General features: G+C 35.7%; 17 protein-coding genes, 4 long non-coding RNA genes and 4 pseudogenes across 32 annotated transcripts; 11 read left to right on the top strand and 14 right to left on the bottom strand.

Annotated features, from left to right (window-relative positions):
- Positions 1-984: 984 nt before the first annotated feature.
- LOC106365268 (S-type anion channel SLAH1-like) lies at positions 985-3018 on the top strand. Its single transcript, XM_013804723.3, has 2 exons — positions 985-2481; positions 2567-3018. Exons 1-2 carry the CDS (start codon positions 1621-1623, stop codon positions 2867-2869), a joined length of 1164 nt encoding a protein of 387 aa, XP_013660177.2. The 5' UTR covers positions 985-1620; the 3' UTR covers positions 2870-3018.
- Positions 3019-21172: 18154 nt separating this feature from the next.
- LOC125577801 (fimbrin-4) lies at positions 21173-24780 on the top strand. Its single transcript, XM_048739683.1, has 14 exons — positions 21173-21597; positions 21684-21854; positions 21999-22225; positions 22325-22496; positions 22572-22610; positions 22691-22759; positions 22833-22949; positions 23040-23251; positions 23340-23501; positions 23576-23775; positions 23863-24020; positions 24103-24199; positions 24280-24371; positions 24460-24780. Exons 1-14 carry the CDS (start codon positions 21511-21513, stop codon positions 24640-24642), a joined length of 1986 nt encoding a protein of 661 aa, XP_048595640.1. The 5' UTR covers positions 21173-21510; the 3' UTR covers positions 24643-24780.
- An 8307-nt stretch (positions 24781-33087) lies between these two features.
- On the top strand, positions 33088-34766 carry LOC125577800 (magnesium-dependent phosphatase 1-like). Its single transcript, XM_048739682.1, has 3 exons — positions 33088-33738; positions 33939-34227; positions 34324-34766. The coding sequence occupies exons 1-3, from the start codon at positions 33629-33631 to the stop codon at positions 34495-34497; spliced, it is 573 nt and encodes a 190-aa protein (XP_048595639.1). The 5' UTR covers positions 33088-33628; the 3' UTR covers positions 34498-34766.
- A 3063-nt stretch (positions 34767-37829) lies between these two features.
- Positions 37830-40431, top strand: LOC106365262. 2 transcript variants are annotated; one of them, XR_007316195.1, is made up of 6 exons: positions 37830-38749; positions 38884-39004; positions 39197-39373; positions 39447-39647; positions 39739-40133; positions 40199-40431. It is a non-coding gene; the product is annotated as an uncharacterized LOC106365262 (long non-coding RNA). The 2 variants fall into 2 exon arrangements; XR_002654146.2 differs by having other exon boundaries at positions 37835-38749; positions 39739-40431.
- A 1627-nt stretch (positions 40432-42058) lies between these two features.
- Positions 42059-43828, bottom strand: LOC106368845 (cytochrome b561 and DOMON domain-containing protein At3g25290-like). Its single transcript, XM_013808908.3, has 3 exons — positions 43029-43828; positions 42699-42953; positions 42059-42503 (listed from the first exon to the last, which is right to left on the bottom strand). The coding sequence occupies exons 1-3, from the start codon at positions 43680-43682 to the stop codon at positions 42252-42254; spliced, it is 1161 nt and encodes a 386-aa protein (XP_013664362.2). The 5' UTR covers positions 43683-43828; the 3' UTR covers positions 42059-42251.
- A 2570-nt stretch (positions 43829-46398) lies between these two features.
- On the top strand, positions 46399-47806 carry LOC106363744 (60S ribosomal protein L13a-2). The gene is made up of 4 exons (XM_048739681.1): positions 46399-46741; positions 46845-46961; positions 47060-47147; positions 47513-47806. Exons 1-4 carry the CDS (start codon positions 46470-46472, stop codon positions 47654-47656), a joined length of 621 nt encoding a protein of 206 aa, XP_048595638.1. The 5' UTR covers positions 46399-46469; the 3' UTR covers positions 47657-47806.
- A 7602-nt stretch (positions 47807-55408) lies between these two features.
- On the top strand, positions 55409-57397 carry LOC106365261 (probable serine/threonine-protein kinase PBL25). Its single transcript, XM_013804717.3, has 5 exons — positions 55409-55834; positions 55954-56126; positions 56236-56425; positions 56525-56916; positions 57003-57397. The coding sequence occupies exons 1-5, from the start codon at positions 55747-55749 to the stop codon at positions 57279-57281; spliced, it is 1122 nt and encodes a 373-aa protein (XP_013660171.1). The 5' UTR covers positions 55409-55746; the 3' UTR covers positions 57282-57397.
- Positions 57398-59503: 2106 nt separating this feature from the next.
- On the bottom strand, positions 59504-62304 carry LOC106365260 (rho guanine nucleotide exchange factor 8-like). Its single transcript, XM_013804716.3, has 7 exons — positions 61631-62304; positions 61419-61532; positions 61176-61330; positions 61021-61095; positions 60662-60934; positions 60240-60560; positions 59504-60122 (listed from the first exon to the last, which is right to left on the bottom strand). The coding sequence occupies exons 1-7, from the start codon at positions 61881-61883 to the stop codon at positions 59748-59750; spliced, it is 1566 nt and encodes a 521-aa protein (XP_013660170.1). The 5' UTR covers positions 61884-62304; the 3' UTR covers positions 59504-59747.
- Positions 62305-62901: 597 nt separating this feature from the next.
- On the top strand, positions 62902-66040 carry LOC106368843 (diacylglycerol kinase 5-like). The gene is made up of 11 exons (XM_013808906.3): positions 62902-63342; positions 63432-63560; positions 63872-63957; positions 64034-64157; positions 64243-64291; positions 64489-64571; positions 64679-64746; positions 64887-64961; positions 65131-65218; positions 65298-65414; positions 65502-66040. Exons 1-11 carry the CDS (start codon positions 63022-63024, stop codon positions 65829-65831), a joined length of 1470 nt encoding a protein of 489 aa, XP_013664360.1. The 5' UTR covers positions 62902-63021; the 3' UTR covers positions 65832-66040.
- A 69-nt stretch (positions 66041-66109) lies between these two features.
- LOC106368844 (pentatricopeptide repeat-containing protein At2g20710, mitochondrial) lies at positions 66110-67391 on the bottom strand. The gene is given in 2 exon segments (XM_013808907.3): positions 66110-67282; positions 67284-67391. Coding segments are annotated over 2 exon segments (1164 nt in total). The 5' UTR covers positions 67380-67391; the 3' UTR covers positions 66110-66214.
- Positions 67392-71209: 3818 nt separating this feature from the next.
- On the top strand, positions 71210-73988 carry LOC106365258 (annotated as a pseudogene).
- A 217-nt stretch (positions 73989-74205) lies between these two features.
- On the top strand, positions 74206-74916 carry LOC111200905 (annotated as a pseudogene).
- A 45-nt stretch (positions 74917-74961) lies between these two features.
- Positions 74962-76102, bottom strand: LOC106365257 (H/ACA ribonucleoprotein complex subunit 3-like protein). 3 transcript variants are annotated; one of them, XM_048739677.1, is made up of 4 exons: positions 75982-76102; positions 75805-75889; positions 75218-75260; positions 74962-75138 (listed from the first exon to the last, which is right to left on the bottom strand). In XM_048739677.1, the coding sequence occupies exons 2-4, from the start codon at positions 75856-75858 to the stop codon at positions 75041-75043; spliced, it is 195 nt and encodes a 64-aa protein (XP_048595634.1). In that variant the 5' UTR covers positions 75859-75889; positions 75982-76102; the 3' UTR covers positions 74962-75040. The 3 variants fall into 3 exon arrangements, with proteins under 3 accessions (XP_048595634.1, XP_048595636.1, XP_048595635.1); XM_048739679.1 differs by having other exon boundaries at positions 75805-75906; positions 75982-76039; XM_048739678.1 differs by having other exon boundaries at positions 75805-75894; positions 75982-76032.
- A 1624-nt stretch (positions 76103-77726) lies between these two features.
- On the top strand, positions 77727-80388 carry LOC106365252 (rab GTPase-activating protein 22-like). Of its 3 annotated transcripts, none has more exons than XM_013804701.3 (12): positions 77727-77905; positions 78040-78209; positions 78276-78371; positions 78463-78566; positions 78660-78859; positions 78936-79058; positions 79147-79235; positions 79316-79421; positions 79499-79596; positions 79670-79921; positions 79993-80076; positions 80146-80388. In XM_013804701.3, the coding sequence occupies exons 2-12, from the start codon at positions 78099-78101 to the stop codon at positions 80158-80160; spliced, it is 1278 nt and encodes a 425-aa protein (XP_013660155.1). In that variant the 5' UTR covers positions 77727-77905; positions 78040-78098; the 3' UTR covers positions 80161-80388. The 3 variants fall into 3 exon arrangements, with proteins under 3 accessions (XP_013660155.1, XP_013660156.1, XP_013660154.1); XM_013804702.3 differs by having other exon boundaries at positions 77771-77905; positions 78076-78209; XM_013804700.3 differs by having other exon boundaries at positions 77784-77905; positions 78022-78209.
- Positions 80389-87770: 7382 nt separating this feature from the next.
- On the top strand, positions 87771-90077 carry LOC106365251 (CRIB domain-containing protein RIC6). 3 transcript variants are annotated; one of them, XM_048739675.1, is made up of 4 exons: positions 87771-88431; positions 88510-88879; positions 89082-89197; positions 89291-90077. In XM_048739675.1, exons 2-4 carry the CDS (start codon positions 88807-88809, stop codon positions 89735-89737), a joined length of 636 nt encoding a protein of 211 aa, XP_048595632.1. In that variant the 5' UTR covers positions 87771-88431; positions 88510-88806; the 3' UTR covers positions 89738-90077. The 3 variants fall into 3 exon arrangements, with proteins under 3 accessions (XP_048595632.1, XP_048595631.1, XP_048595630.1); XM_048739674.1 differs by having other exon boundaries at positions 87771-88879; XM_048739673.1 differs by lacking the exons at positions 87771-88431; positions 88510-88879 and having other exon boundaries at positions 88979-89197.
- Positions 90078-90206: 129 nt separating this feature from the next.
- Positions 90207-92463, bottom strand: LOC106365250 (myb family transcription factor PHL4-like). The gene is made up of 9 exons (XM_048739672.1): positions 92436-92463; positions 92342-92399; positions 91783-92158; positions 91495-91693; positions 91316-91392; positions 91183-91222; positions 90928-90985; positions 90779-90848; positions 90207-90670 (listed from the first exon to the last, which is right to left on the bottom strand). Exons 3-9 carry the CDS (start codon positions 92146-92148, stop codon positions 90485-90487), a joined length of 996 nt encoding a protein of 331 aa, XP_048595629.1. The 5' UTR covers positions 92149-92158; positions 92342-92399; positions 92436-92463; the 3' UTR covers positions 90207-90484.
- A 1793-nt stretch (positions 92464-94256) lies between these two features.
- LOC106368841 (xyloglucan galactosyltransferase MUR3-like) lies at positions 94257-96620 on the bottom strand. The gene has a single exon (XM_013808905.3). It carries the CDS (start codon positions 96274-96276, stop codon positions 94477-94479), a length of 1800 nt encoding a protein of 599 aa, XP_013664359.2. The 5' UTR covers positions 96277-96620; the 3' UTR covers positions 94257-94476.
- A 2583-nt stretch (positions 96621-99203) lies between these two features.
- Positions 99204-104018, bottom strand: LOC106368840. Of its 2 annotated transcripts, XM_048739671.1 has the most exons (2): positions 103736-104018; positions 99204-99895 (listed from the first exon to the last, which is right to left on the bottom strand). In XM_048739671.1, exons 1-2 carry the CDS (start codon positions 103820-103822, stop codon positions 99599-99601), a joined length of 384 nt encoding a protein of 127 aa, XP_048595628.1. In that variant the 5' UTR covers positions 103823-104018; the 3' UTR covers positions 99204-99598. The 2 variants fall into 2 exon arrangements, with proteins under 2 accessions (XP_048595628.1, XP_013664358.1); XM_013808904.3 differs by lacking the exon at positions 99204-99895 and having other exon boundaries at positions 103215-104018.
- Positions 104019-104160: 142 nt separating this feature from the next.
- On the bottom strand, positions 104161-106218 carry LOC106363737 (NADH dehydrogenase [ubiquinone] 1 alpha subcomplex subunit 9, mitochondrial-like). The gene is made up of 7 exons (XM_022692436.2): positions 106075-106218; positions 105707-105838; positions 105319-105434; positions 105099-105222; positions 104952-105020; positions 104661-104781; positions 104161-104563 (listed from the first exon to the last, which is right to left on the bottom strand). The coding sequence occupies exons 1-7, from the start codon at positions 106090-106092 to the stop codon at positions 104424-104426; spliced, it is 720 nt and encodes a 239-aa protein (XP_022548157.1). The 5' UTR covers positions 106093-106218; the 3' UTR covers positions 104161-104423.
- A 1139-nt stretch (positions 106219-107357) lies between these two features.
- Positions 107358-113702, bottom strand: LOC106363738 (ABC transporter C family member 5). The gene is made up of 11 exons (XM_048739668.1): positions 113443-113702; positions 111087-113271; positions 110667-110987; positions 110468-110554; positions 109642-110337; positions 109384-109548; positions 108953-109247; positions 108641-108855; positions 108201-108570; positions 107876-108115; positions 107358-107797 (listed from the first exon to the last, which is right to left on the bottom strand). The coding sequence occupies exons 2-11, from the start codon at positions 113124-113126 to the stop codon at positions 107685-107687; spliced, it is 4542 nt and encodes a 1513-aa protein (XP_048595625.1). The 5' UTR covers positions 113127-113271; positions 113443-113702; the 3' UTR covers positions 107358-107684.
- Positions 113703-119872: 6170 nt separating this feature from the next.
- On the bottom strand, positions 119873-122558 carry LOC106365249 (annotated as a pseudogene).
- Positions 122559-129420: 6862 nt separating this feature from the next.
- Positions 129421-131887, bottom strand: LOC125577797. Of its 3 annotated transcripts, none has more exons than XR_007316191.1 (6): positions 131263-131887; positions 131083-131173; positions 130924-130968; positions 130645-130821; positions 130457-130573; positions 129421-129750 (listed from the first exon to the last, which is right to left on the bottom strand). It is a non-coding gene; the product is annotated as an uncharacterized LOC125577797 (long non-coding RNA). The 3 variants fall into 3 exon arrangements; XR_007316189.1 differs by having other exon boundaries at positions 129421-129741; positions 131263-131886; XR_007316190.1 differs by having other exon boundaries at positions 129421-129741; positions 130457-130567; positions 131263-131885.
- A 1663-nt stretch (positions 131888-133550) lies between these two features.
- LOC125577798 lies at positions 133551-135039 on the bottom strand. Of its 2 annotated transcripts, none has more exons than XR_007316192.1 (3): positions 134772-135039; positions 134584-134700; positions 133551-133871 (listed from the first exon to the last, which is right to left on the bottom strand). It is a non-coding gene; the product is annotated as an uncharacterized LOC125577798 (long non-coding RNA). The 2 variants fall into 2 exon arrangements; XR_007316193.1 differs by having other exon boundaries at positions 134584-134694.
- Positions 135040-135056: 17 nt separating this feature from the next.
- LOC125577799 lies at positions 135057-135545 on the bottom strand. Its single transcript, XR_007316194.1, has 3 exons — positions 135389-135545; positions 135210-135300; positions 135057-135095 (listed from the first exon to the last, which is right to left on the bottom strand). It is a non-coding gene; the product is annotated as an uncharacterized LOC125577799 (long non-coding RNA).
- A 2301-nt stretch (positions 135546-137846) lies between these two features.
- Positions 137847-138032, bottom strand: part of LOC106365244 — a 2824-nt pseudogene continuing 2638 nt past the window's right edge.

Below are 138032 nucleotides of genomic sequence, written 5' to 3'. Positions count from 1 at the left end.
ATGAATATCGAAATAAAAAACTTGATCCAAATAAATTTCCCGTTTATGTATTTTCATCCATGCTTTTCCTTTACCAGTCCATGTCTCTACCTTTCATGTTTACGGATACATATGCACATTTTTATGTCCACACATTTTTATGTCTATGTTTATAAATGTTTTTCTATAATTGTTAAAATAAATAAAATGAATTTTAAAATATAGAGAATTTTTTTATAATTTATTAGATATACTCCCTTCGTTTCTAAAAAAAATCTATATTTTAGAATTTTCACACTTTTTAATAAAACATATTAAACCTTAGCTATAAATGCATAGTTTTTTTTCTAGGTGTAAAGAAACTTAGAAAATGACTAAACATGCACTCTTAATTATTCTTTTGTGATATGGTATACTTAGCCTGAAACAGCTAATCTAATCGTCTACACAAACCCCACACTTTAATGTTGTGGTGAGTTGTTGACAAAAAGAACATAATCATTTAATATAAACGAGCTTAGAATTTTTTAATAGCGTTCGAACTTATACGTCTAACAAATTACAAAACCAATTGATTTTCTAGAAACTCTTTGTATAACACATTAACTCCTACCAAAGTCGGAGTCTCGTATTCAGAAAAGTTAAGTAAGAACTCACATTTTTGATGACATAGACATGTCTCGTAATCAGAAAACTAAACAAAATGAAAGCTAAGAATGCACTTATATATACAAATACTATTGATATAATCGGGCGCTTGTGACCTGGTGATAAAAGGTTCACGGCTGTGAGTTTTGCTACCTAGGTTCGAGTTCCGACCACTGTTGATTAAAATGAAGTGAAAAAGCGGTCTTCCTGGATGCTTTCGGCGAGCTCCCGGCTCAACTCCGGTGTACGGTTATCTTTTTCGAGGATATCCGGATACAGGATATCAAAAAAAAATACTTGATATAACTATTGAAAATTATCGATAAACGTACCACTTTTTATGACCGGTTTTTCTTACCTGCCGATCTTAAACTATAAGGATTTTGCCCTGTACAACACTTTTATGCAGCATAGAAAACGTGAGAGTTATTCTTGGAGCTTTTACGCATCGGCTCTTGACCTTGATCAACAGGTGATTATTGCATCTGAATCTGTACTGGAAAAAGCTGATCATCTTTTATAACAATATACTTGTTTATCTCAATTTGAATACATCTTATAGAAAATTAGAAGAATTTTTGATAAGTAGTGGGACGCTGGCATCAGTCCTTTAAAGCTAGTGGTAACATCCTATGATAAGAAAACCTAATAATCCTGTTCTTATAATGGTACCAGTTAGGTAAAGCAGGAATAAATATAAAAGATTAATTGGAATAACTTTTTTTATTCATGAAACCTAAACAAGAAATGTTGAGATGTACTGTACAAGTTACTGAACTTACCAAAATTTACCAAAATTTGCATCCTTATGAGGATTCCATTATCTTTTAAGTAAACATCCTTGTCCAGCACTAACTAACTCCCCCTAAATCACGTGTGTTGTACTAGTTAACCTACATTACCTTCCCTGCCTACATATATGAGCTCTATCCTAAGGTTAGAACAACACAACCCCAAAACAAGCCATTACTTCTATTACATCCACATACCAAGATGGAAAGCTTGGAAATTCCTAGGCAAGAAGTTCACATCAAAATTAATGATTCACTATCGACCACTAAAGAGAGAAACACTGACCTCCCTCATGCCAAACCCATTGTTCTGATGTCTGTATTGAGTAGTCTCCATGCAGGCTATTTCAGAATAAGCCTCTCTCTCTGCAGCCAGGCTCTGCTATGGAAGATAATGATCGCACCTCATTCACTAAGCATGTCTCACTTGCAAAGCAGTCTCCCGTCTATGGCGTTCCATCTCCTGTGGTACCTAGCACTTGCAACGCAACTGTCACTCTGTGTTTTGTACGCGTTGAAGTGTTTCTTCTTCTTTGACTTGGTGAAAGAAGAGTTCTCACATTATATTGGAGTAAACTATCTTTACGCTCCATCCATCTCATGGCTTATCTTGCTTCAGTCAGCTCCAGTGATGGAACCACAAAGCGTTCTGTATCAGACATTATTCTCCGTGTTTGCTCTTCCCGTCTTGGCCCTCGACACAAAGCTTTATGGCCAGTGGTTCACAACAGAGAAAAGGTTCCTGTCGATGATGGCAAACCCGGCAAGCCAAGTATCAGTAATTGCAAACCTAGTGGCTGCACGGGGAGCAGCAGAGATAGGTTGGATGGAGTGTGCTCTATGCTTGTTCTCGCTCGGGATGGTTCACTATTTGGTTATCTTTGTTACACTTTATCAACGTCTACCGGGAGGTAAGAACTTCCCAACCAAGCTGAGGCCAGTTTTCTTCTTGTTCTTTGCTGCACCAGCCATGGGAAGTCTAGCTTGGAACTCCATTTGTGGAACCTTTGATCCTCTAGCAAAGATGTTGTTCTTTCTTTCGCTCTTCATCTTCATGTCCCTGGTAAGTGTACGCAACACAGCAAGAAAAATAAAATCAAAACATGACAAGACATTTAATTAATTAATTTATTTATTTACATTATCAGGTTTGTAGGCCAAATCTTTTCAAGAAGGCAATGAAAAGATTCAATGTTGCATGGTGGGCTTACTCGTTCCCCATCACTTTTCTTGCATTAGACTCAGTTCAGTATGCGCAAGATGTGAAAGATCAGGTCGCTTCTGGAATGATGCTTATCTTCTCATCTATCTCCGTTTTGATCTTCCTTGGTATGATGGTTCTGACAGCAGCAAACAGCAATAGACTACTCAGACGAGATCCTGTCCTCGGTTCTGCAGCTAGTCCAAAAGACAAGCAAAAGTCATCACGGCTCGGCACTGGTACATGTTAACCAAAGGCAAAGCTAGTCTGCTCCAGCTTTTCCACTTAGAAAACCAAGTGCTTGCTTCTTCATAGCTTCTATGACCTTCTTTATTATGCGTAACTCTTTATTATGCGTAATCCTCTCAATGCAATGATGCAACCACTATCGATTTAACACAGCAGAAGACTAAGTTTCATATTTGAAACCCAAACCCCAATTTTCAGTTCATAAAACCTTAATAACCACTTTGATTGTATTTTAGTTCAATAAAAAGTCAAAAATATATAATATATCTATATCAAACTCAATTGCGACAGAAAAAATTATAATCATTGAGATTCTAGAAACTGAAATATCGTATCCTAGTTTTTTTAAACAACTGAAAACTGTAGTCAAAGTCACAAACTACATAAACATACAAAATGCTATTTTCTATTTATTCTTACCCATGCATGCACAAATTCTACGGAAGCTCAAACAAAATATTAAAACTCGGACTAAAAGCGTCTCCAAAAAAAACTCTATTTCGAAGTTTCCAAAACTCTATATTTGAAATTTAAAGGTATTTTTCTCCAAAAGCAAAACTTCAAACTCAACTTTAAAACTATTTATATTTTATAATATGACCCTTATATTTGTCATAACTAATTTAAATACATAAAACTTTTGTAAATAACTATCACATATATAAACATATTATAACAATATTAATTAATAAAATATTTTATTAAATATAAAATTTAAATAAAAGTAACTTAATTAATATTAAACTTCAAACAAAATAGCATATTATTTCATAAAATGATTTTCGTAATGCATATATGATCTATTAGTGAATTTTGAAGTAAAAATGGCTCTCCTCATTTTTACTTTGTAGATTACGAGTTAAAAGTTGTTGAAATCGGGTAATATTGATACTTTAAAATAAATTAGATCAGAACAAGAAAGTAAAAGAAAAACATAAAATATTGCTAAAAACTAATTTTTTCGATGATATTAATACTCGTGAATATATTCGATATGAACAAGAAAGAATTGTACAAAAAAGACATCAAAAACAACAACAACAATAACAATCATCTTCAGTTACACAAAAACAATTGGACAATATTTGAAAATTTGAAGGTTCTGAATCAAACTTACCTGACTATTAATATTGTTGTAATATCTAAATTTTTGTAATAGTTATGTCTTCATGTAATTTTAAAAATATTTTTGTTAAGTTTTTTTTGTATATTAATGTTGTCTAAATCTAGCTTAAAATATTTTAAATATTATTTTAAAGTTTTATTTAATTTTATGTGTAAAATTTAAAATCTGTAAAAAAAAATTTAAAATATTTACGAAATATTTTTTTTTAAAGGATTAAAACAATAAACAAGAAAATATTTATGAATCATAAAGGTGATGTGTGATTATAGGGACCCGAATGCAAATAAATATATGAAACTTCAAATTTGAAGTTTTGAGTTGTGAAACTTCAAATATAGAGTTTCACTCCTCAAAAAACTTCATATTTGAAATTATAGAATGTCTTTTGGAGATACTCTAAAATGTTACTACTATAAAAAAAATGTGAAGTTTTTTTTTTTTTGAAAAGAAGAGTTCATCTCTAGCCGTCCAAATATTCTTAGGAATCTCCAGGGTCAGAGTGGTTCTGAAGCTCATAAATTTTTTGCTTTCCGAAAAAATTATGATTCACTTTTCATTGGCATCGCTTTGGGAGTAGATAAGTACATCGAGAATTGGAGCACGTTCCTAAGAGCATCTCCAAAAAGACACTCTATTTTGAAGTTTGCAAAACTTCAAAATAGAGTATGAATGGGTATGAATGGTGACCAAGGAATGACGAGGAACAAATGCATTTCCTAACATTCCTTAAAAATATCACCATTCATAAGGAATAATTTTTCCTTCTCGTTCCCTACCATTCCTTTTTTTTTGTAGAGAAATAAAGAATAAATTAATTCCTTGTTAAATATGGGATGAAACAACCATTCCTTTTCATTCCAGCAATTCTATTCCTCTACTTTCCTTTCCTATTCGTTTCTCTTGTTTCCAGAATGGTCACCAGTCGGACCCATGCATATTTGAAGTTTAAAGATGATCATCTCCAAAAGCAAAAAGCAAAACTTCAAACTTAACTTCAAAAGTATTTATATTATATACCATAGTCCTTACGTTTATCATAATTAATTTAAATTCATAGAACTTTATAAATAAATAGCACATACATAAAAATATTATAACAATATTATTTAATAAAATGTTATACTAAAATATAAAATCTTACATAGAAATACATAATTTAAGTATTAAATTGCATGTAAAATATTATATTATTCTGTAAAATCATTTTTGTAATACTGTTGTTGAGTTAGTACATTTTTTAAGTTTGTTAAGTTTCTTTTGTAATATTGTTGTTGTCTAAAACTAGTTTTTAAGAAAATTAAATCATATTTTAAAGTTATTATCTAATTTTAATGTGTAAAACTTAAGTTATAAAAGAAAATTGGAAATATATATGAGTTATAAGACTTTAAGGATTAAAAAAATAAAATGACAAAATATTTAAGAGTCATAAATGTACTATATAATTGTAAGGACCAAAATACAAATAAAAATATGAAACTTCAAATTTGAAGTTTTGAGTAGTGATACTCTATATTTGAAGTTTCACTATTCAAAACTTCAAATTTAAAGTTTTAACGTTTATTTTTAGAGAACCAAAAACTTTATATTTGAAGTTAAAGAGTGTTTTTTTGTAGATGTTCTAAACACTACTTGCAAGAGGAAAAAAACGGAGGACGTAAGGGATGCTTTTGGAGGCTCCACATCTTTTAAATTTTTTGAAAGAAGCAATTCATCTGCATGACAATTGTTCTCTCACAAGTAATGCTCCTTTGGATGCTCTCCACATGAGCTGCTTTAGCTTTAATGAGGTGTGAAGTTTCCAATTGTTGCTAAACCAATTGAAGGGCATGCCTGATGTAATAGCCATGCTCGCTTTGCCGAGTTGAAACCAATATTTATAGATCGAGTAATAGCCCTGATTTATCAAGTAATCAGACAAAAAGTATTTTGTGTTTTGGAGCTTTGGTAGAGTTGACGAATAAGTACCTCATAGTGGGTTACGTGTTATTGGATCACTGGTATGTCTAGTCACTTGTTCAAGGTCCAAAATGTGACTAACTCTGAGTGAGATATTTTAAATTGGGGAAAATTTGCATTCTAACTTAAAATGTGACCAACATTATTAGAATTCAACGATTAACATTTTAATCAACGAAATTAGTTTCGATAACATATTAAAAAACTAACTTAAAATTATGATTGGTATTGTTTATTATGCTGATAAAATAATGACGTGGACAGTTAACATTTTACTCTTTAAAATATATATTTTTATTATTTTAATCAACATAAATAATTTAACTAAATGAAAATACTATAAACCAAAATTCAGATTATAATTTTATTAAAAGATCAAAATTTTTAATTTTTAGTTTTCATTTTATTTATAAAAATAGAAAAACAAAAAATATTATAAAATTTTTAAAAAGTTTTTTTTAATAATTTTTCATATGTTAATTTTCTTTAAGTTTTAATTTTTAAATTTCTTAAAATTTATATATGCTTCCATTTTTTAAAGTTTTTTTTTTAAAATGCAATAAAAATTCAGACATCGAGGGTGAACCAACTCATTAAGATGGTTTCTGACATATCATCATCATTCAACAAAAAAAAAATTGTATTGTCACTGATATGTTACAAGTGATGGTACATGTTTCTGGCATATGGCTATTTGAAGTATATTTAAAATTTATAAAATTTCTATTTTTTGAAATTTTGAATTTTTTAAAAGTTTTGAATTTTTAAAATAGTAATTTTATCTTTTTAAGAAATTTATTTTTGTATTTTTACAATTTTTTATATGTTTTTATTCATTTTAATCGTTTTTTGTTGATTAAAATAATATTTTTTTAAAAGGTAATCACCATGTCATTTTTTACCAGATAATGAATAACACCGGTAAAAAAAATTTAATTGGCAAACAAATTAGTTAATTTCACTTTATGATATGTTACTGTAACCACTTTTATTGTTTTAATTGTTAGCTTGTGAACTCCAAAGTTTAAAATGCAAACTTTTTTCTAATTTGAGGATTTAAAATGTGATTTTCCCCATACAAATATAATATTATTATTAACAAGGTCCTATACTATTAGATACACTTTATTTAGGAATATATATGTTTCACATAAAGAGTAGCATTTCATAATAATTAAAGTTGACAATCTCTCTAGTTTATTTATGAAGACAAACGAGATTGTGAATATATGGAGTATTCATAGGTATGAAAATGAGTATGATCACATCTCACGGTCAAGGGACGGTGTCTCCACTAGAGATGTCAATTGCGCTGCCCAAGCCCAAATGGGTTGTCCAAATGGACACAACAGTCCAAATGGACATTATTTTTTTAAGCCCAAATTGTACCAGACCAAATTGTACAGACCAAATTGGCCCAAGTCCAAATGGGCATTCCACAAAGCCCAAATACAATTTCTGCTTTAATATGCTAAATCCATAAAAAACATTTTTTTTTGTGAAACATCCATAAAAAACATAAATTTCAAGTTTTACACATTAAGTTTCATAAGTTTTACATATCCAAAGCATAGAAAATTCATATATTAGTTCATACATAGAGCGACAGAGAGAAGAGACATACGAGAGAGGCAAATCGGATCGAGAGTCGCGACTCGCGAGAAAGAGAGAGAGATGATCGAGACGCCGAGAGAGAGAGAGAGGCGGATCGAGACGCCGAGAGAGAGAGAGAGAGTCGAGGATTAAGACGCTGAGGGGAGAGAGAACGGAGAGTCGCCGTGAGTCGACTTCATCGAGAGAGAACGGGAAGAGATGAGAGTCGCAGAGACGAGAGCCGAAAAAGAGTGATTTCCATTGGAAACCCATTGGACCGCCCATGTCCATTTGGTTTAAGCCCATTGGATTTGGAGTTTATTGGGTTTCGACCAACTGGACAGCTTTATTTATTGGTCTAATTTGGTTAGTCCAAATGGGCTTGGACATCGGTAACCAATGGACAGTGTGTCCAATTGACATCTCTAGTCTCCACCTGCATAGCTACGGGCGCCTCCCGAAGCAGATCCATAGGCGGTGGCACCACCAGGTCCGTGAATAATAGTTCCAATGTAAACAGAAAGCGCAGCCCCAATGCCGTTTGTAGTTTCATGAATAGAGATGACGGATTTGGTTTCTTGGGACACTGCTTCAAACTGCCTGGCGCAAACATTGGCACACACAACTCCAATGAAGAGAAGCACAACAAACTTTGTGGCATTCATCTTTTCAATTTCTTTTATTAAATTATGTTCTATTTAAGATGTTTTGTGTTTGTGGTAAGCTGTGGTGTTTTCTGTTGCCTCTATACACACCCTATATATACATGTATTTATTGGGATACGTACGTGCGCATTTCTTACAAGAAACATGCATACTTAAATGCATTAGTTAAATTACAAGTTTACAACTAATAGTCTTACCAAGATGTCAAATTACCCGAAGTCAACCTCGTGACTTATAAACTTTAGCATTATCATATTTTGAACTTAATCTTCTAATATATTTTATCTTCGTTATGCATCACTTATATTTTGGGGGTGATTGGTTGGGTTGTAATTGTAGAAAATTTACTTTAATATTTTGTCTGTAGGATTTTTGATTTAGCTTTAAATGATGTAGCTTTAAAATTTCCTACAGCTAAAAAAATGGGGCTTTAGAAAATAAGATGTTTACAGCCATTTTTTGTGTGTTTTTACTGTAGTTTTAATTTTTTGGTTGTAGCTTTAAAAACCAAGATAAAGCATGATTGGTAGTATTTAAGGTTGTAGATGAAAATTAAAGCTAAAGTCACTTTCTACAGCCCAACCAATCACCCCCTTTATCTTATATTTATTTTATCTATAATATAAATTAATTGGCCATATTATACATGTAGACAGATTCATATCACTTAGATATTATGTTAGATGATCCGCTCTCGTTGTTTAAGTGAATTTTTAGTAGTATGGATCAAACAAAAATTATAATGCAATTGAGGATGTAAGCAATCTAGGTTGCATAGAATCAGAAATGGATACGTTGAAACAAAAAGTTTCAAAACGTGGAAACATAATCTTTAAAAAATAATTAGAAATATAAACATTTTACAATATCTATTAATGTATATATATATATATACACACGATTGAACTACTTATGACTTCAATTTTTTTCCTCTATTTAATTTATCTATTAGAATAAACTAAATAATGAAAGACTATTAATTATATTTGTAGATTTATAACCTTTTATCAAAAAAAAAGCATATTATCATGTGATAAAACTTATCAAAATAACAAATATATCAATACATTTACTAATTATGTATATATTATGTTTTCAAATAAAAAATAAAGTTTTTTTGTGTTGTCAAAACAGAATCACAAGTTTCTAAAATCAAAACATAAGTTTCAATGGCGCATTCAAAATATTTCTTTTAACAAAAGTGTTTCCAATGCGTTCCTATGTGTTTTTAAGAGAATTTGATTATAAGACGAAAAAGAGTCATCAACCGAGTTTCCATGCAATCTAGGAAGCAATCGACCCAGACTAATGGACCTCTCCTATCAACAGCCTTTGATGGTCTATACTAATATGTGAAGTAAAAATAATTTTTAGAGAAAAAAGATATAAAAATTTGACATAATTTTTCTTTTAATTTGCTATTCTTCCATCAGCTCCCCTCATATATGTTTTAGACTATGAAATAGGAGATGGAAGATAAGTTTTTGACCTAATGACGTGAATGGATTAATGATTCTTGAGCGAGCTTTGTTAGTCTTAGATATGTTAGGAAATTCAGAGGTCGACGTGTACTTGTTGCATTTAAAAAGAGGGTGCATATATCTGAAAATCATTGAACTACGCAACAAGAACATGCGTTATCCAACCGCTGAGCTTATCATTTATCATTTAGATGAAGGCATGAAATGAAACAAGGTCGTATATTCTATTTTGTCATGCATCGGTAACCAAGAAAACACATGCGTATGTATTTTACTAGCGGAGAAATTAGTTAGGTCGGATGTATTGCATTGATTTCATATATATACAATAGACATTACACATAGAGAGTAACATTATATCATAACTGATAGATGTGACAATCTCCGGTTTTATTTATGAATACAGAAGAGATTGCTGATTTTGCGGAGAATTATTAATTGTTCAAGGGTTACTGTTGCTAGTGCTGCCACCCGCATTGGTGTAGGCATATCCGGTACTTGTTCCATTGCTTTTAGCACCGTCGGGACCCGCTTCAGCACCGGCACCAGCTTGACGGTCAGCGATACTGGTAGAATAAGCGCTTGGGTTGGGACCATCAACAATGACAGTTCCAGAAGTCTCTACAACGGTACGTCCAGTTGCACGAGAACCAGGACCGCCAGGACCCGATCCAGCATTATCATTGGCAGTTTTCACTTTTCTGGCACTACTTTTAACAATAAGGATAAGCTCAGTTCCAAGGCCGTTGGTAGCGGCAGTTTTGGGAATAGAGATGCCTAATTTGGTGTCTTTGGACAACATACCTACACCATTCTCAACTCCTTCTTCTTTTGTTGCAGAGACTGCTTCACCTAATCCAGATATGGGTTCTGGTAATGGCACTGGCGGAACCACTGGTATCGGAAGCGTTGATGGCATCGGCGGAAACATAAAGGATTTTTGATCCATAAGTTCATTGGACACTTTGTCGAGCTTCCTTGCGCCTACATCAGTACAAAGAACTCCAATGAACAAGATCATCACAAGAAACTTAGTTGCTCTATTCATTTTTCTTTGATTTGTAGTTTTTTTTTGTTCTTTGAAAAGAGTTCGTGTTCCCAACATCATGGCCTATAAATAGTCACACGCCTAATTAAACACATATTACTTAAATTTTTAAACGTCAGTGTGTGTATATTGTTAGTTGTTAATTGTTACTGTATATAATTAAATGCGAAATAGATTTCGTATAAATTAGGTATCTGAGCTACTTGAAAGTATTTAACCTGACGTGTTGGTAAATTAAGCTTAACATCTTATATAATAATATTTGGTGTTTGTCTTACGTAATGTTCTCAAATTGGATAAATCAGTCGGTCAGGCCACTGAAACAAGATATTACGGCAATTATAAATGAAGAAAAAACTGATATGTCGGCAATTATTTTGCTTCTAATTTCTGTTTAGTTTTCGCTTGAAAATATTTAAATTTGTATCCTTTAAAAATTGATACTCTTAATTTATGATTTGATACTTCTTATTTTTTAACATTTTTCAGCTAATATACGATATCTTATATCTCTTATTTAAAAGACGGTTTTTAGTTTTTTTTTAGTTAAAAACTAAAAATGTCTCTTGATTGAAGGATAAGAATTCAAGTTAAGTTTGGGGTTAATTATGATCTACTGGGCCATATGAAAAAATTCGAAATCAATGGAAGACGTGCATGAGTAACTTAAGGCAAATTAATTGTAGATATGGCCCATGAAAGAATGGGTTTTTGCATGGGATGAAAACTTACAAAATCTTATTGGCGGAAATTTTCTTAGACGTATGTTTTTGTAAAATTACATTTTGTCAGTAACGTTTTTTAGTGATGATGATGTTATGATCGTGGTGGGGGTAAGAACAATAATTAAAATAATATGATAATGATGACAAGCTGGTGGTGGTGTTACGATAATATGATCATATGGTGATACTACGATGAAAAAATCATGTTAATGACATGGTTATAATGTTATAATGGTGATGAATACATTGAATGATGATATTGTGATGGCGATGTTTTGTTAATGTTTTCTTCTTTGTAGTAATACGTTTGATGATGTTATACTATTATAATGCTATGAAGGTGATGTCTGAATTTTATAGTTTATGAAAATAAACAAAAGAAAGAAACAAGTGGTGGTAGCCTAATAGTATTTTTTTTTGGATTCGACGTGTATCCACATCAATTATGGGTTCGATTCAATCCTAGAAATTAAACTATTACCACTTAGCTAGTATGAACTTGGGTTTCGGCCCAAATAGTTTACATGGTGGATCGTAACAGATGAGCGGTTCACTTTTTGACATTAGTGGAAAGATATTCCAAACTCGTGTCATGAAATGTGGTAGCCAGTACACTATGCATCACTAAGTATTTTCCTTCCGAGACCGACCAGATCAACCGATAGAGTTTATCAAAAAACAAAAGAAAAATTTGTTAAGACTATATATAGTTCAGAATTTTCATTTGAAGAATCGCATTTTATAGTTTAAAGTTCATTTTATCAGTGATGATAAATTTGATACTAATCTATTTTTTTGCGCATAATGCCAGAACAACACTCTTAGTAAAATAGTATATTGCCATAATTTAAACTTTACTTTTACTAGTTTGAGTTTCTGATACGTGCATGGATGGCTCGACCATCGAGCAGAACGACCTGCTGATATTCCGGACGATTCGAGAAAGCGTGCAATGGAGTTTGAAGCTGAACTAAAGGATCAGGAGCTCAAATGGGTAAAGGGAGATGACATTACTCGACCAAGATAAAATGTGGAGCATTTAAGTCGAACTAGAATGTCCATGTCTCCCTGATTTAAACTAGTGTGAAAGTTGGACGAGCTATACACTTGGGATGACCTCATCAGGTTGGACGAGGACTAGCTGAACACTTAGGATGAGTGCATCAGGTTGGGCTAGGACGAGTTGGATGGACTGACACTTACCTGGACGAGATGAGCAAACTGGTTTGACATCCCGTAAAAGTAGAAATGGCTAACTTTCATTCTGATGGACCAACAAACAATCCAGACAGGCCAAAGAAGCATATTCTTAAACTCCACAAAGTTCAAAGTCATGCATCTAGACAAGGGGCTTGGCCAGTGAAAGAGTCATTCAACAAACACATTTATTTTAGTCAAAAAGTCTTTGTCTTCATTTCTATTTCCTAGGTTTCTTATTCTCAGCAATTCTTCTTGTTTACCACAATATGTAACTCTATAAAAGGAGGCATGACCAGAACGAATAAATCAACCATCTTTTTTATCAATTTTCTTTTCAATGTATTCAATGATTTTATCTCTTTTGTGCTTCTTGAACAATCGATTGCTGGTGCGTCACATCCTGCAGTCAAACTCAATCAAACTTGGTGTGTCGTATCCAAAGACGATTGTTATACCTTATAGCACTTGGCACCGGAGGAACCAAGCCGTGCGTCTCATCTTTTGGCGCGCTGATCAGTTTGATGATACTGACCCTATCGAACGAGTCAACAAAGCTTCCTTCTTCAACTGGTTTTACTTCTCTATCAACATTGGTTCATTCGTCTCCTCCACTGTGCTTGTGTGGGTTCAAGAGAATTCAGGGTGGGGGCTTGGTTTCATGATTCATACCGTCTTCATGGGACTCTCTATCGTGAGTGTTGAGTCTTAGCAAAGAAGATCATGAAGAAGATAGAAGAAGAAGAAGACGTGAAGAAGAAGTATCAATGTATCTTGGACAAGACCACGTGAGTTTCTCTTTGCAGGACCACAAAGACTAGCCGTTTGCCGCAGCTCATAAAAGCAAAAGCAAACTGCTGTTTGTCGGGTACTGAACAAGAAGATAAGAGAGAGTAGACAGCCTGGTTCCGTACATGGAGCGTGCTTGTGATGGGATCAAAACGGCATCACAGAAGCAACTAGGTTATCAAGTCTTTTCATATAAATAGGTACATTGCATAGAGATAAAGTAAGACAAGAAGTTAGAACAAAATACACAGCATAAACTTGTATCTTTGTTCTTGGGAAGTGGGTAGAGAGTGATTCCGAGAGAAGCTTTGTAAGGGGCTTGTGGGGTGTCTGATACTCTCTTGTAACCTTTGATCTAGTGGATTCCGGGAGACAGTTCCCGGCCCAGACTAACACCCTATTTAACGGGTGTAACTGGGTTAACAATCTCTTGTCTTGTTCTTGCTCTAAAGTGTTCTGTTCTTTGCTTTCCCTTCTAAGTGTTGAGTGTTCATCAGCGTGTTCAGTGAGTTCTTGAGTGTGTGAGCATACTATCACAAAAGGAGACGTCTTTGAGTGGGTTGTTGCTTCACATATTGGTATCAGAGCACAGGTTGGAGTTACTTGTGGAGGTTCCTGAAGATCTAACGGTCAGAACGGAACCATGTCGTCGTCGTCGTCAAGAATAGAGCTTGAGAAGTTTGATGGTCATGGGGACTACACACTGTGGAAAGACAAACTGTTGGCTCAGATTGATCTTCAGGGTTTGAGCAAAGCGTTGGAAGAATCTGGTAAACCAACAGAGAAAGTCACAGATCTGGGTGAAACAAGTGAAGAAAAGAAAGAAGCTTTAGAAAAGGCGGAAGCTTTAGCTGAGAAAGTGAAGAAAGCTAGAAGCACTATCATCTTGAGCGTTACTGATAGAGTTCTGAGGAAGATAAGGAAGGAAGAAACAGCAGCTGGGATGATTAGAGCACTGGACCAGCTCTATCTTGCTAAAGCGCTTCGAAACCGGTTCTACCTGAAGCAGAAGCTCTATGGGTACAAGATGTCTGAAAGCTTGTCTATTGAACACAACATTGATGAGTACCTACATCTCATAACGGATCTAGAGAACATTGGTGTTATGGTTTCTGATGAAGACCAAGCTATCTTGTTGCTTATGTCTCTACCTAAACAGTTTGATCAACTACGTGACACGCTAAGATATGGCTCAGGAAGAACAACACTGACGCTTGATGAAGTTGTTGCAGCCATTTACGCTAAGGAACTTGAGACAGGTTCAAATTCACGTGGGTCTAAAGGGTAAGCAGAAAGTCTGTATGTCAGGGACAGAGGTGATCAACGAGGAAGGTCAGAGGGGAAAGACAGATCTTCTAGACAGTCAAAGTCAAGATCAAAGTCTAAGAACAAGAAGGTGTGCTGGACTTGCGGAGAAGAAGGACACTTCAGGAATACTTGTTCAAACAAGAACAAATTTCAGACCAAGTCCAAGCAACAAGGAAGTAGCAGCAGAGGAGAAGCTGCCATGGTTAAAGATAACAAGAATGATGCTGCAGGCTTATATGTGTCAGAAGCACTGTTGTTAATAGACATAAATCTGGAACACGAGTGGGTAATGGATACTGGATGCAGCTATCATATGACTCATAAGAAAGAGTGGTTCGAGACTCTAAGAGAAGATGTTGGAGGATCAGTACGTATGGGAAACAAGACTACGTCTAAGGTGAAAGGAGTTGGTAATGTCAGAATCAAAAATGAAGATGGCTCAACCTTTCTACTAACATGTGTAAGGTATATCCCTGAGATGGATAGAAATCTTCTATCTATGGGAACACTAGAAGAACTTGGATGCAGTTTTGAATCAAAGAACGGGATTCTCAGTGTCAAAGATGGAACCAAGACTCTTATGAGTGGAAAGAGGTGTGAGAAACTCTACATACTGCAGGGAAAGCCAGAGGTTGGTCAGATGTATGCAACAGAGAGAAAGAGCGATGATACTGTCTTATGGCACAGAAGGCTGGGTCACATGAGTCAGAAGAACCTTGATCTGCTGGTTAGAAAAGGTCTTCTAGACAGAAAGAAGGTCTCTGTAATGGAGATGTGTGAAGACTGTGTGTATGGTAAGGCAAAGAGAGTCAGTTTCTCAGTAGCTACACATGACACTAAAGATCGGTTAGACTACATTCATTCAGACTTATGGGGTGCTCCAAGTGTGCCATTGTCTCTAGGAAAATGCCAATACTTCATCTCGTTTATTGATGACTACACTAGGAAGACGTGGATGTACTTCTTGAAGCACAAAGATGAAGCTTATGGTAAGTTTGTGGAATGGAGTATCATGATTGAGAACCAGACAGAGAGAAAGGTGAAGATATTGAGAACTGACAACGGGCTTGAGTTCTGCAACACGAGGTTCAATGATTTCTGTCTAGAAGACCTTTTCTAACCAGCAGATCAAGGTTCTTCTGACTCATGTGACCCAGCCTTCTGTGCCATAAGACAGTATCATCGCTCTTTCTCTCTGTTGCATACATCTGACCAACCTCTGGCTTTCACTCGTTTATTGATGACTACACTAGGAAGACGTGGGTGTACTTCTTGAAGCACAAAGATGAAGCTTATGGTAAGTTTGTGGAATGGAGTATCATGATTGAGAACCAGACAGAGAGAAAGGTGAAGATATTGAGAACTGACAACGGGCTTGAGTTCTGCAACACGAGGTTCAATGATTTCTGTAAAGAAAAAGGGATCGTGAGGCATAGAACGTGTGCATACACCCCTCAGCAAAATGGCATTGCTGAGAGGATGAACCGTACTATCATGGAGAAGGTAAGAAGTATGTTGAGTGACTCTGGTCTACCTCAGACGTTTTGGGCTGAAGCAACTCAAACAGCTGTAACACTGATAAACAAAACACCATCTTCTGCAATTAACTTTGAGATTCCAGACAAGAAATGGTCAGGAAAGTCTCCGGGTTACAGTTACTTGAGAAGATTTGGGTGTGTTTGTTTTGCACATTCAGACGATGGAAAGCTTACTCCACGAGCCAAGAAGGGAGTAATGCTTGGGTATCCACCAGGAGTTAAAGGTTACAAGGTTTGGTTGCTAGAAGAGAAGAAGTGTATGATCAGTAGAAATGTGATGTTCCAAGAGAATGCTGTGTACAAGGATGTGATTCAACGGGGAAAACAGATTCAGGGCAGTGAATATGAGACTTCAGAGATAATTTTCAACATTGATCCAGAAGGAACTGGAGATTCAGGTTCAGGTGGAGATCTCTCGGAAGAGATAGGATCCCTTGGAGATTCTACACCTGATGGGAATGCTCAGAATGAAGATACAGAAGCTGCAGAGGAAGGACATGATCATCTTGAGCAATCAGATGAACAAGTCCAAAACGAGAATCAAGAAGCTGTTGAGTCACCAGTGAGTTATCATCTCGTCAGAGACAGAGCTAGAAGAGAAGTAAGGGCTCCAAGAAGATTTGATGTGGAGGGGTACTTCAGTGAGGATACTGATGATGAAGATGATCACTTTGACGCAGAAGCACTTATTACCACTGTTGACGGAGATATAAAAGAACCTGGAAGTTATCAAGAAGCGAGGCTCAGTGATGATTGGGAGTTCTGGAAAGATGGAATGGGTGAGGAGATGGAATCACATAAAAAGAATCATACATGGACTGTTGTCGAGAGACCAAAAGGACAACGTGTTATTGGTTGCCGTTGGATTTTCAAACATAAATCTGGAATTCCAGGGGTTGAATCACCAAGGTTTAAGGGAAGGCTTGTTGCCAAAGGGTATGCTCAGAGAGAAGGAGTTGATTATACTGAGATATTCTCCCCTGTAGTGAGACATGTATCTATAAGGATACTACTGTCTATTGTTGTTGAAGAGAACTTGGAGCTTGAACAGTTGGATGTCAAGACAGCCTTCTTACACGGAGAGTTAGATAAAAAGATCTACATGGAAGCTCCTGAGGGTTGTGAAGATCAGTTCAAGCCTAATCAAGTGTGTCTCTTGAACAAGGCTCTATATGGTCTTAAGCAAGCACCAAGGATGTGGAACGAGAAGTTTGATGGATATATGTCTGAGATTGGGTTTACACAGAGTCTCAGAGATAGTTGTGTTTACATCAAAGCACACGAGAACGGATCAAAGGCGTATCTACTCATCTATGTAGATGACATGTTGGTTGCAGCTAAAGAGAAGAGCGTTATTGCAGAACTGAAACAGAAGCTGAGTGATAAATTTGATATGAAAGACCTTGGACCAGCCAAGAAGATTCTTGGTATGGAAATCAGAAGAGATCGTGTTGCAGGGAAGCTGTGGATGGGTCAGGAAAGCTATCTCAAAAAGGTGTTAGAGCTGTATAAAATGGAAAACTCGAACAAAGTGTCAACACCTTTAGGTGCACACTTGAAGTTGCGTGCAGCTACACCAGAGCAGTTAAGAGATGAAGAAGAGTACATGAAGTCAGTGCCTTATGCCAATGCAGTCGGAAGCATTATGTACTCTATGATTGGCACACGACCTGATCTAGCTTATCCAGTTGGGATGATCTGCAGGTTCATGGGGAATCCCATCAAAGAACACTGGTTGGGAGTCAAGTGGGTGTTGAGATACATTCGTGGTACCATGGAAACGAAGCTCTGCTACAAAAAGGGTTCAGAATTTGTTCTCAGAGGCTACTGTGATTCAGATTATGCAGCTGATATTGATGGAAGAAGATCAATCAGTGGTGTTGTGTTCACGCTTGGAGGAAATACTATCAGCTGGAAATCATCTCTACAAGATGTTGTGGCTTTATCTACCACTGAAGCTGAGTATATGGCGTTGAATGAGGCTGTTAAGGAAGCGTTGTGGCTCAAAGGCATCCTGAAGGAGTTTGGTTATGAACAGAGAGCTGTTGAGGTGTTCTGTGATTCTCAAAGCGCCATTGCGTTATCAAAGAACAATGTTCATCATGAACGAACCAAACATATAGACACCAAGTTTCACAAGATCAGACAAGTCATTGCTCATGGTCATGTGAACGTTCTGAAGATTTCTACGCTGCACAATCCAGCAGATATCTTCACAAAGATCTTGCCAGTCAGTAAGTTCCAGTCAGCATTGGACTTACTGAGGGTCAAGTCTGAGTAATCAACTCAGACGCCGGGAAGGGAATCCTGTTAACTGGATCGGATTACTATCAATATCTCTATAGTTCTGTGACGTCTGTGACTATCTTTGATCTGTCTTTGCTAGGTGGAGAATTGTTGAGTCTTAGCAAAGAAGATCATGATGAAGATAGAAGAAGAAGAAGACGTGAAGAAGAAGTATCAATGTATCTTGGACAAGACCACGTGAGTTTCTCTTTGCAGGACCACAAAGACTAGCCGTTTGCCGCAGCTCATAAAAGCAAAAGCAAACTGCTGTTTGTCGGGTACTGAACAAGAAGATAAGAGAGAGTAGACAGCCTGGTTCCGTACATGGAGCGTGCTTGTGATGGGATCAAAACGGCATCACAGAAGCAACTAGGTTATCAAGTCTTTTCATATAAATAGGTACATTGCATAGAGATAAAGTAAGACAAGAAGTTAGAACAAAATACACAGCATAAACTTGTATCTTTGTTCTTGGGAAGTGGGTAGAGAGTGATTCCGAGAGAAGCTTTGTAAGGGGCTTGTGGGGTGTCTGATACTCTCTTGTAACCTTTGATCTAGTGGATTCCGGGAGACAGTTCCCGGCCCAGACTAACACCCTATTTAACGGGTGTAACTGGGTTAACAATCTCTTGTCTTGTTCTTGCTCTAAAGTGTTCTGTTCTTTGCTTTCCCTTCTAAGTGTTGAGTGTTCATCAGCTTGTTCAGTGAGTTCTTGAGTGTGTGAGCATACTATCACAAAAGGAGACGTCTTTGAGTGGGTTGTTGCTTCACAGTGAGTTTCTTCTTTGGAGCTCAGCTTTATAGGTTTCAGAAGCCTGGAGGCAGCCCTATTACTAGAGTTTCTTCTCAATCCCCCTGAAGATAAAAACTCTGTAATCTCTGGAAGCAGGAAGATTAAGCACACACACGGTTACTGGCACACCAAAAAGGATTCACTGATCTGCAGCTAATGGGAATTGGTCTGTTTCTATCTGTCCTGAGCATTGCAGCTGCAGCTGTCGTTGCCACAGTGCGGTTGCAGCTAGCTCGAGATGCGGTGTCAATGAACATATTCTGGCAGGGCCCTCAGTACATGTTAATGGGAATCGCAGAGGTTTTCTTCTTCATTGGTCGGCTCGAGTTTTTCTATGAGCAATCTCCAGATGCAATGAGAAGCTTGTGCAGCGCTTTAGCGCTTCTTCTACCTGAGCTTGTTGATTCTCACTCTTGTGGCGTATTTCACTACGGCTGATGGTAAAGAAGGTTGGATTCCAGACGACCTTGATAAAGGACATCTTGATTACTTCTTCTGGCTTTTAGTCGTCCTTGGGCTTGTCAACATTCCTGTGCATGTCTTCTTCTCTGTTAAGTACACGCAGAAGAAGGCTGCTGTATAAGCCTATCTTTCTTCTGTAACATGTTATGGGTATCTGGTTCATCATGTTCATATTAATGCTCTGTGTTCTGTAGTTTTATACAGTTATGGAAATTTGTGAATATGAATGTTTGGGAGTGTCAAGAGAAACGTAAGTTCAAGGGAGATATGTTCATGATTGGGAGGCCATGTAAAAAATATGAACCTTGTACATTGAACGAAATATGATTCTTAATATTTTAATTGTTCAAAATCAAATTTTATTTACACATCAATTATGAGAATTACCAATTATATCTATCTTAAGGTAGGATCATAATTTAGAAATAACATCTAGCCATGTGTTATACTACAAAAAAAATTATATTAGTAATTTAATAAAAACATAAAAATTCATTAAAAATAATTATGTAAAATAATATTATACTACTAAAAATGCCGATCACAAGGGTGATCTTGTAAGTACCGAGCATGGTGATATCTACCATTGTCAACTTGCGGGGCATGGTAATGTTCTTTAAGCTGCTTGAGACATTATCAACAGTCAATGGTTTAGTCTCCTGAGTAAGGACTTAGTCTTCTCATCTGTTTTAGAGTCTTGCAGAATTCTTGAAAACACACTCTCCTTTTGGCTCTCAGTAAGAAGGTCTGCTATTTTCTTCTCACATGCATTCTCTCCATGTGAGATGAGATGAGTCGGCAGTAGGAGCCGTGTTTAAATAGCCTTTTATACCTGATCCGGATACGAATCTTTCTTCATAATTTTCCTGGTTTATGGCTGTCCATATCGACCTCCATATTTTCCATTCAGTGACATCCACATTATGGACTAGACCAAGCTTGTCTCCAATACTGTGAAGATTACGATCCGTCCAAAAAGGAATTGCACAAGGATAGTTTTTTTATCGATAGTGGCTCCTAACGAACATATACAACCATACAAGTTGTAATGAAAAAGTTCAAAGGCTTTTTCTTTTTTTTTTAGTTCAAAGGTTGTATTTGTCAATGATAATAGGAAGGTGTTAACAAATGTTGATAATTTTTCGAACCATCATTTTGTGGTAGCTTTTGGGGAACAAGAAGAAACTTAACAACTGGCATTTCTAAAAATCCCTTAAATATTTATGAACTTATACCCCCAAAATATATATATTAATAAAATATGCAGCTATGGAAAAAGTATCATATCATTAAATCCTATAGATATTCAAAATCTTAGAGAATTGTTTTCTTATAAAAAGCCACTAGAAATATAATCTAATAATAATTATTTCTCCTAAAAATAATCAGATATGCAAGTTTACACAATTATAAAATTACAACTTCAGTTAATAAAATACACTAAACTAAGAAAAATATACTAATCAAAAAGCATCCTCTATCTTACTCCCGCCTCTCTTTGCTTTCGTTCCAATCAGATTTCGTTTTTGAAATAGCAAAAACAGATACATAAAAATTACAAGATCTTTTACTAAATTAGATTTGAACAAGAAAATTATTAAGAAGTTAACGTCTTCTTCTCCCCTAGTATTTTGTTTGGTTTTAATTGAATTGTGCGAAAGAGAAGAGAAGATGTCTAGTTACGTTGGTGTTCTAGTCTCTGATCCATGGCTACAAAGCCAATTCACACAAGTGGAGTTACGCAACCTTAAATCCAAGGTCTCTCTTTTCACTTTACCACACATCACTTCACGCACTTTTGTAGCCTACAACATATATTGACTATTCGGATCCTTTTTTCTTAGTTTGTTTCGACAAAAACTCGTTCGGGCCGTGTAACTGTGAAAGATTTGCCCCCATTTCTAGCAAACTTGAAAGATTTCAGTGGTACTTTTGTTGAAAATGAGATCAAAACGATATTGGATGAGTCTTATCCCAATCGTCATGAGGAAGTTGAATTCGAAACCTTTCTCCTGGTTAGTTTGATAACGCTCTCTCAAAAATGCCGTTACGTGTGTTATTTTTCATGTTCATTTTTGTATTTGGTTACAGCATTTAGATCCAATATCTAAATACAATATCTAGATATTACATCCAAGTGGCTAAACTGTTTGTGACAGGCCTTTTTAGCTGTGCAATCCCGAAAAGGAGGATCAAAAGGTGCTACATCGTTTCTTAAGACAAGTACTACAACATTTCACCGCGCGATCAGTGAATCCGAAAAAGCTTCCTATATCTCCCATATAAATAATTATTTGAGAGAAGACCCTCTCTGGAACAGCTATATTCCAATCAATCCTGCTACTGATGCCTTGTTTGATATTGTTAAAGATGGTGTTATTTTGTGGTACACACATATATATATTAATATATAATAACTTCATAAATTTGAAATTAACAAACTATGGAACCTTGAGTGGTTTTGATTCTGATTCTTGTTGCACAGTAAGCTTATAAATGCAGCAGTGCCTGGCACGATAGATGAAAGAGCAATCAATATGAAGAAAGAACTTAATCCATGGGAGAGAACTGAGAACCTTTCCCTCTGTCTCAACTCTGCAAAGGCAATTGGCTGCACCGTCGTTAACATTGGAACTCAGGACATTGCTGAAGGAACAGTGAGTACTGAATCAGTAAAAGGAAGCTTCTTTCTTTTTCTATGTTTTCTAATTCTTACTATTCGTTTTTTATAGCCGCATCTCGTGCTTGGGCTGATATTTCAGATTATAAAGGTAGAGTTACTTTACATTACTTTACCATAAGATGATAGATGGTTACTGACTTTTATTTTTGATATGGTAATAATATTAAGATACAATTGTTGTCTGATCTCAATCTTAAGAAAACTCCACAACTTGTTGAGTTGGCGGAAGATAATCAGGTAAAGTCTAAAGCACTTTACTAATTTTTTGACCAAAAAAACAAAAGAACTTTACTAATTTAGTTTTTTCCAGGACGTGGAGGAGCTTGTGGGACTAGCTCCTGAAAAGATTTTGCTGAAATGGATGAATTTCCATCTTAAGAAAGCTGGTTACGAGAAACAAGTAACCAACTTCTCTTCTGATATTAAGGTACGTATTAACTTGGTCCTGCTACTACACTTTCTTCTATCATCCATGTTTGCGATTATTCAGCTTTCGATTTTTTTTTTTTTTTTTGAGGATGGAGAGGCATATGCATATTTGCTAAATGCTCTTGCCCCTGAACACAGTACACATGTGACATTAGAGACCAAAGACCCTTCAGAGAGAGCAAAGAAAGTCCTTGAACAAGCAGAGAAGCTCGACTGTAAAAGATACCTTTCTCCTGAAGATATAGTCGAAGGCTCTGCAAATCTTAATCTTGCCTTTGTGGCGCAACTGTTTCAGCACAGGTCAATACAGGAAAGCTTGATAGTTATATATCTATTCTCTACATTAAGCTAGTTTGGTTATAACTTATAAGTATGATCTTTGTTGTAGGAATGGATTGTCTGAAGAGAGTTCGAATCCACCTGTCTCTTTTGCTGAAATGATCACAGAAGATGATGAAACTTCTCAAGAAGAAAGATGCTTTCGCCTCTGGCTTAACAGTCTTGGTGCTGCTACTTATGTCGATAATGTTTTTGAGGATGTTAGAAATGGGTGAGTATAAGCAGGTTTTTTTTTCATTTGGTGTGATTTTCTTGAAACTAAAATCTCTTCATGACATACCTCAGATGGGTTCTTCTTGAAATTCTTGACAAAGTATCACCAGGCTCGGTCAACTGGAAACATGCTAACAAACCTCCGATTGAAATACTATTCAAAAAGGTTGAGAATTGCAACCAAGTTATCAAGATTGGTAAAGAACTGCGTCTTTCGCTTGTCAATGTAGCTGGTAATGATATTGTGCAAGGAAATAAGAAGTTCATTTTAGGTGAGATAGCCCTCATGAAGGATCATAGTGTGTTTCATACTGTGGTTTGAGTTGAGAGACTTATGACAATGTTTTTTTTGTATGAAGCTTTCTTGTGGCAGTTGATGAGATACACAATGCTCCAAACTCTGAATAGCTTGAAATCTCACTGGCAAGGTAAAGAAATCACGGAAACAGATATTCTAAACTGGGCAAACCGAAAAGTCAAGAAAATGGGTCGGACCTCTCAAGCTGTGAGCTTCAAGGTAGAGAAAAGAGGCAACCCATAGAGGCTAGACTATATACATATTACACTAAACATGATAAATTTGGATGGTTACCTTTCAGGACAAGAATCTGTCTAATGGAATATTCTTTTTGGAGCTTTTGAGCGCTGTAGAGCCAAGAGTTGTAGACTGGGGTCTTGTAACTAAAGGAAGAACAGGTAAATGTTCCCATGTCACTTTTAGTTGTTTATCAAGAGATTTATGTTAGGTTTGGTTTCTAATCGCCGTTTTTAAGCAGAAGAGGAAAAGATGTTGAACGCAACATACATCATAAGTGTTGCAAGAAAGCTCGGATGCTCAATTTTTCTGTTACCTGAAGATATAATAGAGGTACATAGCTTTTCATATTCCGAAGTTGGTTTTCTTTGCGCATTTTCAGGTTAACTAATCTGGTTGGATGTTTAAACAATGATAACAGGTATACCAGAAAATGATGCTTATATTGGCTGCTAGCATCATGAACTGGAGCCTCCAGCAACAATCCGACACTGAGTCGTGGGTCTCTGATGATTGTGACGTAAGCTCTCTGACAGAAGAAATCTCCATTTTGTCCATAGACGATGGCTCCTCAGATGCCCAAAATGATGAAGATGTAAAATAACTTTCAACTTTATTGCTATCATATCAAAAGAGTAAAGAAAAGAAAACAGAATGTAGCTCTAAATGTATATTTGATTTTGTGGAAAGACATTGTCATTTGAAGACTTTTGGTCATGAAGAGTCATATTTGTTTTTTTTTTTACTATTAAATTCTTATAAATGAGAAATGAATTCATAGATTAAACTCTGCAGGTGAAGCAAATGGTGCATATACTGAAACGAGATAATAAAACTCTATTGTTAACATCTACATCATATGATTGATTGTTTTTGTAAAGAAAGATTTGAAAAGTTATGGGCAATATGTTCCATGAAAACAGAGAAGAGAAAAATCACATTTGGCAAAATAATATTGGCTTGGTGAGAATTCAACCAGAATAAGACACATGGCAAGCGTTGATTGAAGCTGTTCTTCAATTAGTATTTTGTATAAAACACATTCTGATTTTACATTTTGGATTTATTCAAAAATAGTCATTTTATTTTTTCATCTATCTAACAGAATATGTAGCTGGTATTGAGTTCATTCTTTTGAGAAGGTTTGTCTCCATGCACGATCTTCTGCAAATGAGCTACGGTTTGGTGTTCTAGGAACATCAAATTGATTCTTCATAAAGGAGCTTACAAAGTCCTTTATCAGTGGTATCATGACCTCTATTTCCTCATAATCTAGTGATAATCTAACTAATATTGATGGCAGAAATGAGATCTCAAACGATGTTGAAGGAAACGGTGGTGTGCAAGATGGAAGGTTTTATAACTCGTTTCAAAGAGTTGGAAAACAAACTTGATCGAAGTATTGTAGATATGTTTTAGGCTATTCAATTGTTATTGAAGAATACAATGCATGCTTCCACAAGTGGTGAAAGGAGTCGTGGAGTGTGGTTTCACCGACGAGAAAATTATTCACAGAGATGCAGGAATACCGGCCTTGCGATAATCACAAGTTTTGCAATCAAACTACACAAACCTTATGAGATTCGCAAAATGAACTTACCCTCACTGTGTAATGAGCTAATATCACATAGCAAGAATCAATCAACCTAGACTTCTAGACCTACCCACATGTGGCCTGGCTGGCTCTATCCACACCCACGGTCACCATATTCACTTATGCCTAAATCTAGCATAACTCAATCTTACCAGCACCGCTAACCATATCATTATCCATATTCCTGATTACACCTATTCTTGGTGTCACAAAGTAACATCACAGATTTCATCAACCCGAACATTCTCACTAGACATCTCATCATCTCAATCATTCTCATCACACAACTCATTATTACAATCATTCTCGTTATACAACTAGTTTATCATTTAACAACCTAACATAGTCTAGGGGCCTTCCATCACATTAACACAATTCAACAAACATAATAGATCTAAAAATTCATCTTATAAACACTAATCAACAACAATACCTAGAATACATTAGCAAAGGTCTAACACCCGAAGTATTATAACACTTGAAAAGTAGATCTGGAGAATAGATCTGAAGGAGTAGATCTCAAACACAAATCTGAAGGCGAAGAGTGAAGAACACACACAACAAACATGAACCAAGTGTGGATTGGTGTTCGCAACTGACGAATAGTGGTTGACCGGCGGTTCACGGTGGCACACAATAGAATGGCTCTGTTTCGTGAATGATTTTTTAGTCAAAATGGGTGATGGTTCTACTTCTATAGATAATTTCCAATCCCAGCCCTAACTCGTCTTTTGCCTAGAGAAAGTCTGCCAGTATACCTCCTTGGCCCGGACTCAACAATGGAGAATCTTGGACAATGGGTGCAAACCTGATCTAACAATATTGCGTGAGTTAAGAAGGACTGCATATAGTCGCTGACTAAAGCAAGCCTAGCGAAGCGTTGCAAAGATCTTGAGAGACCTTAAAACCCTAGCTGCCAGATCCATCTTTCTCTTCCTCTATGGACCTATCGGGGTTTCCCTTTAAAACAAAACAATTTTGGACTTGGTGTTTTGAGGTGTTATATTTATTACTAAGATCTAAAAACCAAGAGAAATACCACGAAAACTAGGAGCATTTAAAATTATGGTTACATGACATACTCTTAGAGTTTGTGTTTTGAGAAAAATCTAATTTATTACTCTCTCTGTGTCAAAATAAGTGGGTTTTAAAGTTTTTGCACACTGATTAAGAAATTACAAAATTTTATTCAATTTTTCTCGTTTGTATAAAAACAACAATAAGTATAGATAATTCAATTAATAAGAAATTATACTGGTAAATACACATAGTCAAAAACAAAAAAAAATTGTATTTAGTTTTTTCATGGAAACTTGAAAACATCATTTAAAATAATGAAACAATTTTTTTTCTCTTAAAACACCATTTAAAATGACACGGTGGGAGTACTGGTATATAAAAGTAGGAATAAATTGATGTGATGTCCTAATGATATAGTTACACAGCTAAGTAAAATTTTATTGTTTTCCGTCAAATGCCAACTTAAATTAGTATCACATTAAATAATCATGCCAAACATATAAAATACACATAATTTTATTTAATGACATGCGTGTGCATATATACAAGTTAATACAAACTCCAACAAGAGTCTCTCTCTCTCTCTCAGAGAAGAAACATAAAACAAATTACCAAGATGATGATGATGAAGACGAAGAGAAATAAAGGAGAACTACTATGTACGCACACACGGCAACCACTATATTCATACGTCGTTACCGTTAATGAATTCGAGGAGATGCAATAGAGAGGCTACTTCGGTGTTTCGCCGGAAGAATAAAAAGTTTGCATGAGTCGTCGGCGTACATGGGAAAGCCAGGCATTTCTTTATTTATAATTTCTCTCTATTTAATCTTCAATATGTATTTTTTTTAATTAAATAGGTCGAATAATTCAGATTCTATCGTAATCAACCCAGAAATAAGATGGATCGATCTGCTTTCCCACCTTTGTTTCTTTTTTACTATTAGTTTGTGTTCTCCCTTCTTCCTGCTATTTTATTTGGTCCTATTATATTTTTGTTGTATTATATATTTTCATATAATGTTATAACTAATCCAAATATACAATTGTATATATTTTATAAAATAATATATTGATATATAGAGTATAGACTAATTGAAAAAATGAGATATTTCATTATTTGTATCTGATTCTGATATTTAGTCGTTGTTTGTTACGTTATTGGTTGGTTCAACGTCAAATCAATTAGCAAATTATAACATATATCAATATATCATCCTAGTTTATTTAAAAACTATAAAAATTAAATGTCGTCGCAGTTACGTAGTTTTCCTTGTTTCAAGCATTCACGCTACATATAAGAATAATAAATTCATAATGTTCTTTAACATTTTAGAAACACTTCATGACAAATATTCAAGTGCTGAACTTTCAAAAAAAAAAAAAATTCAAGTGCTGAACCGTACTAAAACTTAAAGACAGCTGAGGTCTTGAAAGAGAAACGCAAAAAAGTTTTATCGGGAATCAAATAGTTTACGTTGAAAATTTCCGGCCATTATTTCTTTAAAAAGTAAAATAAGTTGTTCTAACTAATGACAACTAAAATGAAAACTAGACAGTAGTCTATCATAAGTCCAAGAAGTCCCAAAATAAAGCTTAGAGCATGATTATCGTCCAAAAACGGGGTTCTTAAAATCTTTTTTTTTTGTTTTCTGATTTTTTTTCTTTAAGAAAAATAAATAAAAATGAATCAATCACGGACCACCATGTATCGTGGAGTCCGTAAATAGTACAAAAGATGCAGCGTAAACCTTCCTTATTTTATGATATTTTGGCATGGTAATTGAGAAAAAGTGGTGGGGTCCACGTGTAAGAACCCTCCCCCACCACTGATAATGTTGCTCTTATACATACAAAAATAGAGAAGTAGAAAGAAACTTAAGATAGAGTTCTCAGATAAGAACATAATTATTGGAGATTCTTAGGGTGAGATTCTTAGCGGAATATAAAAACCCGTCACTTAACTTTTTTTAGTTAAAATTTAAGAGTCGGGTTCTTATATTCCGATAAGAACCTCATCCTAAAAACCCAATAATCATGCTCTTATATTTTTTTAGGACCTCTTTAGAATTTCTTTCCCACTTGGTAAACTATGACTATATTTTTTAGGACCTCTTTAGAATTTCTTTTTCACTTGGTAAACTATGATTAAATTAATTTTATTTAAGAAAATTAAAATTTAACCAGTTATTTGTATCAAATTATAATAATAATAAAATCTCTTAAGAATCTTAAAACAAGAAACTTACCAATGACGTTGTTCTAAGTATATAACTAGATTTTGACCCGCACTTTTAAAACGCAGGTTTATTTTTATTTTTTTAATTGATAAATATTTAGTAAATGTCATATTTTTATATATTTGTGTTTTATTTTATAAAAGACATAAATTTTTATATTTATTTATCGTATTTCATTTTAAATGACTATTTATGTTTAAAAAAATTAAACTTTATTTCTTTAATGAATTAAGTTGGTATAACTCTGATAAATTAATTTTATTATGTGGTTAATATTTTAATAAAAAAATTATATACTTTTAATAAAGATTATTGGTTTTCAATGAAAAAATTCAATTTTTTTATGAATGCTTAAATTATATTAAGAAAAAATAATAATAATTAAGAATAGTTGAAAAAAATTATTTGAACTTCGACTCAATGGTCCAAAAGAAAAAAAAATGTGAGAATTTGATCTGATTTTTTAATCGCCCCAAATGGCCCAAGAGAGATCTGATGTGGGCTGGATCCAAAAAAGTGGCCCAATATAAATGTGTTATTAATATTACTTGATTGCCCTTAATGAAACATGTAATGTTAGTAAAGAAAAGGGCATGCTAAGGTAAAAAGGACAATAGGATCCTGCTTTAATAGTATAGATAACGAACTAGATTTTGACCCGTGCACCCGCGCAGATGTATTTTAAAAAAAAAATATGATGCTATTTGCTTTTTATGTCACTGTTTATGGTTAGACAAAAAACTCGAATTTGAAGAACCGAACTGATTCCAATCCGAATAAGTGGTATCAAATCCGAACTGAAATTGATTAATTATCTGAATTATTCAAAATTTTGGTATTTGAAGAACTGAAACCTAATCCAATCCGAACCGAAGTATTTTAGGTATCCAAAATAGATTTACATACTTATATATATTAACTATTTTTAGATTTAATATATATAAAAATATTCAGAAGTGTATATGATACTTTTAAGTTCGTTTAAATACTTGAAAATATATACAAATAATCAAACGTAAATATTTAAAATAGTTAAAATATACTCACAACTCTAAAAATACTTAAATAATTATTAATTCTCTATCCAAATATTTAAACCAAACTAATTTATATGTTAAGTTAGGTACTCTGACATATGTTATTCAAATTTATATGTAATATATTGTATTGTTTATAGACTTTTTAAAAAAATCAAAGCATATAATAAATTTTAATTTTCTTAAAATAATTTAAATTTGTTATCTAAATGACTAAATCCGAACCGAATTCTCAAAGATCTGAACCGAACACGAAATCCCAAACAAACCCCCAAAAACAAACCCGAACGCCCAATCCTAATCACTATTATATATCCTATATGTGTCATCATAGGTCACAAAAATATGTGTTATCATATAATTAATCGTATTTTATGTGTACCATCAAATAAGTAATCTTATAAATAATAATATTTTATACGTACAATCATATAAATAATCACATATATTATATTTTTAAATTTCAATGTGAAATATAAAAACTATAATTTAAGTTGGTGTTTGAAATTGAGATTTGTATTGTATTTTTTTTATATATATTGAAAATATTTTTATAATGGTTATTGAAAAATATGTTAATAAAAATCAATTTTTGAATAATAAAAATCTCTTAAGAATCTTAAAATAAGAAACTTACCAATGAGGCTGTTCTAAGTATATAATAACGAATATGTACAAGTTTTTAGTGAAAGGGAAGTAAACGGACTAACTTAAAGTTGACGTAGTAACTAAAACTTTTAGATTACCTAACAAATTAGACACTAAGAAGGAATTAGTAAACAATATTATAGTAATTATAAAAAAGTTAAGCACGAAAACACACAAAATGCTGAGTATACAGTTTTGGTATTAACTAGTATCACTTGCGATAAGAACTGCCAATTAAAATAAATTTACTATCAACTGCAGTATGTAATGATTCTTTCATAAAAATGGAAAAAAATACATATTTATCACTTGGATTGATAAATTATTGGAACAAACAAAGGAGAACGGAGTAGTACATATGGAAATTGCCTGCTATTATCAAAACAGGATGGCACGCATTGCGCCCGAGGGGCTGTTCGTTGTTGACTTCGCTACCTCTATTTTCTTATAAAATGCATTATTTTTTTATTTTATTTTTTAAAATCCTGGTATCTGGAAAATTATTTATCAAATAATATTTTACAGATTATCCCTATCCAATAAACCGGTGCACCATATTACAGTAGTACGACAAACCACTAATTGGTGAAAGGAATTCGTGAGACAATTTCAAATATCATTAAGTCCAAAATTAATGTTTAACTTTTGAATCTAATTGTGAAGATGAGCTCTAGTTTAGTCCAGAGTAAACTGGACTTGGGGACAGCAAGCAAATACACTAAAATTTCCGTCCCAGACCATGCTCCTCAAAAAACATCGGATGGGTCCATAGATTCGTTCCATACCACAAAACGGGTCCATCATTTCATTAAGTCTAAAACTAATGTTTAACCTTTGAATCTCAATGTGAATATTTCTAGTTAAGTCTAGGGTGAACTGGACTTGTGGACCACATAGAAAATGCACTAGATTGCCATTCCAGACCATGCTCGTCAAAGACATCCGGATGGGTCTACAACTTCGTTCAATAATTATTTACAAAGAAATATCTATAGGGATTAATTTGACAACCTCAGGTAATTCAACTCTCAAATTTGATTCACTGAACTAAAAATGTTATTTTCATTTTATATCTTTTTCAATATGAAAATTTGCCATTCTCTAATTTCAATTAATTTTCCATAAACAATACCAACTAACCCTTTTCAGAAAAAATGGTTACGTTTGTAAACGCTAATTAAGAATTTCGGACAGAACCCAAATCTGTAAAATGAAAAAGGATACTTTATTAAATGTCAAAAAAAAATATATTCTCATTTACTTGGAGAAGCGGAGAAAGTTCCGTCTCCAAAACCTAAAGCAGCCCACTTGTTTTCCGCAGCAACTTAACGATGGGCGCTGCTACAACTGCAAGACAAACCTCGTGGATGGTGGCAGGGGTAATTGCCGCACTGGAAGCACGCTGGAATTATCCTGTCCGTGTTTTCAACAAAGATGTAAAGCCTCGTCTCCGTGCCATCGCTGTAACGTCTCGTACACCTTCCGCCCCATCATCTTCTTCATCGGATGATTTCGTCAGCGACAACTCGAAGGCTAAATCTGAGGCTTCCATGGAGAGAGTTATGGGCCTTAGCTGCTTTGGTCCCACCACCGTTCGATTCTAGATCATTCCGTACGTAGTCTACTACTTGTTGATTCTAAAGCTCTTGTTCTTCTCATTTTGATCATTTAATAGTTTTTGGTATTTTTCTGAATTGGATCGATAAGTTTCTCTTTTGACACCTTCACAGTTTTGACTTGAAATTCTCAGAAAATATGGAGAGGTTTTTTCAGGTCATATAGGTATTAAGTCATGAATTATAAATCAAATTGCACATCTTGTAAAGAGTACTAGCTAGGTGTTTCGTAAATCGTACACATGCGCACAGCAATAAGATTTTAAATTAGAATTATTTTTCAAAATAAAATTTGTTACTAGTGGATAATTAAAAGTATATTAACTGGTAGACCAAATTAAATTTTTCTTTTGTCAAAAACCAAATTAAATTTCCTGTATTAATTGTGTAAACATTAGTTTATATATAAGTTTTAGTTTAATCAGATAAATATTAACAATTTTTCTTTTTTTTAGTTTTTTCAAATAAATTTTATTTATCTTTTTAATTTTATTATCATTTTATAAATTTAATTCAATTATTATTAATTTAAATATTTACTATATACTTATCCACCAGTGTGAGAGTTCGAAATTACCAAAAAAAAAATTAATTTTGCAGAACTTGTCCAAAATAACGTTGTTTGGATAAATTAACGGATGATTAACACTTTTGATGCCAATATATATATACACGATTTTGAGAATTCATGTAGTATTTCTTTTGACAACATTCATGTATAATTTTTAAAAATTTTGTTATAGAGAATTTATGCAAAATGACGTCGTTTTGATAAATTAACGGATGACTCATCTTTTACAGTCAATATTTATATATATAAAGCATAATTTTGAGAGTTCATGTAATATTTTTGAATTTTTGTTTAGTTCAATATGGAATATGCAATACTATAAATTTCGGGAATAAAAAGACATGATTCGTAAAGTTCATGTAATATTTTTGAATTTTTATTTAGTTCACATTACTACAAAGTTTAGAAAAGAAAATGTACGATTAAATAGAACATTTTCTCTCTTTCAACCATATGATATATATAATTCTACTTATCTGTACATCCAATCAGAGCATATTTCAAATCTAAACCTGCAAAAATAACTAAAACGATCCAATAAGTTCAAGTTGACATAGGTCATTTTCCCTCTGTCAAGCATATATTATATATAATTCCACCTTATCTAATATCTACACATCCAATATCAAACCAGATTTCAAATCTGAATTCCCCAGAAGCAACTAAAACGATCCAATACTAACTAACGTTACTTGGTAGTTGTCAAGGGTTGAAAAAACAATTCTCAAAAGTTTTGCTTACTATACATAATTTTACTAATACATGAGGGTCTTTATTGTAAAACTTGGCAAAAATGGAGGGGTTCCTTTGTGACCTTTGGGTTTTAAAGAAGGCGCAGTCTGTCTCCGTTATTCCCGAAAGATGGCGGACGACAAGGTTAGAGATGAAGCGATGCAGATCATTGGAATGTTTCAGATCCTTCCCAGACTTGTCGTTTTCGACCTCGATTATACTCTCTGGCCTTTCTACTGGTAACCTTCCTCTCTAATTCTTCAATTTGATTCATCAAATTCAAAACATATCAACCGACGACAGAGTAATTTGGGGATTGAGTTTTTGTCTGAATCTGAAAATGAATATTTTAGTCTCGAATTGTTAAATTTTGGGTAGGGTTTTGTCTTATTAGGATCACAAAGTTTGTTTTGTTTTGTTTTGTTTCCCTTACACACAGTGAATGTCGTTCTAAACGCGAAATGCCGTCTTTGTACCCACAAGCAAAGGGTATAATGAGTGGTCTGAAAGAGAAAGGAATTCAAATGGCGATTGCTTCCAGATCTCCCACTTCAGATATTGCCAACACTTTCATTGACAAATTGAATATCAAGTCCTTGTTCGTCGCCAAAGAAATATTTTCGAGCTGGAGTCACAAGACGGAGCATTTTCAAAAGATACACACAAGGACAGGGGTGCCTTTTACTGACATGCTCTTCTTCGATGATGAGGACAGAAACATTAAATCAGTTAATAAAAATAAAACTACTTTTTTTTGTCCGTGCTTTCTTGAGCTTTTACATCGCGTTTGCTTGATATGATTAATTCTTTTTGTGTTTAAACAGGTTTCTAAAATGGGAGTGACAAGCATCTTGGTGGGTGATGGGGTTACACTTGGAGCACTCAGACAAGGGCTTACTGAATTTTCTCAAAACCATAACACTATCGAGAAGAATAAGAAGGTCTGGCGCAACAAGTATTCTGGAAAGGCTGCCTCATCTGAGACCGAAAAAGACTGACATTGAGTTGTAAAACCCATACTATTCTATGGTGATGCATGCACCATTATTTACTGTATAAATAAATTGCATGGATACGTGAAGTTTTGTGTTGAAGATTCTAACTCTCAATACTGGCTTTGTTACATGGATGTTCCTTATGTAACTGTGTTTCCGATGAGACTCCCAGAAAATGGTGGTGCTGGTGAGTAGTTGAAATTTAAATTATGTATGTATGAAATGTTAAAGAAATTCTATTTAAACTATGTATGAAATAAGTTTTTCAACAAGTTGGTAGATGAATGAACAGAAAAACATATATCTTTATCACTGACAAAAACATGGCTTGCCAGATAGGGTCACTGTTGTTTGAGGTAATCTCCAAATTGAGACCGTCCACTTTGATACGCTGGTAAGGTTTCAGATAAGGATACTTTACCTAGCATGCATCTACTATGTAGACTGGTGGTGCGCACCTAGTTTATAGTACAACTTTTTCATCTTGTTCACTTATATGGCCTCCAAACCCGTAAAATCCACATTTCTCCTCTTGATGGTTAATAGGCAGAGAGGCTAGGGACAGTCATATTTCATGTCATATCATAAAGTTTTAGCTTATTTATATTACAAATTAAGTTTTAGCTTATGTTGCAGTGGATTTTTCTTAAACCCATTTTTCATCCAATCAAGATTTTGAAGAAATAGATTTATTAAATTATAGGAAAACTAGTTTTTCAAATAACTGTTCATTTATAAACAAAAACCAAAATCTATTTTTTTCTAGTTTCGTTGCTTGAAAATAATTTTACATTTATTTTCTTCAAAATCTTGATTTTTGCAGATTTTTAATTTTAGTTAATTTAATATTAAAATTTGTGTCAATCTTTTGAAGACCCACAAAAATCAAGATTTAGTTGATTTTTTAGATTTTTAATTATATTATTAAAATCTATTTTGTATTCTAAATAAAAAGTTAGGTTTTCATTTTTTACTATTGTCTTACTAAATTCAAGTATTTTCTATATATTTTTAAAGCATAAAATTTCTCTTATATTTTTCAATAGCTAATATATTATTATATAACAAAATTAATTAGTTTATTAACATGCGGTTCACCCGGTTGATCCGATAATTAGGTGATTCGGTAAATAGTTCGGTTCAATGTACGGGTCGAATTTAAAAACATTGTTTGAAGCAACAAAACATAAGTTATCTTAAACTCTACTTAAACTGATTCTGTAAATACACAATGAATAACCATACAAATTAAGAACTAAATTCTTCATAATAGATTATCACAATTTTGTAATCAAGGGATGTTAGGGACCCCTTAACTATGGGCCTAAATTTGCGGAACAAAGTTTCACTAATTATGAAACGTTTTTTTTTTTTGACATCCTTTAATTATTACAAGTTAAAAAGGACAGGTCTCAGAAAAAGAAAAGAAAGAAAAAGAAAGGTCTTAGAATAAAATGCAACCAAGTTTCAGAGTAATAAAATCAAATCTTCAATCTTAGGATTATTTTCGGTTAAGGTCATGCAATGAGTAAGACACATGGGAATCAAACTCGACATGCCAACCTCCTATCTTTTTGTAGCTTACCCTTCCTTTCGTAATTAAAATCTATAATTTTTTATAACAAAAATATCATATTTTAGAAAAGGAATTTGTTCAAATATATAATGTATGACAGTCTTCTTTGAGTTGAGAAAAATACAAATGTGCATTAACTCAGTTTTTCTGAAACTTATATGTGTGTTACCATAATTTTATTTTTTGAGATGAACAAAACTTATTTGGATTAGAACAGTTTACTTGGCCACTGCCTCCTTTTTTTATAACGACAGCTAATTCTTGAGTTTTTTTCTTCAGAACCAACAACACCTGGTTTTGTGGTTCTGAGATGAAGACTCTCATGGTACATATCAACATAAAAAGGTCTTAAACTAATAGAAGGAAAATTGCTGAAGATGAAAGATCAAAAGAATGTATAAAACCAACGATGTGTTTTTTTAACTCATTTTTGTTATGTTCTGTGTCTTCTTGTCTGATATGTAATGTATTTATATATAATTTTCTTTGAATTCTTAGCTTGCATGAACAAGAAAAAAGTGTCACTGCCTGCTTCTACGCATAGTTAAGAAGCTTTTAGGAAACATATAAAAGATAATTTAGAAGGTGGGCATGCGGATATAAACATATTATAATTACTTTATTAATATTTACATTATTAATTAAAAGAATATAATGATAACCTATTGTTTGTGTTTTTTATTTGAAAACTTTTACATATTATAAATATTTTAAAAGTTTTTTTGTACATTATATAAAATTAAGAATTTTACTTGATTAATATTTATTTGTGTATTTTTCTGTTTTTAATTTTTAACTTTTTTATTAAAAGATATTTTTCAGATCAAAAAATATATATAAGAATTATCTTTTTAGTAAAAATATCTATTATAGATTTTGGATAATTTTTATTATTGTTAATTTTAATCACTTTTAAAATTTTAAATTCGTTTTAAAATTTTAGCTAATTTATACATTTTATTTATTAAAGATATAAACGACATTAACCACTCTAAACTTTTAACTTGAAAGTTTGAGTGCGAAATATTACTTCGCAAAGAATAGTATATATGGGATGATCATGCGAAACTAAAATTTTCTTAGGCCATCTCCAACCAAACTGCAAAACACTATTTTATTGTAATTTTTACACTAAAACATCTTCAATCCAACTGCAAAAAAAATCACACCATTTTAGTGCCACACTATAATTTTACACCAAATTTGGTGCGACACTACTCACCACACTAAATCACTATTCACTATACTAAAACACTATTCACTTACTTTATTAATAAAATATACAATTAAATAAATAATAAATAAAAAGTTAAATACATATAGTATTATAAAATAACTTTTAGAATAAAGTTTAGTGTTTTGGTTGGAGAATGAACATTTTTTTAGTGCTGAAACTAAACTAAAATAGTGTTATTTTGACAATATAATAATATTATGGATTGGAGATGGTATTGCACCATGAAAGAGATAGATGTTGTTATGGTAATTATCATGCGTTTGTGGGTCCTCTTTCTATGAAACTCTTTCCGTTCTTTAGTGATAGACTTTTTAGAAAAAAAAGTTTAATTAGAAAATGTATTTTTGTGTTTTCTATGAAAAAATTGTAAACTTCAAGAAAATTAACTGATTTTAATGAATTACTATTGGTTAAAAGTTATTGAAAATTGAAAATTACAGAAAATGATATATTTATGATGATAGTTTAATGTGTTTTCTCAATATGTATGAAAATATTAAAAAATCTATCTTTATAGAACCGATAAAGTAATATTTTAGCCACACTTTTTTATGCTTGCTCACACTCAATGCCTGAAAATAGGATGAAATAGTAAATTTTGTGGAATATACAAATACGGTCATTTTTAATAACTAAAGAAGAAGAAAAACGTCTATACAGTTGTCAAATAAAATTTTAACAAATCAAAGAAACAAACAATGTTGAAAAAGTTGTCAAATGACATTTCAACAAAAAATTGACAATGATGCCTTAAATAAAGTGGACTGGAACCTTTGAGAAACGAGTCTAATGAATAATGAGAGGACAAATCTATACTATACTAAAAGGAGAATAAGATGAGTGGTGAGAGTGTCCACGTCCTCACTTTAAATCAGCCAATGGGATTGGTTCTTTTCTCCACGTGTACTCTCCAATTTCTTCATCTCACGTTTACAAAACTCTCGCTCTCTAGATTATTAACAATTTGCAAAAGGCCTTTAACTAGCCCAAAACATTTCCCGAAAATCTGTACAGCCACGTCTTTCCATCTTCTTCTACTCGCGAAACCCCAAATTTCCTGCCGCTCCGGATTTCTGGTGTAACTTTCTGCCTGAATAATTAAGCTTCATCAAATCTATGTTAATGGCTTCTGCAATCAAAACCTACTCGCCGATAGAATTTCCATGCCTTCACCCTATATATATATCACTCTGTTACAGTCTACAAAAAAATCCTTCACTTCCATGACCAACAAATCAGCAATATCATCCTCCACATTCACTACGCTATGTTCTTCAGTTATGTTCTTCTCGGCTTGGTAGAGGCAAAGCTTCTATTTAGGATCATCCATTTTTGGGATCCCAGAGCACAGCGAGAGGATACATGCTTATTGGTCTGGATATAAGGAGAGGAGGCGGATTCAAAATGCATGTTCTTTCGACTACTGCAAAGAGATTTCGTTTGTGAGATTATCAATACCAAACTACTGATTTGTAATTTGGTCATTTGTGATTTGTGATTTGTTGAACCAAACTATTCGTTTTCTTTCAATCTCTGTCTCTTTCTAAGCCAAAACCTTATTTTTGGCATTTTTCAGATTTATAGGAACTTCTAGCCGAAACATGGAAGACCTTGAAAGTATATCGAAGGCTTGGTTCGATTTTTGGAAAGAACGCTGAGGTGGAAACATCTAGCTCCCATTTCACAAACAACACCCGGTGAGTGAGAGTACACTTTCCCTTGCATATTTTACCTTTTTGGGACTAAGCCCTCAAGAAAAATGAAAAAGTACAAAATGAAACTCATTGGTTTAATTCACTTTCGTACAGAATTTTTCCAATTTCTATGGATTCAAAGTTTTTTTTTTGTTGAGCCAAGAACCTGATCATAGCTTCGTTTTGGTTCTTTAGCAATGATACGACGGTTGACGCTTTCGACAGTTTTGTCTGCAAAAATGGAGCCGGAAACCATATTCTGGGAGCTGTCTTTGTTGATCTCGAGACCATTGTCATCTATGAAATCTACCGGGACTTACTAGCAGCTTTTCAATCATGAGTAACTTATCTCTGGGAACAACTTCGCCAATGGTGAGAGAAAATTTTATTTTTCTCTTCTTCTTACTGATTATTCAAATGGTGATTAGAAGTTATATAGTTGCAGTTGGAAAGGAGATTGTGGACCTTTGTCTTAACAGTGTCAGAGATCTTGCCGACAACTATACATGCTTGCAAGGGGTTATTGGTCTTTAATGCTGGTGGTGGAGTAACTGGTTCTGGTTTGGGATATCTGTTGTTAGAACCTTTGTCTGTAGATTAAGGAAATAAGTCGAAACTTGGATCCACCATATATCCTTCTCCTCAGGTACTTTTCCAGAAAAATAAAACATTACAAATTACATTGAAATTGGAGTCCTCCCAAAAGCTTGGTTTGATGCATTACCTTTTGATCTCAGGTTTGTACTGCTGTTATAGGTACCTTACAACGGTGTTCTCTTGCTGCCTTCGCTACTTTAAAAATCTCTCATATTTCCTAAATTTTGCAAGCTCGGTGTTGCGGTTGTAGTGCGTTGAAGTTTGAGCTAATGATCTCCCTCAAATGTCGGCAAAGATTTTGACAGGGATTCATGTGGGCGAGAAAGTCTTATTCCTAAGGATTCAGTTATTCGCAAATGACAATATGCATCCGTTCATATTCCAAAAGAGGCAATACCACCAATAAGAGTATGTTATGCACAGGTTGCCCTCAATCTCCCAAGACCAGTTTGTAGGCATGGTCAGTTGTTTGTGGCTCTCTCACGACTCACAAAGCCTGTGAGAATAAAAATACTTGATAATACGGAAGCTACAAGTAAGATTTCACTTTCTAACAATATAACTTAATATATCAGCCTGGCTTTTTAACATACATTGCAGGAAACAGCTTGGATAGGAGTCCAGTTTCATAACAACGACGAGCAAAACTACTCATTGGGAAGACACCGAAACAGTCAAACACATTGTTAGGAATAGCTATGTCTGAGACGCTTTGAAATGTTATAGAGAACTTGCATATTTTAGTTTATTTACGATAACGAAACAGAGCCACAAGTACGTGGTGATGCATTTTTTATTAAGGATAAGAAGGATTAAAATATTAGACAGCTTAATGAATGGACTCATATCCTTAAAAACATAGAATATATGCATGAAATTCTACTAAATATTTATCCGAAAAATTTCCTTAAAATCGTCAAGTAACAAACAGTTATGGTGCAGTTACGAACAATTGTCTCTCCATTTTCTTATATCAACACTCATCATAGTAATTGTCAACACCCCCATACTATTAGATATCAATAGACAAACTCCATAAGCTAACACATTCTGAGAAAGTAGAGCAAGCAAGGCTTAATCATCGATAAGCTAGCTCAAATATATTATATGATCTTCTTCCAAAAACTTCTCTGCTTTATTCTGACAAAAACCATATAACCCACGCTCCAATAACACAACTAAAATAAACCAAGTTTCTAAAGTCACCCTTCACAAAAAATAAGCTCAAATAACAATATTGCAAGTTTTCATTAACAGTAAGATCAACAAGTCTTTAAGTTACAAATACATATTCCTTAGCAGTACAAGCCAAATGGTAAGCCCAAGCCAAAGTTCACAAACAACTTAATGTCTTCCTACAATGTGTAAAATAAGTACCCACTTATACTAACTCACAGTTATTATCCACTAAATGTAAACAAAATGGTGTTAAAAATGTAAACAAATAAACAGCCATTGAAACATTCATAGCCATTATTAACATTAAGAGCTCAAATAATCGTTCGTACAGACACTACTGTATTAATTTGATATGATAGGGTAGTGTATGAAACTCAAGTAAAACTCTACTAGAAATGTAATACTTTACTAATTTATAACATTATCTATAAAAATATTTTCAAGCAACATGCGTGAAATTTCCAATAAATAAGTTTTTATAAAAAAATTCAACAATCGCTAAAATAATTTACAAAACATAGTTAGAAAATCACTAAAAATTAAAGAAAATATCATTATGAATTGAAAATCAAATATAAAATTGTTACATAATATAAGCTAATTATTATTTTGTGATATTTTTTGAAATCAATTGTAAATTATTTTAAAATGTTTTTTTATAATTTTAACACATTACATTTTATTTAGTTGATTTAGCTTGGAGGTGGATGTGGTAATTTATTATCGTGAAAAAATTAGTTATTGTAATAATATTAAAATCTGATACCCGTATAAAAATATACTAATTATTCTTACTTTAAATTTTCTTCAAATATATCAAATTGAAATATAAATCAAATAGAAAAATATAAATCATTAAATGTTCATTAACTTTAATTTATTAATTTTGTTTTCTCAGAAAAAAAATGTTATTGATCTTTATAATTAAAACCAAAAAAATTTAATAAAAGTTATGATATGATCTTAGAATAAAAAGAAATAAAAATAGATTGTATTTATTATTTTAATATAAAGTAAATATTCAAATATTTTATAAAATTAAAATATATTCTAATATGAAATAGTTTAGTGTAATTCACCCGCCCGTAGGGCGGACCAACCTCTAGTACTTCTTAATAAAAAGATCTGCTTTGAGAAAGACACCTAGGTATGATTATGTTTTGGCAGCATAATTTGTCTGGGAATTAGTAGGTAGACTTTTAATCTTACAAAATATTTAATTGGCCACAAGCATATGGACATACCTGATTGTCTTTATCACATGGAATAAGTCCAACTAACTAATTGGAAACTCCAAATGTTCATATATTCAAAGTAGAATAATAAACACTCTAAAAACAAATATCGTACAAGATACTAATCATACATGTGTTTCTTCAATACAGTAAGACCTTGAATGGTCATCATAATAAATTAGTAACAACATCTCCAGATAATATAGATCTTTGTTTACTCATGTCCTAAGAGGCTTCATTTAGCTGTTTGATTTTCTCTTGAGCACAATGACCCAAGTGACCGCTTCAAAGAGCAAAGCTATGCCTCCGAGGCTCGCGATCACTGCAATGTAAGCAGTCTTGTATGTGTCTTGTGGGTTCAAGATGCTAAGACCTTTGAATACATTAATGATCCCGAGGATGATGATGGAATAGCCGACTCCATGGTGGTAGATATTCCAATATAATCTATATTTGTGGTCTTTCTTTGGCCTTAGCAACATCGCAAACATCTAAATGATGACAGAAAATAAAAGAAAGCACTCTCAAGCTCAAGAAACATAGTCAAAAGCAAATGGTAAACATAGATTAATGTTAAGTTAAAAGGAAGTGATAGTTTTAACAACTTTAGTTTTTCAGCTTCACGAAACATGTCTCTGAACAATAATAACTTTAAAGGGTAAGAAACAAAGCCTTTTGTAATTTACCTGAATGGTGGCGAGGGAGAAGAGGGCGATGCCGATGTTACCGTGGCTGGCGAAACGAATACCTTCGGACTCGCGGCCGAGCTTGAGCCCGATGGCCCAACCAGCAACGCCAATGACGTAAGCAGAGAACTGACAAGACACGTGGATGTAAAACCAAGCAGGATCTGCAGATTCAAATATCCTCATGTACCTGGCTACTATTGCTCCGACCGGAAACAGAATCCCCCAACTCACTGCGTTTAATATTCCATGAATCTGCACAAAATTTAGCTTCAGTTTCGCTTTCCCTTGTTTTTATTTAATTTATTTATTTAATATAGAAAAACTCACATTTCTCTTCTTGACTCTAGAATCTCCCTCGCCTCCACCTCCGCCGCCGTTGTTATTGCCGCTTAAATCAAGAGGTCCTTTAGAATTAATATTGGCCGTGTCGAAGTCGTGCTTCGCTATCATCCCCTCGGGACTCACTCCAGGACCGACTTGCCAAACCTGATTCACCTTTCCCTTCGCAGCCAAATCAGACGGAACTTTAATCCTCGCGAAGATCCTCAGCGTCCCTCCTCCGTCTCCGGACACTTCCTCTGCTTTCATGTCCCAAACGTCGAACGCTAGCTTCGAGGGAATGATCGTGCTGTAAGAGCTAATGTTTAGCGTCTTCACGACGGCAACGCCTTTACTTGGGTCCTTGTAGGCGACCAAGGTTTGAGCTCCAGCCATGCCGGTGGCTTGTGGATTTATCGCCCAGGCGATCCATCCTCCAGGCTTCGACGGCGGGGCGGAGAAGACGACGGCGAGGGTTGTGTTTGGTTCGTCGTATGAGTAGTGGAGGAAGGCTTTGAGTTGAGGGAGGTCTAGGCAATGAGGGTAGGTCTTGTCGCCGGAGAATGTCTGTGACTTGCATGTTTGTTGTGAGACAGACGGTGAGATTAGCAGAGCCCATAAAAAGAAGGAGAGAGAGATTCCGACGGAAGAAGAAGCTGCCATCTTTTGATGGGTTGTACTAACCGTAATAAAGCTTTTTGAGGGAATAAATAGACAAAACTGGGGGCATGTGTTTTTTTTTGGGTCAAAAAACTATCATGTGTTTAGGTGTTTATTTTACAGATATTAGATTCTTTTCAGTTTGATTGCTTTTTGAAAATATAACAAAACAATGTTTGATTCTGGAAGGAAATTGTTCTGATATACATTACACCAAACTATGATTTTTTTCTAAATGCATGAAATAAATATCTTTAGTTTCTTTGATGATTTGACGTAAATATATATTAGACAAGATATTATTTTCAAAAGTATCATCAGATCACATAACTGTATATACTATTCCTAGTATGTTCTTAAGTTAGACTGCAACTCGATTGTCAATTTTTAGAATGAAATAATATAGAATGCTCTATTCCATAAATTCCATAATTGTTTTTACCGCTTGTAATAAAGAGAATAAAATGTTCAATCCATCAATTCCACAAAAATATTACCAAAATTCAAAGAAAATTATTTCATTGCAACTTTTATCAAGAACAAATGGAAAGAAATGTATTCTATCTTTCTCCATATTCCATTCCTTCTTATTCCACTAATGCCAATTTATGATAACTAGTTAAAGCCTTAATTCATTTTTATTGGTGGATGTATATTCATTGCATAAAATCTAAACAGATGCTAGACAAAAATTAAGAAATTAGAGATCTACGATTTAGAGCCAAAATAAACAAAATTTGATTCTACTTAGTGTCCTTTCCGTTGATCAATCACCTTATAAAAATTAATAATCATAAAGAAATTTAAATATTTTGAATTTTTCAGTATTTTTACATTTGTGATTAATCTTATAATTCTTTGGAAAGTAAGTTTGTAACTTTACAAAACACTTTCAAAACTTTAAAACATATTATTATAATCTTGATTTGATAAATAGCTTTACAATAAAAACATATTATAATTTTTCATCTAACAAAATATTATAAAAATGGATTGATCTGGATTGTTGGAGATGGATTAAATTCCTAAAACAAAGCTTATCGAATAAACAGAACTCAACCTAGATCGATTATAAGTCGTCCCAACTACATTGAAGTTGGCGTAGGTTTGAACTAACAAAGGAGAAGAGGAGAAATGACATTTATATGAAGAGGAGACCAAAGACCGAGAAGAGACATTCACAAAATTCTCATAAGACACATGTAGTTCAGTCGACCTTATGTTTAATGAAAGTTTGGAAAAAATGGGAATCGATCTTCAGGATATGATATCTTTCAATGGCTTCAATGGATTCTCCAAGGAAATGCTCGGTACAATCCGATTGAATGTTTTCGTCAAGGGAATAACCAAGATCGTCACGTTCTCAGTCATCGTTGCCCCAGCTTCCTACAACACGATCCTCGGCACGCCGTGGGTTCACTCGATGCGAGCCATTCCCTCAACCTAATATCAATGTATTAAGTTCATAAATATAAATGGGATGATATTCACCCTCAAAGGAGATAAAAACAATGCTAGAAACTTCCTAATTGCCTAAATGAAAAGTTACAGAAAGTAGCTTTTCTTGTTAAGCCAGTTGCCCAGCTAATCAAAAAGTTGTACCAATAGAAGGAGAAAATCATTGAGATAGACACCAATAAAGATAATCCATATCGAGTTATTAGAGTTGGTGCATAGTTGGCCAGAGATATTAAGGAGAAGATCATCACATTCCTCAAAGGCAACATCTTACCCTTTGCTTGGTCCACGGCCAGTATATATGAAAGGAATCGATCCTTCTATTATACTCATGAACTGAACGTTGATCCAAATTTCAAGACGATCAAGCACAAAAGAAGAAACTTAGGACCAGAGAGAGCAAAGGCAGTTAAAGACAAAATCGACAGACATCTAGGAGCATAATCAATAACAGAAGTAAGATACTCCAAATTGTTGGCTAATCCGGTCATCGTAAAAAAAGAAGAGAGGTAAATGAAAGATTTGCATCGACTTCACGGATCTTAACAAGGTGTGTCCAAAAGACAACTTCTCCCTCCTGCATATTAACCGACTTGTCGAGTCAACATAAGACAACAAACTAGTCATATTCATGGATGTCTTTTCTGGATACAATCAGATTATGATGCATCCCAACGATAGGAAAAAGACTGCACTCACCACCGATCGGAACCTATTGTATAAGGTCATGTCTTTTGGACTGAAAAATGCATGAGTGACTTACCAAAAATTGGTCAATAAAATGTTTGCCGACAAACTTGGCTTCACACTGGAGATATACATTGACGATATGCTTGTTAATTCTCTTATCGCCACCAATCGCATCAATCACTTGACGGAGTACTTCCACGTAGTGAACAATTACAGCATAAAGTTCAATCTGGTGAAGTGTATTTTCGGAATCAATTTTCAAAAAGTTCTTTAAGGTACATTGTCTGGTGAAGTGTACTCAAAAAGGCATCAAGGTAAATCCAAAACGGATATCAGCAATCCTTAATTCAACATAGACGTTTTGATCTTGATTCAAAGTGTTACCATCAAGAACCCTATAAGAGTCAACACATAAGCTCTGTTTAAATTTTTGAACTTGAATCCCAATAGCTAAATCGTTGACTTCATTACAAAACAAAAGTGGATCATCAAAATAAGACAACAAAAAAGAGTCTTGATTTTGTTGGGCCTTAATTATAAAAACAAACGCCCAATAAAGAACCCTTAACCGTATCCGAGAAACCCTAACCGCCTCCATATAAATGCGACACTGAGAGACGAGACCAGTTGAATCGAGAAGAGATGGTGTCTGGTTCAGGAATATGCGCGAAGCGTGTCGTGGTCGACGCGAGGCACCACATGTTGGGCCGTCTTGCGTCGATCATAGCCAAAGAGCTGCTCAACGGGCAGAAGGTTGTGGTGGTCCGGTGCGAAGAGATATGTCTGTCAGGTGGATTGGTCCGACAGAAAATGAAGTACATGAGGTTCCTCAGGAAACGCATGAACACTAAACCTTCTCACGGTCCTATTCACTTCAGGGCTCCCTCTAAGATCTTCTGGCGTACCGTTCGTGGGTAAACTCATCTAATCTCTATTTATATTGGAAATGAAGATATGAATTGGACATTAGGGGTGTATGGATGGTTGTTTAGCTAATCTTGTTTGTGATGGTGACAGGATGATTCCACACAAGACCAAGCGTGGTGCTGCTGCTCTTGCCCGCTTGAAGGTTTTTGAAGGAGTCCCACCTCCTTACGACAAGGTCAAGAGAATGGTCATTCCTGATGCTCTCAAGTATAAATCCTTTGAATCTTTTCTATTTTAATTTTTCTATTTTAATTATGAAATGTACATTGTGTTTAATTCTGATTTTTTATCTTGTTCTTGCTTAGGGTTTTGAGGCTCCAAGCTGGTCACAAGTACTGCTTGTTGGGCCGTCTCTCTTCTGAGGTTGGCTGGAACCATTACGACACTATTAAGGTCTGTCCATTCTCTATATATAATATGGTTTTAGGGATAAAAGTTTTTCATTTAATAAATATAATGAGTTTTGAAGAACCTTCATTTGACAAAAAGCAGTAGAGTTGATGAAACTAGATATTCTTTGGGTCTTTTAAGTAATAGCAAAATCAGATATAATTGGGGTGGTAGTTGTGCTCTGTCAAATGCATTTAATGAAACATCTCTTGAATGCTAAGTTGATTATGTAGTAAAAGAAGATTGTCTGGTGTGAATCCTGCTGATGTTTTAACTCAAAACTTAGGATCATACAATCATTTTTATTTATGAGGCCATAAACATCTGAGAGGAAACTGGGATTTACCTTTGGTATAATGATTTTGCAGGAGCTTGAGGTTAAAAGAAAGGAGAAGTCACAGGCTGTGTATGAGCGCAAGAAGCAACTTATCAAGCTTAGGACCAAGGCCGAGAAGGTTGCGGAGGAGAAACTTGGATCCCAGCTTGATGTTCTTGCACCGATCAAGTACTAGAAACCCACATCTACCCTTTCTCCGTTTTTACCTTTGAATTTTGTTTTTTTATTTGAATTTCTTAACCTTGTAGACGTAAAGATTGGAAAGAGTACATTTTTGCTTGTTTTGTTTCCTATGCAGTCAATCTGTTATGGTTCCAATTCTGTTTCTTTTTTGTTGGTATTATTTTCCAATCTCAGAAAGGTATCTAAATCTATTGGTATGGTTTTGAAATGTTGAAAGGTAGATTTTGTTTAATGGCAATAATCAATAGAGAGGCTTATATCTCCATATCTCTATCTCTCTACTAGTAACGAACTAGAAACCATGCAATAAGTAATCTCTAACCTGTTATAAAATCTGGAACGTTGGCGATGGTGTGTTTTGGCGATACACCGATATCCAATAGTTTCATTTTTTGAGCTTTGAAGACGATGGTGTGTTTTGTTTGTTGTTTCATTATTAGGCCCAAAATACAAAAGTCAACGTGGAGACAAAAGCCGAAGACATTGTTGTGTCTTCTTCTTCCACTACACTTAAAAGTACCATGGCGACCCCTTCGCCGACATCTTCTCCTCCGTCCGATTCAAGCCCTAGTTTTCCGCTACTTCGCCGCAGAAAAATCCACAACCCTCGACCTCCTCCCAATCGCAAAACACCCTCGTGGCCTTAGCCGCATCGACCTCCTCCGCCGTGGCAAGAAAAACCCAACCGGTAGAAAAAGATGCGACGTTGTTGTTCTAAGTTTCATCTTCTTCATTTTAGATTTGTAACAAAGTTAATCTAATGTCAATATGTTTATGTATGCAATTAGCAAACCTGACAAAGAATATAAACATTGTCATAAACTTTCCGAAATCTCTGATAACACTGTTATGCAACACACAAAGTACATCACAGGTACTTTTCGTTAAAAAATGAAAAGTGAAAACATTTTGTTCTTCTCTAACTAGATATGCAAATGTAATCCAGTGTTATGGGAACTTGGAAGCATATAGTTTTTGACTAATCTAATTTTAGGATAAGTATAATTGCAGAGGCAAATGCACTAAGATATGATTGATTAGCAAGCATTATGCTTGCGTAATATATATCTGGTAGATGGTTTTTGAATGTCTACATCGCAATACAGTGGTGTGATGGGATTGGAAAGGCGAGTATGGACACACCCAACTTATGGGTACAACAAATGTAAGAATGTTGGGCATGAACAACAATCAACCCGTCAGACTTTTGGAACGAACTGTAAGGATGGAATTGCAGTGATTAGCTAGCGAACTTCATGCATGGCCAAGCTTCTCTACTGAGTTGAAGGAGATAGCAACACTACAAAAAAGATTCTAATCCTTCAATCTTCTCTACGTTTCTCGGACTCAGAATGCAACTATCGATTTCTTTAGTCATAACTGAAAAATCATTTCATAGGGATCTCTTCTTATTGGTTACTACTTCATGTACCACTTCATGTTTGAGCAATATAATGACATTTTTATGTAAAAAAATAAATATAAGCAACCTCATAATCACAAGGAAAAAAACTAGGTATGAAAGTTGGAAAGATGAAAACGGTAACTTTTCTCTCTCTTGGGCGACTCCCAAGGCGATCTCTCCGTTCCTCCACCGTGTCGCCTTCCCTTGCATCTCACCGGCGTCTTATCAGGCGTCGGCAGCTCAGCCTCATCTCACCGTCGTCCCCCGATCTGGCGGCGAAGATGAAGAAGAAGAAACCTAAGAAATCTCCGTCGAAGCCCCCTCTCAAGGATCCCTCTCCATCGAAATCGGTCCTCCTGAAATCTGTCGCGATGGATCTCGCAAAAATCTCCGACCTGGTTGTTTCTGATGCCCAATCCGGCCTCCCCGCCGGTGCGGTTGCTCAACAATCCGAAGGAGATGCAGATCTGGCCGAAAGCCCTGTTGAAGTTTCACCTGGAAAGACTGTGATCGTCGTTTCTCCGACTGATCCATCCTCCGCCGATGAATCCTCTGAAATTGTGCCTCAGTCGAGCTCCGCACCGTCGCAGAGCCCCTCCGGCGCAGGCCAGGATGAGCCTGTTACTTTCGATCGCAACGCGGCTCCATCCACATCCAAAGTTCTAGCTACTACTGAGTCGAGCCCTGTCTCTCCAAGGAGCTCCTCCGTTCTAGCTCCGGTTGAGCTAACTATTGGCGACGATAAAACAGCTCCTTCCCCTATTTTACCTCTACCTACTGCTGATGCCATTGTCCCTTTGAGCTCGCAGTTAGTTTCTGTGGAAATAACTTCTGAAAGCCTTACGGCCAGGAATGACCCAGCGAAAGAAGTGAATGTTGAGGTTGGAAAGCTTCAGCAAGCAAATGAAGTGAAAGCAGCTCCCCGGGAACCCGCCAAGAGCAGCGAGCCCCCAAAACCTGACTGGTGCGCCCACGCAAAGGGTATTGGGAAAAGACTATCGAAGAAAGGTGAAGCATACACTCTGCCTTCGGGTGAAGCCTGTATTAGGATCCCAAACTCTGTCATCGAAAAGAACAGGAAGTCTTGGGAGCCGTTTGTCATTGGACAATTCTATTCTGACCCTCCTTCTCAAGGTACTCTGCATAACATCGTCAATGGTATATGGAGTAAACAATACAGAGACATTGTGGTATCGAAAATGGAAGGCTTCTCCTTTCTGTTCCGCATCCCTAATGCGGCGACAAGGAACAGAGTTATCAATCAAAAACTATGGCAAATAGAAGGTCAGACGATGTTTGTCGATAAATGGGAGCCGGGTGTGGTACCGGTCAAGCCTGAACTCACCTCTGCCCCCATTTGGCTCGAGCTACGAAAGGTCCCATTCCAGTTCTTTAATGAGGATGGGTTGGAACGGATTGCGGGACTGGTGGGCCACCCTGAGTTCCTCCACCCTGCGACTGCAAATAAAACGAATTTGGAAGTTGCCAAAGTATTTACCATCATTGATCCGAGGAAGCCACTTCCAGAGGCAGTAAATGTTCAGTTTGATTCAGGAGAAATCTGCAGAGTGTTGGTATCAAGTCCTTGGATGCCACCGATTTGTGAACTTTGCAAGGAGATCGGTCATATCTCCAAGCGCTGTCCGAAGAGCCCCAAAGCCTGCGCTTACTGTAAGTCCCCTGATCACGCTCTTGCTCACTGTCAAAAGAAGCCAAGACAGGATGGTCTGGGGAAAAAGACGCGGCGTGGGAGATCTAAGGACAAAAAGCCTGAGTCGAACGACAATTCAAACTCACAGCCGGCTCGCTCAGCTCCAAATGACCAGGACCAGTCTAGAGCTCCAAAATCTTTGGAGGGTAGTGGTTCTTTTCAGTGGGTTCCAACAAACTCCCCGGCAAACCAAGCCACAAGATCAGGGTCTCTTCAGGTAGAAGTTGTAAAGAATTCACGACTTGGTTCAACAAATGAAACGGCGATTGGCGAGACTAGCGGTTCTGCTTTGATGGTGCAAAGAGAGCTGCCAAGGAGCAGTTCCCTTTCTGGTCAGTCTGACGTTCAACCTGACTCCTCAGATGTTGAGTCCTCTGATTCTGAACTTGAAGAAGGCGAGTTTAGCAAGCACGAGCCGGATTTTGAAGTTGTGCGTAACAGAAAAAGATTCTCAGGTCAGAAAGGGAAACGGGGCGGGGGCCCCAAAATCTATTAAGTTATGTCGACTGACATTTTTTGTTGGAACGTCCGCGGTCTCAATAAATTAAATCACCGCAGTGGACTTCGTAAATGGTTTCGGAAAAATAAGCCTCTTTTTGGTGGTCTGCTAGAGACTCATGTCAAGCAGCCAAAAATGAATAAATTTGTTTCGGATATCTTCCCGGGGTGGTCTTCTGTTGATAACTACCCTTTTTCGCCGCTGGGTAAAATTTGGCTACTCTGGCACTCGTCTCTTGTGGTTACGGTTGTTTCAAAATCCCTTCAGATGGTTACTGTCGCTGTTGCTTGGCCCTCTCCTCAATCAAACCTCATCGTCTCGGTCATATACGCATCTAACGATGCGGCAGAAAGGTCTGTGTTATGGGCTGAACTTCTGGACCTCTCTACTACTCATGGCTTAGGCTCGAAGGCATGGATTATTCTTGGAGATTTTAACCAGATCAGAGACCCGCTCGAGCATTCGATCCCAGCGACGTTAAATATGGACAAGAAGATAAGAGACTTCAATCAATGTCTGTTTGATGTAAATGTGGAGGACATGAACTTCAGAGGGAACACCTTCACTTGGTGGAACAAGCGCAAAAGCTCTCCAATAGCTAAGAAGCTCGATCGCTGTCTGGTAAACGGGGAGTGGCTCACGTCCTTCCCTGCATCAGTTGCTTTCTTTGGAAATCCGGATTTCTCAGATCATGCTGTCATCACAGTCTCTCTTGACCCGGTTCAAATAAGAGCAAAGAAGCCGTTCAGGTTCTACAACTTTCTCATCCAGAGCCCGGACTTCATGGTTATGATCGCTGAGAACTGGTTCTCATTCAACGTCCTAGGATCTGCGATGTTCAGAGTGTCTAGAAAACTAAAACTCCTCAAGCAGTGCATCAGAAGCTTTAGTCACCAAAACTTCTCTGGTATCGAAAAAAAGACAGCTGCGGCTCACGAAAATTTGCTGAGGGCTCAATCGGCCATGCTTGCTGATCCAACAACTGATAATGCTTCTTTTGAGCTCCAAGCTCTTAGCACCTGGGAGGAGTTGTCAGCTGCTGAGACGGCTTTCTTTTTTCAAAGGTCTCGCATCACTTGGTTATCTCTAGGGGATGGGAACTCTCGTCTGTTCCACAGATATGCGGCCTCTCGTCAAGCTCTGAATCACATCCACTACTTAATATCTGATACAGGAGAACGCATTGAGTCTCAAGAGGGTATGAAACAGCTTTGTGTCAATTACTTCTCTGAGCTGCTAGGTGGCCCGGTCGCTGCACCAATGTTTATCCAAAGCGATCTTGACCTCCTGTTCGACTTCAAATGTTCAGCGGATCAGGTTGAAAGTTTTGAAAAAAACTTCACCAGCGAGGATGTCAGGAACACTTTCTTCTCCTTACCTAGGAATAAAACAGGTGGTCCTGATGGCTACTCCTCAGAATTCTTCACGGCGACATGGTCTATCATTGGTCCCGAAGTTACTGAAGCTGTCCTTGAATTCTTCAGATCTGGTAAAATCTTGAAGCAGTTGAACTCAACCTCCTTGGTTCTTATTCCGAAGAAGCCGAATGCCTCAACTACTGCAGATTTTAGACCTATATCTTGTCTCAATACGGTCTACAAAGTCATCTCTAAGCTGCTCGCCTCTAGACTTAAGGAAATTCTCCCACTGATGATTTCGAAATCCCAGTCGGCGTTCATTCCTGGTCGTTTACTAGCGGAGAATGTCTTGCTGGCCACGGACCTAGTGAATGGTTACCATAACCACTCTCTGTCGCCCCGTGGTATGCTCAAAATCGACCTAAGGAAGGCGTTTGACTGCGTGCGGTGGGACTTTATCCTCGCATCACTACGCGCCCTAGCTGTCCCGGAGAGCTTCATTCTACTGATCTCAGAATGTCTGACCACCGCCTCTTTCTCTGTTTCAGTCAATGGGGTTTCAGGAGGTTTCTTCAATAGCACCAAAGGGATCCGACAGGGTGACCCCCTATCCCCATATCTCTTTGTTTTGGCTATGGAATGTCTGTCTAGGCTTCTCATGTCTCGCTACGAGATGGGAGCTATTGGCTATCATCCTGGAACCGTAAGCTTAAAGATCTCTCACCTTATGTTCGCAGATGATGTCATGGTATTTTTCGATGGGAGCAGTGATAGTTTACATGGTATATCGGAGTGTCTAGATGACTTTGCTTCCTGGTCGGGTTTGCAAATGAACCCTACTAAAACTGAGCTATTTACAACGGGCCTTAACCAAAGAGAGCAAACAGCTATTGCAAGATATGGTTTCCCCACAGGTGCTCTCCCCATCCGGTATCTTGGCTTGCCACTGATGAGCCGAAAGCTTAAGATAGCTGAGTATGCACCTTTGATGAACAAGATAACTCTTAGATTTCAATCATGGTCAGTTAAGCTCCTCTCCTTTGCTGGAAGACTGCAGCTTCTGAAAACAGTTATTTTTGGGACAGTCAACTTTTGGGCTTCTGCTTTCATGCTGCCAAAGGGTTGCATCAAGATGATTGAGATGTTAAGCTCTCAGTTTCTTTGGTCAGGTAATATTGAGAAGCGTGGTTTGGCAAAAATCGCTTGGCATAAAGTTTGTTTACCGAAAACAGAGGGGGGTTTAGGGGTTCGCAGCTTTTTGGAGTGGAACACAGTTTTGTGTTTAAAGTTTATCTGGATCCTCCTGTCGAAAACCCCCTCTCTTTGGTCTGATTGGCACTGGGATAAGCACCTGCAGGACAGATCTTTTTGGACCATCGAGCCGTCAGCTACTGACTCTTGGGCCTGGAAAAGGTTATTGAAACTCCGCGAACTGGCTCTTCAGTTCTGCAAAGTGTCACTGGGTAACGGAAAGGATGCAAGTTTTTGGTACGATGCTTGGTCTCCTCTTGGTCAACTGATCACACACATAGGAGCGCATGGACCAAGAGCCCTACGGCTGAGACGTGATGCTGTAGTTGCAGATGCGATTCAAGGTTCAGCTTGGGTTCTTCCCCACCCAAGATCGCAGCAGGAAGTCGACCTTCACTCTTATCTAACGACTGTTTCACTTCCTCTTTCCTCTGATATAAATGATAGATATGAATGGCATGCTGGTGAGTCTCCTTTGCGTATTTTCAGGTCTGCTACGACATGGGAGGTCTTAAGGCCAAGGCAAGAGGAAGTGGAATGGCACGACGTGGTTTGGTTCAAGGGAGCGATCCCTAAACACTCTTTCACAATGTGGGTGGCAAATTATGACAGGTTGCCTACAAGGAACAGGCTAGCGGCTTGGGGGATGGCCATCGCCACGGACTGTCCATTTTGCTCGAGAAGCATAGAAACCAGAGACCACCTTTTCCTGCGCTGCGAATACACCCTCGACGTCTGGAGAGAGGTCTTCGTCAGGTGCGGTCCTCCAGTGTCTAGCTTTATGGATTGGTCAGAACTCCTATCATGGATAAGAGCTGCTGCGCCTGTGAAGCTGAAGCTCATGCGGAAGCTCGCTACTCAAACGATCATTTTTCATCTTTGGAAACAAAGAAACAATTTGATCCACAACTACATCTCTCTCCCTGCTTCATCAGTATTCTACTTTGTCGATAAGGAGATGAGAAACATAATCTCAGCAAGGAAGCATAGGAAGGCCTTCTGTTCGCTTATGGCCTGCTGGTTGAGATGACCTTGTTTGTGTAAAAGCTTTAGTCTATTGGTGATCCATCTTGTTTTTCCTTTTTTTGCCAAGATGGATTTATAATTTAAGATCTTGCTCATGTAAAATCTTCTCTTCATTCTAATGATATTTACAATTTAGCAAAAAAAAAAAAAAAGTTGGAAAGGTCCTAAAAACAAACTTGGTGTTCTGTACCAGATCAACATAATTTGTAAAAAAAAAAAAAAATCTCCTTTTCTATTACTCCCTCCGTTTTTTTATATAAATCGTTTTAGAGAAATTTTTATGTTTCAAATTATATGACGTTTTCGGTTTTCTATGTAAAATTTATTAACACTTAATGTTATATGACCAATGATAATATACATTTAATTTTATTATTGGTTGATTTGTGGTTAAGTAAATAATTAATGATGTTTTTATTTAGAAAATATAAAAAATTAATGATTTATTAATCTACGTGCATAATTCTAAAACGACTTATATTAAAAAACGGAGGGAGTATTTGTCAATCTGGTAATATGTATATATATATATATATATATATATATATATATATACATGTTTATTAATGGCAAATGGTAGCCGGCATTCTGTACAATTAGTTTAATCTTGAGGTTGTCTTTTTCTGTATTGCGTCGTTTCAAAACCTCTTTTGTGTTTCTGTTGTAACTTGTATCCTATTAAATTCTGCATAAACAGGAAACTGAAATACTTCTGTTTTTTAAGGACTGTTGGTATTTCATATAAAACCAATCGAAGGTCATTGAAAGTACGTAGAAGAGGTGTTGCAAAGACGTTTTAGACGAAGAACAATATATATACTCTTAAGAGAAAATGAGTTGTTTCTCGTGTTTCTCTTCAAAAATTTTGGAAAATGAAGGTTCTTCCATGCCTGCTCCGTATAGGCAAACAGGCTCACCTAGTAAGTTCTCGCTCATATCTTCGTTGGAAACGTCGTGGCTGACTCTTTTTAGATCTTTTTGAAACTAAAAATAAAACAAAATTTCCGCTATATCTTCTGTCTTGTAGATAATCAGAGAGAGAGAACAAGAGTAGTGGCCAATAATGCACCCTCGCAATCGAACAACATCGAGGCTCAGGGTTTCTCATTCCGTGAGTTAGCCACCGCTACAAATAATTTCAGGCTAGAGAACCTCATTGGCGAAGGCGGCTTCGGGCGGGTCTATAAAGGAAAGCTCGACAAGACAGGACAGGTCAAATCCTAATATATATATATATGTCGAACAATATTTGATTCTCTCTTACAAAATAAAAAGTCGAATTAATTTCTTTCTTATTTTTTTATGGGTTTGTGATCATCAGATCGTGGCAGTGAAACAGCTTGATAGGAATGGACTACAAGGACAAAAAGAGTTCTTGGTCGAGGTGTTGATGCTTAGTCTTCTTCATCATTCGAATCTTGTGAACCTAATTGGCTACTGCGCTGATGGAGACCAAAGACTTCTTGTTTACGAATATATGCCTCTTGGATCCGTCGAAGACCATCTCCTCGGTAGATCATCATCCCCACTCTATTTTAATGGTTAAACCAAAGATAATCGATATGTTTTTTGATGATAACCAACCGGTTTGATGATGTAATTAAAAACAGATCTTGAACCGGATCAGAAACCACTAGACTGGAACTCGCGTATTAAGATCGCTTTGGGAGCAGCAAAAGGACTTGAGTATCTCCATGACAAAGCCAATCCTCCAGTGATTTATCGAGATCTTAAATCATCAAATCTATTGCTTGACCAAGATTTCGACACAAAACTGTCGGATTTTGGTTTAGCAAAGCTTGGTCCTACTGGAGACACACTACATGTGTCTTCCCGAGTTATGGGAACTTACGGTTACTGTGCTCCTGAGTATCAGAGAACCGGCCATCTTACGGTTAAATCAGATGTTTATAGTTTTGGAGTTGTGCTGTTGGAATTGATAACAGGAAGACGAGTTATCGACACAATGAGACCTAGTCATGAAATAAATTTGGTTACTTGGGTGAGTTTCTGTTAGCATATATATTATTTCACTGATGGATCACTAATGTATATATACACTAATCAAAATGTACAACTTTTGCTTAGGCGCAACCAATTTTCAGAGACCCAACTAGATTCCCACAGCTAGCTGATCCATTGCTTCGAGGCGAATTTCCAGAAAAGAGTTTAAACCAAGCTGTAGCTGTAGCGGCAATGTGCCTGAATGAAGAACCTATGGTTAGACCACTAATCAGCGACGTTGTTACAGCCCTCAGCTTCCTTGGTGCATCTTCCGATTTTTCCAACGCTGATTCTAGCCATTTACAACAAAATCCATCAGAGATATATCATGATGCAGTTCAGTGGGATTCAAGTCCTAGATAAAGTTATTTGCTCATGTAGACATTTTAATACGATATGACCCAACAATTCAGAACATATTGTATGTTTCTTCCGTTTGAAATATTCATTTAATTTATTTTTCATTTACGTTGTTTTTATCAACATATTTCACCTAAACAGCAAAAAACAAAAAATGATACTCCCTTCGTATTTTTTTATATGACGTTTTTCAGCTTTGCACAAACATTAAGATGACTGATGCAATCTCTATTTTAACCTTTTCAATTGCTTTAGATTAGTCAAAAAGATGCTAAAAGTCACGTTAATATTACAAGGGTAAAAACATCAACTTCTGTCATTATTCGCATTGGACTCTGTAAACTTTAAGTATATTGACACAAAAAAGAATCACTAGTTAGTCAACTATTCCCGAACGGAGAGAGTATTTAAGGGCCTGACTGGTTTAACCGCAGCGGTTGCGGTTGCGGTTGCGGGAGTTTGCGGATGCGGGTGGTTGCGGTTTCTAGCGGTTTTAAGAGATTTGTACGACTGGTTATGCGGTTAGAAATTTGTGCGTTTGCGGGATACTTATGACTGGTTAACTACCAAATGCAGCAGCAGTTAAATAATAAATTAACAATATTTACATTTTATACAATTATAAAAATATCAAAAATAATAATATTATAATAAATATAAAATTTATATTTAGAAAGTTATTGTTTAAATTTTTTAAAAATATAGAAAATATTTTTATTTTAAAGTTTTATAATATTAATTAAAATTTAATTGATATATTTTAGCATTTTTATAATTTCAGTTTAATTTTTTTATTGAATTTTTTTATTTTTGTATTTATATTGTTTTGGAAAAAAAATAATTTTTTTTATCCTCCCGCAAACGCCCGCAACCGCAAACGCTAGCTGGAACCAGCTTTTGAATTTATGAGGTTCAGAGCGATTTGGAGCGATTTGGAGCGGTTTAGAGCGGTTTGAGCGATTGTTGCAAAACGCCAGCAACCGCTACCAACCGCAAAAGCTGCGTTTGCGGGTGGTAGCGGGAAAACCAGTCATACCCTTAATGATCAATGAGTGATGTTATATGTTGCACCGAGACGAATATGTGAACTGAAATAGATATGAAAACGGAATGGAAAACGGCAAAATTAAAAATTAACAGATATGGGGTACAGCAGATATATATATATATATATATACATTAATAAAAATATGTAAAATATTTATAGATTGACAAAATAAAAGAATCACACAACAAATCTTAACATAAAAATCACTTTAGAATAATATTTTAAATAATAATAATAAAAATAATCATTATAAAGTTATTATCAAAATTTAGTTTATCTGATAAATGGTTTAAAACTCTAAGTAACTCTAAGTAACTCTATGTCAATAGGACATGTTGTTAGCATCTATGTTAAAATTTTATTTCTTTCAAATTTTATTTTGAATAAAAGGTAAGTGAATTAGATTAAAATACTATAATTTTGAAGAAAATCCATTTCAAAACATCCTTAGATCAATTATCGCATGCATCGCATCCTCAAGATGTCCAGTAACGTTTCAATGGTGTTTCTGTCCCCAGGACGTTTCCGGTACGGGAACATCAACCAAAATCACGTCCCCGTGCATCATAGATTGGAGCTTTGTTAAATGATGGCTACTTTGGTTCCAGTCTGAGTGTATCTCCTGGATCCATTGTGTCTTTGAGGATCTTTTTTGACTTAAACACATCCTTCTATTGGTGTCATAGCCTTGGAACATGTCCTTGTGGGTTCCTTGACCTTGGATACACTATTTTGATAGGTGTATGGTTTGATGACCGCATCAAACTGATGTCTAGCGCTATTCTCTTATAGTTTACATTGCTCTTTATTTATTTCATTATTTAGCTTCTCTACAGCCAAATTTCTGTATCTTCTAACTTGATTCGATATGAGAATTGAAGTGTTTATCTGGTCCTTGTGGATTCGAACCGTATTATTATGCGTGTACTTTATTGTGCACTTCCAGTTAGTTTATCGGATTAAAACATGAGTGATCAACTTGGCCGAGCTTAATGGGTCGAACACTTGGACCGAGCTCTCTTTATTCGACATGCCTTGTGGAAAAATGCAAATCATCTTCAATACAACTAAAACTTCTAAGTTTTTAGGTGAACCTTTTTAGATACACATACTGTTTGCCATTTATGCGCATGATTAACAACATAAATAAACGTATTAAATATCAACTATTTCGGAAGTAAAAAAAAAAAAAATACATCATTTAAATATTTTGAAACATGTCCTATTGACATAGAGTTATCTCTAAAAAAAAAGATTTAAAACCTTTTAAGCAAGATAAAGAACTCCCTATCCGAGGAAGAAAGCCGGAAGGAAGGGGGTGTGAATGATTCATTTGCTACTCTGTTTTCATTCCTTTTCCCTAGCTAAACTCTCTTGTCTTCTGTGAATTTACCACCACACATGGATTTTCATTTTCATGATTAATGTCTATCTTTAGGGCTTCTAAAACCGTTAAAATTCTCTAACTTCTCCAAGTAGGAGAGTTTTTTCGGCGTAAGAGATGGGGATTTGGTAGGTTTATCGCCGCCTTTAGAACTATTGTCGCTCCAACCCATGAAATCCAACAAGGTTTTGGAGTAGTGTGGGTCAAGCTTCTCGGTTTCTTCTCCCGAGTGAGAAGATCCCGCTGACTCTGAATCCGTCTCACTTGTTCTCCCAGCGTCTGCTTCAGCCAATAAAGCTTGCTTTTGTGCCAAAGAATCTGTATAAAGAACATCTTCTATCCTTGACATCACCGTGTAAGCCAAGCTCTCAAGAATCCTCGAGTAACTCTCCAACACCGCTTGTCCAACGTCCTGTATTCATTTAACCACTCAATATTTTGGATTATCTTTTGTTTCTTATTAACCGAATAAATTATGAGTTATTTCTTGTCATCCAAGTCATCTACAATACATTTCTTTGCATTTTACCTTGTTAAATTGAATTTTAGAGATGTCAAGGGAAGACTGAGGAAGACCGGGAAATTTCTGCTTGAGCAAGATCAAGATCGTCTCTGCTCTCTCTTCAAACAATTCTCTTTTCCCCAAGCTAACTGCTGATCCCCATGAAGATTTGTTGTCCTTTAAGTGAAGCTTCCTCTTCCAAATAACAACAGATGCCTCAATCCTGTTCTTCAAATCCAACACTTTGTGCTCTGTCGACAAGTCCAGCATCGACAAGAACTGCGCTGGATCAAACCACTCCTCTGTTATGCTCTTGTAGATCGAATCCCCAAGGCTTGATCTCCCGTTCTGTCAACACAAAGAAAATCAAAGCTTAAATGCGATATATATAATATAACAAATTAAATAACAAAGGGAGAAATGAAATATTCAATCAGTGATTGGTTTACCTTTGGGAGAGAGTCGATGTAGCTCTCAGGTATTGCCATTTCAGAGAGGACTTGAGCATTAATAGCCATTGCAGCTTTTTGGACCTGTGTGACTGAATCCTTTTGGAAGTAAAGCATTTTCCGAGCCGGTTCAGATAAACCGCCGGGAGGAACTTTCACTGGAGGGAGCCACCATTTGTCGTTTGACCTAGCATTACTTGCTTGTTTCCCTTCTTCTGAATCTCTCGACACATAATAAAACTCGTTGTGTCCTCTGAAATTGTCTAGTGTATCCTGAACATGTTTTCATCACCATTTATCCATCATACTAGAGGGGTAATAAAAATAGAGAGGTTTAATATACAAATGGAAACACTTACGATTAGCATGGCGTCTAGTTTTCGAAGGGCTGGGATGTTCATGAGAAGATCACCTCTTTGTCTTGTCACCATAATCTTCATAAAATAACTAAAAACATTTATAAATCTACCTAAAGAGGTATAAAGTGATATACGTCCATTGGGAAGATTCGAACCTCGGTGCAGACTCCATCTTTGCTCGTTTGTTGAGAAGGAACGAACTCGACGATATGATCGGTCACAGACAACAACCATTCAATTTCTTTCTTCCACCTCGCTTGTCTATCTTGTGGCATCGGTTGCAGCTTTGTCTGTTCCCCGAATATAGACGCTGAGAACGGTCGTACCATCATCAGAATAATTTAAAATTTAAAATCTTGATGAAACGAGAAAAGTTAAAAAGAAAAATATTTAGTTACCAGCAAGATTTGTGATGGCGTTGGAAAGAGCAAGAGCAGAAGATACGCCTTTTCCACCACCCGACATATCTTCTCCAAGAAGTAATTTAGCAAACCTGTCCTTCAACTCAGTATCTGCAATAATTTTTCATTACTAGAGATTTCTCTCATGGAAAAAAAAAATATTAGGGGGAGACGTTGTCTTTGGGCCCAAAAACTCTTAGAAGATTAACCTGCTTGTTGTCTCTCGGGTCGTTTTCCGGGCCGAGTAAGAGGGGAAATCATGGGAGGCATGCTTTCAACGGGGCTTTCTGTGAAGCAGTCGGAGTTTTGGCTTTCAGGTGTCTTGGATTCGACAAGATGAGAATCACCGTTCTCCACGACAAGGGTTTGAGGTTGTTGTTGTCTTGTAGACAATGAATGAAACATTCTTTTAATATTGAATGATTTGGAAGCGCTTAGTCCTCTTTCCAACACTGCAACCATGGTACGACCACGTTCGCTTGTTTTCTTGCCCCACAAGTTAAAACCTTTTTTGCCTTTAAAATCCAGCTGATCTCAAGATGATACAACTTTTACAAAAAGTATTGCAAGGTTTTTGTTAAAAGCATTAGAAAAAGTCTTTTTTTGGTTTTAAAGTGAAACAGAATTCTTAACAACAAATTTCTGTTTTGGATCTAAGGATTAAAAACATTTCAAATAAGAAATTAAAAATAGATCAAAATTTAGGAAGCTAGCTTTTAGGATTCGTTTTCTTCTCTTTCCTGTTAGAAATAAATTGATGGTTTGTGGTAAAAGTTCCACGAAGCACACGGAGACGACAATAAAATTCCACAACTGATTCAATTTTATAAAGTTCCACGAAGGACGGAAATAGGTAAAAATAATAATGTCCAACTGTAATTTTAAAAAAATAATAGAATTTGTATATTTAAAATTATTATTATGTGATGGCACATATTTAAAATAAATAATCACTAAATATAATATAATGATAAATAAAATTTTAATTTTATAAAATGTAATCATAACTCTGCTAGAATTTAAATAAAATCAAAATGAAACTGTTAAACCAAATCAAAAGGAATAAAACTACAAAAATTAGATTTATGATTTTTTTTTCAAACCGATATAGTTAAAATAGAAAATAATAATGTCACAGTGTAAACGAAAATTTTCTTTTAAAATAAAAAGAATAATATATTATTATTTCTGTCTATGTCAGGAAGAAAACACCTAGTACTATTCAAATCCTTTGTAACCAAAAATACCGACTGACTTGTCCGTACGGTTTACCAAATCGAGACACGCGAAAGAGGGGAATGAAATACCTGAGTTAGAGGGCCCAAAATATACAGGCCCATTTGAGTGAATCTGGGTCATATTTATAAAAAGGGAAATGGATAGTGACGACTAACGCGGCGCAAGAATCAGTCCGCGTCAGAAAAAAAGAGGCCAACTACTCCGCAGCCATCTCGCTAGTATTCCCATAAATCCCTTTTTAGAATAATAATATGATTAATAAACAATACAATACAAGACAAGACAAGGATATCATTTTGAATTACGACTCATCATCATCATAACTTTTCCTGATCTCGATTCCTCCTTCATTTCTTCTTCCATGGATAACAGCTACGAGAGTTTATCAGATTTTGTAAAGCACTTCTACATCCCTTCTTACGTCCTCTCTCCAGAATCGGAGGCTCAGGCACTGCCCATCGCTCCACCAGAGAGTCCCGTCCTTGTCTTCATCAACTCTAAAAGCGGAGGTCAGCTGGGTGGGGAGCTCCTCCTCACCTATAAGTCTCTTCTTAATGAGAAGCAGGTGTTTGATCTTGGGGTAGAGACCCCGGACAAGGTGCTCCGCAGAATCTATCTTAACCTCGAGAGGCTAAAGGAAGATGATCTCGCTCGTCACATTCGGGACAAGTTAAAAATAATTGTGAGGAGGAGTTGTTTTATATAATTACAACACTCTCTCTCTCTTTCACCATTTTGTGCTTATAATTGCTTGCATTGCTATCTTTATAGGTGGCAGGAGGTGATGGAACTGCTGGGTGGCTACTTGGAGTTGTATGTGACCTTAAATTATCACATCCTCCTCCTGTTGCCACCGTTCCTTTGGGTACAGGAAATAACCTTCCCTTTGCATTTGGATGGGTCCGTGTACACTACACTCCTCAGATTATGTTTCTTTACTATATCCCTCATGAGCAAAGCTGAATGAAACATTGGTAGTAGGCTATAAAAATTTTTGAAGAAAATTACAGTCTTAAAAAAAAAAAATTAGGCCCCAAATTTGTAAAATGAAAAAAAAATTTAGTTAAAATCATTTAGTAAATCGCCTATTACCCTGTGTGTCAGAAAAAAAGAAGAAGAAAAAAACCGCCTATTACCCTTAAATCTCAGGGCCGGCTTGACTATATCACAAGGGTTTCAATCTCAATCCTTGTTTTGCTTGCTCTCTTCAGGGAAAGAAAAATCCAGGAACTGATACAGCTTCAGTGGAGTTGTTTTTGGATCAAGTGCTCAAGGCCAAAGAGATGAAGATTGACAAGTATATACATATCTCCTTCTTCTTTTTTTTTAAATAATTCTGGAATAACTGGTGAATACATTTTGTCTACTTTAAGTTGGCACATAGTTATGAGGATGAAGACTCCTAAAGAAGGCCCTTGTGATCCTCTTGCACCTCTTGAGTTACCACATTCTCTACATGCATTTCACCGTGTCTCTTCAACAGATGAACTAAATATGGTAAATAAAATCTACATACCAGGAAGGATAAATTCTGACTCATTTTTCTCTTATTATGGATATATCATTCATTTACTCTTTTCAGGAAGGTTACCACACATTTCGCGGGGGATTCTGGAATTACTTTAGCCTCGGTGAGAATTTTTTGTTTGGCAGATAGGTTTCTCTTACGGATGGCTGATGTGCTAGCACTCATTTCTTACTATACTAATTATTATAGAGATTGGATTGTCTGTATGGAAATCAAATAATGGGATTTAAAACTGATATCTACGTGTCAATTTTCAAAGACAAAATTCCCTTGAAATTTTGATTGTCCTTTTGTGTGCAGGAATGGATGCTCAAGTTTCTTATGCGTTTCATTCTGAGAGGAAGCTGCACCCTGAAAAATTTAAGAATCAGCTCGTTAATCAGGTACCTCGTTCTTGAAGTATTTCGATTCTGATTTTTGTTCAATTTATATCCCGTTAGGACTAAAATTAAACAAGTAATAGCATTGGCTTCACATTCCATTTTGCTAGAGTACGTATGTAAAGCTTGGTTGCACGCAAGGATGGTTTTGTGCCTCTCTATTCCACCCTGCTTCACGGTGAGTAACATGTGTATATATATATTATTGGGGTACCAATTTCTTAGATTTCAAGTCTGTCTGTAACTTGATCTCTATTATTTATGATTTTGCTTTCTTGCACGATGTAACGGTCAGCTCTATTGGCTTTTCCCCTGCAGTAACATAGCTCAGCTTGCAAAGGTTAAGATTGCAAATAAAAATGGCCGATGGCAGGACCTTGACATACCCCATAGGTAATCTTTATCTAAATGGTTCCTTAAGGGATCACTTGGGATTTTTCATCTTTCTTTTACTGGATATAATAATCATTGTCAATGCCCTTCTTTCTTGCAATAAGCTGTTCAACCTTGAATAAAAGAATATACACTCCAACTCCTGACGTTTTTGTTTCTGCTCTTACAGCATCAGGTCCATTGTATGTCTGAATCTGCCCAGCTTTTCTGGAGGGCTAAATCCTTGGGGCACACCAAATCCCAGGAAACAACGTGATGTAGGTCTTGACATTCATATATATCTTTGCCATGGTGGTAAAATAATGTGCACACTTTTTTTCTCTTGTGACGCAACAGAGAGACTTGACTCCACCGTTCGTTGACGATGGCTACATTGAGGTTGTTGGGTTCAGAAATGCTTGGCACGGTCTTGTCCTGCTCGCTCCAAATGGACACGGTACACGACTTGCCCAGGTAAAAGATGTGATGCTCGGGTGGGTGCAGTACAAATTTATAACTTATCGAGTGAGTTGAGTTGGTTTCTCTTTTGTGACTCTCTAGGCAAACCGCATTCGCTTCGAATTTCGGAAAGGAGCAGCAGACCATACATTTATGAGGATGGATGGGGAGCCGTGGAAACAGCCACTGCCAATGGATGATGAAACTGTGATGGTAGAGCTTTCACACCTTGGCCAAGTGAACATGCTTGCAACTCATGACTGCCGGTCCAGAAGCATGTACGACCCTTCAACCCCCCGTCATCAGGATTCGGCAGAAGAGTATGATGATAATGAAGACGACTCAGTGAATGAAGGCGAGGAATTTAGAAAGTTTGGTGCTGCAGATACCTTCAAGATTCCTGACGAGGTTGATATTTCTCACCTTAGTTAGAAAATTAGCAGCATCTTTCACTGTTGATTCTATGCTATTCTTCCTCCGGTCTCTTTTTTTTTTCTTTTGGCACATTTATAAAATTCTTTCTTAAGAGGCAGCTAGCAGTAGTTGGTTCCCATTTTTCATTTGTTGTGCAAGCTTAATGATCGAAACAGTTATGTAGTGCTTCTGGATTTTTATAACATCTCCGCTCCTTGTTCTGTTCATGCATGTGTGAGGCAGCGAATTTATATGCGACTCTTTGTTTGTAATCGTCGATTCACATTATTAATCTATTAAGCCCAAAGAAAAAACTCATAATAAATGGAATTAAGCATCCAAATGGTCTGTCAAGCAAGACTCCAATGTTTCGTTCTGGCTACAATCTTACTTGCGCTTCTTTAATGTTGAACTTGACTTGAACCCATTGCATCGACTATCTTCCAACTCAGTCCCCCAGCTTCCTTCATGTCGTAGAGTAGTTGATCGTAAGAAATGTGTCCTCGCTCGCTTAGCAGCCTCAGAATCTTTCTCAAACCCTCCATGTCTCTTTGACCCTCCACATAATCCACACAGCTCATCAGCACAACCATGTGTGGTCTCCACCCTGGCTTGCTCACCTCTATTGCCTTCTTCCATCTCTCCACTGCCTTCTCCATCTCCCCCGCCATCTTGTAACCCAGAGCTAACCTCTCCCACGTGCTCGTCTCCTGGAGCACCATCTTTGCAACTTCCTCCGCCTTGTCCATCATCCCCTTCTTGCAGTAACCCGTTATTAACAAATGCGGGATCCTGACGTCGAAAAGAGAATGTCCAGCTTCCCACTCTCCCATAATCTTCTCAACACCCTCAATATCTCCCGCCTTAAAGAGCGCGCTGATCACGCTTATGTACCCAGTGTTGAAGAACCCACCAAGCTCCTTGTACAAGGCCCAGAGACGGTAGACCTCTTGTTTCTCACCAGCAGCGCCGTAGAACGACATGAGAACTTCGTAGGCATGCTTTCGTTTCTGAGGACTCACCAACTGCTCTGATCTACGCAGCATCTCCATCGCCTTTTCGGTCGAACCGGCTTTAATGTATGCGTTTGCAGCATCAGCGTAAGTCCGCCAGTCAAGGTCAAGGTCAAGTCCAGGGTCAGACTCACACCTCGTAAGAAACTTCTCCATTCCCTCGACATCGGATACGAGAGAGTAGGCGTGGAGGCGCGTGTTGACAGTGAAGATGTCAGGCTTGACGTTCCCGTCGTCCATCTCGCGGAGAAGCTTCTCGAGCAAAGCGTGTTTGCCGCACCTGATGTAGAGGTTGAGCATGACGTTGTAGGGAAGGCAGCCTCTGAGGAAGCCGAGGTCTTTCATCTCGTGGAAGAGCTGGTCAGCTTTGTGCAAGACCTTCTTGGTGGCGTAGCAGTTCAAGAGGGCGCCGTAGAGATGGTAGTTCCTCCTCTCGATAGGAATCTTTTCGAAAAAACTTGTCGGCTTCTCCGAGACCGTTGACTTTTGCGATCAAGTCAAGGCGGATGGCTATATCTCCTTCCGAGATATCATGAACTCTATGCTCACTCATCCAATCTGATATCTAACAATAACAAAAAAAAGAGGAATAATTCTTTTTTTTTTTTTGAAAAAAAGGCAAAGTGAAGAAGAAAGAGAAGAATCTGAGACCTGGAGGGCGTGGGAGAAGCGGCTGAACTTACGGAGCATCTTGACGATGGAGTGGAGCTCCGAAGTCTTGACCGGATTGCCTTCATCAAGCCATCCTTCCAATACTCTGAGAATCGAAGCAGAGGGATCACCGGCCCTGGCGACCCGACGCTGCAGAGTGTCGTGGGGTAGGGTCCTTGTTGAGTGGAAAGGGAAGCTCCTCAGAGTGTAATTTGGCTTTGGACGGACAAGACGGAGAAGAAGAAGAAGATGATTCATGCTTTCGGCGCGCCGGTGAGCTAGGGTTTATCTACGGTTTAACATTCACCGCCGTGTCGTTCGAATCGACTGATGATGCCACGTCAGAAACTCTCTTTTAATTTTTTTCGTATTTTGACTTTTGAGCAGAACTACTGGAACAGTCTCGGCTCTTTTGTTAACTACACAACCCAAGAAGTAGGGCTAGACAAAAAAAACGAATCGTAAGAATTAAACCGAACAAAACACGATCCGAAAAAATAGTAGCAAATCCGAACTAAAATTGATTAAATATTGAATAGATTCAAAATTTTAGTATCTAGAGAACTGAAACCGAACCCATTCCAAACCGAAGTATTTCGGGTACCCGAATGTATCCGAAGTATATTTATATACCTAAATATATTAATTATTTTTTAATTTAAAGTATATTAAAAACCATCCAAAATACACAAAATATTTTAAAGTTGTCTAAAATAACTAAAATATATTTAACACACCAAAAATACTTGAAATATCTATTGATTTTCTATCAAAATATTCAAACCAAACCAATTTATATGTTAAGGGTAGGTATTTTGACATATGTTATTCAAATTTGTATATGATATATTATTTTATTTATAGATTTTGAAAAATTTAAAGTATATAATGAATTTTAAAATTTTAAAAATCATTTAGATGGATTATCCGAACCCGAACCGAACCCGAATGTCCACCCCTACCAAAAACATGCTCCATAGATAAAATACTTGAGAAAATGGATATTTTGTTCTCTAATTATCTACTATCATCACATTTAATATTTAAGTATTTTTTTGCACAAACATTATTTATGAGTTAATGGTGTGCAAAATTAAGTTTAAAGTAGTCAATTATTAACTTGTATAAACAGAAAAATAATGATCTTCGTCCAATTTTTAACAGTTGATTATTTCAAATCTAGTTTTTCCCAGTCATAGTCATTAGTTCAAAAATAATTTTGCGCAAGTTATATTGGATATTAAACTACTGACTGCAAATATTTGGAAGATGAAGTATCTTTGTTGTGTTCTTTTTCTTCAACTTTTTGGAAAATGAGGTTTTTTTTTTCTTTAACTATTTTTTATATTATTAACATATTTGTATTATTAACAAGTTGGTCGTGTAAGAAGAGCTTCTCTCTTTTATCTCTCTTAAATCTTTTAGAAAGAGAGAGAGAGCTTCATCAGGTGTCATCCGTCAGAATCAACGGGATGGTTGATGAGATCTCTTCATCGACTCGCCGGATTCTCATGGCGCTCGATTCCCGATGCACGGGTAGAGATGTCAAATGGGCGGGTTGGGCGGGTTTGAGTGTGTCCGAATGGGCTTTATTTTTTGCTGGATATTTTTGGTCGAAGCCCAAATAGAACCATGTCTAAATGAGACCATAACCAAATAATACCATGAGTTGTTGGGTTATCCATGGGCGGCCCATATGCCCACTTAATATGAACAACATAATTTCAATTTTAAAGATTTAAAAATTCTTAAGTTTTCAATTTTAAAAATGACATAGACTTAAACTTTATGTTTTAAACTTGATGTTTCAAAGTTATAAAAAACACAAGATAAATTTAAAAGATTCGTGATTTCGTCTGATTTGTGGAAACAGAAACAGTCGCCAGACTCGCCGCTAGACTCGCCACTAGACTCGTTATGAACACAAATCACCGATCCATCTAATACATAACCCATAACACAATATTAGTAGATGATACGAATCAGTAGCTAATAGTGAAAACCCATAACATAAATCATGAAATCAAACTTTCAAAGATGATGAAATCAGAAGTTGGTGAAGAAGAACCGAAAGAGAATCGAAGAAGAACGAAGACGAGGAAGAAGAATCGAACACGAAGAGGAAGAATCGAAGACGAGGACTCGAAGAGAAAGAATCAAACACGAGAACTCGAAGAGGAAGAATCAAACATGAAGAAAAATTGCAAGAGTGAGACGGAAAAAAAAAGTGATTTGTGTTTTCCCCCGATTTCCCAAACCCTAGATATTTAAGTTTATTGGGCTGCCCATTGTCCAACTGGTTAAGCCCAATGGTGCCCATAGATATAATTGGGTTCACCCATCTGGACAAATTTTAATTATGGTTTAATTTGGGTCTATCCATTTTGGACCATATCAATTTGGACACGGACCACCCATTTATAGCCCGCCCATTTGACATCTCTATCACGGGGCTACGCCTTTGGCAAGCGGTAGCTCAGAAAGCACCGTCTTGGCCGACTTATATCTCCGATAAGCAATGGCTCACAAAGAATCGTCTTAGCCGGCTATCACCTTGAAATTCGTCTTCATCCCCGATGGATTTCATATGTTTATATCCAGTTTTATCTGGGTTTGTAAAGTTTGGTTCTTTTTTCTATCCAGTGTTTCTTTGATTTTCGTTTGATTCCACTTTGCTAAGAATAATTTTTGAAAGCTGAGATCTATTCCTGTTCTGGGTGTTCCATCTTCGAGCTCATTTTGATTTTTAAAGATGGCTTTTCAATTAGATTTTTAGTTTTCTTTGGTTTATTGGATCTTGGTTAGTCGGAATCGATTTTTTCAGAAACAATGTTGCGGGTTGGCTACTGATTTCATGTTTCTGTGGCGTATGGCTTCTCTATTCTTGAGTCTCATGTTCCCGGTGTGTCCGGTGATTCTCCGACTAGACTTTTTGGAACGTTTTCGAAATCAGTGAAGAAAGGGTTGTCTCTGCTCTGCCTACCGCCACGAGTCCATCTGCCGCATGCATGATGCGTTAGGCCATGAGCTGCCGAGCCTCTTTTTTTCCTATGGACTTTTATGTTGTTGAACTTTGCGGTTTGCCCTACTTTTTTTTGTTAGTTTGCGCTTTGTTTTTTTTTTGGCATTTTCTTTGTTTCTTTGTACATTGCCCTAGCCTTTTGGCTTTTAATAAATCAAAATGACAAAATAAAGTGCAAACTTTTAATTTACTGTTTTATATTAAAAAACCTATTTTATATATGAGAATTTTATAAATGCTGTTTAATTCTAGAGACTGAGGTCATTCTATAAGACTCAGTCAGTCAGGTCTAATGCTACTGTTTTTTCAAAAAAAAATTAATCTGCATATTTCATATTTTCGTGACTCGAAACATGATTTTCTAGTATATAAATACTAATGGACTCTTGACGAAACCAATGGATCAAAGCGGATTACACCATTATATACGAGGCTAATGGCCCAAAAGAAAAAGAGGCGAGCTGTATATATTTTGTTTGGAAACAAGACTTGCTATATTATATTTCTGGACTCCCATTCATCTCGTCCTTGTTATCACCAGAGGGAATATAGCTATCAGTGTTACCAAACATGTGTCTAAAATGAAATCGGCCTGAATGAGAAACCCCAGAGAGGGTTTACCGACCAAATGCATCTCTCAGGGGCTTTAACTAATTAAGGCAACAATCCTTTCTTCTCTTCTTCTGGTTTGTTTCTCAAGCAAAAAAAAATAAAAAATATATATTTTCCTTTTATTCCAAGCAATAATAACAACTAGAAGAGATATGTTCTTCTCTTTTCCAATTCTTGTCGGGGCTGCTTGCAGGTAGGAAGGTGGTCTGTGTTGTTCGAGTTAGATCACTACGAGAGGAATGGCGAGTAGAAAGCTGATTCGAGATTTACTCATCACAAAACAGCCTCTCTTCCTCCAGCTGGCCCCGTCAACGGGTCCGTTCCCCTTTATCTACTGATTTTACGAAACGGGCTGATTCGATTTGGTAATTTTATTGTAGAGAGTAGGCACAAGGCTAGGGTTTATGCCAGCCAATGGGTTTCAACGCCGCCAGTTCAGTGTTTTCAGCGACTTGACCAAGAAAATTAGAGGGGAAGCTGAAAGGTATGGTATAGTCAGTCGACTTTGTTGTTATTTTTTTTTTTTTTTTTTTTTGGGTGATTCTAATATGTTTTGTTTGTTGTTGCAGCAATCCTGAATTTCAAAGAACAGTGAAGGAGATTAAAGAGAAGGCACAAGAGCTTAACGGTGTCAAAGAGGACCTCAAAGTTAGGTAATTATACAACTGCACTTTGTTACTTACATTCTATTTCAAAAGGAAGGCTTAGGATGAGATGACATCGAATAATGCAGAACAAAAGAAAAGACTGAGCAGCTTTATAAGCAAGTTGATGGTGTCTGGACTGAGGCTGAATCTGTCGCCAAAATGGTACTAGATCCTTTCTCCATAGATTTAAAAAAAAAAATCATTTGCCAAGATTTCCTCAGCTGGGTTGTGTCTTTTTTGCATATGTGGTTTTGTGTATATTAAGAATCATTTTGCTGTATCTGTATGTGTAATGTACATTGTTAAAAGGCTTCTTACGAAATAGAGCTTTGGCGGTACAGGTGTCTTCAAGTGTGAAAGACAAGTTCTCCGCGGCCACAGAGGAGGTTTTGCTTTAAGCCCACCGCTCTTTTTTAGTTCTTTCAGTCGTTAATTTCGGTTATGGATTTGTTCTGGTCAGGTCAAGGAGTCATTCAAGCTCGGTAAGGAGGAGTCAGCGGGCACAGGAACCTCTACAGAGGAAGATCACCAGCAGCAGCAGCAAACTGGCACTACTGAGGGAGTTCAAAATACATTATTTGAAAAATTCAAGTCAAGCATGTCTTCTCCCCTTGACTTAGCGAGGAAGGGACTTGACATTGTCAAGGATGAATTGCGAGGAGGCTCGTCTAGAAAAAAGCACCTGGAATACACTCCTCCCCCGCCATTTACTGGTGTGAGAAGTACAAGAACGGATCTGGTTGTTACTCCAACAAAACAGTCCAAGTTGCAACAAAAGTGGGAATCTTTAAGAGAAAAGGTAAGCGACCAGACCCTCTTTGTCTCGCCCCATACTTTGTAAAGGCTCTTCTTAACTTTTGAATTTGGGTTTTAGATGCAAGCTCATCCTGCTTTTAAACGTCTGAGTGGGATGAGTGAACCTGTTGTCAACAAGAGCCAAGAGGTAATGAATGAACGATTTTTCTCTTGTTTACTGATATTTCATTCAAAGATAATCTTTATCTTTGCAATAATCTCTTTGATGATACTTGTAGATTGCAGAAGATGTTGTGGAAAGATGGGAAACCAGTGACAACCCCATTGTTCACAAAATTCAGGAGTATGCTCTAATTGCTCCCTTATTAACACTTCCTTTAAAAATAAACATACTTACAACAACTCATATGTGTGTTTGGCAGCTTAAATGAGGCAGTGTTTAACGAGACAGATTCTGGATCAACTTACAAAGAGATACGCCGCCGAGATCCGTAAGTTGTAGAGTCTGTGATTAGTTGGTTTGAGAATTTGCCCAGTATATATAATGATAATTATTATCTGTTACATGGTCAGATCCTTCTCCTTGCCGGACTTTGCTGCAGAAGTTCATGAAGCCATCAGACCAGTCTTGAGTGCATATAGCAAGGTGAATCTCTGGTTCATCTTCGATATTTGTTTGCCTCTAATGAATTTTTCCCATCAATCATACAGGGAGATGCTGAGGCATTGAACAAGTATTGCAGCACGGAAGTGATTGAACGGTGCACGGCAGAGCGCGCAGCTTTAAAAAGCCATGGTCTCTTTTTCGATCACAAGGTAAAAGGATTGTTTTGTTTAAACCTTTGGTTCACACCCACGAGAAATCCCATGGCTTCATTTTTTTGTGTGCGCTTCAGATTCTACATATATCGGAAGTAGAAGTGGAAGAGACAAAGATGATGGGAACTACTCCCATAATCATCGTCAGGGTAAAATAATATTTCCATTATGTTTAGCTGAGATTTTGCATTTTGATGGATTGTATCATGATCATCATATTTGATCACAGTTCCAAACGCAAGAAATCTTCTGTGTTCGTGACAAGAATGGCAAAATCAAAGAAGGAGGCCAGGTTAATAAAAAACTATGGAACCAATAATCAGAAACATATATAATCTAACAGTGCTCTAAGAATGTGTGGTTATTTATTTGGATGTAGGACACGATACACTCGGTGTACTACAAGTGGGCAATGCAACAAGTGGAGGCAGGGGAAGAATCTATGTATCCTATTTGGAGGCTCAGGGATGTACATAAACTTGGTGCTGCTCAGGCTCTCATTTAAAATCTTGGTTTTTTTTAAGAAAAAAAAACTTAAAGCTAAGCCCTCTTTATATCTCTGCAATTTACCATTTAGAGAATTATTTACTCAGGAGGAATTGGGTTCCTATGTTTTGACACATATTTGGTTAAAGAAGGTTCTTAGATTTTGTCAGTCCTAATGGAGCTAAAACACTACAAAATAAGTAACATTTACAATTGGTAATGAATTGTCAATTTGTCATCAATAGTATTTTTTAAAGAATTCGTTTGAAAAAAAAAAAACTATTTTGATCACTTATTTGTTTGCGACTTATTATGATTCGCTTCCCACTTTTACATAATTTTCATGTAACCAAAAATGGTAGGTACCCTCTCAAAGTTAGATGAAGAACAAACACAATCTTACAAATGTGTATAATACACATTAAGCAGCAGATGTTACTAAGTTTAAACCAGGAGTGGCGTAGAGATTAAGCAGCAAATGGAATATTTTTGGGTTACTTTTTGTCTTCCTAGCGTCCGAACTAAGCTCAAACACAACCTTTGTATATAATCTCCTCTCTTATGATTTACTCTTTCATGAGTTTTTGAGCTTCTTCTGAATCTCAAGTACCATCTTGCAGACATGTCTTGCCTGAGAATTAAGCTTTGCCCAGTCAAAAGAGTTTGGAAGAGTTTAACCACCAAATTCCACAAGCTCCGGAGATCCAAAAACCAAACTCCAAACCCGGTACGGTGCATCAGCTTCAGCCAAGCGCTGTTCAGGGAAGAACCTTATCCGACTAAAGAGAGGTTGCTTGTTCAAGAAGAAACGCAAATCTGTTGTATACGTCCATAAGCTCTTCAGAGAACCAATCTGGATTCCAGCAAAACAGTGGAAACCGGAGAAAGAATTGGTACGAGAGAACGGAATAGACGTGAGAGCCCAAGAGTTCATCAACAGAATGAAAGCAGGGATGATCGCTGCTGCACGGAACTCATAAGCAGACTTGATAACTAGTAGTAATTACTTTCTTCTTGTGTATAGATACTCTTTGATTTTTATATTATCAATGTTTGATACTCTTTGAAAATAAATAAATATTGATTTCTCCACGAAACTTAATAAACTGCTCTTTAACTCGCTACTATTTGGAGACGTAAAATGATGGTTTCATAATTTCATTAATAGACAACATAGCCAGTAACAAAAAAAGGAAAAAAAACAAGAGAAGCTAAGCCTTTTCAGTACTTGACAGGTGCGCCCTGGATCGGCAGGAGACCAAAACGCTTCTTCAACAAAACTCTCTCCTTCGAATATTTATCATCAGGGGAGAACCGGGCTGCAATTAGCACAACAACACAATTGGTTTTTAATAACTCAAAAAGATTTCTTATAAAAACAGAAGATTGTAGACTCACCTGGATGGGCAGATTCAGTTGCTGACCCGAGCGGTGATTCCTTCTGCACAAATTTAATTTGATTCATGTTTATAGGCAAATAAAGTAGTAATAATAATATTAACACAGTTTGTACTAACAGTGAGCAAAGGAAAAAACAAATGCTGAGGTTGTTTAAACTAAGATGTTAATCATAAAACAATCAAAACCAAGCTCAATGTGTGTACTAAGAGAACTTTTATATGCTAAAGGTTAAAGTCTTAACAGGCAAAACCAAGCTCAAATATGTCTGAATGAATTTCCAAGCTCAAATTCAATTTCCAAACCAAGCTCAAACAGGTTAAGTTTAAACAGGCAAAACCAAGCTGCTAATGAAAGATCAAGCAAACAAAACCCAGAGCTTAAGCCACTGGGTAAGTAACACAGAACTCCCGGAGTCAGCTAAAAAAATTAAAATTAACTTATAAGAAATCAGTAGCTGCCCCTCAGTTAATTACATTATTACAATCTCTAACAAAAAAAAGATACAGAGATTTTGTGTCGGAATATACAAAGATAAGTAAGCATAATACCAAATAGAGAGAAGATTAGAAAGTCCAAAAGGGTACCTTAGTGGTGTAAACCTTCTCACCCTTCTCGTTGATATAGCACTGAAGATACATGTTCGTCCTCCTTTGATTTCAATGATAATCTCTGTGCTAACAAGAAAACTAACATCAGAGAATAAAGCAAAGAGAACAAAATGGTCAAGGCGATTGAGATTCACAAAACAAGATGGGACGTACCTCAGAGATGTTTCCTGCCGAGAATGCGATTAGGGTTTACAGGGAGCAGAGAAAAGGGGTTTACCGTCAATGATGTATATAAAGTTCTCGAGTTAAAATAAAATGGGCTTTGGATAAGCCCGATAAGACTGATTTTGAAGAGCCCAGTTATTGCAGGTGGGTCTGTCACGTGCACCCAATTTCACCGATTGGTGTTAGTGATTCGGAAAATCAACGACTGGTTTATGTTCGAAACTATGCTACGCGGAAACCCCGGACCTAGCGCCTAACAAAAAAATTGGGAATTACGCGGAGATTAATCGGAACTTCGTTTTATAATTTTTATATAGTTTTTATAGATATATGTTAGATATTTTAAGAATAACAATATGATTCTTAATTGCCCAGTGGGTAGCAGGCTTTATCCATGTCCAATATACCCAGATTCAAGATCAGGAATGGTTTTATTAGTTGTTTTTAATTTTAACGTATTAATAAGGATAGAATAGACATTTCGTATTCATCTTCTTTCTCAATATCTCCGACCCAAACCCTAACAATGGCGGCCACTTCTTTTTTTTTCGTTATTTCCATTGTTTTCTTCCGTTTTCCTTTGCATATATAGGTACAATTATTAGATATACTAAAGAACCTTCGATTTTTAAGTTTAAATGAACAAAATCTGGAGTTTTTTAAGATCCCCGAGTTTTTGTCCGATTAAGACCAAATCGCGGCGGCCGGAGACCGACGAACGATTTTCCAGAGACTAAGCGGTCCTGGGCGCCGTGTTTTTGAACAGAGGTTTTTACTTACTTCATTTATATGAATATACAAAGTTATATTGAATGAAGTTGTCATCGCACATGTCTTTTTTAGATTCTGAGATTGGATCTAGTGGACTCAATTGAATAAGTTAATTATGATATTACAAACTATCAATCAAATAAATGGTTAATAAGTTGATTAGGGACAAAAATCTCATTTATATTAGACGTAAATCGAGATTAAAAGGTTACAAATGAGAAATAAGTTTGATTTTGAATTGAGTTAGCTATATAATGAATATCGAGGTCGCTCAGTTTTCTTCTTTAAAGAAATCTTGCATGAAAAAAAAAACCCGTTCATTTGGTTCGGTTATTTCATGTTGGGTTGGGATATTTTAGTTTTTTTGAAAAACCAAAATTTTTATTGCTGAAGTTTATTGTACGTAAAAATTTACAATTAACTTAACTAGTTTTTTAAATTTTTAATAGGTTAGACGATTAATAGGTTTTGAAACAAAACATTGAAAATAGAAAGATACTAATCTAATTGTTTTTTTTTTGATAAAGTAATATAATTCTTGTTTTGAGAATTTGGATGTAACTTTTGTTGACGCGTGAAACAAAAAGGTGGACATGCATTTTAAGTAAATAACAAATCACTTTGTATGAGACTATATGTATATTATTTGATCTTGAGTCATGTACGATATTAATATAAATATTTTGAATAAAATAAGATAAATAAAATAGAAATATATGCTTAAGTATACATATGCTCAGTTATTTTCAGAAATTCGTTGACTTTGGATATTATCCATTCAAATTTGAATATTCAATTTTTCCTAACTCGATATATGTTCGGATATTTGTTTCTTTGGTTCGGGTTTGGATTCGGATTCGGATTCGGAATCGGGTATGCCTATTACCTTAGCAGACGGGTAAATGATATTTGACGTAAGAAAAAAAAAAAAGTTGAATATCAGGCCCACCAAAGGGCCAGGGTGGAAGAGAATCATGAATGAGCTGACCAAAATAGAAATGGATCCGTTAAAATTAAAACAGAAGCGGAAATCACAAAATGAAGGGAGTTCTAGAAATAGAAAGGGAGATGGGAAGAAGAGGAAGAAGACGGAGACATGTGTCTGAAGAGAGTCCGGCTCTTTAGGATCTCAATAATTCGAGTACGTTTTATTTAAAATATTTCGGATTATGGATTCGCTGAAAATGATGTTCTGATGCTGATGATGATGATGTTGGGATTTTAAGAGTATTGTTATTGATTCATGTCCGTTCATAGACATGGTTCTTTGTGTAGTTTCATATTGGTTTGGTTTGGTTTGAGACAAAAAAGAAAGTAGAGAGGATTGGAATTGGATGTTTTGCTGTGCATTTATGTGGAAATCCGGAGGAGAAGATTTGCAAGGTTTCTATCCTGTTCGTCCTGAATGTCAATCTGATGTTCCCAGGACCCGCTTCAAATCAAGGGTATATTATTTGTTCCACTTAGATATGTATGAACTATGAATGATCCATGATCTCTCTCTATCTCAGGCTGGAAAGACACTGAGTGCTAGAAGATGGCACGCTGCCTTTACTGAAGATGGCCATTTGGATATGGAAAAAGTTCTCAGACGTATTCAGCGTGGAGTCTGTCTTCTTCCTCTTCTCTAATATTTCCCTTGTTGTTGTTGTTGTTGTTGCTGCTCATTCACTCACTCACTTCTTCTTTCTCTTTCAGGGCATTCATCCCTCCATCAAAGGCGCTGTTTGGGAGTTTTTGTCTGGATGCTACGATCCTGACAGCACTTTTGATGAAAGGACCAAGCTCAGGGATCTAAGAAGGTACTAATGTAGACTCATAAGGCACTCTCTACTCAAAAAGTTTATGTAGATTCATCCAGTCACCTCATGGGATGACTAACCTTTTGATATTAGGGAGCAGTACGGTTCATGGAAAGAAGAATGTAAGAATATGGTTCCTGTCGTTGGTAGCGGCAAGTACATCACAATGGCTGTCGTTTCAGAAAATGGCCAACCCATAGAAGACTCCTCTGTTGAAAATCAAGGATGGATCGTGAAAACCGCTGTTACAGACGATAGGACGCTCCAATGGATGCTCTCACTGCATCAGATCGGTATTGCCATCCATTGCTTGTATAACTTTTAAAGCCATCAGTGTGTTACGCAGACCTAATGTTGTTGTTGTTGCAGGCCTTGACGTTGCTAGAACAGATCGGTATCTTTCCTTCTACGAGAATGATATCAATCAATCAAAACTATGGGATGTTCTTGCCATATATACTTGGTTGAATCTTGATATCGGTTATGTTCAGGGTTAGTCTCTACTTGCTCAGTCAAACGATTTTACATATTTGTAAATAAATAAATAAAAGGGATCCAATGTTTGTTGCTACTCATGTAGGAATGAATGACATATGTTCTCCAATGATCATCCTCTTTGAGGATGAAGCTGATGCTTTCTGGTGCTTTGAGCGTGTAATGAGAAGACTGGTAAGAAGAATCTCTTGGCACACATGACTTGTCATGTTCACCAGAGACTGTTTGTTTATTGATTTCTTGGAATTTCTCAGAGAGAGAATTTCAGGGCAACCGCAACATCAATGGGTGTCCAGACACAGCTAGGTGTGCTCTCACAGGTCATTAAAACGGTTGATCCTCGGCTCCATCAACATCTAGGTAAGATATAAAAGAGTGTTGGTCCCACTTTTCTTGTTTGGTTGGTTGGTGAGCTAAAGCCTTGTGTCACGTAACAGAGGATCTGGATGGTGGCGAGTATTTGTTTGCTATAAGGATGTTGATGGTCCTTTTCAGGAGAGAATTCTCCTTCCTCGACGCTTTGTACCTTTGGGAGGTAACAACTAACAACACTGCTTTTCTCTTTATCCATTTGGTTTCTGCTTTGTGTTGAGAATAACTGGTTACAGCTGATGTGGGCAATGGAGTATAATCCAAACATGTTTGCAACATACGAGGAGCTTGAAAACCGAAACAACAACAACGCAGCAGACGACCCCAAGTTACTAAAACGTTATGGCAAGTTTGAGAGGAAATACGTGAACAGCGGAAACAACGAGCGACATAGCAATACCATTGCTGTTTTCGTGGTCGCTAGCGTTCTTCAGACAAAGAACAAACGTCTCTTGAAGGAAGCTAAGGGCTTAGACGACGTTGTTCAGGTCACACACACTCTCTCTCTTTCTCTCTTTTCCCTCTCAAAGCACTTTAAAGTCATGTTGGGGTTATGCAGATACTAGGAGACATCGCGGGTAATCTTGACGCCAAAAAAGCGTGTAAAGAAGCGTTGAAGATCCATGAAAAGTTCCTCAAAAAGGTCTCTTTCTATCATTTTTTTCTAACTTCTTGAAGGTATAATAATTAATAATGGTTATGTATCTGGCAGGCTAATAGGCAATGAAGATTTGCTTCCACTTTATATAGATACCACACAGAGATATTTTCTCATATATTTTTTGGTTTAACGGGAAAGTTGTTCATCGCCTGCTGGATGAAAAAGATCTCATGATTCGTTTCTTCTTTTATTTGTTCATTTTCTTATAATTATGTTAAATAAATGGGTATGCATTGTTGATGAAACTGTGCGCCTTTTGAGTTCTAAGGATAAATAACTTTTCAATTTGCTTTGCTTTGCTTTGAAAAAAATATGGATATCTGATTTTTTGGGTTCCAGAAAATTTATAAATATTTACAGGTATCTCATCGACTTTGTTCAATACAAATATATCTAAAAGAACTATACAAGTTTGTTTAAAAAAATATTTTCATTTGCATAATATAAAATAAAAGTAATGATTAGTAAAACTATATATTCCATAAATTAAAAAAAAAATTAGAAAATGATATTTTATAGAATTTAGTTTTATAAATAAAGTTAAATATTAAAATAAAAATTATTTATTTAATTGTAGATATATATCTATTTTGTATAAAATTCGGAGTGGAGCGAATATTCAATTCTAAACTTTTTTAGTACTTGTGATTTTCTTCATTTTTAACGGATATTGATTTTTAATATTTGTTTTGCTCTGAAAACTTAAAAATATTCAGATTTTTGGATTGAATCGAAACAAATAATAAATCAAATCAAAATTAACGGATTTAATGTTCAGCCCTACAACTATCATTAGATTTTATGTGCATATTTTAAAATTAAAAATGATTAAAATATTAACAGAAAAATAAACGGGAAAGAGGTGGAGAAGAGTGAATTGCCATGATCAAAAAGAAGACCATAGACCTCCCCTGCTATCAATTCAATTTTGAATTACCAAATCAATGCCTCTTGGATCGTTTATGAACCCGTGGTAGACTTAGATTGTGTTTAGGGGACAAAATAGCTGAGAATATGTTTTGTTGGAAGGGATGTCGTAGAAGCCTCTCAGCATTAAATGTTGAGATGGTGGCTCTTCTCCAAAATAGAAGAATATATTTTCAATCATTGATTAGCCCAACTTCCAAGCTGACTTAGAGGACATCGTACAACTTAAGAGTGTTTTCTAGAATTCTAGCTTATATAAATCCCTCGTTACCTGAACGTTTGTGTTGATTCGCTTGCTAAAAGCACACATGTACAAAGCTCTTATTATTCAGTATAATCAGTTGATAATAACATTTTCTAGAAATTCGCAATAACTAATAACGAGCAAGCTTGAATGTACGAGAGTTTTTGTTGATAATTTTGAATGTACGAAGGTTTGTATTAAGATTTATATATAAAAAACTTCATCCGCGTTTCAACAAAACTATACGTGAAATATATTTTTATTTGAAACTAATTTCAAAATTTTAATTTGCATGTAAACATGCATTTTCAGGTGTAAATTTTAAGAAAACTTACATTAATGATCATGACTGTTATGATCTGTGACATTCAACAGCTGGTTAGTCGTATTATGCTGGGAACCGGTTTGGTTAAATTTAATGTGACTGGTACAAGAGGCAATTGACGATAACCGGTGAGGTTGTTAGAGTTAGTTGGTTCAGCATGTACCGGGTCTTGGTCTACTTAAGTGATTGAGAAAGAGAGAGCTAATTATCCGTAACAGAATAGAACTAGAGAAAGATCAGAGAGAGAAGAAGAAAGAAGATCATCGAGAGCTAGAATTGTATCTTTGATTCTTTGTTCATTGGGTTGATCTTTGTATTTCTCTTGGTGACTGATTCTAGTGGAGAGTTGCTTGTACCGTCAAGCCCCAGATGTACCGGATCCATATCGGATCCCGAACTGGGTAACCAAACGTGTGTGTCTCTTTCTTTACTTGCTTATACGAACGAGTGATCGGTGAGCTGAGAGGTAGAGTAGATACGAACGTGAGAAGCGAAGGTTGATTCGAGACGTAGATCTATCGATTGATTCATCACAAAGTGGTATCAGAGCGCCAGGTTCGTGGTTGCGATGAAGGAATCAATGACGAAGGTCAAGATTGCGTGTTTCGATGGGCAAGGCGATTTCTCGATGTGGAAGAAACGGATGTTAGCTCATCTATCGATTCTTGGTTTGAAAGACGCGTTGACAGAAGCTCAGTCAACATCAGATTATGGGATTGAGATCAAGAAAGATGAAGCTGAGGAAGACTTCAAGGAGCGGATCAAGAAGAATCAGCTTGAGAAGTTAGAGAAAGCCGAAAAGGCGATGAACATGATCATCTTGAATCTCGGTGATCATGTGCTGCGGAAGCTTGAGGATTGTACAACAGCAGCAGCCATATGGACTGCACTCGAAAGGTTGTATAATTCTAATACCTTACCTAATAGAATTCATCTGCAACATAAGTTCTATACTTTCAAAATGGTTGAGTCAAAATCAATTGATGAGAACATAGATGATTTCTTGAAATTAGTTTCCGGGTTAAGCAGTGTAAATGTCTCTGTTTCAGAGGAGGTACAAGCTATCTTGCTGCTGAGTTCGTTGCTGTCTCAATACAATCAACTGAAGGAGACCCTGAAGTATAGCAGAGATACTCTGACCATCGAAGATGTCACGAACGCAGCTAAATCTAAGGAGATAGAACTAAAGGAGGTGAAAGACTCCAATCTCTCACAGAGGTCCGGTGAAGCGTATATGACTCGAGGAAGACAAGAAAAAAGGGAGAACTTTAGGGGCAAGAACTCAAACAACAAGTCCAGATCACGATCGAGATCGAAGGTGACGTGTTGGTACTGCAAGAAAGAAGGTCACATGAAGAAAGACTGCTATGCTAGGAAGAAGAGAATGGAGAATGAAGACGATGGGGAAGCAGCGGTTATGGTTGATAAACTGCTGGAGATAGATGCACTTGCCATCTCTGATCAAGACCCAAAAGATAATTGGGTGATAGACTCCGGATGTTCCTATCATATGACCGCCAGACGGGAATGGTTCAGTGAGTTCAGAGAAGTAACTGGAGGACAGGTCCTGCTTGCAGATGACAGAGCAGTGTCGGTTCAAGGAATTGGTACCATTCGCATAAAGGCAGAGGGAGGAACCGTTAATCGTCTCTCAAATGTGAGGTATGTTCCTAATCTAAAATGGAACCTTATCTCTGTGAGCTCGCTTGATGTGCAGGGGTTCAAGCAAGAAGGAGGTGATGGGAAGACTCGGTTCTACAAAAATGACAAAGTAGCACTACAGGGCACGTTGTGTGGGAGTCTATACCTGTTGGATGGAGGCACAGTGTCATCATCAGCATGCACAGCAGTGTCCAAGGATGATACGGCATTATGGCACAGCCGTCTTGCTCACACAAGCATGAAGAACATTAAAGTGTTAGTGGAGAAGGGAATACTAGAGAAGAAAAAGATAAGTGACATGGAATTCTGCGAGAGCTGTGTCATGGGAAAGAATAAAAGGCTCAGCTTTAACGTAGGTAAGCACAACACTGTTGAAGTGCTCAGGTACGTACATGCTGATCTTTGGGGCTCTCCAAATGTTCATTTATCGATCTCTAGGAAACAATACTTCATGTCCATAATAGATGATTATACTAGGAAGGTCTGGATCTATTTTCTAGCTACTAAGGATGAAGCATTTAGTAAGTTTTGTGAATGGAAGACCTTAGTAGAGAACCAAGTAAACCGGAAAGTTAAATGCCTTAGGACTGATAATGGTTTAGAGTTCTGTAACATTGCATTTGATAATTTCTGTAAATTGCATGGCATTGAGAGGCATAGGACTTGTTCATACACTCCGCAACAGAATGGTGTTGCAGAGCGTATGAACAGGACTATCATGGAGAAAGTTCGTTGTCTTTTGAGTGAATCAGGTCTCGAGGAAAGATTTTGGGCGGAGGCAGCAGCAACGTCTGTCTACATCATAAATAGAACTCCTTCGTCATCTAACGACTTCAACATACCGGAAGAGTTATGGCTTGGCAAAGTTCCAGGATATAGGCATCTCAGAAGGTTCGGGGCCGTAGTCTATGTTCATGTAGATCAAGGGAAGCTCAAGCCAAGGGCACTGAGAGGAGTCTTTATTGGCTATCCTACTGGAGTTAAAGGCTACAAGGTCTGGTTACTTGAAGCAAAGAAGGTGGTGATCAGCAGGAATGCTGTGTTCCGGGAGGATCTTATGTACAAGAACTTGGATAGAGATTGCGAAGAAGCATCAGGGTCAGTACGGTCCGGGACTAATGGTTCTGTGGAAAGTTCAGTTGAGGTTAGCGGAAGCTCAGAGACACAAGCAGAGTGTCAGACAGGAGGTGGAGCAAAGCAACAAGAGTCAGAGACAACTGAAAATACTGAGGAAGAAACAGAAGACTTGAGCAATTATCAGCTTGCAAGAGATCGTATCCGGCGACAAATTGTGAAGCCGGCGAGGTTCACTGAGGAGTCGGAGGTAGCGTTTGCTTTGTCAGTATCGGAGGAGATAGATTGTGAAGAGCCAAGAAGCTATGATGAGGCTATAAGAAGCAAAGACGCAAAGAAATGGAATGCTGGGATGGATGATGAGATGAGTTCATTGGAGAAAAACAAAACTTGGAATTTGGTGGATCTTCCAAATGGATATACAAATACAAGCCGGGAATACCTGGAGTTGAAGACCCTAGACACAAGTCAAGGTTAGTTGCGAAAGGTTATTCCCAAAAGGAAGGGATTGACTATCAGGAAATCTTTTCGCCGGTCGTTAAACATGTATCTATCAGACTTATGCTGTCTATGGTGGTTGATAAAGATTTGGAGTTAGAGCAGCTGGACGTGAAGACAGCGTTCTTACACGGTGAAATAGAAGAAGACATCTATATGGAGCAGCCGCAGGGTTATGAGGTTGCTGGTAAAGAAGATAAAGTCTGCAAGTTGGTGAAATCGTTGTATGGGCTTAAACAAGCTCCACGACAATGGAACAAATGTTTCGATCATTGCATGATCAAGCATGGTTTTAACAAAAGCGAATTCGACTTGTGCGTCTACTATAAGAGGCTGGAGGAAGGAGAGTATATCTACTTGCTTTTGTATGTGGATGACATGCTACTGGTGTCGAAAGAAGTAGCGGAGATTAATAAAGTCAAGAAGATGTTGAGTAGTGAATTTGACATGAAAGACTTGGGTCCAGCGAGTAGAATCTTGGGTATGGATATAGAGAGAGACAGAGCAGGTGGAGTTTTGCGTCTGTCTCAGTCAAAATATATCAAGAAGGTTCTACAAGTCTTTCGTATGGATCAAGCTCACTCAGTGTCAACACCGCTGGGTGCTCATTTCAAACTGGTATCAGTTAAAGAAGATGATCATAGTGTTGGTACGGAGGAGGAATATCCTTATTCGAATGCGGTGGGTAGCATTATGTATGCTATGATAGGCACACGACCTGATCTGGCTTTTGGTGTGGGAGTAGTGAGTCGGTTCATGAGTCGTCCAGACTCTACACATTGGGCAGCAGTGCAGTGGGTTCTGCGTTACTTGGCGAAGACTCAAGACATCGGGTTAGTGTTCAAGAAACAGAGCAGCGACAGAAGCTTCAAGGTAGAGGGTTATTCAGATTCAGATTTTGGTGGTGATCTCGATAAGAGGAGATCAACTACAGGTTATGTTTTCAAGGTAGGAGGTAACACGGTCAGTTGGAAGTCAGGGCTTCAACAAGTGGTGGCCTTATCAACAACAGAAGCTGAATATATTTCGTTGGTAGAAGCGATCAAAGAAGGTTTGTGGCTAAGAGGGTTAACAGAGGAACTGGGTTATAAACAGGAAGAAGTAAGTGTGGGGTGTGATTCTCAAAGCGCGATTTGTCTTACAAAGAACAATGTGTTCCATGACAGAACGAAGCACGTGGTAGTTTCAAAGCATGTTGCATTGAAGATGAGTTTCGTGAGGGAGATGATTGATATTGGAGAAGTGAAGATTCAGAAGGTATCAACCAAGAAGAATCCTGCAGACATGTTAACCAAAGTGATTCCGTGTTTGAAGTTTGAACAAGCTCTTGATGAGCTTGGAATAGCCAAGTGCTAAGGAGATTGGCTATGCTTGACGGTATGAGGGATTAGCTTAAGACTGTTGATGTCAAGGTGGAGATTTGTTATGATCTGTGACATTCAACAGCTGGTTAGTCATATTAAGCTGGGAACCGGTTTGGTTAAGTTTAATATGACTGGTACAAGAGGCAATTGACGATAACCGGTGAGGTTGTTAGAGTTAGTTGGTTCAGCATGTACCGGGTCTTGGTCTACTTAAGTGATTGAGAAAGAGAGAGCTAATTATCCGTAACAGAATAGAACTAGAGAAAGATCAGAGAGAGAAGAAGAAAGAAGATCATTGAGAGCTAGAATTGTATCTTTGATTCTTTGTTCATTGGGTTGATCTTTGTATTTCTCTTGGTGACTGATTCTAGTGGAGAGTTGCTTGTACCGTCAAGCCCCAGATGTACCGGATCCATATCGGATCCCGAACTGGGTAACCAAACGTGTGTGTCTCTTTCTTTACTTGCTTATACGAACGAGTGATCGGTGAGCTGAGAGGTAGAGTAGATACGAACGTGAGAAGCGAAGGTTGATTCGAGACGTAGATCTATCGATTGATTCATCACAATGACCAAACTAGGACTGATCGACACATGCAGTTTTGATTTTACAAAAGTGTGACTAATAATGTTGACTGGAGCCGATGTGAGAATTTTGTAGTTTAATGACAAGGTTTTAGTTTTTCAATTTTTTATAGAATTCTTTTAGTCGTCAAAGATTTCTTTTAGATAATTTAGTTGCTTATAACAAATTATTATCCTTAGATATTTAGTCTTGATATTAAATTTACCTTTAATTAGTATATTAGATTTATAATGGTTTAAATACTGTTATATATTTTGTAGGACCATTTCAAATTTAAATGATAACTTTCTAATAGTAGATAAAAATATGACTTTAAATTAATAGAGTAAATATCACAACATTAAAAAAACATTTGTTATATAGTTAATATCTTTTTTTTTTGGTAAAAATGTTAAGTAATAATTATTCCACACTTGAAGTAACAAGTATAGTTAATATCATAAATACATACATTGTTCTTGTTAATCATTTCGGTCAATACTCCTCCGTTCGGGAATAGTTGACGTTCTAGTGATTCTTTTTTGTGTCAATATACTTGATGTTTACGGAGTCCAAAGCGAACAATGACAGAGTTGATGTTTCTACCTTTGTAATATTAACATGACTTTTAGCATCTTTATGACTAAATAACTAATTTAAAACAATTGAAAATGTTAAAATAGAAATTGTATCAGTTTTTTTAATGTTTGTGTAAAGCTGGAAACCGTCAAATAAAAAAAGTACAGAGGGAGTATTAATTTTTAACACATTTGAGGTGAATAAAATTGTATTTACGATTATAAGATGAAATTTGATCTAGCCTAAATGGCCAATCGACAAAAAAAAAAAAAGATTATAAGATGAAATAAAATTGTGTTTGCGATTATCCATTGGATGGTACAAAACTCATAGTTCTATATACAAATTCAAAATTTTCTCATGTCGGGGCTATGTATAATCGTTTTTTTCTTTTAAACACAACTTTTTTCTTTTAGAACTGACGTTTCCCCATCTTTCTTTTTATTAGAGTAAATTTTTTTACCAAACTCCTCTCCATGTGAAATATTTTTTCTTGTTCCAAAGTCAGAGAACACTGGTGTTTTCTGACTGTTTATAGTAATGGTTCATCGGAAGATACAATGATCACTCCGATGAAATTAAGGTTGTGAAGTGGAGCACTCAACGTCACAATATATAATGACTATTTCCAAGTTTAAATATTCGAATGATGCAATATTTTTCCATAAAGTTATTCGCGAGTGTTTTTTTTGCTAATCACAGTTTCGACATTTTATCAAACTATTCTAAGTTTATATCTCTATCTTTAATTTTGTTTTGCTTTTAAAATTTTCAAAAAGACTGGCACATTGTATATCTAATATGTTGTGTTAAAAAAGGTTACGAATTCTAAATTTGACTAATTCTGAAAGTAATAATTAAAAGGAAAAATATTGACCATCAGAATAACTGGAATATTGGTTAACACAAACATTTCCAATCGTTTTTTTACCGTATCACCTTTATACTCTCTCCACCATTATTCTTCAAACAATCATTTTCTTTAGTTGCCTTCGATTTTTTTTCCTTTTTCATTTCTTCGTTTGCTGAACCTTTGTTCCTTGTTTCTTTTATCCTGAAATTTGAGGACTTTTAGGTGAATTTATATCTGCTAAAAAAAGGTGAATTTTTAGATATTTTTATTTTTTATCAAACCATTTCTTGTTTTGTTTTTAATTATTTGGTTCTTTTTAATATAGGATAACCCGCTATCAGGATAAACCTACAAGTTTCTGGGATGCAATTTTCTTTCTTAAGTTTGATGATCTTTCATACGATAGTTTTCCTCGTTATTTGATTGCCGCCAACTATTGTGTTCTGGAAAGTGATGAGCATTTCAAAAATCAGCATTTTGCGATTGTAAAATCCTTGTTTTTGCATGCAATAATTTCTTTGATTTTGTCTTCTTGATTTTTTCATTTCTTTTTCCATTACTAGCATTTTTTTTCCTTCATTTTCTTATGTAAACAAAAAGAAAATACCCGACTTCAAGATCTATGCAATTTACAATGTCAAGCTCAAGTATGAAAAGCCTATTGAAAGGCCTCCGGTACATTTCTCAAGTATTTGGTAATTAACTTCGTCCTCTTTCGATGTTTACATACTATGTTGCTGAATCGTAAACAATGATTACTCTAGACAATATATCACGTAGAAGAAAGTTTGCATGCATTGTACGTGTTGATGAATAATATTGCCATAGTAATCAATATATACATTCAATTGATACTTATTTTTGGGAGTATTATATTGGTTATTAAATTTATGATAGAAAGTGGAAAAGAAGAAGAAGAAGAGATAGAGATAGGGAATCCAACGGACGTAAAGCATGTCGCCCATATTGGTTGGGATGGACCATCCGCTACTCCTGCCTCCGCACCAAGCTGGGTAAGTACTTTACCTATAAAGCATGCCTAGCAAGCAAGGGGTAATTTATTTGGTTTAATGTGGTGTGTGTATTTATATTTATATGTTTGAAAGATGAACGAGTTCAAAGATGGTGCTGGATTAGAATCTGAACAAGGAGGCGGAGAAGATGATTCCTCCGCGAGATGTATGTCGGAATGTGGCGGTCGGACCAGAGATTTACCAAAATTACCAAAATCTACGAGGAAAGCAGCTTCCGAGAAAGGTTCTCCAACAAGAGAAATATCATCGGACAAAACTAAACGTCGGTCGTCGAAAAAAGGAACAACATCATCGTCAAGAAGACCAAAGGAAGTGTCTGAACCAAACGAGTTTTCTTCGTGGTCTAGTCCAGGAACAGGAAGTTTACCAGAAGTTCCGAAGAAATCAAGGAGGAAGAAGAAGACGAAGGAAACTGGAGGAGGTTCAACTAGATCGATCGGAAGATCTGACGTGGATAACATGTCTGAAACTGGTTCTGTGAGATCTATGCCTCAATTCGACAACAGAGATGACTTTTGAAAAGGAGAGACAGAAGAAGAGTCTTTCCTGCTTGGCTAATTAATTATCACTGAACATAACCAATATTAGATTTGTTTTTAGTCTCAGTCTTGTACTATTCTCTTTCACTTTAATTACAACAATGCTCTTTTTGTTCTTCTATATAACTGAAGAACGTGAACCTCCTAACAAGCAGATTGGAAGGTACTATGATTTTTTTTTGGTTAAGATGGGGCAATATTGTAACAGAAGATTCCTTGTTACAATAGGCACAAAACATGTTTGTTTGATACTGACGTGACACATGAAACTCAGATAAATGTTAAAACAGATACTCAATTCTCTGAAAGCATTTGTGCTTACTTGCGTCAATGCCCATGGTATCTTCTTTTCATCTTGTTTTTCAAATTATGTTATGTTACTTCTCCAACTAGAACATCCCGTAAAAACTTATAATTTGAAGTTTAAAGTTAAAAGGGGTCTCTCCAAATAACAGCATAAACACTAAATCTAGAATCAGCATTCAGATTACATCCCAGAGATAGGAAAAACTCTACAAAAATTCATTGCTCTTTATTTCTGTTTATTCCTAGTGAGCTGAGAATCAGAAAATAATAGTTTTACTAAACAGAAGAAGAAAAAAACTGAGAGAAAAGGCCCTAAGAACTAAAAAGACAGAAAGCTCCTACTCTAATAAGTCAAACTCTTCAACTTCACCAACATACCGTTTCACTTTTATAGATATGTCATCCCAAGAAACCTCTCCTTTCATTCATTGTTTCTCGGACGCTTTGGTCGTGGAGAATCTGCCTCCTCTGAACAGCTTTCAGGCGTTGTTTTCTCACTTGCTTTGTCTTCTTGGTCCGGTTTGCAAAAATCCATATTTTGCTTTTCAAACATCATGAGCAGGACCTTTCCCTGTTCTTCTATCCGAAGTTGCATCTTTCTTTGAACCTGAAACCACATCAAAACAACCCATTTTATTACTGTTTGCAACTTCAAGGATTGCCACCGAATACAAACAAAGGTAAAGGATGCATATGTTTTCAATCGTTGTTGTACCTCGAGCTGCTCATGAAGTTGCTTCTGAACTTCCATCTGAATACGCAGCGCCTCAGTTATATCTATCCCACTGCAAAATCAATAATATGCCAATTTGTTTATAGACAGGAATCTGGTTAGAAAAGGTCACTTGTTTACCAAACCCTCACCGTTTCGTATCAAGAGATGTAACATGCTCAAGCGGTGTCAACTTCGTCTCTTGCGAGCCTGATAAAACCGTCAGACAAGATAATCTTAAAAGTCAGTAATTTGTGGAGCCTGTAACCGACATATCAAGATAGATAAACAAAAAGAAAGAGACAAGTAGTAGATGTAAGTTAACACCATACAATACTTTCCTCATCATGAGGAAGATAGAAGCATATGAATACTAATCATAAGGGGATGGGGGTCATTTTTTATACCTTGTGATGGTTCTGGTACATATCTAGCTGTCCTATATTTCTGCAATTTGTAAAACAAAAATATATGTTGGCTTTTACTATCAGTGGAATTAACATGAAACAATCACTAGGAAGAAAGAAAGAAAAAGTAAACCTGTAAATGACTTTTGACATGATAAATAGTCAAGCCTTGGACTTTCATATGCTTCAGCACGGCCTTGGGTTTTGCGTCTGCGTTAAAGAAGACACTGAATCAGCAAAAACACTGTTTCAAAGTCGAAAAAAGATCTCAAAAACACAAGAAAACAAAAAGAACTGAGGGAAGATGATCACTGTTCATGCCACCAAGGTGGTTAACAGCCTCAACAAAAGCTTCATGAAGTTCAGGGGTCCAACGCATACGTCCCTTAGCTGCAGCACTGGTGTTGTCGTTGCTGTTTGAGGATACTGTCCTAACAAGAGGTGGCAATTCAACACAAGGAGAAGGCGGCTGCTGCAGGGGAACTTGGGGTTGCATAGTTGATTCATGGACCTGAAACAATATGCTACTTTAAAAAAAAAAAAAAAAACACTCACACACAATTTATTTGTGAGAGGTCAATAAAAGTAGAAAACACAAACAAGCTTGGAAGCTGAGGTAGAACTTGTGTCAAGGATAAGATCGTTCCAGTAAGGAGACATGATAGGATTCTCATCAGATGGCAGGATGCCACCATCCTCCTCCTCCATTTGAATGGGTGAAAAGTCCAAAGGCAAATCAAGAAGGTGGTGATCCCAGTCCAAAATCTCAGGGATGAAAGGTGTGTCAGTGCTTCCGATGTGTTGTTGTTCATGAGACACCATGGAAGCAGCAGCAGCGTTAGGGAGATCGTTAGAATAAATGTGACCAGCTGCTTCGGAGAGCAAATGATTGTGTTGTTGTGAATTGAAGGGAATGTCTGGTGGTGGTATCGAAGAAGAAGTGTGTGCAAGGTTGCGAGTCTCCATTGATGATAATCTGTGCAAGGCACAAAGTTAGAAGATGCCAATATATATAATAAACTAACACGTGTCAACAACAGACAGATAGTAAGAAATGAAGCACAAACTACAAACGTTATAAAGGTGGCTAATCATCATCATCCTCACACACTATCCAAAACCAAATTCGAATCTAAATTCACATTATCAAAATTCTCACCTACAAATTCAGGATAAACCGAAGGATTTTCCAACCGGTATTGGCGGGAAATCGGGCGGCTCTCTCTCTCTCTCTCTCTCTCTCTCTCTCTCTCTCTCTCTCTCTACTTCTTAGCGTTTTTTCTTTTTAATCTGTGATTATGGTGGCGGGCGGTGGCGGAGTTAAAAAAGAAAGAAGAAGAGATGGTCACTGATCACACGCAGAGAACGGCGCGTGCAACGTTTTTTAATACGGGACCTACTAATCTTCCTACGTGGAATGTTCTGAATGGGCGAATAACTTGTCTGGTGGGCCTTCACATGGGCTTTTCTCGCTTTTTTTTTTTGCATTGCTAAGCCCAAAATATTTATTTATAATATTGTTTTTCTTTTTCGTTTTCTTTCTCATAAAAACCAGATTTTTATCTTTTTTTTTTTTTGAATACAAAACCAGATTTTTATCAATAATTTAATTTAAGTGTAAATTAATCATTTGGGATAGTGTGCAGAGATCATTGAAAATCCAGTTACAGATGGGATTTTTCTGTTGACAAAGACAATCAATCAGTCACATTACAACTTTCTTTTAGGCTTTAAGCTAGTAGAGACTGAAATTATGTTTAGAGAAATTTCGAAATTAGAAACAATAACCATAAAATTTAACCATAATTGGTGAAATAACCATAAGAACAGAGAGGTTCTAAATTATTGTGTATATGCCCTTAGTAATTTGAGCCACATCTTTTTCTTCTATCTCACTCTTTTAGTTTAAAATTTTGTTACAAAATTATTGATCCCTCACCATTTATTTATTTTTAATCACTTTAATAAATTTGTTACAATGAAATGATGATGTTGAAAAAATAATACATTTTCAAAATTTTGTTTTGTTTAAAATGGATATATATTTCTCAAAAATATATAATTTGCTTTAAGATAAAGAAAAAAGTGTCGTAATCTATTCTATATATTGTATAGAATAAAATATTTTTAAGTATTTGTACTATGAACAAAACTTTCTAATCTAGACATCTTAAATATTTATATAATATAATTCAGTTTTAATGAAGAACATGTATGTAACATATATATTTACTTTGATGGTCTAATATATATTATAATTTTATAGTCATTTTGTTACATGTTTGTGGTTATTTTTTTATATTTTTTTGGCATCAATGTTTGTGGTTATTGATTAAGTAACAATTGGTATTTAGTTTAAAGCTAAGGAATTTTAGTTTCTTAAGGGATCTCAAGAAAAGTTGCTAGCTAATGATCTTGTGCATGTTTATCTTCTATTGCATCACTCAAATTGTATGCACACGAATAAACAACTCAATGTCCCGTCTTCCATTAGTTCCCGCTTCATTTTAACTGGTACACAGGCCTGGCCCTGTAATTTTTTTTAAAAAAAGGCTGAAAGCACACAGAAAAAAAGGTTGTCATGGAGGCTTGAGCTTGTTATCTTTGAGAAAAAAAAAACAGTAACTTAACCATCTGACCTACTGATAGTATTTAAAAAATTGGCCGAAATTGTTTTCTTCACATTAATGGCCGGAAGCAAATGCTTGTGCCCTTCTACCCATGGCCGCTACTGCTGGTACATGGTACAATGCCATACGATGCATCACTAGCTGTTTCTCAGCAAAGGCACACAGTGTCTTGTTCGTTTACTATGACTGGCCCACAAGGCACTGGGATCTTGCATCTCAAAGCTGTTCGAAATGGAGGTAAATATTTTTACATGTTTTTCTTAACATTTGGGTTCCCAGAGCTCATCATTACACAAAGAATATGCAAAAAAAAAAAGCAAAAAAAATTACATTTACAATAAACTTTAAGATGAAATTTTCCCTACGTAGAGACACTATTATTCTGGATCAACAATCTCTTAATTGGTAAAATCTTGCAAATTAAAACATAGCAGTGATTTCAGCTGAACTTGAAAAGGGTCACTGCTCATTATTAATCTCAGGGTGTTTAGCTGATACTGATACTGATACAACAAGATTCTCAAACAAACTTCTCTACCAAACCTGAGAGAAACTACATTTTTGATACCAATACAACAACAAAAATATATCTTTTTTTTGTCCGTATAACAAAAACTATATCTCAGACCTCAAACAAAATGTGGTAAGAGTTTCCGTCTCTTTCTTATTGCGTCTTATCTCTCTGTTCACTCTTCCATGAATTCTTAGCTGCATCTGCCGAAATGGTCGTCCCTCCATTGCCATCGTTTCCGCTATCTTCTCCAGGCTTCGGTTTCGAGAAGAACGGGTCCCACACGTGTCCCCCGGCTTCCCTCTGCCCATCCTCCAGCAACGCATACTTCCAGCTATTCTCCTCCACGAAGTTGTCATACTCGGTTCGACCCTCGATCATATTCTTCCTCAACCGAGTCACCTTGTCTATTACTGCCTGCACCGACACATCGAACGCATCCTTCAGCGTCTCCAGCTCTGATCTCGGGTCTGCGTAGATCAGCCCCGGGATGAGGCTTATGACGTTTTCCCTCATGGTCTTGACCTGCTCTGGAGGTATCCGGAGGAGCCGCTCCTCGATGCTCATGTTTCTCTTCCGGATATCGTCCTCGGGGATGAACACCGAGTATGTCGAGTAGTTCTTGGGTAGATGCCACGTGTACTGAGTGTAGGCTGACCCCGGGTGGAAGAAGACGGGTATGCAGCCGGCGAGCATGGAGTCGAAAGCCGATCTGCGAGTGTAGGAGTCTCCCTGGGGCTGCAGACAGAAGAGAGAGCCTTGAAACATTTGCATAATGCTGCTCGGGGAGTGGCATTTGCTCTCCCCGAAGTCGCACTCCAAGAGCTTCCCGACGTTTGAGTTTCTGCACTGGTCGATGATCTGCCCTCGGATGGACTTGGGGTTGTCGGGCCGCGGGGCTCCAGCGAACGAGAACAGCCACTTCCTGTCCAAGTTTCTCATCCGCTCTTGCCAGTCAAACACCTCAGAGTCCTTCGCGGGATGGAAGTAGGTCGGGTAAGGGATCCCGAAGTCGTTCGCGTTCCAGGGGCTGGACTCGACCACGAGCATAGACATGTTCTTGGCAGCTGGGAGGAAGAGAAGCTTGTTCCCCCAGTCGTTTTCTTCTTCGGACAACCTCCTGAAGTCCCAAGTGATCCTACCCGCCACGAGGAAATGATCTTTCCCTCTCATGATCTCCCACTCGGGGCGCTGCGTGAGCCAATCGACCAGGTCGAGAGACGCAGCGTCCCTGGTGGAGATGTTGTACCCCCAGAGGTACCTGGCGACGTCGAAGCCAGCGTAGAAGGGGACGAAGATGGCGGCGGCGAGGGAAGAGTCGTTGGTCAGGCATTTGTACTGCTTCATCCGGTTGCTGAAGATGACGTCGACGGCGAACTGATTGGTGGCGTACCAGCCTTCGTCGGAGAAGACGCCCTCGATGTTCTCCAAGGGAGGGCCGAGGCCGGCGTTGGTGGTGAACTTGCACATGTTGGTCCAGAGACTAAGCTTCTTGCAGTCTCGAAGCATGTCCTCGTTGAACCTGGAGGGGAGATCGTGGACGTAGATGTACTTCCCTCCACAGGGATCGCTTTTGTTGTCTACTGTCTTCAAGGCTCTCACGAACGGAAACTCCTGTTTCTCGGCAGTTCCAGGAGGCTTAAAAGTGGAAGTGGTGGCCAGTATAGGCTTATCTAAAGGATCTTTCTCTTTGGGAGGATCGAACTTGGGTACCGGAAGAGAGGTTGATGATGATGATGGTTGAGGTTGGGGTTGCAAATGGATCTGATTCTCGATGTTAGTGCTGCTCCCGATGACAACGAAATGGAAGTACAAGAGCAATGCCCAGAATAAGAGTGATAAGGACACTAACAGACATATTCTATTTGTATGACTCTTCCCGTTTCCCTTCTCAGTCGGCTCTGTAGGAGGGACTTCAGCAGCGCGACGCCTCATAGCAACCCTCGGAACCATATATATAGAGAGAGAGAGTGTTACGAGATCACAACATTGATACTTCCCAAAAATCTACAGAAGCGATTTGATTGAAGCTAAATCCAAGTTTTAGAAAGCAAAAAGATGCAAGCTTTGATCGGAAAGAAGCAGATTTGAGAATAGTACCGACAATGATCAGCTAAACGGAGCAACGAGGAAGAAGAAGAAGGTGACTTTTTTATCCTTCAGACAAGGAATTGAGATCTAGAGATGTCTGAAGAAAAAAAAAATTGTTGTTTTCAGATTGAAATGGATTTTGACTTGCTCTTGAGCTGGTCTCATCACCGTCATGGAGAGAGAGATATAGAAAACAGTGAGGGCGCACGTTAGTCGGACAGCTAAATCTGCGCCGTCAGTTCTTCTTCTACTTGTCGGTGACCAGTGGGACCTTGCCACGTACTTTATTTGTCTGCTGACATGTCCGCTCCAGGGGTTTTATAACCTTCCCCGTCTTTGGACCCTTTGACACAACTTCTTCGCTAATAACGTGCTTCCGACGACGAGGGTGTGGGAAATGATTCCACGTTCTAACATGATTACTTCAAGTTTAAGCCCCTATCATTTCAGCTTCCCCCCGCCCGCTAATTAAATCATGTGTTATTTTATACTACTATTTAAGTGTATAAAACAGTTTACTAGGTGTCTTTTTATTCATTGGGACCAAATTTTCATCATAATGTCCAACTACATGGTGATAATAAGCACGTAAAAAAGTTCAAATCACATAAATAATTAGAGGTGGAAACTAAAAGAAATTTTTATCTTCAGAGACACATTTTGTCTTATTAATTTCACTCAGAGTCACATTGTGATACAATACACTTTCTTTATGCTAGGTTTACTAATATAACCCTCAACAAGAAACATCTTTACTTTTTCTTCCTACCAACCAAACTGATCTGCTTTTTTATTTTTTTTCTAAAATACAATATTTTTTTTCTCTAACTAATAACCAAACCTTATCTCTTCAATTTATACAAAATCGTGAAAAAAATTTCTCCCCTGACATTTTCTAGATCCAGATGTTGAACTCAGACATGAGAGATTAGAGAGATTAAACCCTAACCTTCTCCATCTGAAATTGTCATTAATACACTTTTTCACTTTTGTCTTTTCTCTATCTTTTTATCTTAATCTCGGAGTCTCAATCTCAGAATCTCGATCTCTATTCCTCGATCTCAATCTCTCCTAAGAACGAAATTTAGTCCCGTAGAAACGATGGAGGTTGCGATGAAGGCCGTGGTGTAGGAAGCAATGGATACCACAATGGAGGCGGTGGTGGTTATGGAGGTGATGGTGGAAGGCGTGAGTGTGGATAAAATGGTGGTGGTTGGTGGTGGTTGGTGGAGGTGGCTACTCAAGTGGTGGATACAGTGGTAGTGGATACGGTGGAGGAAGCGATGGATACTGCAGTGGAAGCGGTGGTGGTTATGGAGGCTGTGGTGTAAGACGTGAGGGTAGTTACAGTGGTGGTGTAAGTGGCTCCACGCGTCTCCCGTCCACGCATCTCATGTCTACGCGTCTCCCATCCACGCATCTCTCATCCACACATCTCCCGTCCATGCATCTTTTTTGTCCACAATGAACTTCCATTTACCTCCAGAACCACATACTCATTCTCTACATATCACTAAACACATCTCAGCCATCTGCATTTAAGAAACAAAATAATCAAAATCATGAAAATTTTACTCCCTAAGACACATTCTATGTTACCAATTACCTTTAGAGGCACATTGTGTTGGGAGAACATTTTTTCATATCAATTTGTCCAATATTTTATACATGATACTTAGGCTCGTAAATCTAATATACGATGTCCACGATAATGTATACACAATAAATCTAAACTCTAACATAATTTGCCTATCCACAACAATTTGTCCACCATAAACACATCCACATGATTTTTGTCTACAAAAACATATATCCACCAATAGATTGTCCGTGAAATTAATGTTTATTTATTGCAAACAACCAGAAATCAAGTTATGTTTGTTTTTTTTTTTAAACAAATTTTTCGTTAAATTCAAGAAAGAGTATTTTCGTCTCAAAATGGGAGGACCCTACATATAAAGTGTGTTAAGAATACAATGTGTCTTTGTGAGTAAAAAAAAGACAGAATGTGTCTTCTAGTGTAACTCTCTCAAACTAAAACGAGAGTACACTGAAATGAAATGTTTGTGTATTTGGACCAATCCAAATTACTTTGGATATTAACACTTACACTTCAAAAATGTTCCAAGGAGAAGACTTCATTTTGATCTGTCACTCATCATAGTCATAAATAAACAAACATAAATTTTAAAAGGGACAAACGTGGCCTGTGGGAGTGGGGAAGATTGTGCTCCCCCAGTGTACAACTCACATGGATAGCACCACCAAGTACTACTTGCAATGAACATATTTATTATTGCTTTTTATAATAAACTGCTGACAATAGATGGCCAAGCATTCACTTTCTTCCAGCAATAAAAAGAAGAAAAATAACTTTTGATGCTTCAATTATTTGTTACAATTGGTGGACATGCAAGGGTGTGATTTGCAAAAGTACTGGTTTAAATAGTGGCTCAACTTTGTAAATGACATGTACTTCTTGAAAGTTTCTTAAATCTATTATAACAAATGAAACCGTAGTCCTCTTATTAATCATCCAATGGTTGGATGGGAAAATATATATATGTAGAAAAAATATACTCCAACTAATGTAGTTTTCAGTTCCATCTCGTATCTGGGATTGTGATTGGTACGTTTAACTTATACTATATCCAATCCATCTCTATTTTAAAGATTTTTATTATAGAGAAAAAATAGAAATTATGTTTCTGCCTATTGTATTCTTTTATAACAAAAAATGTTATATTTGTTTCCATAAATAGAAAATGCTATATTTATGTATATATTCAGAGTAAAAATGACATTTCTTTACAAAGAGAAGAATATATAACATTTTTCTATTATAGAGGAACACATAGGAACAAAAACTAAATGTATTTTTCTTATATAATAGAGATTTTTAAAAATAGAAGTGGATTGAAAATGCTCTTACAATGTGGTTGCCTCCTGACTTTGTTCGACACGTTTGCCCCACTAGACTACTACTGAATTTACATAATCGGAATATAACATCAACCTTCGTAACAATCTAGAAAAACATGTAAAAATAATATACAGCATACATATGTGTTTATTTGACCCTTGTAGATGTGGATATTAACCGTTTCAGAATAATCTAAAAATTTACATCATATGTGTTTCTTTGACCCTTCTTTACCATGAACATGGGTGGATGGGGTGATATCTATATGGACTCGGTTTCCTTCCGGAGCCAAGAGGAGAGCAAAAGAAAGAGTCCTAGAAAGACGTTAAAGAGACAGACCAAACATAACCCAACCTTAATCAACCTCATCTCTTTCTGTCTAGATCCGTCTTCACGGGGCATTTTAACGTCTTCGATATGGAGATGAACACCAGGATCTCTTAGCTTGACCTTGCTACCAAACAGAGCTGACCCACAAGTCGCTTGAACGTTGCTGTTCACGTATATGTTGACCCTGCATCCACTCTGACTTGCTACGTCTACATCCCTAGGCGCCACCATCACGGCCCCTACATTTCTCCCGTTCAAGCTGATTCCGTCGATGCCGGATTCCGATCGATCTCTCACTCACTCAGTCAAATTACTTTTGAGATTAACACTTGAACTTCAAAAATTGTTCAAAGGAGAGACTTCATTTCGATCTCTCACTCACTCAGTCATAAATAAACAAACATAAACTTTTAAAGGGACAAACGTGGCCTGTGGGAGTGGGGGAAGTTTGTGCTCCCCCGGTGCACACAACTCACATGGATAGCACCACCAAGTACTACTTGCAATAAACATATTTATTATTTCTTTTTTATAATAAACTGCTGACAATAGTGATGGCAAAGCATTCACTTTCTTCCAGCAATAAAAGGAAGAAAAATAACTTTTGATGCTTCAATTATTTGTTACAATTGGTGGACATGCAAGGGTGATTTGCAAAAGTACTGGATTAAATATTGGCTCAACTTTGTAAATTACATATACTTCTTTGAGAGATTCTTAAATCTACTATAACAAATGAAACTAGGGCCGGACATCATTACTCGTTACTCGTCTTGAACTCGTTACTTGACTCGTATTCGCCTTGTAAATTCAAGTACGCTACTTGACTCGTATCCGCCTTAAAAATTCAAGTACTCGGTGTTGTCAAGGCAAGTAACAAATCGATAATTTTCATTACTTCCAAGACCAAGTCAAGTATCAATTATCATTATTGTTTTTAGTACATGACTCGTTACGCTCCGTTACTTGCTCTATTATTTGCTATTTGTTACATGATCTATTAATTATTTGTTTATATTTGTCTTTTCTTTTACTTGCATTTAGGATTAGACACGAATACTCATTATTCTTTTTATACTTGTTACTTGTTTCGTAACTATTTTGATTTTTAAATACTCGTTGTCTTCTATTCAAATATTACGTAAAGAAAACAAATAAAAAATATATATGCATATTTCGATATATAAATATTGTATAATTTTCACGATAACAAAAATATCTTCTCAACAAGTAACATGTAATAACAAGTCATATAACTAAATTTTTAAGTAGATTAAACAAAACAATTTTTTGTGTCTATTTCTAAGAGAATATTATTTAGTAAGTAGTTCTTAAATATTCCAAAAAATTTGTAAATAGTTCACGAGTACTCGTAAATAGTTCATAAATACTCGTAAATAGTAAGTAATAGAGCAATACAAGTAACTTGTAAATAATTTATTTTTGATGAAATACTTGAAATAGCAAATACTCGTTTTTAACAGGTCAAATACACATCAAAATTTTATCTATCTTATTAAAACTGAAGTACAAAATGAGATTGTTTGGAAACATGTATATGAGTTTAAAAAATAAGAGTGTTTGGTAACATAGATTGTAGTCTTTTAAAAAAATATTACTTTTGTTTGGAAATAAAGATAGTAGTATTTAACAAAAAAGTAATGGGCTTATGTTATTAAGAAAAATTGAAAGTCCATCATATTATAAGAAATTATCTATTTGGGTCAGTTTTAAAATGTGTCAAATCATTTAAACTTTTTTTCAAAACTAACCATAAAACAAAATTTAAACTTTATATACATATTTCAAATCAAAATAATAATTCAAAATTGATTTACATCATAAATTAATTGAAAAATATACATATATTCAAAAATGAAATTTTACTAAACTCTTTTTCAATAACCATTACTTTTGTTTGAAAACAAGGATAGTATTATTAAGCAAAAAAGTAATGGGCTTATGTTATTAAGAAAAATTGAAAGTCCATCATATTATAAGAAACTATCTATTTGAGCCAGTTTTAAAATGAGTCAATCTAATTGCCTAAAACTTTTTTTCTAAACTAACCATAAAACAAAATTTAAACTTTATATACATATTTCAAATCAAAATAATAATTCAAAATTGATGTATATCATAAATTGATTGAAAAATATACATATATTCAAAAATGGATTTTTACTAAACTATTTTTCAATAACCATTATAAAAAATGTTGTCAACATATATATAAGAAAAATACAATACGAAGCCCAATTTGAAATACAAACTCAAATTATGGTTTTTATATTTCATATTAAGTTTTAAAAATATAATATATGTAATTATTTATATGATGGTACATATAAAATACGATTAATTATATGATGACAATATACGATACATAATAATGACTAGGGATGGACTTTCGGTTACCTATACGAGTTTGGTTCTGATCGATTTGCATTTCAGATTTCCGGGGTCAAATATTTCAGCCGTATTAGGATGTTTCTAAATTTTGGTTTGAGTGTGATTCAGACCTTTGCGGGTTTGGTTCGAGTTTGGATCCATTTAAATTATTTTTAAAGTTTTAAATCATTATATATTTTAAATTTCTCAAAATCTATAAATAAAATAATATATTTCCTATAAATTTAAATAACATATGTCAGAATACCTAAGCTTAACATATCAATTAGCATTTAAAATTTTTGGATACAAAATCAATAAATATTTTAAGTATTTTTGGTGATTTGAGTATACCTTAACTATTTCAGATATTTACTTTTGACTATCTATATATATTTTCAAGTATTTAAACCAATTTAAAAGTATAATTCTTGATGTTTTATATACGTTAAATCTAAATATAATTAAATATATAAGTATCCGAATACTTTGGTTCGGATCAGATTTGGATCTCTAAATAACAAAACTTTGAATAATTTGAATATTTAATCAATTTATGTTCGGGTTTGGTACTATATTTTCGGATCGGTATCGGGTCTGTTCCTCGGATTCATTTTGCCAAACCCTAATAATTACATGAAAAACAAATATCATCATATTTTTCAAAATATACATCCGCGCAGGCGCGCAGATTAAATATTAACATATTTTTCAAAATATTTTGCTATCAATTTTGGTTCGGGTTTGGTATTACACTTTCAGATCAAGATCGGTTTCGTTCTTCAGATTTTGATTTTTTTCAAGCACTAATATTAACATAAAAAACAAGTAGCAAAATATTTTTGAAAAATACACCCGCGCAGGTGCGCGGGTTAAAATCTAGTTACTCTTACAAAGCAAGTCAAGTTGCATATACATGTAAATAGTAATTATCCGCCTTGTACCCGGCCCTAAATGAAACCGTGGTCTCATCCAATGGTTGGATGGGCAAATAAACATATTTAGAAAAAATATACTACAACTGATATAAGTTTTCAATTCCTCTAATCAATAGTTATAATCTCGTAGCTGGGATTGTGATTGTTACGTTGTACTTACAGCTTACAATCCGGTAGCCTCATGACTTCGTACGACACGTTTGCCCCACTACTTTACATAGATTGGAATATACATCAACCAGTCAACCTTCATATCAATCTAGAAAAACATTTAAAAAAAATATACAACATTCATATGTGTTTCTTGTACCCTCGTAGATGTAGATATCAACCCTATCAGAATAATCTAAAAATGTACATCTTAGGGTAAGTGACTATATGAAGAAACAATTACAGACAAGATCGTTTTTCTTACCATGAACATGGGTGGATGAGGAGATATCTATATGGACTAGGTTTACTTCCGGAGCCAAGAGGAGAGCAAGAGAAAGAGTCCTAGAGAGACGTTAAAGAGACAGACCAAACATAACCCAACCTTAATCAACCTCATCTCTTTCTGTCTAGATCCGTCTTCGCGGGGCATTTTAACGTCTTCGATATGGAGATGAACACCAGGATCTCTTAGCTTGACCTTGCTACCAAACAGAGCTGACCCACAAGTCGCTTGAACGTTGCTGTTCACGTATATGTTGACCCTGCATCCACTCTGACTTGCTATGTCTACATCCCTAGGTGCCACCATCACGGCCCCTACATTTCTCCCGTTCAAGTTGATTCCGTCAATGCCGGATTCAGGCCCTGGATAATCGTCTCCTTCGCCTTCCATTTTTGTTTTGGATAACGCTAAAAACGACTGTTCTATTCCTTTGGTGACATGATATTTAGCTCTAAATGCGTTGCTTGGTTCTTGAGGTTCCCTAAAGTTCTTTACTTCTTTTCCACAACTAGAAGCAAAGTGCTATATTCTACGATTTGCATAAAAAAGATTCATTACCCACTCTAAAAATCAAGACCGGTATTTAGAGTTTCATAATCCGCAGATAACCGAGTAGAAATACCCTCTTAACCATGTAAAAGGTGTACTTCAATTTTCTATATGGAATGCAAAAACGGAAGCACATGGGTTTAGTTATATTCAGGACTCGAGCAAAGTAGCACATGAAGTTTCAAACGAACCAGAAACTACATTATCATAAGGGGAATAAATCTCCCATTCAAGACATATAACGTCCCCTCTCCAACTTATAATCATGTTGAAGGGTTATACTTCCTTTCAGAACACAACAAAGAGAAGAGGAAACCCTTTTATTATTTGACAGAAGTAAATGAAAGGCATCAAAATACCATATCTAGTTTCTGCCATTTCACTGTGAGACTTGCATGAATCAAAATTAGTCCAGGAAAACGACCTTTGAGTAGAAGCATCATCAATTGTAGAAGTCTGTTGGTATCTTTTCACTGACAGTAGAACCGAAATTAGGACCACCCTTGCGATATTGAATAAGAAACTCGACTGGATATCCCTTCAATTTATGAGGGACAAGGTCCAAATCCTGAAAAGTCAAGGCTGAAAATAGCCATTGTGTCGAAATAACAAAGGAGTGAGACACTCAAACAGCTCATGCAAAGAGAACTCATTTCACTTCTGTGAAGAAATGACTAACCCTTGTCAGATACAAGTGTATCGGTTGTAAGCGCATTGATTTGATCCAGATTGAAGATCTGTGGGGATGGTAGCGGGTACTGGACCTTGTTCACCATGAAATCCCGAGGACCCGCCATTGCCTAGAACAGATTGTGACATATACAAAATTAGTATCATTTGAAAAACAAAAACAAAGATCCTTAACAATATAGGCTTCTTTAGTTCTAATAAGCAACGCTTTCTCTGAAAAAGGTGCACATAAAAATCCTTGGAGTTTTTACCCTAGACAGCGAACGATTTGATCTGTTACCTTAGCAATTGGAAATGGAAGCTTCACATATCGAGGCCATTCACGAATCATATCAAACATGATCTCCGCCTGCAAGGAAACACTTGCAAAATTAGGCCTAACGAGCTAAAACAGTGACAGAGAGAATGAAGGACAATATGAATTTACCAAATCATGAGGGGTAAAGACATCTGGACCACCTAATTCATAGGTTTTCCCCATGCTGGAGCCATCATCCTTCAGAGCTGCAACGATTGCAGCAGCAACATCAACCACATATACGGGCTGGAATCTGCAATTAAGTTATGGTTAGGGAAATAAATGGATCATGGTCACTGTAAGTTGCTATGAACCGGTGAAAAGAACTAGACAAAGGTTTAGGACATACTTGTTGGTACCACCACCTATGAGCGGGAGGAAACCATATTTTTTAACGAACATTGCCCAGGGGTTCAGGATTCTGTCCTCTGTGCCAATCATGGTCGCAGGTCTCATGACTGTCGCCTAGGAAACAAATAAATATACATCACGAACTGACTAGAAGCAGCAGGATGATGAATACATGCATATGCAAGCCATTCCAGGTACATTGTTGCTTTAAAATTTAGAGTTCAATAATAACTTCATATACTGTTTTTCCAGTTCTACACAAGAAACAACTAGAGGATATACCTTGTATCTGACAACAAGCAGAATCATAGCAATAGTGAATGAAATATTAGGATGATAATTACAGAAGAGAGCGTTTTAGGTTCCAAAAGCTGCGATAAGTTTACCTCAGGCAGCGCGCTGAAGACAGCTTCCTCAGCAGCAGCTTTAGCCCTCTGCATTCTTGAAGGAGATGACACAGAAGCTCCCAGACAAGAAACTTGAATAAATCTCATTATCCCACCATGTTCCTTAGCCACCTGAAACAACAAATCCACCAATCCCAATCTAATTAGACATAACTAAAAGAGCATGCCATAGCAGACCGTATTACCCTGAAGCTTAAAAATGTGTATCTCATTTCAGAAGTACACAACAAACTCATGAGTATCGACGATTCTCACTTCCATTCACTGAATCAGAAGACCATATATTATCTCATTATGAAAACCTAGAAAATGCGAATGAAATTAAATTCAATCGCAAGAGACTTAACGGTAATCTGGGACTCCATAGAGAGATCTGAGAGAAGACGATGAGTAGATGGAAGTTTCTCCGGCGAGGGGCCGTTGGACTAATCTCCTGGAAGCTGCTTGCATCATCGTCCTCAGTCGCACGATCGATCGAGAGACAACAAACACAGATATGCGAGGGAGGGAGAGATACAGGTAGATGGATGGGCTAGGCCCGGCCCAAACACAATAATTTTGGTCTCTCAACCCATGTGCTTCACAGTGGAACATAGGCTTCGGCGTTCGGTGGACCGTTTGGTTTCGGTCTGGATAATTCAGATTTTTGGATTTTCGGCATTATGCTCAGAAGTACTATTCGGGTTTTACTAATTATCGGATCGGTTTTGGTTCGGTTCCTTTCGGGTTCGATTCGGATCGGATGTAACCAATGTTTAAAATCGTCTAAAAATATTTTTTTTTAAACCTTAAAAATTGACAATTTTTTTTTCAAAATATATAAATTATTTACAAATCTAATTAAAAATTAGTTAAACTATCTAAATTAACTAAAAAGTATCAAAATAACAATTAAAACAAACTAAAAAAAAAAATTCATATCCTCAAATATCTAAATCCTTTTAAATATATAAAAACTTTAACATATTTAACTAAGATATCTTCAGATTCTAGTTCAGATGTCGGTTCGGTTCGGATTATAACCAAACACCAAATTACTAAACTCATAAAGTCCCGTTTGGATATTTTTGTATAACAGTTTGGATTCGGTTTCGGTTTTTTCGGTTTGGGTCTAGGTAGATACTTCAGGTTGAGTTAAAAACGTCCAGGCCTAGTAGAACACATTTGAAATGAAACCACGTCGTTTTGTGTTGGATCCTATGAGTATTTACTACACCTCCGGGCATAAAAACCGAATACCTGAAACAGAACCGATCCAAAATAGAATAGTTCGTGTCGGTTTCGGATTTAAGCTATTTATGTGATGGTTTATAATATCAAATTGGGTTCTAGTTCAGTTGTAAATTTTACATGTTACCCGACTGTTACTCCATATTTCGAAAGTGCAGGATACTAACGAAAATGTCACACTATTGTTCGAACTCGGTTTCGGAAGGCCAATAGACAATTATGTCAGCGCTCACCACTGACCACTTCAACTAATACGTAATCTATTAAACAGATATAGGATTATTTAACCGACTCAAAACATAACTGAACTATTATCGGTATAAAATAGATTTTACCCGGTTCGGTTTTTTGATTTGCCATGCCAAGTTCTACGATAATATTGAATGAACGAAAACCCGTCTGATTTGAAACCGTAAACTAAAAATGAAACGCAAAACTGAACAAATTGGACTCACTGTATCCTTTGAGAAAGAAGCAGCTTCTAAACAACTGATTCAGCTTACAACAGAAACCTAAACTAAACAAAAATGCGTGCGACCTGGATCTTTAAATCTGCTGCTCAGTCCCGAAAACAATGGTGTTCTTCAATCCCTGGTCTTTATTGACAGGATCTTGAGCCCTGTGCGTTTCTCTCAACACAGATTTTCTGCTATGCAGCAGGAACAGCATTGTCCCAGCAGCACGGAGAAGTAGATTCCTTTCACTTTATGGTCCTCACCTTGACTGATCAGAAGTCAGGTATGCCACTTGATCTCGATGAGTATTCTGTCACCAGTCGAAGGAACATCGAAGACTTATCCTCTAGAAGTCGTGTTGGCGTGTCGAATTCCGCAACAAGACCTGCCAAAATCATCACCAAGGTTTTTTAAGATGTGTATGTTTCTCACTGTAGACAGAGAATCTTAGAAATGTATGTACCATCGCTTAGAACCAGAACCAAGTCACTATCGATCACAGTCGGGATCCGATGTGCGATGGTGCAGACGGTGCAGTCTCCAAACTCTGTTCTCAAAATCTTCTGGATGAGATTATCAGTGGCTGAGTCAACCGATGCAGTTGCTTCATCAAGCACAAGAATTCTCGCTTGTTTAAGCAATGCACGCCCAAGAGACACCAGCTGCCTCTGCCCAACACTCCAGTTATCTCCATTTTCTAACACTGCACCCAACAGAGTTTCATCAACGAATCACTATCAGCATTCTTTTTCCTACTTCTAAATCTAACGATAAGATTTACTACATACCTGGAGTATCGAGCTTCTGGTCTTTCGCACGAACTATGTCCCCCAACTGTGACTTATCTAGAGCCTGCCAAACTTCTTGATCAGTGTGTTCTTCGAGAGGGTCGAGGTTTCCTCGGATAGTGCCTTCAAACAAAGTGGGGTCTTGGGGAATGATGCTGAGACGGCCACGGAGATCGTGAAGGCCAATGGAAGAGATATCAATGCCATCAATGATTATTTGTCCTGCATATGGCTCTATCAGCCTGAACAGCGCTTGGATCAGTGTTGATTTGCCACTTCCTGTGCGCCCCACAATCCCAATCTTCTTGCCACCAGGGAATACACAGTTGACTCCGTGGAGTACAGTTGGTAGATTCTCTCCATAGCGAACCTTTAACCAAAGGAGGATGAATTAAAAGCTATAGCGAGAAGTTCAACAGAATGAACAATTCGAATTATACCTTCAAATTGTTGATCTCAATGGCTCCATTTTCTGGCCACGAGGGAGGAGGGTGAGCGTCCTCGATGAACGTAGGGGCCTCACTGGGAATCTGACTATACTGATAGATTCTCTCGATGGAGATGATTTTGTTCTCGAGCTTACAAAAGCTAAGTATCCACCGGGACAGGCGAGCGTTTAAATTAAGGCCATACGTTACTGCAAGACCAGCCATGCCTAATACAAAAAGGTAATATATATGATGAACTCAGTAAACATGATAGATAGCCTTCTAACGATCTATAGAGTAAAGAGGACGAAGAGAAGAACTTGCTTGGATCGATTGTTCCATGTGGAAAGCTAACGAGCAGGATCATGCAGAAGGCAAAGACGAAAGTAGAAAGCAGCTCCATGCGTAAACAGAGCCATTCTATAGCAGCGATGCTGCAAAAGAAAGGGCGGGCAAAGCAGTCCAGTAAATAGAGGTTTCTCTTCATGAAACGCTTTTCTTGGCCAAACCCTCTGATTGTTGCTGCACCCGCGATTGACTCCCCAAATAGATGGATAATTGGAGATTTCTGTATGCTCACTATCCGAACCAGCTCTCTAGACGATGCCATGTAGTATTTCTGCGTTTTTTAAGTGCAAAAAAACACTTTGCTGTTAAATCGTGTAATACTAAGAGAAATAAGTCAAATACTTTGAATTTGTTGTATCCCTTTAAGTATCATAAAAACGAATCTTCAGAAATTAACCAGAAATCACCTGCATCCACAAGCAAGCAATGCCAGTTGGAATTACAAGAAGAAACACTTGCCATGTAACGTTTGTCATCACACCAACAATGCCAATGAGCTGTATTGTTGTTGATGCAAATCCTCCGAGCCTAAAAGGAATATCAAGATCCACCACGCTTTGATCAATGGACACCTAAAATAGCAATGAGAAAGACCATCAATGAAGAGAAGACGTCATAGTCATGTTTTAATAAATAAAAATAAATAAATTAAAAAGAGAACCAACCCGATTTAAGATCCTTCCAGCAGGAGTCGAGTCGAAAAACGACATTGGCGCGCGGAAAACACTCCTGAGCATGTTCAGAAACAGCTTCTGAGCAGCTACGAGGCCGAACGTGGCGACCAGAATCGCTCGGACAAAGATAAATACTGAGCTACCAAACGCTAGCGCAATAAATACAAGGAGAAGGACCGTGGAGCTCACTTTAGCTTGGTCTCCCTCTGTTTGCGGATTTGCCCAGGCCATCCACCAGTTACTTGCAATCTGAAGGAACTGAAACAGAGTCTGCGCAATGATTATGAGCGGAATCAACAGCCCTTTATAGGCTGCAGCCATATATGACCAGTACACCTTCATACTGACTCGTCCCCGGACACGTTCCTCGTCCTGAACCAGTTGTTTCTTCCTTAGCCGTTTCGCTTTCTTTTTCTCTTTGGTGGCTTTCTGGTTAGACCCCGACGGCCCTTCTTGGACCTCCTTGGCCAGAATCTCAATGTTGCTCGAGGAAGCGTTGGATTTTGGATTGTGTGGCAATGACTGGTCTAGCCCATGATGGCTGTCAGAGTCCTCTGATGAATGGCTTGGAATGTCCATTGCTTCAATTGCTTCATGATGAGCAGACACAAGTGATAAGAAATCCGTTCCTGCTTGTAGCAGTTCCTCATACTTACCTGACTGTATAATTTGGCCATCCCTAAGGACCTGCAGATAAACACAAAAATTTCATCAAGTGGTTTCTTGGTGTTATATACTTTTCTCTGTGTCTTAACATTAAAAACAGCTCTTGGTATAACATTTTTAGCAGAAGGGCAATGGCAGAAGAAGTCCTCACCAATATAAGATCCGTGGTAGGAAGAAACTCGACTTGATGAGTTACAAATATCACAGTCTTGTCTGCCAGAGCCGTCAATATATATTCCTGTAGATACGCAAACTCAAGCTTGATGAAGGGAGTCGCATTCACGCAAGGCAGTGTTTGAAAAAGGTAGTTGTTTGTTTATTTGGAAAGAAGTAGAAAAGAAAAGGTGCACCTTGAAGAGTTCGGAGCCAGTGTGAGCGTCAACAGCGCTGAAAGGGTCGTCTAGCAGATATACATCAGCATCCTGGTAAAGCGCTCTCGCTAGCTGAACTCTCTGCTTCTGACCACCGCTGAGGTTTATGCCTCTGTCACCGATAATGGTCTGATCACCATGTGAGAAGAGCTCCAAGTCCCGTTTCAGTGAGCAAGCGTGTATAACGTTCTTGTACTTGGCCTTGTCCATTGGACTGCCGAAGAGAATATTTTCTTCTATATTCCCAGACTGGATCCATGCGGATTGTGAAACATAAGCAGCACTACCGCATATTCTGACCTGTGTATTTCAGTGTACAACTCGTCAAATTTGATTAGGCCTGAAAAATATTGAAGACAGACACACATGTTTCGAAAGTTGTTCAAGTGTTTCACTTACTTCACCCGAGATTTTAGGTATTTCTCCAAGTATACAAGAAAGAAAACTTGATTTTCCGGAACCGACGACTCCGCAAACAGCTACTCGCATTCCTCTCTTGACGTTTAGATGAATATCAAACAAAGTTGGCCTTACCCACGAAGGATCCCAAGAGAAACAACCGTCTTTGATCTCCACAGATGTCTCTGTCATACCTTGAGAAAGGATTATCGTAGCGTCTTCCTGGAGCTCTTCCTCTTGCAGAAACCCCGATATACGATCAAGAGACACTTTAGTCTGAGCCATCATTGACACCAGATCAGGAAAATTCCTAAGCGGCTCCTGAAGAATCCTGAACGTTGCAAGCGCAGAGAGAACGCCTCCTGCAGTGAGCTGAGTTCCTAGGCCTATGGCCGTAGCAAACGTGATTGCAGCTACGAAGATAGGCGAACTCCAGAATATAAACGTGATAAACGCTTGGGAGTATAAAGCCTTTCGAAGCCATTTGAACTCCGTGCTCCTCATTCCCTCAAGCACGACCCTGTACCGATCCTCCCAAGCCTGCAGTTTCAGAATCCTCATGTTCCTCAAACACTCCGAAGTCTTCCTCATCCGCTCATCTTTAGCAGACATCAATTTGTCTTGATAGTCCTCTTGGACTTTGGCCAATGGGATGGTGGCGATAATAGAGAAAACTGTGGCCGCCAACGTAGCTACAGCCGCCATTCCCACACTCCTGTACAAGATCCCGAGAGCAAGTACAATCTGTAGAGGAAGCATCCACATATCATGAAGGTACCAAGAGTAGTCACCTACTCTCTGGACATCAACGGCCATGTAGTTCACAATCTCGCCGCTCGTGTGGTTCTGCTTGGTTATACTCGAGAGTTTGAGCCCTTTTCTGTACACCATAGCCGTTAGAGCTGATCTGACATGCATCCCCAAGATATCCACACCAAGATACCACTGCCGGGTTGTCAAAGTCTCTGCGAGTTTGGCCGCAAAGAAGATACCAGCGAGGATGTAACCCTCGTGAGGGTAAGTCTCTTTCCCACCCAGATAATTAACAAAGTCATTCACCAAATAAGGACCCACATAAGAAACAAGAGTGTTCAAGCCAGCAAAGACTGCATTACAAGCCGCTTCTTTCCAAAACGACTTCAAGATGGCCCAAGCGAGAGAAGGCGGTTTCGAGGGATTCTCAGCCTTTAACTTCTCCCAGTTAAAGTTCAAGATTCTGTAGTTGGTCTTTGCCCGGTCTTTGGGAGCGAGCAGAGGAATGTCCTTGAGATCCAACGGCCTCTTGGCGCCAAGAGAGAGGAGAGGATTCAGCCACGAAAGCGTAGCGAGGCTGAACAACCCGGCGTCACTATAGGAAGTAACACTGAGACACCCAGCTTTCTCTTCTTCTTCTTCTTCATCTTCGACAAGCAGAGGGTCAAGAAGATGTGAATGTGTAGTAATAACTCGAAGACCTGATACACCTCTGAGAGCCACGAAGCAGAGGAAAGCCAGAGCAGGAGCTGAAACAAAGTTCCCAACAACATGTGAAGACAAATGGTTCGAGCCGTTCACAAGAATCTCTCTGGAGTCTATGAACAAAGCCCATAAACAAATCAAGAAGCCCACAACCCACCACAGCCTCAGCAGCAAAGGAAACTTTTCCGCAGAGGTGTAATTACATCGAACAACTGATGCGCACAACACTAACCAAGCTACAACCTCTGTAACCGGCGAGAAAAGAACACTAATCTCGTTTCTTTCCTTAGCTACTCCGACAACATCCAACACTAAAACCGAAACGTGCACGATTAAGACAAAGAAACAGCAAAGAACCGAGAATTTGTAACCAATGGTGACTTGAAGCTCGCGGGCGTCTCCGGAACTAGAGTTTCCTACAGAGTCGTGTTTGAGGAAAGGACCGCGACGGAGGCAGAGAAGCAAGCGTCTGGCGGAGATATCGATGATAAACACTAAGAGAAGAGCCAAAGTGATGCAGATCGAAGACGCTTCCACGAGTGGTAAGTCACGAAGAGCTCTCAAGAGCGTGCCCATACTCATAATTAGATTAATGAGATTTCTGAGCTAGAGAGCATTGAAGAAAGAGCAGTTCAATTCAATGTAATGTAAGCAGAGGAAGAAGCGAGAGTAAAGATGTGTCTTATGAGCAGAGGAGTCACGACGGTGGTAGAGAGAAACGCAGAGCCTGAAAGACACATCGCACATGTTACCAAAACGACTTTTCGTCAGAGCCTAACACGTTGAATAACACATCAGAGCCTAAACGACTTTTTGTTGTGTTGCATCGATGTTATCTAGAGAAAGACACAAGAAGACAAAACACACACACATGAAAAATTTAAATTTATGACAAAACCTGTGATGGAAGACAATGTGGCTTCTCTTTCTCTCTCCCCGCCCTAGCCGAGAAGAGAGAGAGAGTAGAAGAGATGTTTCCAGCTGTGTGTGATAATGGCGTTACAACAGAGAGAGAGAGAGAGATTGAGTCGCAAAATGTAGGATCAATTTGGATTTGCTTTCTCCTCTTCTTCTTCTTCTTCGTACCTTTAAATCTGAAACTCTCTCTCTCACACACGCATACATACACCAGATTATATATAATGTAGACGCAGTCGAGGTTTTTCGATCTTCAGACGCAATCATATTATATATGGCCTTAAATAGCAGTAGTGTCCGGTTATTTATTGGGAAAATTGCCAAAATGGATCAAAAAATAGTATAGTTGTCTTTTTAGTATAAAATTTTTTTTGTCCATTTTTTTTTTACTCTTTTCATTACTAAAATTTAATGAAATGTAAATAGTTTTATGAATAAAAAAATAGAAAAATAGAGACAATTAATAAAACATTCATATACACAAACTGATATTCTTTTTATTGAAAAACTTGATAAATTAAAATTTAATTTACGTTCTACTAAAAACAGATTTCGTCTTCTACGGAAAATGAATTAGTAGAAATTGAATTCCATATTAAACAAGTTCGTCTAGTTTTTTTAGAATGAACACTCTATTTTTAATTAAACTTTTAAATATATGGAATGCGAATTCTACTAGTTGTAAAAATAGGTACTTTTTCTCAGAATGCAGTTTCTACTTTTATGAGATATTCTAAGATTCTCGGAATGCAAAATTTAGACAATGCTCATACGTCTATATGAGGTAGAATCAACTTATGAGATTTTTATCTTGGTTCTACGCAGTGTATAAAGTACCTTCTACGGATAAGAGAATTTGACTTTAGCGAAAATTATGGAAGTTTCAGTTAAGAAAATATTTTAAAAATATTTGTAAAATACTAATTTCCCTAAAACGTGATTTGGTCGATTTACCCTGTCAAAAATATCAATACAAATATTTATAAGATTCCAACTTCCCTAAAAGTGTATGCACTATTCATTTTTATTAAAAAATATTAAAATTTTTATTATACTTTTTTGAAAATATTTTTTAATTTTTATTACTTTTAAATTTTAGCATTATTAAAACGTATGTAAAAAAAATAAAAATAAAACTTTGTAAAACGTATTTAATAAAAATAAAACTTTGTAAACTGTTTTTAATAAAACTTTAACAAAAACAAACCTTTTAAATTTATAAAAATAAAAACAAAACTTTATTCATTTTTTTAATAAAACCATTAAATAAACTTTATAAAAAAATTTTTATAAAGTTTTATTTTTATAAAAAGTTTAAAACGATTGTAAACTTTTTAATCAAAAAACTAAACTTTTTATTATTGTAATTATTGTGATATCTTTTGTCATTATAGTTATTCTAACACTTAAATTAACACATTCAACAAACATCACATTTTTATTTGTTTCAAATTTCTTATTTTTTTCTTTGTTTTGTCAATGTTTTGTTTGTAAACCTTATAATATTTGTGCATTGAAACGACCCAAACTTTATTATGTTTTGTCAATGATTTTATATATATATATAATCAAACACTACTTTGTACTTCATCAAATTATAATTCTAAACTAACAAAATAAAACCAATAACATGAAAGATTATTAAATAAAAACAATAACATGAAAGATTAAAAATAAAAACAAGAAAAGTTTTGGTTTTAGAGATTTTTTTACTGAGTATTTTCCTTACGGACAGCGATTTCAATACATTAAATGAAGATGATGTCCAGTCGCAATTCCTCTTTGCATTTCTGCTATTTACATTAGAAGCGTACATTTCCTATGTTCTGACCAATGACATTTCCCATGTTCGATCTCTTCTGCTTCCAAGTTCACTTTGTTCAAATCTCCCCCAGCCGTATTCATGTTGCTTCTTATTTATAAGCCGTTTTTTCTAGAATACTATCGGAAATTTGGCTACAACAAAATTAAGTCTATATCCATTACAATTAAATGGCTATGATATTTTATAATGTTTACTATATTGTCATTTTTCATTTCACTTCTCTTTTAATTAAATTTATAAATTAAAAAATTATTTATTCAAAATTTTTATATATCTATAAAAAAATAGACTTTTTTGGTATATGACATCTTTTAATTTTTTTTAAACTAATATATATTTATAAATTAAATATATACTGTTATAATACGATTATATTCTATTTATGAAAAGTATAATATAATTGTACTTATACAATTTCTATTTCTTCCATCTTTCATATCTTCCTCTCTCTATCCCTCTTCTCTATCTTTTTTTTATCTCTCTCTAATATGTAATGTTTAAATAATATATTATTTTATTTTATTCTATTTATGAATCGTAAAATACAATTGTAATTATACATTCACTCTCTCTCTAATACTATCTATCTCTTCCCTGTCTCACTCTCTTTCTATCTCCTATAGACTTTCACGTACTATTTTTTTTTCCTTAAATTGTTATTTTTATTGATCAAATGAGCCTAGCCCAACGGCTGAAGCCCGAGTACACCAAAGTACAAACCCAAAAAGCCCGTAGAACTAACGGGCAACTAAAAAACGGCCTAAACCCAAATAATGAAAATGGCCCAAGGCCCAAACAGCTACGACGGGGCTTGCCCTAGACGCGCGTCAAGGAGGCATGGGCTTTAACACATGTAAGAATCTGGCTCATCCGCCCGCCACGCGTCGCCCGCCTCGACTTGAACGTCCCATCCTCGCACAGCCACCGACACTTACCACCGTCACCACGTTTTGCCGGAGCTCCGAGACTAGAGAGCCTCCGCGAGACCATTGCTCTTCTACGCTGCCTTGGCTTCCCGCCGGAGAGTTCAATCGTTTGAACAAAATCTCTTCCGCCTATGAATCACCGGAAACCCTAAATAATCAAGACGAGAGCCACTGCTATCCTCCTCTTTTACCTCGTTACCGTCGCCGGAGAGCTTCATCTTCTTGAGATCTCATCCGCTACGATCCACAAACCCAAATCTGCCCCACGAAACACATCAAACTTGATAACCTCGATCCAGTCACCACAACCCAAAAGACATGGAGTTCCACGACGGCAGCGCGGAGCTTACCAAAAGCCGGCGAAGAAGGAACTGACTGAGCCTCCTCTTCCCGGAAGCTAGAGCGGCGTCGGTGAAACTGAGGAAGCCTCCACCCCCCTCCCCGCATAAGGACCGGCGATGATGGATCTAGGGTAACCTTCATCTCCCGGGTAACACCGACTGAACATGCAAGCCGCTTCATCTCCACCGAGAATTTTTAATCGACTGCGCCGTTACTCCAAGGCTGAGCTACCTATGATGGAGAGTCTCGGCATCAACGCTCCGACAAGACAATCGTCGACGGGACTGTGAAGACGAAGCGGAGAGGACCAGAAACCATGAAGAAAAAAGTGCTCCGACGACAGTACAGACATTCACGCGCCAGCCGTACGCCATAGTAGATCTGACTTCTCTCTACTTTCTCTCTCTATTGAACTTATTTTCACGTACTACTATATGGCCACAAATAATAGAATAATAAAATTTTATTATTCGTACTATATCAATTATTTTGCTCTTTCACATGCTATATTGTGCACTTAAACATCTATCACACGAATAAATATGCTCTTTCACATTACACATTGTTTAAATGACTTTGAACTATACAAATAAATAATACTAATATAATTTAGTTATCTCTTATAGTTGTATTTATCTTTGAAACAGTATATTCTATATCGTCATTATAAATAAAATGGTATTTGGTTATTGTGTTTGTAATTCAAGCATTCACGCGATTCTAAAAGAGTGAAATATCTATTGGTGTACTAAATTGACACACCTTCCAAGCTATGATTATTTTGTTAATTTTTTTGTTACTATGGTCATCCCAAAAATTCACCCTATATATTCTCTCTGGAATCTCACCTACAACGTATCTTGCTAAAAAATCCCTATCAATTGCAACAATTATGATAAACAGATGTTCTCAAAATTAATATATGGTTTAACATAAATAGCAAAAAAAATCCACAAAAACTTGGTAAGAAGATGGTATGTACATAGTACATTGTTGTGACAATAGATTTTTTTTTGTCAGCAATTTAAACAGACTCATACAGACTCTGTAAATCAAACTGGTAGTTCAACATCCATATGGACAACAAAACACGATTGCTTTCTTGCACTGTATGCTAGAGTGTCCGTCTTAACATTCCGCGTCCGTGGTATATGAATGAACTCTGAACTGTAGAAACTGTTTTTCAAGAACCTTATATCTTCTAAATAACTTGCAAAAACTGGTCATTCTTGAGGTTCAAAAACTATCTTCACCAATTGAGAATAATCCATTGCAAATGTAGTCGTAAACGGTCGTAGGTTCTTCATACATTTCATTGCCCAAATTAAAGTTTCTATCTCCGCGTGGAGTGGCTACTGGCACACTCTTGTATTTCTCGCTCCCATTAAACCATCAAAACCTTCTAATGTATTATACCACCCTTGTCCCGAATATTTAACATTTTTTAAAATTTACACTATTTACAAAGAATATTTGTTATCAAATTAGGGGAGAAATATAAGTAATAGTTATTCTTTTTATTTTTTTTATTTTACTCATCTTCATTCTTTTACTTTTTACTAGGTGTTTTCCTGCACCATATGCAGTAAAAAGATTTAAAATATTCTTTTAACAGATAAATATAAATTATATTTAAAAATAAAATTTTATTAATGTTGTAAAAAAAATTCTTTCTCTTATCACTATTTTAATATAAATTTATTAATTAAACATAAAAATTAAGATAAAAATAATTTTGTGTATTTTAAATTATATTTAAGAATATGCATGTATATATATTTAAAATTATAATCTTAGATATATTTTTCTATCTATTTCTTTTAATTAAATATAATAAATAAATTTGTAAAAAATTGATAATTACCAAAAACTAAAATTAAACAATATTTATAAAAAATTTAGATATATAAGAAAATAATTATTTTACGATTAATTTTTATAGTTTTCTAATAAAAAATTGTATACATTTTTGAAAATTTTAGCAATAAAATTGTATAATTTAAAATATATAATTAAATGATATTTCGAAATTTGTAATGCCATATTTGAATATATTTATTTTAATGTTGATTTATGAGTTATTACCATATTCTAAAAGAAATTTCAAAATATAAATTGACATTAACTGTAATATATGAATTATTATCATATTTTAAAAAAATTACTAAAAATATAAATTAACACTAAATGTAATTGTCTATGTCATATTAAACTATAGATTATGTCATCAATTTTAATAGTCATGTCATATTATTTTTGTGAAAATGATTATAAAAATGATATGTTGCAAAATCACTTCTCAAATAATGTATAGAGGATTCTCTTTGCTCCTTTGATGGTTCATCTCCTTATTATGAATTCATCATTTATGACTGGACAAATTTTCCGCGTCTGAAACTTGCCTTGCAAATACTAAACGCCTATTTTAAAAAAGGGAATTTTGAAAATTGAAAATGTAAAATACGACTTAGTTTGATGTAGTGATTGTATTAGACAAAGGAATGATATTCATTAAATTCCTTTCTCCAATACAATCTCCAGACGTTCTACCACCACGCGTTGTCAAATGCGTCGGAGAGTTTGTGAATCACAAGCATCTTGTCAATGGTATATTTTTCCTAATTTGTAAGGGCCTAAATGATTTCATGTCATAGATCTCGTAGAAAGATACAATTGTCTTTTATCTCACTAAAAATGTATATACAGATATCTAAATATGGATAGTTTGGAGATGTAAATTTGATTAATGGTACTAACAATATGTTAAAATATAAATTTTATAATATTTTGTTGAAATGCAATCTTGAAGAAATATATAAGAGTTTTTTGTTATTTTGTTTTCGAAATAATTTGAAAATATCCTATTTATGATTTTAAATTTGAAAGTACACCTCTTTTTTTTTTAAGTTTTGAATACTACATTTTTTATAAGTGTGAAGACATTTTAATCAAGAATAACCAACGGGTTTAGGCTAGTGGCGCTTGAGGGATAACTTCAATACGGCGAACTCACAGTTTCCGTTTAGCCACTCGGGCTACCTTAAATGGTAAGAATATATGGTTGCTGCGAGTTTTATGAGATTAGTCGGTTAACCTCGTTCGCTGGATTCTCACAGTTATAAAAAAAAAGAAAAAAAAGATTAATCCAGATTTTCGCTAGACTGTAAGAAAAAAAATTTTAAATTCAATATTATTATTATTTGTGTTTGAGACAAATACATGTTAATATTTTAAAATAACAAATACATATTTTTAGTCTTATCTCTGACTTTTTTTACTTTAATAATTCTATACAAACATCAAATTAAAGGAAACTCCTTAATCTTAACCAAATCAAACCAGTACTTCGGTTTGTTGGCAAAACCAGGGATAGTTTTATTTACTTGCCAAGCAAGTACGAAGCTTCCTCCTGGATGACCTTCCATGCCTCCTTCACGTGCTTCTGCTCTGTCAATGGCGCTCCTATGGAAAAACGTAGAACCATTTTTCCCGACAAAGCCTGTGTCCCATACAAATATATCTTAGTTTCAAAAGAAGAACAAAAGAGAGAGGGAGAGAGATGTTAGTACTTACAGTGTGAGAAATGAAGAGTTTCCCTGAGGAATTCACTGCCTCTAGGAGCTCGAGGTTTCGACTATTACACTTCTTTTCGTCGTTATCGATAGGAACGATACGAAAGCAGACGAGAGAAAAGATCCGAGGAGTGATAACCTCAAAGTTAGGATCTTGAGAGACAAGTTGTTCAAAAACTTTAGCCAGTTTGATATGGTTTCTTATATAGCTCTTCAATGTCTCAGCTCCATAGAGCCTTAAAACCATCCATAGTTTCAATGATCTGTTAAAACACACACACAACATACTCTCAGTATATTGTATATATGCATGCAGACGTACTCCTGAGAGAGAGAGCAAAGAACCTGAATCTTCGTGAGAGAGCGATTTGCCAATCTTTGTAATCAACAACCAAGTTTGCCTCAGAGGCCTGCCCAAAAAATGAGACTGCTATAGTCTCAAGCTTCCTGGTTTTTTTTGGTGAAACTCAAATTATTCTTACCTTGTTTTTGAGATACTCTGGATTTGCTGAAAAGGCTTCAGTGACAGCATACTGATCCTGTGTATTAAAACAATATTTGTTTTACGTGAAAAGAAAAAAAGAGGGCATATCATATGTATATACCTTCACCCAGAGTAGGGAACAGTCGAAGTTTGTGAGGAGCCCTTTGTAAGCATTCATGTTAAATGAGTCTGCAGTTTCTACTCCGTCTATGTACTGTCTATACTCTGGACATATGCATGCATTCCCAGCGTACGCTGCATCCACATGAAACCACATCTCATTGCTCTGAGAACGCAGCAAAGAGAAATAGCTATCAGTTTCTATGCCTTAGTGAAGTTGACATCAAAATAATAATAGTAATAATAATAATAACTCTGTACAAAGCTTGTGTCCACCTTTGCAATCTTTCCCAGTGCGGCTAACGGATCAACTGCGGTTGAAGAAGTGGTTCCAACCTGGAATTAACAAAAGAATCTTTCAGAAACTAAGCACGCTTCTGAGTAAGTAACAGTTTAGCTAGTGCTTACATTGCCACACAAGAAGAAAGGAATCAATCCAGCTTCAAGATCCCGAGAAACGGCTTCTTGAAGCAATTCTGGACGCAGAGCATAGTTTGTAGAGGTATCTGCCTTCAGAACCCTCCAATTCTCCGGATGGATTCCGGCTATCTGTCACTCACATAAACCGGAAGTTAGCTTTTTTTTTTAGCAAAACTTTCTTTGATCAAATCTGCAAAAACTTCACTTGGCAAGCTTTTTGTAAAGCTGAATGTGTCTGGTCAGAGGAGTAGACAACAAGCTTCCCAAGCGCGTTCTTGCCAGCAGTTCTTAAGACCTTATCTCGAGCAGCAATCATAACAACAAGAATAGCTTCACTAGCTGACCCTTGGATGACTCCACCTCCTTTTCCTAAAGTAACATGTTTAGTTGAATTGTTACGACAAGGTCAACTGGTGAGAAATACAAAGGAATATATGGAATGTAGGAATTATTATTATGGAATTTAATAGAATAGAATCAGCATTCTATTTATTCCAAAACATTTTCGATTTGGAATGAAAATTGTTTTTTTCTAGGATAATATAAAATGTCATGGAATAAAATAGAATAGTGTTTCTATTTTTTAATTATTATAAACTGGTGAACATTTTTGGAATGCAAAGAAATTAAGTATTTTTGAAGATTTTATTCTAAAAAGTGTATTCAAGTTGCACCCTATATATGTTATTTATGATTATATAACCTTTGGAGAGAAACTGTTCGGGTAGGTTGAGCAGTTTTGCAAGCCAATCAAGAACGATTATTTCGAGCTCAGTGGCAGCTGGAGAAGCTACCCAACTAAAACCAATAACATTAAGACCAGTACTCAACATCTCTCCCAAGAACCCTGCAACGCTGCTGTTAGAAGGGTAATAAGCAAAGAAACTAGGGCTTTGCCAATGCGTTACTCCAGGCAATATCTTCACCTTAACATCTGCATAAAAGAAAACTTACATCAGATCTGTCTATGCTCAACCAAAAAGTATCAGAAATGGTCCAAAAAACTGGAAGTGGGTATTCCGTTATTTCACCATCAAGAACTTGTTCCAGCGTTTCAGGGTGGTCTGGTGCTGAATCAGGCAAAAGGTTATGAAGATAACCAGGCTGTATCAGAGAGACAAGTAACATGAATAAACAAGAGAGATTCAAATAGCAAAGCCTAATCTCATGACAATTCCAATTTGGTTAAACCGTAAACACACACATCAAAGTGATGTTCACAGAGAAAAGTCAGCGACCTGAACTTGGCTACGGACAGGGAAAGTTTCGATGGTTTTGTAATAATCAGCAATGAAATCAACCATTCGATGTCCGTACTCTCTCAGTTGCTCAGAGTCCATCGGCTTCAACACGTTCTTACTACCATACTCCCTGTTCCATGATAATAAAAACTCAAGCAAGATTCGTAAGGAATCATGACAAAAGCGTACATTCTTTCAAGAACTTACATTCTTTCTTGTTTATATCTCAGAAGCTTTTATGAGTGGTTTGGGTTTCAGCTCTCTCTTATTTATATGCCACATTGTATGGGTTATTATAAAGATGCCTACTTGTATTTGTTGAGCTTTTGTTGCTGGCCTGTTTGGTTCAGAATTGTAAGCATATTTTGGATTCTGGATTGAGTTACAAGTGTTAAAAAAACAGCAAGGCCATTATAATATTATAAAAAGATAACACATGTTCTTAGAACTTTTCTGAAAAATAGGCTTTCCTAGTAAAGAAAATCTCATCACATCTATATTATTATTTATGAAGTGATTTTGTTTATTTGTCATGATTTCCATGATTTTAAGTAATTTTACTCATTTATCATGTTTAATTAGGTTTAAGCTGAGTAATTACTTTATTAATAGTTTTTGGCTGAGTCAATAATTTATTAATTTAAATAATATAACTATAAAATTTGTAACTAGACATATATTATTTGATTTTGCTTATTTGTCATGTTCTCCATAATTTTAGCTAATTTTGATTATTTGTCATGTTTTTATTAGGTCTTAGTTTAGCATTAATTTATTATTAGTTTTTAGCTGAGTCATTAATTTATAAATTTAAATAATATAACTATAAGATTTGTAACTAGATATATTATTATTTTGATTTTTCTTATTTGTCATTGTTTCCATGATTTTAGTTAATTTTGCTAATTTATCATGTTTTTACTAGGTTTTAGCTAAGTCATTAATTTATTATTAGTTTTTAGTTGAGTCATTAATTTATTAATTTAAATAATATAACTATTTCAAGCTTTGTAATTAGACATAAAATTTTTAATTTTTTTGTAAGTTTCACGAGTTAGGACCGATTCTTATTATTCTAATTTAAAATCATATTTGTCAGGGGATAATTTTAAATCATATATGTTTCTCGATGTGGAATATAATCTATTTTTATTATAGTTTATTGTTTAATGATAATATAGATAGTGTGTAAGTATATTTATCTTAGTCAATGTTGTATTATAGTTATAGTAGTATGTAAATGGTAATACAGAAAACTATGAGGCCGACTTTATCTTAATATCCATCTTAATAATATATTGTAATAATTTGCCGAATCTATGCTATGATAGTATATATTCTCATCATACTTTTGACGGGAAACACACACAAAACTTACAAAACTTCATCTTTAAGTAATATGAAACATTTTTGAATGTTGTCTTTTTGAAAAGAAGCATGTTTCACTTTTTCTAATTAGAGATACTGAGTCGACTAAAGATTGATATAAAATTAGAGTAAATGTGTTGATACTTTAGAATATGAAAAAAAATCAAAAACATTTGCAACTGAATTAGTGTTAGTTGATACTGTTGTAAATATATTAATTTATTTCGTTATTGATTCACGTTAATTATATGATTTGGTGTTAGTCATTTATTTTGAAATTTAATTTGTAGGGAACTAGGACTCATGCTTCTGTTGAAAAATGTTCTTTTGGACTTGTCTTTTGGTAATTTCTGATCTAAGTTATCCCAAGAAGATTCTTTTATTCTGCATAATTTTACTTTGGTGATTATACCATAAAATATAGGACGACTTCACTACTTTTTAAGATAAATTTCTATAGAAAAACCAAAATCATACTTTGTGATGATTTTACAAAAGAGTTAACAAATAATTATTTCAAGGAATTTAAAAAATACTGGGACGTTAATATGAAAAGGAATTTTTAGTCAGTGAATTTTCTCTATCATATTTTGGTTTTATTGATGTGTCATATTTATGATATGTTTGTTCCCAAGTTCTTCTTTTTAATATTTTGTGTTTTAGATATTATTGGTGAAGTTATGAATGCTGAACCTTTAAAATATATGATTGCAAAAGGAAAGTTTTTAACTAAGTTAAAATTAATTATTCGTGACAATGTAAATTTTATTCAGAGTTTAATTTAATTTAATATTGTTATATTTTTATGACATGACGCTAATTTAAATTTTTAATATTTAGTGATACATGTTTAACATGCACATTGGGTCTTGGTAGACAAACCAAGTGTTAGATTTCTTTAAACCGTTCATGAAAATCACAATGATATGTATTATTGAGTTTTATCCAAGTTCTCTGCATAACTCTACGTGGCCAAGAACATGTACTACTAAATAAATATTTTTTCTCCTTCATATTAAGTGCGTTGGCACTTAAGCCATTTTTAAAAAAAAAATTAGACTCTTTAATATTATAAGAAACTCTGTTAAATTGTGATTCAATTTCCGGATATAAGAATCATGTATAAACAATAAGAAAAAAATTTCCACGCAATAAGCAATTGATAAATTTAGTTAAAAAGATTGAAAAAACACAAAAAATAATATTTATATCTATTTAAATTATTAGCATAAATATAAAAATAACATTTAAATAAAATTATTAAAAATACATATTAGCTCCCACAAACTGCGAGCCCATACCCAGTTGTAAAATTTTAAATTATTTCGTTAAGTAAAATATGAGTTTTATGACTATTTTTATTTTATTTTCGAGGCAAAGTGATGATAAATATAATCCTTTGATGGGATTGTTGATCCTGTTATTAATAAAATGATATTAAAAACTTAGGGTAAAAACTTAGATTTTTGATGAATACAATTTACACATGAAACAAAATTGAAGTTCACTCAAACAATTTTCAAGTCAAATGAGTTGTGAGAATCTATAAAACATGAATAATACAAGATTTCAATTATTGTACTCAAAATTTTGATTAAATAACAATGAATTTTCTTTTCTTTTAGTTAAAAGATTGTAAATCTTCAATGCAATAACACTAGCTTTCAAAATATTTTTACGATATATTCTATATATAATAAGTTAATAACCAACAGCACTAAATTATAATAGAGAAAATGCAATCAGTCATTGAATAACAATAGATTATAAAATCTGTAGAGTTAACTCTAAATCCACTATTGAATAACATCACCTAAATCAATGCACTAATATTTTCAAAACTAAAAATCTCTGTTATTCAGACACACACAGATAAATTCAATTTTTAAAACTAACAGATTTTCAATTAACAAACCATTTATTGTTCAGATTTTGTTATTAATGATGTAAAAACCCTTATCACTTCCAATATTTCAAGCTAACAAATAAAAATTATTGTTTTATTTGTAACAATGAATTTCATTCACAAAACTATATGAAGAAGGATGCATTTGTAAGATGCGTTCAGGCATCGACGTTCGGGTCTATGGGTCAGGTACTAGTTTCTTTCAGGTCTGGGTTCTTCGATTCCTAGACATTTGGACCCAACTTTGAATATTTTGATTATTTATCATATTTTTATTAGATCTTAGCTTAGTCATTAATTTATTATTAGTTTTAGCTAAATCATTAATTTATTAATTTAAATAATATAACTATAAGATTTGTAACTAGATATAATTGTTTTGATTTTTCTTACTTGTCATGTTCTCCATGATTTTAGTTAATTTTGCTAATTTATCATGTTTTTATTAGGTTTTAGCTAAGTCATTAATTTACTATTAGTTTTTAGTTGAGTTATTAATTTATTAATTTAAATAATATAACTAATTAAAGCTTTGTAATTAGACATATAATTTTTTTTAAAAATTGTAAGTTTAGCTAGGACCAATTCTTATTATTCTATTTTAAAGTCATATTTGTCATTGGATAATTTTAAATCATATTTGTTTCTGGATGTGGAACATAATCTATTTTTATTGTAGTTTATTGTTTAATGATAATATAGATAGTGTGTAAGTAACATTTATCTTAGTCAATGTCGTATTATAGTTATAGTAGTATGTAAATGCTAATACGTAAAACAATGAGGCCGACTTTATCTTACTATCCATCTTAATAATGTATTGTAATAATTTTCCGAATATGTGCTATGATAGTATATATATATTCTCATCATACGTTTGACGGGAATACACACAAAACTTACAAACTTCATCTTTAAATATCATGAAACATTTTTGAATGTTGTCTTTTTAAAAAAGAAGCATGTTTCTTTTTTTCTTATTAGAGATACTGAGTCGATTAAAGATTGCTATAAAATTAGAGTAAATGTGTTGATACTTTAAAATCATGAAAAATTCAAAATTTGTTTCAACTGAACTGGTGTTGGTTGATACCTTTGTAAATATATTAATTTACTTCGTTATTGATTCACGTTAATTATATGATTTGGTGTTAGTCACTTATTTTGAAAATTGATTTGTAGGGAACTAAGACTCATGCTTCTATTGAAAAATGTTCTTTTGGCGACTTGTTTTTTGGTAAATTCTAATCTAAGTTATCTCAAGAGGATTCTTTTATTCTGCATAATTTTACGTTTGGTGATTATACCATAAAATATAGGACGACTCCACTGCTTTTAAAGATAATTTTTATAGAACAACCAAAATCATACCTTGTGATGATTTTACAAAAGAGTTAACAAATAATTATTTCAAAGAATTTTAAAAAAAATATTGGGACGTTAATATCAAAAGGAATCTGAGCAATCGCACCTTGACGGTGGAAGAACAGCTTCCAGTCTCAGAATATGCAAGAAGAATCGATGATTTAGCCATTAAACAGCTTCTATATTGAAAGTGATACTGTATTCAATAGTCACGGGCATGTCGAAACGTCTTTGCGAGATGTTTAGAAGATTAAGTATATAAACACCGCCTGGAAGAGGAATACAAAGCATTGAATGTTTGAATGTGGTAGTCCAAAGGAGTAAATGCTTCTTAATGGCGATGAATTGATGTATCCATAACGTTTTAGAGGAGAAGAATCTTAGATGAACGGACGCGAACAAAGCTAGATCCAGAAACTAATAAAAAAAATTGATCCAAAGATTCATCAGGAAGATACATCTCGAACATCTTCCTGAAACTCCATTAATGGCTATATGGTTCTTGATTGAGAAGGATTCGTACGACGTCGGATGGAAGGTGACGCTTAAACCTAAACGTTAAAGTTGATTTCTATTGGGCTGGTTGACTGGTTTCTTCATCCACACTTGAGGCCCAAACACATTCATAAAAGCTCGTATCAATTGCAGTTAATGAAACGGCGCATTTTCCTTACCTCGACACGTGTCACGCCCACAAAACTCGAATTTCTTAGCTGGATGCTGATTTCTCCTGACGACTCCACTGCTTTTAAAGATAATTTTTTATAGAACAACCAAAATCATACCTTGTGATGATTTTACAAAAGAGTTAACAAATAATTATTTCAAAGAATTTAAAAAAAAATATTGGGACGTTAATATCAAAAGGAATTTTTAGTCAGTGAATTTTCTCTATCATATTTTTGTTTTTATTGATGTGTCCTATTTATGATACTAGGGCCGATCCGCGCTACGCGCGGAGGTATGATTTATATGTGATGTATGAAGCTATAGAATTGTATCTTATTTTAGAACATGGTCTATGGGTTTTTTGCAAGAGAAATGTATTATAAAATTTAAGGTTTTCAAGAATGTTGGTGTGTAGAAGTTATATGTTAGTTTATTCTATAGTTTATTTTAATATTTTAATAATCTTATTAAATTTAGCCGGTTTCTTTGAAAATTTGATGTGAAGATAATATTTTAATTCTTTAGCTTAAAGATTAACTCTTCTGATTATATAAAAAAATTGTGTACAATTCAAGTATAATTTTATCTTAGTTTTACATATTTCTAAAAGATCATTTATATAGTTATGATCAATACTTGTAGTGTTTATAATAAGTCTTGCATATCTATTTGTAATCTGTGTTTACTAAATTGTATATTAAGGTAGGGGTCGGTGTGCGCATTTTTTATAAAATATGTTGTAGTTTTAGAGTTATTTATACATTTTTGTAATTATTTTTACATTTTTTACAATTGTTTTTATATTACTTAAAAATTATAGTTCGTATTTGTTTTCATATTTTTTACAATCAAGCTTTTTTTTAATTATAATGTTGTTAGAGATATCTTAATGGTCGTCACTATAAGAATTCTGTTGTAGAATTATTTTTAAGAGCAGATAAGCAATGTGAGTTATACTTCTAGTTTATTTTAATTGTAATTTAATGCATGAGTGGACATCATATTAGATCGAGTTTAATTTTATGGCTATTCAGATTTTGGGTTTTAAGATATAGAGATTTAAGTTTTATTTGGATATTTATTAGTTTTGGTTCGGGTTCGGTTGCTACCCGTTTATTTTATTTTATTTTATTGAAACCCAAAATATTTTAAAATCTTCAAATCCCAAAATAAAAGTAATATTCTTATATGTTATAATTATGTATAACTAAATACATAAAATTATCATGAAATTTGGTTCGTTTGATATTAGAGTGGAAAAACCACTAAATATTTATTGTTTTGAGTCTTCTTTTTTTTTAATATTTTAAGTATTTACTTTTGACAGTTTTTAAATACTTTCAGGCATTTTTGACAGCTCTAAGTATTTTTTGAGTATTTTAGCTATTTTGAATATTATATTTTATATCTTCGATATTAAGTTGGATTTTCCGATTTTGATATTTTTCTAAGCCCTAGTTTAATGTATACTTTTATGTTATTTTCTCTTGACTTATTCTCTTTTGTATATGATATTATTCCATAGTAAACGAAAATATATTACTTCGCAAAATATGTTGGTATTATCATAGACTGTACTTAGCCGTTCCGGAGCATTATGTTTACCATCAATGGAGTGGTAGCAAACTATTACAAAGGTAAAACACCTCAAAAATGAAATTGTAGTGACTGCACTTATAGAAAACAAAGCATATTTTTTTGTAAAAAAAGAAAGAGTATCATTTGGTAAAAAAGAATTCTCCATGTTTTGGACTGAGTTTGTGATAAGGTTAAAACCAAAAAGTGTAATCTTAAATCTTAAACACAGACAAATATTCTTAAAACTATGATAAACAACAACTTACGTATGAAAGCAATCCCAGTTAAATAGAATAGTGGTGATCATTAGAATAGTCCCAGATCCATCTGTTCCATGTCACTGGTCGACGAACCATTCCACATCTTCTCCGGTCCCTCGCCATCTTCTGATTCTCCATGCCCGATATGCTCTTCATGAGCACCACCACTGCAACCCCTCCTCTGCCACCGTCATCACCACCACCTGGAAATACTATTTAACGTTTAGTAGAAAAAAATTTAGTAGATTTGAGCGATAAGAGTATCTGCTTCTCCACACTGAGAGCACAAAAGTATTGCACCTGAAAAGTACAGTCAAAGAGCTAATAGAGCACAACAAAAATTTATACTTTCATGTTCCCATCAGTGGTTTTCATAGTAATTAGAGCAATCTAAATGTTACCAATCCTAAAAACAAATACATGACATCAGAACTGTATATCTTCATGAACAGAGGGGCAGACACACACACATCATCTCATCATTTATGGGATGGTATAAAGTGTGAGTGAAATAGCTAATAGAACACAACAAAGTTCATAATTTCATGTTTCCACCAAAGGTTTTCACAATAATTACCAATTCAAAAAAAAAATATTGGAAGTCAACATGTAATCTTCACGAATCATCATTGAAAATCTTGAAAGACGTAACCAAGAACACATGGGCGTACACACATCATCACACAATTTATGTAATGGTATAAGAGCTAATAAATAGCGACAGAAAATTTAAAAAAGCATAAGATTTAAAAAATCGCAGGATATCTATGAGACCACATCTCGCTCACCAACACATCCATAAAATTTTCCAAACACAACTTTCTTAGTTAAACATAGAAATTAAAATCTGATCTAGGGATTTAAATCCAGCTTCAGTATCGGCATGTGAATACACACAAAAGAAAAGAAAGAACTAACCCCATCAAATTGATCATGGATCTGAATACAGAAGGGTTGTGAATGCCATAGGATACATGACGGCGGTTTCAGTGTCTCGGAGCCTGAACAGAAGCTATGTTGCTTTGTTGACTGCGGCTATGTAAGAGGACATGTAAATAGGATAATCCAGAAGGTGTTAAATCGAAGTAAACAGTAAGAATAGTTACCTTTTGATCAACCATTATCAGATTCACGCCCATCAACTCTCCACACCTTCTGGACTACAGATGAGAGGAAAAAGAAAGCAAAATCCGTAAGAAAGTACAGATGGTTTCATGCATTCCGGAGTCCTCCATATCATGCTTCTTCTTCAATATCCAGTGCTTATCTAAACATACAGTAGTCTGAAACTGTTCTCATTAACATCGCATTCCAAGGTATTCTAAGACAAAATACAAAACTTTCAGAAAATGAAAAGAAAGAAATCTATAATAATTAGAAAAAACCTCGATTTTGGTTTACTGTCGTCTTATTGTCTTCCTTGCTCCTTCCTAAAAGAAATTGTCAAAAGTCCATTTTCAGACTGAAAACATCATATATTAAAGAAAAACAAAACAAAATCAGCTGTTCCAAAGATCTGACGGAGAGATTTAGATCAACCTAACCTTTGTAGGAAGGAATTGGATGTACCAATGAATATGAACAGTTTGGGTCTTGCTGGATCATGTGAACCGATATAGCTATGGTCATGGATTCCTGCGAACAACACATCGGTCGATCAAATGTAGGTGTAAGTTTGTAAGAAGAAAACAAAAACCCATAAGAGAGAATCTGAGCAATCGCACCTTGACGGTGGAAGAACAGCTTCCAGTCTCAGAATATGCAAGAAGAATCGATGATTTAGCCATTAAACAGCTTCTATATTGAAAGTGATACTGTATTCAATAGTCACGGGCATGTCGAAACGTCTTTGCGAGATGTTTAGAAGATTAAGTATATAAACACCGCCTGGAAGAGGAATACAAAGCATTGAATGTTTGAATGTGGTAGTCCAAAGGAGTAAATGCTTCTTAATGGCGATGAATTGATGTATCCATAACGTTTTAGAGGAGAAGAATCTTAGATGAACGGACGCGAACAAAGCTAGATCCAGAAACTAATAAAAAAATTGATCCAAAGATTCATCAGGAAGATACATCTCGAACATCTTCCTGAAACTCCATTAATGGCTATATGGTTCTTGATTGAGAAGGATTCGTACGACGTCGGATGGAAGGTGACGCTTAAACCTAAACGTTAAAGTTGATTTCTATTGGGCTGGTTGACTGGTTTCTTCATCCACACTTGAGGCCCAAACACATTCATAAAAGCTCGTATCAATTGCAGTTAATGAAACGGCGCATTTTCCTTACCTCGACACGTGTCACGCCCACAAAACTCGAATTTCTTAGCTGGATGCTGATTTCTCCTGACGACTCCACTGCTTTTAAAGATAATTTTTTATAGAACAACCAAAATCATACCTTGTGATGATTTTACAAAAGAGTTAACAAATAATTATTTCAAAGAATTAAAAAAAAATATTGGGACGTTAATATCAAAAGGAATTTTTAGTCAGTGAATTTTCTCTATCATATTTTTGTTTTTATTGATGTGTCCTATTTATGATACTAGGGCCGATCCGCGCTACGCGCGGAGGTATGATTTATATGTGATGTATGAAGCTATAGAATTGTATCTTATTTTAGAACATGGTCTATGGGTTTTTTGCAAGAGAAATGTATTATAAAATTTAAGGTTTTCAAGAATGTTGGTGTGTAGAAGTTATATGTTAGTTTATTCTATAGTTTATTTTTAATATTTTAATAATCTTATTAAATTTAGCCGGTTTCTTTGAAAATTTGATGTGAAGATAATATTTTAATTCTTTAGCTTAAAAGATTAACTCTTCTGATTATATAAAAAAATTTGTGTACAATTCAAGTATAATTTTATCTTAGTTTTACATATTTCTAAAAGATCATTTATATAGTTATGATCAATACTTGTAGTGTTTATAATAAGTCTTGCATATCTATTTGTAATCTGTGTTTACTAAATTGTATATTAAGGTAGGGGTCGGTGTGCGCATTTTTTATAAAATATGTTGTAGTTTTAGAGTTATTTATACATTTTTGTAATTATTTTTACATTTTTTACAATTGTTTTTATATTACTTAAAAATTATAGTTCGTATTTGTTTTCATATTTTTTACAATCAAGCTCTTTTTTTTAATTATAATGTTGTTAGAGATATCTTAATGGTCGTCACTATAAGAATTCTGTTGTAGAATTATTTTTAAGAGCAGATAAGCAATGTGAGTTATACTTCTAGTTTATTTTAATTGTAATTTAATGCATGAGTGGACATCATATTAGATCGAGTTTAATTTTATGGCTATTCAGATTTTGGGTTTTAAGATATAGAGATTTAAGTTTTATTTGGATATTTATTAGTTTTGGTTCGGGTTCGGTTGCTACCCGTTTATTTTATTTTATTTTATTGAAACCCAAATATATTTTAAAATCTTCAAATCCCAAAATAAAAGTAATATTCTTATATGTTATAATTATGTATAACTAAATACATAAAATTATCATGAAATTTGGTTCGTTTGATATTAGAGTGGAAAAACCACTAAATATTTATTGTTTTGAGTCTTCTTTTTTTTTAATATTTTAAGTATTTACTTTTGACAGTTTTTAAATACTTTCAGGCATTTTTGACAGCTCTAAGTATTTTTTGAGTATTTTAGCTATTTTGAATATTATATTTTATATCTTCGATATTAAGTTGGATTTTCCGATTTTGATATTTTTCTAAGCCCTAGTTTAATGTATACTTTTATGTTATTTTCTCTTGACTTATTCTCTTTTTGTATATGATATTATTCCATAGTAAACGAAAATATATTACTTCGCAAAATATGTTGGTATTATCATAGACTGTACTTAGCCGTTCCGGAGCATTATGTTTACCATCAATGGAGTGGTAGCAAACTATTACAAAGGTAAAACACCTCAAAAATGAAATTGTAGTGACTGCACTTATAGAAAACAAAGCATATTTTTTTGTAAAAAAAGAAAGAGTATCATTTGGTAAAAAAGAATTCTCCATGTTTTGGACTGAGTTTGTGATAAGGTTAAAACCAAAAAGTGTAATCTTAAATCTTAAACACAGACAAATATTCTTAAAACTATGATAAACAACAACTTACGTATGAAAGCAATCCCAGTTAAATAGAATAGTGGTGATCATTAGAATAGTCCCAGATCCATCTGTTCCATGTCACTGGTCGACGAACCATTCCACATCTTCTCCGGTCCCTCGCCATCTTCTGATTCTCCATGCCCGATATGCTCTTCATGAGCACCACCACTGCAACCCCTCCTCTGCCACCGTCATCACCACCACCTGGAAATACTATTTAACGTTTAGTAGAAAAAAATTTAGTAGATTTGAGCGATAAGAGTATCTGCTTCTCCACACTGAGAGCACAAAAGTATTGCACCTGAAAAGTACAGTCAAAGAGCTAATAGAGCACAACAAAAATTTATACTTTCATGTTCCCATCAGTGGTTTTCATAGTAATTAGAGCAATCTAAATGTTACCAATCCTAAAAACAAATACATGACATCAGAACTGTATATCTTCATGAACAGAGGGGCAGACACACACACATCATCTCATCATTTATGGGATGGTATAAAGTGTGAGTGAAATAGCTAATAGAACACAACAAAGTTCATAATTTCATGTTTCCACCAAAGGTTTTCACAATAATTACCAATTCAAAAAAAAATATTGGAAGTCAACATGTAATCTTCACGAATCATCATTGAAAATCTTGAAAGACGTAACCAAGAACACATGGGCGTACACACATCATCACACAATTTATGTAATGGTATAAGAGCTAATAAATAGCGACAGAAAATTTAAAAAGCATAAGATTTAAAAATCGCAGGATATCTATGAGACCACATCTCGCTCACCAACACATCCATAAAATTTTCCAAACACAACTTTCTTAGTTAAACATAGAAATTAAAATCTGATCTAGGGATTTAAATCCAGCTTCAGTATCGGCATGTGAATACACACAAAAGAAAAGAAAGAACTAACCCCATCAAATTGATCATGGATCTGAATACAGAAGGGTTGTGAATGCCATAGGATACATGACGGCGGTTTCAGTGTCTCGGAGCCTGAACAGAAGCTATGTTGCTTTGTTGACTGCGGCTATGTAAGAGGACATGTAAATAGGATAATCCAGAAGGTGTTAAATCGAAGTAAACAGTAAGAATAGTTACCTTTTGATCAACCATTATCAGATTCACGCCCATCAACTCTCCACACCTTCTGGACTACAGATGAGAGGAAAAAGAAAGCAAAATCCGTAAGAAAGTACAGATGGTTTCATGCATTCCGGAGTCCTCCATATCATGCTTCTTCTTCAATATCCAGTGCTTATCTAAACATACAGTAGTCTGAAACTGTTCTCATTAACATCGCATTCCAAGGTATTCTAAGACAAAATACAAAACTTTCAGAAAATGAAAAGAAAGAAATCTATAATAATTAGAAAAAAACCTCGATTTGGTTTACTGTCGTCTTATTGTCTTCCTTGCTCCTTCCTAAAAGAAATTGTCAAAAGTCCATTTTCAGACTGAAAACATCATATATTAAAGAAAAACAAAACAAAATCAGCTGTTCCAAAGATCTGACGGAGAGATTTAGATCAACCTAACCTTTGTAGGAAGGAATTGGATGTACCAATGAATATGAACAGTTTGGGTCTTGCTGGATCATGTGAACCGATATAGCTATGGTCATGGATTCCTGCGAACAACACATCGGTCGATCAAATGTAGTGTAAGTTTGTAAGAAGAAAACAAAAACCCATAAGAGAGAATCTGAGCAATCGCACCTTGACGGTGGAAGAACAGCTTCCAGTCTCAGAATATGCAAGAAGAATCGATGATTTAGCCATTAAACAGCTTCTATATTGAAAGTGATACTGTATTCAATAGTCACGGGCATGTCGAAACGTCTTTGCGAGATGTTTAGAAGATTAAGTATATAAACCACCGCTGGAAGAGGAAATACAAAGCATTGAATGTTTGAATGTGGTAGTCCAAAGGAGTAAATGCTTCTTAATGGCGATGAATTGATGTATCCATAACGTTTTAGAGGAGAAGAATCTTAGATGAACGGACGCGAACAAAGCTAGATCCAGAAACTAATAAAAAAATTGATCCAAAGATTCATCAGGAAGATACATCTCGAACATCTTCCTGAAACTCCATTAATGGCTATATGGTTCTTGATTGAGAAGGATTCGTACGACGTCGGATGGAGGTGACGCTTAAACCTAAACGTTAAAGTTGATTTCTATTGGGCTGGTTGACTGGTTTCTTCATCCACACTTGAGGCCCAAACACATTCATAAAAGCTCGTATCAATTGCAGTTAATGAAACGGCGCATTTTCCTTACCTCGACACGTGTCACGCCCACAAAACTCGAATTTCTTAGCTGGATGCTGACGTGGCGCGCCCAGGAGAGAGGAAACTCTCTTTTATATATAAAGATGTTTGTTCACGAGTTCTTCTTTCTATTTTTTTGTCTTTCAATGCACTAATATTTTAGAACTAATAATCTCTGTTATTCAGACACACACCGATAAATTTAATTTTTAAAACTAACAGATTTTTAACTAACAAACCATTTATTGTTCAGATTTTGTTATTAATGATAAAAAACGTTATCAATTCCAATATTTCAAGCCAACAAATAACAATTTTTTTCTTTGTATCAATGAACTTCATTCACAAAATTATATGATGAAGGATGCATTCGTAAGATGTGTTCAGGTATGGACGTTTGCGTCTCTGGGTCGGATACCGGTTTCTTTCGGGTATGGTTCTTCGATTCCTAGACGTTTGCGTCTCTGGGTCGGGTGGTACCGTAAAATTGAGTTTTCCCGCCAAACTGCAAAGTTGCATTTTCCCGCCAAAACAGTAAAATCAAATTTTCCTACCAAACGACAACGTCATGTTTTCCCGCTAAAACCGTGAAATTGAGTTTCCCGCCAAAACCGAAAAATTGAATTTTCCGCCAAAAGCGTAAATTTGAGTTTTTCAGCCAAAAACTACAAAATCGATTTTCCCGCCAAAACGGTAAAATTGAGTTTTCCCGCCAAAACCGTAAAATTATGCTTTCTTGGGAAAATTGTGTTTTCAGTCACAACCGCAAAATTTGTTTTCCCACCAAAACCATAAAATCGTGTTATCTCGTGAAAACCGTAAAATTGAATTTACTGCCAAAATCGTAAAACTGAGTTTTCCGCCAAAACCGTAAAATTGAGTTTTCCTGTCGAAATCGTAAAATTGAGTTTTCCCGCCAAAACCGCAAAATCGTTTTTCCCGCCAAAACCGCAATATTTTATTTTCCGGCCAAAACCGTGATACTGTGTTTTCTCGCCACAACCGTAAAATTGTATTTTCGCTAAAACAGAAAATCTTTCTTTTTTCCGCCAAAATGTTAAAAATAGTTTTCTCACTAAAATCACAAAATTATGCTAAAATAATTATATTGTTTCTAACACCAAAACCATATAATTGTATTTATCAAAAGTCTAAGTATTCATTTTGTTTTCAGCCCCAAAATAATATTTTACTTAGTAACCATTTAAACTATAAAATTATTGTTCATGGGTTAACCATTAAAACCATTAACTCATTAACTTAAATGTGTTATGGATTGACCCAATACATTTGTCAAATGGATTGGTTAAAACCATAACCCATATAAGCTTAAAACCATTTGAATATGGTTTGGTTTGGGTTGGTTTATCCATTTTGACACCCCTAAGTACAACTAACATACATTGTTCATGTTGATTTCATAACATCGATTTGGTTATTTGAATTACTCTAATCATTTATTCCTAATTTTTATAAATAAAATGTAAGTCATTATGCTCGTGTATACACCAAAAAGTTGATTGACTGATAAAAAGTTTGGCACTCATCTAAAACTTAATCAATCAACACCTAAAACTCTTTGTTAAACTTAATATTTGTTAATATAGTTTTAGATAGTGGATTCACTTTTTATATTTAAAATTAAGCTTTTAAATGGTTTACAACTCATATATATACTCTCATAACCACATTTAAAATTTGGTTAAGGTATCATGATGAAACAAATATAAACAAGTCCACATGTTTGGGTCGCAAGAATAAAGTATTGGATAAATTTTAAAAGATTTTCTCATATGCTTACAATAAGTTCATTGTTAATGGTTAAAGTTAACCGCAATAAACCAAACCAAAGATAGAATACACAGTTACACACAACTGGAGAAAAGATAAAATACACACAATTGGAAGAAAAAATATATAGAAAGAGATACACAATCATACCGAAGTTCACTTGTTATTCCAACTTTGGTAAGTTTTTTTTTATTTAATATGATTATATCAAACCAAACCAAACCAATCCAATCCAATCCAATCCAATGCATCCTTGATTTGTTGGCAAAAAACAGCTCACTATAGTGTCCCTTTTT

This window comes from Brassica napus, chromosome A9 (genome assembly GCF_020379485.1).
Source record: "Brassica napus cultivar Da-Ae chromosome A9, Da-Ae, whole genome shotgun sequence".
In the NCBI taxonomy this organism is placed as follows: Eukaryota; Viridiplantae; Streptophyta; class Magnoliopsida; order Brassicales; family Brassicaceae; genus Brassica; species Brassica napus.
The sequence above is the reverse complement of the archived record's forward strand: the minus strand, read 5'-3'. Positions and strand labels throughout refer to the sequence as shown.

What these genes read in the sequence shown, in the direction of transcription:
- LOC106365268 (XM_013804723.3), top strand. Translation starts at nt 1,621, where the DNA reads ATGGAAAGCTTGGAAATTCCTAGGCAAGAAGTTCACATCAAAATTAAT. An exon ending in TCTTCATCTTCATGTCCCTG is followed by an intron (nt 2,482 to 2,566) that starts GTAAGTGTACGC and finishes TTACATTATCAG; the next exon opens with GTTTGTAGGCCAAATCTTTT.
- LOC125577801 (XM_048739683.1), top strand. Translation starts at nt 21,511, where the DNA reads ATGTCTAGTTACGTTGGTGTTCTAGTCTCTGATCCATGGCTACAAAGC. An exon ending in GCGCAACTGTTTCAGCACAG is followed by an intron (nt 23,252 to 23,339) that starts GTCAATACAGGA and finishes TCTTTGTTGTAG; the next exon opens with GAATGGATTGTCTGAAGAGA. An exon ending in CTCAAGCTGTGAGCTTCAAG is followed by an intron (nt 24,021 to 24,102) that starts GTAGAGAAAAGA and finishes GTTACCTTTCAG; the next exon opens with GACAAGAATCTGTCTAATGG.
- LOC125577800 (XM_048739682.1), top strand. Translation starts at nt 33,629, where the DNA reads ATGGCGGACGACAAGGTTAGAGATGAAGCGATGCAGATCATTGGAATG. An exon ending in ACTCTCTGGCCTTTCTACTG is followed by an intron (nt 33,739 to 33,938) that starts GTAACCTTCCTC and finishes CCTTACACACAG; the next exon opens with TGAATGTCGTTCTAAACGCG. An exon ending in AGGACAGAAACATTAAATCA is followed by an intron (nt 34,228 to 34,323) that starts GTTAATAAAAAT and finishes GTGTTTAAACAG; the next exon opens with GTTTCTAAAATGGGAGTGAC.
- LOC106368845 (XM_013808908.3), bottom strand. Translation starts at nt 43,682, where the DNA reads ATGGCAGCTTCTTCTTCCGTCGGAATCTCTCTCTCCTTCTTTTTATGG. An exon ending in CTAGAGTCAAGAAGAGAAAT is followed by an intron (nt 42,954 to 43,028) that starts GTGAGTTTTTCT and finishes AATTTTGTGCAG; the next exon opens with ATTCATGGAATATTAAACGC. An exon ending in TCTCCCTCGCCACCATTCAG is followed by an intron (nt 42,504 to 42,698) that starts GTAAATTACAAA and finishes GTCATCATTTAG; the next exon opens with ATGTTTGCGATGTTGCTAAG.
- LOC106363744 (XM_048739681.1), top strand. Translation starts at nt 46,470, where the DNA reads ATGGTGTCTGGTTCAGGAATATGCGCGAAGCGTGTCGTGGTCGACGCG. An exon ending in GTCATTCCTGATGCTCTCAA is followed by an intron (nt 46,962 to 47,059) that starts GTATAAATCCTT and finishes GTTCTTGCTTAG; the next exon opens with GGTTTTGAGGCTCCAAGCTG. An exon ending in ACCATTACGACACTATTAAG is followed by an intron (nt 47,148 to 47,512) that starts GTCTGTCCATTC and finishes ATGATTTTGCAG; the next exon opens with GAGCTTGAGGTTAAAAGAAA.
- LOC106365261 (XM_013804717.3), top strand. Translation starts at nt 55,747, where the DNA reads ATGAGTTGTTTCTCGTGTTTCTCTTCAAAAATTTTGGAAAATGAAGGT. An exon ending in AGCTCGACAAGACAGGACAG is followed by an intron (nt 56,127 to 56,235) that starts GTCAAATCCTAA and finishes TGTGATCATCAG; the next exon opens with ATCGTGGCAGTGAAACAGCT. An exon ending in CGTCGAAGACCATCTCCTCG is followed by an intron (nt 56,426 to 56,524) that starts GTAGATCATCAT and finishes AATTAAAAACAG; the next exon opens with ATCTTGAACCGGATCAGAAA.
- LOC106365260 (XM_013804716.3), bottom strand. Translation starts at nt 61,883, where the DNA reads ATGGTTGCAGTGTTGGAAAGAGGACTAAGCGCTTCCAAATCATTCAAT. An exon ending in ACCCGAGAGACAACAAGCAG is followed by an intron (nt 61,533 to 61,630) that starts GTTAATCTTCTA and finishes AAATTATTGCAG; the next exon opens with ATACTGAGTTGAAGGACAGG. An exon ending in CGCCATCACAAATCTTGCTG is followed by an intron (nt 61,331 to 61,418) that starts GTAACTAAATAT and finishes GACCGTTCTCAG; the next exon opens with CGTCTATATTCGGGGAACAG.
- LOC106368843 (XM_013808906.3), top strand. Translation starts at nt 63,022, where the DNA reads ATGGATAACAGCTACGAGAGTTTATCAGATTTTGTAAAGCACTTCTAC. An exon ending in GGGACAAGTTAAAAATAATT is followed by an intron (nt 63,343 to 63,431) that starts GTGAGGAGGAGT and finishes CTATCTTTATAG; the next exon opens with GTGGCAGGAGGTGATGGAAC. An exon ending in TTCCCTTTGCATTTGGATGG is followed by an intron (nt 63,561 to 63,871) that starts GTCCGTGTACAC and finishes TGCTCTCTTCAG; the next exon opens with GGAAAGAAAAATCCAGGAAC.
- LOC106365257 (XM_048739677.1), bottom strand. Translation starts at nt 75,858, where the DNA reads ATGTATCTTCAGTGCTATATCAACGAGAAGGGTGAGAAGGTTTACACC. An exon ending in AGAAGGTTTACACCACTAAG is followed by an intron (nt 75,261 to 75,804) that starts GTACCCTTTTGG and finishes AAATTTGTGCAG; the next exon opens with AAGGAATCACCGCTCGGGTC. An exon ending in AACTGAATCTGCCCATCCAG is followed by an intron (nt 75,139 to 75,217) that starts GTGAGTCTACAA and finishes TGCTAATTGCAG; the next exon opens with CCCGGTTCTCCCCTGATGAT.
- LOC106365252 (XM_013804701.3), top strand. Translation starts at nt 78,099, where the DNA reads ATGTTTTGCTGTGCATTTATGTGGAAATCCGGAGGAGAAGATTTGCAA. An exon ending in GCTCTCACTGCATCAGATCG is followed by an intron (nt 78,860 to 78,935) that starts GTATTGCCATCC and finishes TTGTTGTTGCAG; the next exon opens with GCCTTGACGTTGCTAGAACA. An exon ending in TGATATCGGTTATGTTCAGG is followed by an intron (nt 79,059 to 79,146) that starts GTTAGTCTCTAC and finishes CTACTCATGTAG; the next exon opens with GAATGAATGACATATGTTCT.
- LOC106365251 (XM_048739673.1), top strand. Translation starts at nt 88,994, where the DNA reads ATGAATAATATTGCCATAGTAATCAATATATACATTCAATTGATACTT. An exon ending in CTGCCTCCGCACCAAGCTGG is followed by an intron (nt 89,198 to 89,290) that starts GTAAGTACTTTA and finishes TATGTTTGAAAG; the next exon opens with ATGAACGAGTTCAAAGATGG.
- LOC106365250 (XM_048739672.1), bottom strand. Translation starts at nt 92,148, where the DNA reads ATGGAGACTCGCAACCTTGCACACACTTCTTCTTCGATACCACCACCA. An exon ending in CCACCTTGGTGGCATGAACA is followed by an intron (nt 91,393 to 91,494) that starts GTGATCATCTTC and finishes TCTTTAACGCAG; the next exon opens with ACGCAAAACCCAAGGCCGTG. An exon ending in TGTACCAGAACCATCACAAG is followed by an intron (nt 90,986 to 91,182) that starts GTATAAAAAATG and finishes CGGTTTTATCAG; the next exon opens with GCTCGCAAGAGACGAAGTTG.
- LOC106368841 (XM_013808905.3), bottom strand. Translation starts at nt 96,276, where the DNA reads ATGGTTCCGAGGGTTGCTATGAGGCGTCGCGCTGCTGAAGTCCCTCCT.
- LOC106368840 (XM_048739671.1), bottom strand. Translation starts at nt 103,822, where the DNA reads ATGGAAGGCGAAGGAGACGATTATCCAGGGCCTGAATCCGGCATTGAC. An exon ending in GAAATGTAGGGGCCGTGATG is followed by an intron (nt 99,896 to 103,735) that starts GTGGCACCTAGG and finishes GGGGCCGTGATG; the next exon opens with GTGGCGCCTAGGGATGTAGA.
- LOC106363737 (XM_022692436.2), bottom strand. An exon ending in TCTTTACCCCTCATGATTTG is followed by an intron (nt 105,021 to 105,098) that starts GTAAATTCATAT and finishes GTTTCCTTGCAG; the next exon opens with GCGGAGATCATGTTTGATAT. An exon ending in TACACTTGTATCTGACAAGG is followed by an intron (nt 104,564 to 104,660) that starts GTTAGTCATTTC and finishes GGCTATTTTCAG; the next exon opens with CCTTGACTTTTCAGGATTTG.
- LOC106363738 (XM_048739668.1), bottom strand. Translation starts at nt 113,126, where the DNA reads ATGAGTATGGGCACGCTCTTGAGAGCTCTTCGTGACTTACCACTCGTG. An exon ending in CTACCACGGATCTTATATTG is followed by an intron (nt 110,338 to 110,467) that starts GTGAGGACTTCT and finishes GTTTATCTGCAG; the next exon opens with GTCCTTAGGGATGGCCAAAT. An exon ending in CCAGAAGCTCGATACTCCAG is followed by an intron (nt 108,116 to 108,200) that starts GTATGTAGTAAA and finishes TGTTGGGTGCAG; the next exon opens with TGTTAGAAAATGGAGATAAC.